Source organism: Prionailurus bengalensis, chromosome B4, assembly GCF_016509475.1.
Source record: "Prionailurus bengalensis isolate Pbe53 chromosome B4, Fcat_Pben_1.1_paternal_pri, whole genome shotgun sequence".
In the NCBI taxonomy this organism is placed as follows: domain Eukaryota; kingdom Metazoa; phylum Chordata; class Mammalia; order Carnivora; family Felidae; genus Prionailurus; species Prionailurus bengalensis.
Genome location: NC_057358.1, coordinates 133,133,750 through 133,255,645, shown reverse-complemented (window position 1 = coordinate 133,255,645; position 121,896 = coordinate 133,133,750). Strand labels below are relative to the sequence as shown.

Sequence of the window (121,896 nt, the reverse complement as noted above, 5' to 3'; positions counted from 1 at the left end):
TTCCCTCCATCCTGGTGGAATATTGGCATAGTCTTTGAAAACATGGGCTTGATTCTATTCTCAATGCCTACCAGGTAGGATCACCTAGCAGTGTGGACAAGGTCTTTCATGACCTGACTTTCCATTGCCATTTCATCTACCTTTGCTGTTCCACAAATAGCCTTTGAGAAGCCACAGGAACTGCAGTACTTGCGGTCTGACCAAGATAATAGGCTCTCTCAGCTTTCAAGTCTTTACACATGATGTGTCCTTTGCCTCCAATGGGCTCCTCCACTTTGTCTATCCAGTGAACTCCCTGTCATCCTTTAAGATTCTGATGTAAAGCTTTCCGTGAAACCTGCCCTTAAATACGCCTTGGCAGAATTAGATGCTCTCTCCTCTCTTATTACCAGATACATACCTTGTCACAATCCTCTGTGACGGTGCCTGTCACCTCCACTAGTCTGTAAACTCAGGCAGCATTGGACTCATTCTTTCTCTCTGGGTCCTTACGTCCTTACAGCTTAGCCGGATCCCTGGCACGCAGTGGGCGCTCCCTGAAGATCGGGTGAATATTTCAAGACTGCGCGTCAGCGGTACCCGAAGCCCACACTGGAGGCACTCTGTCACTGCCCATCACACACACTGCTCTTTTCATCCCTGGAAAACTACCATCATTACACTCCTTTGAGGTGGAGATCAGCTGCGGGTGCCGGATCCAGTCAGTTAAAATACATCGGTAACACAAATTGTGAAAACTTCTCTTTGAAAGGAGGAATAGGGCAGCAGCATAGCCCCGTGGGTTGTTAAATGAAGACATTTGCCTTCATGCCACTTGATAGCCCCAAGTTGGATCATTTTAACCCCTCCCGTCCCTTTTGCTGGACGCCCTGGGAGCAGCGGGCACCAGACCTCCCACAAGCCGGAAGTGAGGGGCCGGAAGTGAGGCAGCGGAAGTGGGGAAAGGCATGGGCGCTGGCGCCCGGCCGCAGGAGGCGATCAGCCTGGGAACGAGGGGCTTGAATTTGAGCAGAAAAAAGGCCCCGACGCTGGTGGCTGGATCTTCCCCTCAGGTAGTAGATTCTCGTTTGTGGGTGCAGGCGGGCATGGAGGGGCTGCTCCCTGCCTCCTGTCCCAGGCCGGTGCCGTCGCTGTGCGGGTGTGGGCGTGGGCGCTAGGGGGCCGAGGCCACCATGCTTTGCGTGAGGGAAGGCCCCCCGCTGTGTGACGCCATCATGTCACGCCCTCCTTCTAGAAGCTTCTGTGCGGCCCAACCTTCCCAAGTAAACTGTGTGCTCTCCGACGGCAGGCAGTGGGCCGGTTCAGCCGTGTGGCTCCATGTGACTTAGGGCCTGCGTTGCACGCAGTGGTCGTTCTGAAGTGGTTGTTGAATGAATGAAGAAATGGATGCCAAGGAAAGACCCCGTCTACAGGAAGTTGATTGTCTCTCAGCCTTCACCCTTCATGTTCAGAATTCTTTCTGGAGCATCTCATTTCTTCTTCTCGACAGTTCTTTCTGTGTGGTGATTATTCTTTATGCTGCAGATGAGGGAACAGGGGCTCAGAGAAGTTGTTGAGCCTTAATTAGGGAATGGCAGAGCAGGACCTCAAATCCAGGCCTTTGGAACCCTAATTAATGAGATGAGGTATGTGAGGTGTGAGTACATTGTGAGCATTCGAAAAAGAGTAGCCCTTTATTCCAGGAGGGGTCTGTGTCTTGTGCATCTTCCCCCCCGTTTCTTAGAATAGAGTCTGCTGCATGGTAAACTAGAAAGCTAACAGTTGATTGAATTAATGAACATACAGGAGGGCTCCAAAAAGTTGGTTTCTCTGCCTCTTGCCATATTCTTCCCATTGAAACGGTAACACCTCCTAATGCCATCTTGGTATTCTCTGTAGTCACTCACCCATGACAGTCTTGTCCAGAACTTTTTTTTTTCTCCTGGGTAAACTTAAGTCTATAGGCAGAACCTATAGCACTCTCTTCGTGGCACTACCCTAAATGCACCTTTCCAGATGCCGCTTGCGCTCAGCCTCTTCGATGCTGCCCTTGTTATTGTCCTAGGTCGTCGGGTATAGTCCTTTTCGGCTTCTCAATCCCTTGTTCTTGATTCTGACATCCGAAGAGTTTTGAAGACCAGTTTTTCCCTCAATTCATTTGGCCGCAAGACCTGAATTGAAGCGAGCCATTTGTCTTTATTTATTCCCAATATGAACAAGTTTTTGCGGTCATGTTAATGTTTGTTTGTTCCGAGCGCGCCCCCCCCCCCCCCGCCCCTGACCTTACTGTGGTTATCATGTGACTTATGGTAGAGGCACCGCATTACCCTTCAAAAGTCTGAGAAAAAACCCTGGGTTTGAATTCCATAATGTCCCTTGATAGCTTACATGATTTCCTGTTGTGATTAAGGTAAAGTTGGGGGAGGAAACAGCGTTTGCCAAAGCATTGTGGAAGTGGGTAACTCTAAAAAGAGAACCAAGAGACGTTTTCTACCTCATCCTGTTGTTTATTTTGGAATTATTTAAGGAAAAAAGCCCCTTAACCAGACACTGGTTTTTGCATGTTGGGATCATGTTTTAGATTTCTTATGTCATCCACAAAGCAGTACAAATAGTAGATACTCAAGAAATACTTACTGATTAATTTGAAAAGATTTGCTCCACACTCTAGGATTTTACTCGACAATTACAGGACTTTAATATATTTTTCTAAATATCATGTTTATAATCCAAAACTGTGGGACCAATGCAGGTTTATCTCAAAGCAGAGTCACTCAGTCATTTGGGCATTCACTCAACACCTGTTTCTCGAGTATCTACTATGTTCTAGATACCTGTTGGGCAATAGGATTATACTGCCTTGTAAATAAGATGGTCATGGTCCCTGCCATCACGGAGCTTCTAGTCTGGTGGTGAAGAAAGCAAATGACAAGTGCACAAGTACAGACCGTGGTAAGTGCCATGAAGGAAATGAACCTGGTGCAGAAAGAGTCTCTGGGAAGATCTAAGTAGTTAGTGTGCTTGCTGAAGGCCTCCCGGAGGAGGTGGCCCAGCTTTGTGACATAGAGTATCTTACTTCCCTCCGTTTCTAAGTATTCTAGGGGTTAGGGTAGCCAGACGACCAAAATTCAGGTGTGTAAATTTACCCTCTCAGGCATCACTTCTGTCTCAGATGTCATATCACCGTAATTACTATCTCAAGTCTCTGATGGTGTGAGGAAACTGAACATTTGCATGTAGTCCGGTGTCTAAAACACATAAAACCAACATACAATTTACAACCAACACCAACTGAACTTGTTAATCTGAAAAGAAACCAATGGCAGAATGGTGTCTTACATATTCTCTGATCGTGTCATAAAGTACTAATGCATTCGTAAAATGATAGTAATTCACCTAGCCAGACTTTTTTCTTCGGGCTTTTACTAATGGTGGGGAATGTATTTAATTTCAGTATAATGTCAAGCACATCCATTTTAAACTGCCCTATTGGATTGAAGCTAATTATTTAGATACTTTCCTGGGGCAGAAAATTTATTTAAGAAAGCATTTTTCAAATGCAATTTAGAGAATATAGGGAAACCTAAAAAATTAGGATTTTCTTCCTCCAAAATATAGATAGGTAGCTAGCCAAAAAAAAAAAAAAAAAAGGAAAAACGAGCATGTTTGATGACTGTTGTTCATCAGCAGGTTATGAATCTAACAGGTTTTTGTTTTTTTTTTTAATAGACTTGTGAGGAAACAGATCAATATTTGTTGCTCTAAGCCAGTGTCACAGTGCATCTCTGCATTGACTGAAGAAAGCCCTCATGGTTGAAAATTTTAATAGCATATTGAAACACATTAGAAATCTGGTTTTTGCTGCAGGAATGAGTCAGATAAAAATGCCTGTGTTTGAAGTGCAAACGAGAGAAAATCAGAAAATTGTAAAAACACACAACTTATTGTTTTCTTCCTAGGGTTGATGATGGTCAATTAAATGTTAATATTAGAGAAATGTTAATTAAGCTGATACATTTTCTATCTTGCTTATTTGAGATAAAAATGCCTGTGTTTGAAGTGCAAACGAGAGAAAATCAGAAAATTGTAAAAACACACAACTTATTGTTTTCTTCCTAGGGTTGATGATGGTCAATTAAATGTTAATATTAGAGAAATGTTAATTAAGCTGATACATTTTCTATCTTGCTTATTTGAGGATGTGTTGTACTTTTACCAAAAAAAAAAAAAAAAAAAAGTTGATTATCCCCTTCTCTTATTTTTTGAAAAAGAAGGGATAACTCATTTAGTTTGCTTCTGAAAATTTATGTCTCCCTTAAATACACACACAGAAATTGATCAAACCTGAGCTGGGAGTTGTGAAGGTCCAGGAAGAAAAACAACACTGAAAACAAGACAAATTTGTTATGGATTTTAATGTTTTTCTTTTGTGTGTGTGCCGTTTCTCTAGTAAAATCTGATTACAGATCGTTGAGGCTTCACTGGCTCTGGATGCTTGTCAGGGCTCGAAATCAATTTAGTACATGATCTCGGTGGCCATCGGTGGTGAATCACCAGGGAAAATGCAAACCAACTGACCCACCTTAATGCAAAGCAATGACAAAGGGGGAAGGGAATGGTTTCATGTGAGCTGTGAATTGATCAGAAGCATCATTTAAGGTTGTGGGGCTGCAGATCTCAAAACCTTAAAAACCGTTTAAGGTTTTAGCGTATTTTGTGTCATCCTCAGTGGGCACACTTTGTGCGCCCTTGTTCTGGGATCTGACAGATCCCACTGATAATCACTCCAGGTTTTAGGGACGTTGTTACCCCCATTTGAATTACACTATTGACATTGTTTAGTCCTAAACACATACTTCCTTTACTGAAGCCCAGTAAAGAAAGTAATTTAACCTTTTCCTTGACCTTATTAACCTTACACATTGGTTGAGGGTACCCTGAGTTAGATGTGGAGTCTGCTGAGGTGCAGGGGTGAATAGTCCACAACCCTCCCTACTTTCAGATTAACAAGAAAGCAGAACATATTTAGATCTGATTCTAGTGACTTGTATGTAGTTCTAAGAAGAATACAACCACGGGGTCACTTGATGACGCTAAGACTCAGTCGTTAACCGTCTTAATTACCTTCGGGACACACTGTTTTATACAAGACAAGTTTTAAGCATGAGATGTCAGAGCACAAGTTCCATATTTTCTTTGTTTTTAATGTTTATTTATTTATTTTTGAGAGAGAGAGCGAGCGAGCAGGGAACAGGCAGAGAGAGAGGGAGACACAGAATTCCAAGCAGGCTCCAGGCTCTGAGCTGTCAGCACAGAGCCCCACGTGGGGCTCGAACCCGCGAACCGTGAGATCACAACCTGAGCCGAAGCCAGATGCTTCACCGACTGAGCCACCCAGGTGCCCCCCAAGCTCCATTTTCTTAAACTGACTTGCCCACTGTCCATGTAATGCTTTAAGATCATTTTATTTCTGGCCAAAGAGGTTGAGTAATTGAGTGAAAATTTTCTGCAGAAACGTTTAGGACTAAAAACACCACCTATATTTCTTCACATAATATGGGCCAATCCCTCGTGAGAGATTTTCCCATACAGCTCCTAGGAGAATTTTATATAGTGCCCTCAATTCTGGCTCCTGTAAGTGAGGGGCTGATTTCTAAGTAAAACTAGATTTCTCACACTGACTTGGTCTTCTGTAGACTTCTCAGAAAAGCTTTCACTTACCTATTTCTTGTGCTTTGCTTTGCAGGAAATTGATGCCTCGTCAAAATGGAGATTAATCATTTGTGTTTGGGAGCAGCAGAACGGGGGGCCAGTTACCTCTCAATTTTATAAACCAATTATATGAACTCCTTTTCCGTTGCTCACACCCCCATCCCACCTTCAAACTTCTTACCGATGGCATTCAGGAGGCAAGTGAAAAACTTCATGAAGAATTACTCAGATGCCGAAATAAAAGTCAGGGAAGCAACTTCCAATGACCCTTGGGGTCCTTCGAGTTCTCTCATGTTAGATATCAGTGACCTGACTTTCAACACAATTTCTCTGTCAGAGATTATGAATATGCTGTGGCAGAGACTCGGTGACCACGGGAAGAGCTGGCGTCATGTGTATAAATCCCTTACGCTCATGGATTATCTCATCAAGAATGGATCAAAGAAAGTTATCCAGCATTGCAGAGAGGGGTTCTGTAAACTTCAGACACTAAAAGATTTTCAACACGTAGACGAAGCTGGAAAAGACCAAGGTAAAAGAAATGTGTATGGTGTGCCACTAAAGATTAGACGTTTGGGAAGGGATCGTTTTGAAGCAGGAGCTGGGGGAAAGTTATGCTCAAATGTATCAGCTCCCTTTCTCTGGGACAGTTACAGTTTCCACAAGACTTTGTGTTGACTCTTCAGTGCCTGAGAGAGCAATTTTCTTTCAAAGGAATGTGTAAAACTAACACACGTAAGGTTCCCGATAGAACGATAGCTCGTAGAAGATGAACAAAGTGAATAAGACAGGAAGCATGGCAGCTTGGTGTAATAAGGTCACTGTAATTCACAATTATAATTGGACTGGAATTTAGTCATAAATGTAAGGAAGCGTTTCCACAGGCTCCAGAATCCTCAAAGACTATCTAGATGGAAGTATAGGAATACAAAAATTTAGGTCATAAAATAATTTTGTCGGGGGTGGAGGAGGAGGTGAAGTAGGGAACAGTTATGGGGAATACCAAACGGAGATGACTTGGAAACGTCTGGTATTCTGTAATGCTAAAAAAAACAAGCATTTCCTCCCCATCTAATGTAAAATTATAATTAGCATTTAAAGTGAATAGTCTTATGAATCATGAGAAAAGGATACAATTCAGTGCAGTCTTTGTGTGAAGCATACATTTTTAGAAGAGACCTTTTTTAAGAGCAGCTTGAGATTTAGAGAAAAGATTTACAGATTTACACAGAAAGTACAGAGTTCCCACATACCCTTCGCCATCCGCACACACTGCCTCTCCAGTTAACATCTCGCATTAGTGTGGCACATTTGTAACAATTGACTAATAACCAGTATTAACACGTTCGCTAAAGTCCTTTGTTGACCGTAGGGTTCACTCTTGGTGTTCTGTTCTGTGGGTTTTGAAAAACGCACGTCGTGTATCTGCCACTCCAGGATCATAATAGTTTCACTGCCTTGAAAATGTCCTGTGTTCTACCTGTTCCTCCTTTCTCCCCTGCCTGGAACCCTTGGTAGCCACTGATCTTTTTATTGTCTTTATAGTTTTGGCTTTTCCAGAATATTATGTAATTGGAATCATATACGATGTAGCTTTTTCAGACTCCTTTCTTTACTTGACAGTCTGCATTTAAGATTCTCCCATGTCCTTTTTATAGCCTGAGAACTCGTTTCTTTTTCTTTTTTTCTTCACATTTTAAAAATCAGCTTTATTGCAATATAATTCACATGTCAGACAATTCACCCATCTAAAGTATACAATCCTGTGGTTTTAGGTATATTGTTAACTTTTAAAAATTGGGATAAAATGTAAATAACCAAATTGGTCATTTTAAGCATGCAATTCCGTGACCTTAATTACATTCACAGTGTGGCACAACCATTGCCACTGTCTACTTCCAAAACTTTCATCACCCCAGGCAGAAACTCCATTAACTGTGGGGCACTTGAGTGGCTCAGTTGGTTGAGCGTCTGACTCTTGGTTTTGGCTCGGGTCGTGATCTCACAGTTTGTGAATTCAAGCCCTGTTCTGGGCTCCATGCTGACAGTGTGGAACCTGCTTGGAAGTCTCTCTCTCTCTCTCTCTCTCTCTCTCTCTCTCTCTCTCTCTGTCCCTCCCGTGCTCACTTTCTCTTTCAACATAAATAAGTAAACTTAAAAAAAAAAAAAAAGCACCTCCATAATCATTGGGCAATAAAGCTCTCCTGCTGATCTCTAATCTACCTTCTCTCTCTATAAATTCACCTCTTCGGGGTACCTCATGGAAGTGAATCATATAGTATTTGCCCTTTTGTTTTTGGCTCATTTCACATACTTGACGTGAACTTCATTCTTTTTGTAGCTGAATAACGTTCCGTTGTATAAACATACCACATTTTGTTTATTCATCTGATGGTGGATTCTTGGGTTGTTTTCACATTTTGGCTCTTGTGAATTGGGCTGCAATGAACAAAAGCCTGCAAGTGTCAGTTTGAGCCTCTGCTTTCAGTTCCGTTGGGTGTATACCTAGGAGTGGAGTTGCTGGGTCGGATGGCAATTCAATGTTCAGCTTTTTGAGGAACCAGTAACTGGTTTTCCTTAGCAGCCGCGCCATTTTACATTCTTACCAGCAATGTAAGAGGGTTCCTGTGTTTCCGTATCCTTGACAACACTTGTTCTTGTCCATCTTTTCGATTAGAGCCATCCTACTGGAGGTGAAAAGTAGTGTCTCGCTGCGGTTTCCATTTACGTTTTCCCAAAGACTAATGATGTTGAGCATCTTTCTATGCCCTTGTTGGCCATTTATATATCTTCTTTGAAGAAATGGCTGTACAAATCCTTTGTCCATTTTTAATTGGTGGGTTTTTTTTTTCTTTTCTTTTTATGTGTCGAGTTTTTTATATTCTGGATACAAGACCTCTCTCTTGTGACTTGCAAATATCTTCTCCCATTCTTAGGTTGTCTTTTTTACTTGCTCGATTAAATTTTGATGAAGTCCAGTTGGTCTGTTTTCCTTTGGTGCTTGTGCCTTAAGTGTCATATGTAAGAAGTCATTGCTTAATCTAAGGTCATGAAGATTCACACCTATGTTTTTTTCGAAGAGTTTCAGTGTTTTAGCTCTTCCATGTAGATCTTGGATCTAAATTTTTGCGTATGGTGTGAAGTAGAGTTCCAGTCGCATTCTTTTGCGTGTAGATATTCAGTTGTCCCACTACTACCTGCTGAAAAGACTATTCCTTCCCCCATTGAATTATACTGGCACCCTTATAAAAATCAGTTGACCCTAGATGTAAGGTTTTATTTCTGTACCCTCAATTAAAAAAAAAAAAGTTTATTTATTTATTTTGAGAAAGAGAGAGCATGAGCGGGAGAGAGGCAGAGAGAGAGAGAGAGAGAGAGGGAGAGAGAATCCCAAGCAGGCTCTGTGCTGTCAGTGCGGAACCCGATGTGGGGCTCGATCTCATGAACCATGAGATCATGACCTGAGCCAAGACCAAGAGGCCGATGCTTAACTGACTAAGCCACCCAGGCACCTCCTGTTCTCTCAATTCTGTTCTACTGATCTATATGTCTATATGCCAGTGCCACACTATTTTGATTACTGTAGCTATGTAGTAAATTTTGAAATAAAGGTGAGTCCTCCAGCTCTGTTCTTTTTCAATAATTGTTGTGGCCTTTCTGGGTCCTTTGCATTTCCCTATCAAGTTTAGCATTCGCTTGTTAATTTCTGTAAAAAAAAAAAAAGCAGCTAGAATTTTTATCAAGATTGCACTGAACCTGTAGATCAATTTTGAGAATATTGCCATCTTAACAAACATCAGTTCCTCCAATCCACAAACACCAGATATCTTCCCTTTAATTTAAGGTCGTCTTCCTTTTTAAAAAAATTTTTTAACATGTATTCATTTTTGAGAGACAGAGAGAGAGTGCAAGCGGGGGAAGGGCAGAGAGAGAGAGGGAGACGCAGAATTGGAAGCAGGCTCCAGGCTCTGAACTCTCAGCACAGAGCCCAATGCGGGGCTTGAACTCACTGACTGCGAGATCATGATCTGAGCTGAAGTCAGTTGCCCAACCGACTGAGCCACCAGGCGCCCCACGCCTTCTTTCATAAATCTTTTGTAGTTTTCAGTGCACAAGGCTTACATTTCTTTCGGTAAATATAGTCACAAGTATTTTATTCTCTTTGGTGCTATTGTAAATGGGATTATTTTCTTCATCCCATTTTTAGATTACTCGTTGCTAATGTATAGAAATACAACCGTTCGAGTTATTTTTGTATATTGCTCTTGTATCCTGCTACTTTGCTGAACTTGTTTATTAGCTGTAATAGTTTTTGGTTTTTTTTTTAAAGATTCCTAAGGATTTCCTACACGCAATATCATGTCATCTGCACATAGAGATAGTTTTACTTTTCCTTTCCGATGCGGATGCATCTTAATTCTTTTTCTTGCTTAATTGCCTTGGCTAAAACCTCCTGTACAACATTGAATAGAAATGGTGAGAATCAGTTTCATTCCTGATCTTGAGAGGAAAGCTTTCAGTCTTTCGCCATTAAGTATGATGTTAGGTGTGGGTTTTCATAGATGCTTTTTATCAGAAGGTTGATGGAGTTGTTTTGTTTTTAATGTTTAGTTTGAGAGCGAGCGCACACGTGCAGGCAGGGGAGAGCCCAGAGGGACGGGGATAGAAGCTCTGGGCTGACAGCAGAGAGCCCGAGGCTGAGGCCAAGGCAGGGCTCGAACTCACAAACCGAACCGGTGAGGTCATGACCTGAGCCAAGGCTTAACTGAGCCACTGGAGTTCTATTGTTAGTTTGTTGAATGTTTTTATAAGGAAAGGCTGTTGACTTTTGTCAAATGCTTTTTCTGCAGCTACTGAGATGATTATGTGTTTTTCCTCCTTTATTCTGTTGATACGGTGTATTGCATCGATTGATTTCCATATGGGCACCAACCTTGCATTCCTGGTATAAATCCTGCTCGGTCATGGTGTGTATCCTCTTTATTTCTGAAGTGTTTACTTAAGGTCCGGTGTGACGTTTAATGATGATATTGGAGAACATCTTCTTGGTTTTTGATCATGCTAGGCTTCTTAATCTCAAAATTGTGAAGGCATCAACTTCTATGAGCATTAAATTAATCATTACAAATTAAAATAAAATACTGATTAAAGGTTTGCATCCCCAAGAATTAAGTTTTAAAAAGGCCTAATATTTTGGATAACAGTGAATGGAATGTAATCACTTTTGTACTTTGCGGAGCAGCTATTTTATCACTGTGCTGAGCACTATGATGATTTTTTTTTTTTAATTTTTTTTTTTCAACGTTTATTTATTTTTGGGACAGAGAGAGACAGAGCATGAACGGGGGAGGGGCAGAGAGAGAGGGAGACACAGAATCGGAAACAGGCTCCAGGCTCTGAGCCATCAGCCCAGAGCCCGACGCGGGGCTCGAACTCACGGACCGCGAGATCGTGACCTGGCTGAAGTCGGACGCTTAACCGACTGTGCCACCCAGGCGCCCCTGATTTTTTTTTTTAAGTGGAAAGAGAGAGGATCAGCCCCTACTCTGAAGCGTTTGTGAGCTGTTTTGAGAGATAAAGTAGATAAGCATGAAATTGTAAGCAAGCTTGTTTATGCATTTATACCTTTTATAAGGTATGGTATATTTGGATATGTTTAAATTCACTATCGTAAAGGTTTTTCAGATTTCTTAACAGCTGAGCTTAAGATCAAAGAAGTAAGCACATGTATACTATTTTGGGCTTTGAAAATATTCTTGATGACTTGGTAGCATGAAGAGAGCAAGAAAAATGCAAGTGAGAACTGAATTGTCAACAGAAGCATCGTATATTCATTTGTCGATTATGGAAGTGACAGTGGTTATTGATTGGTAACATTGGCACACAGTATTCTTTAAGTTAGTAGATATTAATTAGTGAAAAATAATTCTGTTGGAGGAAAATATTACCTATTACATCTTTATATTTTACACATTTCTCTTTTTGTATTTGTTTCCTAATGAGTGTAATATACTAGAATAGTAGTTATTGGCATAATTTATACATAAACAAACATATATATATATGTATATATACACACACATATATACACATATATACATGTATGAGTATATATGTGTGTATATATGTATATATGTGTATATATGTGTGTGTGTGTATATATATAGATATAGAAACATATACACACACACACACATATATACACATATATATGTGTATACACATATATATGTGTATATGTGTATATATGTATGTGTATATGTGTATATGTGTATATATGTGTATACACATATATATGTGTATATATGTGTGTGTGTGTATATATATAGATAGATAGATACAGATATAGATATAGATATATGCATAAAATTTTGTGACTGATAGGGTGTGTGGTCAAAATAATTTGGGAGCCACTGGCTCTTGGGATAAAGTCAGGCCTCTTAGCATGTTCCCAATCGACATTTCTACTCTTATTTCCTTAGTCTTCTAAGCTAACACATTGCATCCAAGCAATACAATCCTAATACATCCTAATACATCCTAATGTATTATTTGCTTTCACATCTCTGTGCTGATACTTAAGATGTTTCTTCTTCCCTCTACTAGTTGTTTCCTGCTGTCTGTTTGTTGAGTTCCTACTTAGTCATCAGATCCTAGCTCAGGAGGCTTTTCCTCTATATCTCCGACTGTGTCTTCTTTTGCTTACTGGGAAGAATTAACTGCCGTGGCGTTTTATTCATAATATCAGCGAGGTGTTTTTTACAGTATATTTTATCCACTTTATGTATGTGCGTGTGTGTATATATTTATCCTTAACTAGATTCTGAAGGTACATGTCATGTGATAATCATCTTTTTACCAGTAGGCCTTGGCACGTACTAGACCTCAGTAAATTTTTATTGAATGGAAGTCATAAAAAAAGCAAAAGACTTGAGATAGGAAATATGATACCTGAAAAACCACTGAATGAGAATGATTTTATTGTATCAGAAAAGAAAAGCAGAGAGTGAAGTTTGTATTGAGAAATTAACGGAAGAGAAATTGTAGTGATCCAAGTGGTCTGTAGCTGGATCCTACCTGAGATACAGGCTGTCAAGAAGAGGCAAAGAAAAAAAGATAAAAATAGAAGAAATTATAGAAAAAGACTTTTGGGGGGGTTTCCACGATTGGCTTTTACACTTGCCGTTCCCTTTGCCTGAGTGTTCATCCCCAGATACCTGCATTGTTTTGTCACATACTTCAGATCTCCGCTGAGAAAGTCATCTTTTTAGTGAGGCCTCTTATTTACCCTATTTATGAAAAATCAGCCCCATCCCACAATTGCACTGATAGGCCCTAGCCACCTTCTGTTTTAGTTTTCTTCATAGCTTTTCTTATCTGACATAGGGCATGTTTTATTTTATTATTTATTGTCTATTTCTTCCTACTAAAACCTACGTTTTATGAGGGCAGGAATTTTTTTTTTAATTTTTTAAAATTTATTTTATTTTTGAGAGAGAGAGAGATGGCAAGGGGAGGAGAGGCAGAGAGAGGGAGAGGGAGACAGAATCCTAAGCAGGCTCCAGGCTGTCAGCACAGAGCCCAGTGTGGGGCTCGAACTCACTAACTGTGAAATCATGACCTGAGCTGAAATCAAGAGTCAGATGCTTAACCAAACTGAGCCCCCCAGGTGCCCTGAGAGCAGGAATGTTTTATGTCTGCTTTGCCCATGCTCTATTTCCAACATTACAACAGCAGCTATCACACAGCTCATGCTCAGTACTTCATAATAGTATTACAGTAGTCCCCCCCCCCCCCGTTTCTTAATGTTTATTTATTTTTGAGAGAGGGGCAGCACACATGGGAGGGGCAGAGAGAGGGGGACAGAGCATCTGAAGCAGGCTCTGCGCCGACAGCAGAGAGAGCCCGATGCGGGGCTCGAGCTCGCGAACTGCGAGATCATGACCTGAGCTGAAATCGAGAGTTGGGTGCTTAACCAACTGAGCCACCCAGGCGTCCCTACAGTAGTCCCCGCTTTATCTGTGGTTTCAGTTTTCACAGTTTCAGTTACCCGTAGTCAACTATCGTCCGGAAGCAGATGAGCCTCCTTCTGATACGTGGTTCAGAAGGCAGGTAGTAGCCTCGTGCTATGACACAGTGTCTCCATCATTCGCTTCACTTCATCTCATCACGTAGGTGTTTTATCTCACATCATCACATGGAGAAAAGTGAGTGGAGTACAATAAGATAGTTTGAGAGAGAGAGACCACATTCATGTAATAACTTCCGTTATGGTGTATTCTTATAATTGGTCTATTTTATTACTGTTGTTGTTAATCTCTGACTGTGTCTAATTTATAAGTTAAGCTCCATCATAGGTATGTGTGTGTAGAAGAAAACACAGGTAGGGTTTGATAGTATCTGCAGTTTCAGGCATCCACTGGGGGTCTTGGAAAGTATTCCCGTTGGCTACAGGGGGGAAAATTTGAGAAAACAACTCCGAAAACTTGGGGAGCAGGAGAAACTTGTTTTCAAATAGTTTGTTAACATTTCAAATGACTTTCCCAGTGTCTCTCTTCAACCTCCAGACAGTTTTTCAGATGAAGAAAACTTACAGCAATGAGTCTAATTGTTAATCTGAAAAAATTTGTAATAAATACATGATTTTCACTGTGTTTCCAGACTTTGGGGGACACTCTGTCTTGTATTTATTGTAGTTCTTTTTTTTTTTTTAGGTTGACAATTGGACACATTGCTTTAAATTTAGAGGTACTTTACCTGAAACAGTGTCTAGAATCTATAGAAGAACAGTGAATGTATTCACGTAAAGTGTAATTAGCATACTATGTAAAAATAAGTTTTCTCCTGTGTTCCCTAACTTTTTGGACCCCCTATATTAGCAAGCAAGTTTATGACATTTAACTATGTGACAAAGACTCTTCTGACGACTTCATATATGTTAACTCATTTAATCTTCATAATAACCCTTTGAGACAGTTGCGGTTTTGGCCCCATTTTACTGAGGAGGAAAGTAAGGTAGAAAGAGGTTGAGTAGCTAGTTCACACAGCTAGTTAGCGGCAGAGCCAAGATTATAAGCTCGGTGTTTTGGCTCCAGAATCCACGTTCTCACCTACTACAATACATTGTTGAATGACTGGCGGACTGAATGAGTGATGTTCTACTCCACCCTGTCGACCTGTGTCGTGTCTCCAGACTTGATCGCGCATTTAACTAGTTACACGTGGCAAGGTGGGACACACAGGAAGGACCTGAGACCGAAACTAGTTCTGCTCATTAATCTGGGACAGGAACTGAAAAGTTTATCCTTTTTTGCATCTGTTTAAGTTGTTTTAGGTCAAAGATGGTACAAGAAATGTATACCTTATAGTCTGGTGGCAATCATGGCTTAAAAAAAATCCTTCACGCAAATCTAATTTTATGGTCTCGGGCACCTAGCTAGACACAGTTGGCGTGATCGGGCCAGTTTCTTTTCTCTTAGATTTAGGGCCCATTGCAAGGTAGGCTCAAACTCATCGGGAAGGGGGCCGTGTTCCTGCAGGAGATTCAGGGTCTCCAGCTGATAGTCCTGAATCTCCTTGATATTCTCAGGTAGAGTAGAACATTGTCTCCGTTGTGTGCACAATGCCTCTATACCTCTGTCATGCCTCTGTCAGAGCACATTTATATACATGCCTGTATCTCTTGCAAAACTGTGAATTTCTAAAGGGCAAGAGCATTGTCCCTAGCCCTTAGTACATGCCTGGGGGTGGGATCACTCAATAGATATTAGATGAATGGATGATTAATACTTTTAGCGGGTTTATAGCAACTGACTTTCTTTTAGGAATATAAAAAATACAAGTGTCAAAGTCGATTCCTTTAACAACAAAATTCCCATTTATTCACTATAAATTCCTTTTAAAATAGATTTTTAACGCTAACAGTGCTTTATTGAGATATAACTTATATACCACAGTTTGTTTACCTATCTTCTGTTGATGAGCATTTGGTGTATATATAGTCCTTGGCTATTATGAGTAAAGCTGTTACGAACATCCTTATGTAAGGCTTTTTGTGGACGTACATATTCAGCTCTCTTGGGCATACACTTAAGAGTGGCATTTCTGGGTCATAGGGCAGGTGTATATTTAACCAAAGTCGTCTTCATTTTTTTTAGTGTTTATTTTTGAGAGAGAGAGAGAGAGAAAGCACAAGCAGAGGAGAGGCAGAGGGAGAGAGAGAGGGAGACACAGAATCCCAAGCAGGCTCCAGGCTCTGAGCTGTCAGCACAGAGCCCGACGCGGGGCTTGAACCCATGAACCATTAGATTATGACCTGAGCTGAAGTTGGACGCTTAACCGACTGAGCCACCCAGGCGCCCATAGAGCATTTTCATGTATGGTATATCATGTGATCTGACAACACCTTATGTTGTATGAGGAATGAAGGATGTGTATTATCTCTCTGACACAGATGAGGCGCTAACGCTCAGATTGTTCTTTAGGTAAGGTTGCACATTTAATTAATGACTGAACATGATTAATACTCTAATACTCTTTGGTCCTATTCTATTATTATGCTAGGCAGCCTCTCCTAATTGAGTTTTAAAAAATATCCTAACAGAGTTTCACTGAACTACTAGAGTAAACTTAATTAAAAGGGTCTGAAAAATACCCAATTGAATGTTTCACACCATCAAATTATTTATTTACAGAAATTATGGTATTCCTTTTATAAAACCGATATAGGTTCTCAGAAACGTGTGCATTAAAGTTTACTACATTATTCTCAATTAGTTAAGTCCTGAAATTGCAGTTGATTGCATTTAAATGGGCCATTGTATATACACACACACTCATATATTTAAATTCGAGCTAGATTTCTTTTGAAAGGTACATTTTAAAAAGACAGCTTTTCAGTGTTGTTAAAAAGTTGTGTTAAGCAGTTTTACTAGAAGTAGCGTGTGTTGGTGACGTCACTGCCTTTTTTGTTTTCTACTGTCATTGTCAGTCATCCAACTTGGGAAATTAGACCCTTCACATTTATATCCAGGGCTGATTTTGTTCAGGCCTCAAGGACTGGCCCTTCCCAATCAGCTACCCATTTGCTCACGAAAATTAAATGTCTTGGAGTGACATTAGGAACTAATAAGCCTCGTACGCCAGAGTTGAGAGATACAAACTAAAATGTAAAAAGCAAACTCTCTGGAAGATGTAATACATTTATTTTAAACTTTTTTTTTTTTAATGTTTTTATTTATTTTTGAGACAGAAAGAGACGGAGCATGGGCAGGGGAGGGGCAGAGAGAGAGGGAGACGCAGAATCCGAAGCAGGCTCCAGGCTCCGAGCCGTCAGCCCAGAGCCCGACGCGGGGCTCGAACTCACGGACCGCGAGATCATGACCTGAGCCGAAGTCAGATGCTTAACTGACTGAGCCACCCAGGCGCCCCTGTAATACATTTATTTATATTTATATTAGTTTATAAGTTATTAAAATCAGTTGTTTTTGAGGAGGTTGTTTTTTGAGTTCAGGTTCTCCGAGAAGAGAGGAGAAAGGAGAAAGCGTGTATTTGGGCCAGGAAGGGGTTTAGAGAAAGACGGAGAAAAAAGGAATGATTGGGATTTCCCTTTCAAAGTGACTGTGATAAATTAAATAGAGGCAAGATCTCTGGAAAGAGTGAGTTCAAGAGAAAGAAAATATCTAAAAACGTGGAAGAATTGATTTAGATGTTGGTCAGCTATGTCAAGGCTCCAAAAGCGGAGTCAAATCTGAGGGTATTCTTGGACAGGAGGGAAGGAACGTGGGGGCAAGAGACGGGCAAATCCCAGGCAGTGTGGTGTAGTGGCTAAGCACGCGGCACGGGGGGGTGCGTGATGTACCTTCCAAATTCATCAGGCTTGGTTTTCTCTCTACAACGGTCAGACAACAGGAGTCCAAATTCTCTAACCATCGAACCCACCTGATAGATGGTGGTGGGTTGATTAGCTAATGCAACGGAGTTGTGCTCGTTTACAGAGAGGTGGGTTCATTAACACAAGGCCACTGACCAAATGTGATTTCCTATAACCAACATTTTTGTAGTTTTGATGAAGTCATGAATTTCTTTTAACAAACATGCAGGCCTTAGGTCATCATAAGCCTGTTCTGCTATTGTTAAAAGTTACAGTTAAAAGTTATATTACTATGATGGGGCACCTGGGTGGCTCAGTCGGTTAGGTGTCCGACTTTAGCTCAGGTCATGATCTCCCAGTTTTCAGGTTCGAGCCCCGCATCGGGATCTGTACTGACAGCTCAGAGCCTGGAGCCTGCTTCGGATTCTGTGTCTCCCTCTCTCTCTGCCCCTCCCTGGCTTATGCTCTCTCTCTCTCTCTCTCTCAAAAATAAATATTAAAAAAATTTTTTTTTAAGTTATATTACTGTGAGTTTAAGCAAAATCTTTATACCTAAAACAGTTGAGTATTTTGGGTCAACCTTCGCTCCTTTTCAACAAATGTAGGTGTTAGTAATCACGACAGCAAGAAGCAAAAGCAAACCGTGAATCTATTTAAACTTAAATATACCTGTCTGGCCAGTCTTCCCACGTTCCTCCTTGCTTCCTGTATGCACATGGACGGCAGAGCAGGGCAGACAAACAAGGGAGAGTAACCAGGTTAGCACTTCGGTGCTATGTCAATACAATCCTTCTCTTCTCCATCTTGTCATCAAATAAAAAGCTTACATTTGTGCGCTGAATTCAGTCAAAGAAATAAAAGTCTGCATTTGGTTATTTTTATGGAGCCAGTCTCTGCCTTCCAGCTTATTATTAAGTCTATGACTTTTGGAGAGTTTTTTTACTCCCCGTAAACTTGTCTCACCTGTAAAATGGGCTTCGTGCGGATGGATGTGAGATAATGTCTGAAAGTCAGGCACATAGTACATCGTCAGTTAATCTTAGCTAATACTGTTAGTCCTTGGCATATTTTGACTTTAATTAATTTTGCTTCCCGCAGTGTATATTCATGTCCAAATAATGCTCAGTACAACCATCAGGAAGGGCTTTTCCGTGCCGTTGCCGCGGTTTCTGCCAATGCACTGTACCTTGTCCACACGTCTGCTGAACACACTGCTGTAAGAGCCATCTGGGTGTCCGTCTTCACTGGACTGTGGGGTTTGGAGGACTGAGATGACCTTATCGGTATCTCTGTTTCTTCACTTGGTTCGACGCAGGTGCCGAATGAGTGCTGACTGAATGGCCAGCGGGCTATTGTAGGTCTGAAGAAGGGACTGGTAGCTTTTGAGAGTTTCTCATTATCCTAGACGGTCTTCTGTTTTTCTCCAGTGTCTCTCCATATAGGTTTGTTTTTTGTTTTTTGTTTTTTTTTTTTTTTTTTATCCGCTTGGTCTTTGGAGATCATTTTTTTTAATTTTTTTTTTCAACGTTTATTTATTTTTTGGGGGACAGAGAGAGACAGAGCATGAACGGGGGAGGGGCAGAGAGAGAGGGAGACACAGAATCGGAAACAGGCTCCAGGCTCTGAGCCGTCAGCCCAGAGCCCGACGCGGGGCTCGAACTCACGGACCGCGAGATCGTGACCTGGCTGAAGTCGGCGGCTTCACCGACTGCGCCACCCAGGCGCCCCTGGAGATCATTTTTGATGTGAGGATTCACGTCTTTTCTGTAAAATTCCTAGCTCTTTTTGCTCTGAATATTGCTTTTTTGTGATGACCTGAATTTTCTTCTTTTGGAACTTCTTCTAGGTAAATACCAGGACCTTGCAATCTGTCCTTTGTGGTTTTCGCGTAGTCCTTGTTGCGGATATGACTCCTGTAATAATCTCTCTTAATTGTATTTATTTTAAAAATCTTGGTTTAGGATTTTAAAATCCTCTGACAATATAGAATATTGATTTATAGAAGATCTTATAGAATCCTGTAGAACGTTGATTTCATTTGGAGTGAATGCATGTGTTTGTTTGTTTTTAAGTTTATTTTAAGTTTATGTTGGGGGGGAAAGGGGGAGAGAGAGAAGGGACGAGTACGAGCAGGGGAGGGGCAGAGAGGGGGAGAGAGAGAGAATCCCAAGCAGGTTCCGAGCGCCACCCAACACGGGGCTGAACCGAAATCAAATGTCAGACGCTGAACCAACTGAGCCGCCCAGACACCCTGTGAATTTACGTTTTGATGGCTGCTTTTATCAGCCATCTTTCATTAAAAAAAAAAAAAATCTATTTTGGAATTTTAGTTTTCTGCCTTGTTTTGACCAAGAGGCTGTTCCCCCACCATTCACGTTTACCCCTTTACGTTGCTTTTTCCGGTTCTTTCCACCCAGCTCCCTCAGAGCCCCCAGCGCAGCCCTTGTAAAGGAAGCTCAGGGCTCGTGCCCTGTGACGGAACCGGGATGTCTTAGATGCTGGTGGCGGTGACGCGGTTTAGTTCCCAGTCTTGAGGCTGCACACGTGTCTTCTAGCTTCTAGACCCACAGCTACAAATAAGTGACAGCCCAGGAAACAATTAGCCGCTGGTTTTGTCCCTACTATTTCTTTTCTTCCCAGCCTCTCACAAACACGGATAGCTCCTAACATCAAAGAGGGAGTAAGGCCGGCTCTGGTCCCCTAACACGTGAGGAGCTGGACTCCTGGCTCCCAGATCAAGAGCCCCGCAGCCCTGAGGCCTCAGCCGTGCTGACCACCCTTCCATTACTCGTCCGTTTCTGGTTTGTGGAGGTTTCTCTCTTGTTTTGGGGCCTGGCAGTGTCTGTTAGCACTCTGTATTTGTTGCGGAGCAGAGGGGTACTTTGAAGCTTGACTTTACTGTGCCAACTTGACCGAGGGGTTTTTTTTTTAACTGGAAAATACCTTGATCAGATACACTGTTGGGGGTGCTTCTCCCGACCCCACACCCCCTCGCCCCTGGAGACACTGTGGAGCACAGATGGTGAGGGAGACTCCAGATAAGTCAACAATTCGAAACACCGCGGGCAGGAAATGAGCAGAGCCTGAACTGAGGGACACAGCGAGGGGGGGAGAGATTTAGTGGGTACCATCAGTGGACACGGGTTACTGCATCTGGGGAGGTGAATGTTCATATTTCAGGCTTAGAATGGAGATCAACTTGACTGAGAAAGGAATGGAGGAGGAAGAGTAAATTTTGATTGGTTAGTGGGTCAGGTATGGAGGGAGGGGCGTTAAGATGTTTTATGACCACTGTTCCAAGCCTAGTGCATGTTCTTCTAGAAGCCTGGTGCATCACTTTGCCCGGCATCTTTGAATCTACCACATTTCCAAATCCCTTTACGTGATGTTCCTTTGTGAATTTACAGAGACTCCTCCCCTGCATCTGGAAGATGTTTCCTCAGCACGTTCACTCACTTATTTCGCAGACACTTCTGAAGTATCTTAACACACAGGTATAGCTCTGGCCTTCATGGACGTTATGCTTTAGTGGAGGAACAAGACATTCAGCAAATAAATAGGCAATTGCAAACCGTGCAAATGCTGTAAGAGACAAGGGTAGATGCCATGAGAGTTGCGTGGAAACCCGGCTCGACCACCTATGTGTAGGGTGAGCCTGGAGGGGCTTGCTCTCTCTCAGTAGAAGGCTTCCTGAAGAAGGGAAATCAGGGCGGTTCTCTCTGCCTGAATGTCCGCACAGCTGGCTTTCCCTTGCTGTTCAAGGCTCAGATGATACGTTATGTCCCCAGTACGACTTTCCTTCCCTTCACCACGGCTTGATGTTCAGCACCTCACTGTTCTTTATTTCCTTTAGAGCTTTTATTTTTATCTGGAAGTATCTCGTGTGGGGATCTCGTCTCTTTTGTCCTCACTTGTGCTTCTAGACAATTCCTGAAACTGAAATGTTCAAGAAGTGATTAAATACTGCATAAGTGAATAAGTGACTATCCTTGGATATTGGTCTGTCCCTTAGTCGCCCTAGTGATTTGTATGTCCTTGGCCTCGGCCTCGAGTTTGGGAAGCCTCCGCAGGTTGGCTTTCTGTTCGTTCATTCTTCTGTCCTGTTGACTCTCCCCTCGTCCCACCATGCCTTTCTGATGGGGGGGTTGCCAGTGGTAGCATCCCACCCTCTGGCCAAGGTAACGGGCATGTGACTTTCAGGCTGGGCCGAGCAGCGTCATTCTCCTGGATTTTTCCAATTTGAATGAAGGAAGAGGGAGGCCTCTCAGGTGGCCCAGTGTGAGGCGTGAGTCCAGAGCTATCTGTGGCTATGTCCACATTCAGGTGGAGGAAGCCAGTCTGCAAGAGGAGAAAATGAAGGCATTACACACAGAGAAGAAAGGATGGGAGACGGAAAAAGCGTGCTGGTCCTTTTCCAGCCTCTGCCTCTCCTGCGCCTGAGGCCCAGTCACAACCCCTGCTTTGCCCACGGCCGGTTCAATTTGAGTTTCTGTCGCTTATAACCCAAAGATGCCTGTTAAAACGGAACGTAGCTTCATTTTTACTTTACCCTTCACCTCTTCTAACAAGCTCTACATCTTGACGTATCCTTCGGTATCAATCTGTTTCGTATTTCTCTTTTCAGAGACTCCATGTTTTCTCCCTCCCTTTGTCTGTCTCTGTCCCTCACCCTCCCAACTTCTCCCCCCTGCTTTTTCTTTCTCTCTTTCAGACCCAGAGCAGGTGCTGCCTACGTTTGTTCTGTTCCAGTACAATTCTGTTTTAGTACTATGTTCTCCCTTTCCTTTCAGAAACACATTGCTTAGCAGTGAGGAGATGCCATCCTGTTATTACCATTGTTATTAGTTAATTCACCCTTGAAGCCGGTTTATTGGGTTCTTGGATTTTTTCAACTTTAACACTTGAGAACAGCCGGGTTTCTGCCCTCCAGCATCTCAAGGATGGGTGTGGGCAGGTAGCCAGGGCCGTGGGCGGCCTTGAGTGAGAAGTGGAGTACTGTGGCTTGACCTTCCCAGGGCCGTAGACTGCTACCTCAGGGAGGAGCCCTGATATTTCGGGGAGAAGTGCTTCGTCATCGTGGCTGGCTTTCTGCTTCACGGATCTGCTCGGACCTTTGAACTTTCGCAGCTGCTTTTAAGTCCCGCCAATTCACGCAGCCTCCAGGTCAAAGAATCCCCGTCTGTCCCGTAACTTCTAGTTCTGCCCTTTTCTAGTTAGGCGTGTCGCAAAAAACTATTTCAGGCCAAGCAACTTTCTCAGGCAGCTACCCTGTAAGTTGGCGCTCAGTGTCTGTCACCCTTCTGGTTCTGTTTGCACTGTAGAGAGGCGAATATTGAGACTTTTCGGAATTTGCTCCTTTATCGATTCATTTACTCAGTAGCTATTTACTGAGTAGCTGTTATGTGCCAATCATTCTTCCAGCCACTGGAGATACCGGGTGAATGAGGTTCTCTGCCCTCATGGAGCTTGTATTCTAGGTAAGGAAACGAACAGTAAACAAGTAAACGTGTGTGCGTGTGTGCGTGTGTGTGTGTGTGTGTGTGTTCGTGTGTGCAAACCTGTGTATACCAATAGCAGGTGGTGATAAAACAGGTAAGGGAATAGAGAGTGATGGGGATGGGATTATTTTAGAGAGGGTGGGAAGAAGGAAGGCTTCTATGAGGAGGTGACATTTCAGTAGAGACTTGAATGAATTGGGGACCTATCCATGCAGAGTCCCTGGCAGAAGCGACAGCTAGCCCAGGGCTTGAAGGAGATAAAGAGCCTGGTGTAATTGAAGAATAAGGCAGTCGGGGTCGCTAGGGTAGAGGGAGAGAGGGTAAGCGGATGAGTTTGTGAAGGTTTTCACCCCTTCCTCCAAACAAAGCTGTGGCAGTTTTCCAGGGGAAAGTAGTGTCTGGCATGTCGCCTGTCCCCAGAGGCTGACAGTCACAGCAGGCTTCTGTCGTGCGACAGAGTGGTAGCATAAAACACCGTGAGGTTTTTTTGTTGTTTATGGGCTACACGTTAATCATAGGAAATTAAGGGTATTGAGAACGATATGGTTCGCAGCAGTTACAAAAGAAGTTTGGAAGGAAGAAGTGACTAAGAAGTGAGATTAAGAGTAGATAAAATAGGGGCGCCTGGGTGGCTCAGTTGGTTCAGCAGCAGACTTCAGCTCAGGTCATGATCTCGCCATCCGTGGGTTCGAGCCCTGAGTCAGGCTCTGGGCTGACAGCTCAGAGCCTGGAGCCTGCTTCGGATTCTGTGTCTCCCTCTCTCTGACCCTCCCCCATTCGTGCTCTGTCTCTCTCTGTCTCAAAAATAAATAAACATTAAAAAAAATTTTTTTAAAAAGCGTAGATAAAACAATCTTGGAAAAGATGGCCACTTGAGCAAAGGTTTCCGACACTGTCCTTAGCAGTCCTTAATGAAACGACTGGCCCAGAACGTGTTGACCTCTTTCGTCTGCATACACCATGCAGTTGACCATTTCTCATTATTCCTACTACTAGTAAGTTATAATTGGATACATTAACACTTTAATTCATCACACTTGGAGCCCAAAATGAACGTAGTAGTGGCTCTTTAGGGACTTTTCACTTTACTTCTGGAAGAAGGCTTGGGAAGACAGGAGATAATACGAGTTTGTCTCAAGATGTGGAAAGGTAAGTGATTTTCCTTGATCATTTCTCCTGGGAGGGGGTTGAGAATTGTAGTAACGATACTATATATTCGAACAGGTATACTTTTGTATCTGTGAGTTACACTGAATAGATCTCCTTCTCCTGGTTTTCACATAGAAACCTCAAGCCCAGACAGATGACCTGAGAGTCACACAGATGGTTAAGGACAGCGTCTTGGTTAGGATTCTGATCTTAGACTATTCGTCTGGCACTCTATTAATGGCATCAAGTTGTTTTGATAGGATGTTATGTCAAAGAAAATCTGATTGCCCTCCCTACTCTTCTCCCGCCCCGATTGTACCCCTTTAACGTAACGGATGTTAACAATGTTGTGGGTACACAGCTGGCTGTCTGCCTGCCCATCCATCATCCAGCCAGCCATCCATATATTTCTCTACTTCTCTCTCCTGGATACATACATAATGCTTGATTTTCCCCTGTGCTTTCCAGATTTGAATCATACCGTGCATATTACTTTAAATCTTTAGCTCTATGTCATGGTCACACATCCAGGTCAGCAAATCTAGGTCTAATTCATTCCTCCTCTTTTACACCTATATAATTTGATTATAGAGTATGTCTTGCTTTTAAAAAGAAATAGCATATTTAAAGTGCAAAATGTCGGGGAGCGGGGTGCCTGGGTGACTCAGTCAGTTGGGCGTCTGACTTCGGCTCAGGTCATGATCTCACGGCTCGTGAGTTCAAGTGCCACGTGGGCTCTGTGCTGACAGCTCGGAGCCTGGAGCCTGCTTCGGATTCTGTGTCTCCCTCTCTCTGTGCCCTCCCCCGCTCCCACGAGCTCACTCTCTCTCTCTTTCTCTTTCTCTCTCTCTCAAAAATGAATAAGTATTAAAAAAATAAAGTGCAGAATTTCATGTCAATATGGTGATACGATTTAATCATATACTCGTTCACTTCTTAAAGTATCAGAAAAGGGCACTTACTGACAATTCCCACGGGACTTAGGTTTCCTTGTACGTTTGCTACAGATCTTTTTTCACTTTGCTTACGTTGCTTACATTTCCCCCCCCCCTAGTTTTCTTTAGAATAAAAAGTCCTCGCCGCCCTAAGGCATATTTTCTTACCGACACAAAGCCAAACATGTTTTTCAGGTTATCATATCCGGGAAAAGTCTAAGCAAGTCATGACATTGCTGGTGGATGAAGAGCTGCTGCGCAGAGAGAGGGAGGCAGCGTGTCGGACGAGGCAGCGAACCTCCCACTCCGTGACATTTCCTAAAAGATTACCTGGTACGGCTAACACCCCAGCAGTATGTGCCTCTGCCCACACACCAGAAATCCCTGCCTTGGAGAGGAAACGTAAGCTTCTTAAGGTTGCAAGGCAACGTAATACAAGTACGTATAATGAACGTTGGCCCCGAATGTAGTAGGTATCATTTAAGAGCAATGAAAAAATAGAAAACGTTGGGGTTTAGTTCTGAGGTATTAATATAAGTGCCACCATTACTGCATTAGGCGTCATGCTGTTCAAAACAAAGACGAAGAATAATACTCAGTGGAAAAATGTATGACCATTTTCTGAATGCAATTATCTGGGATTCACATAAAATGGGATTTGGGGGCTTGAAGGGTACTCAAGTAGTGACTTACTTATTTGGCATCATGATTCACTTTAAGATTTTGATCATCACTGAAACGGGAGACTCAGGGTCTGGGTGTCTGTGCATTTTGTGCTGTTTGCTCCTACCGGTCGAGAAACTGACATTTTCTTAAATGTGCCTCGGAATTCTGAAAGTGCTCTAAAACTATTATGAGACAGTACCTTGTATTATATAACCCTTTCCTTGGGCTAAAATTTTAAATATGAACCAAACTTTTTAAAAAAGATTTCTTTGGGGGCATTTGGGTGGCTCCGTTGGTTAAGCGTCCGACTTGGGCCCAGGTCATGACCTCATGGTTTGCAGGCTTGAGCCCCACATCGGACTGTGTACCATCAGCACAGAGCCCGCTTCAGATCCTCTGTCCCCCTCTCTCTGCCCCTCCCCAATTCCCTTGCTCTCTCTCAAAAATAGAAAATAAACAGGGGCACCTGGGTGGCTCAGTCGGTTAAGCGTCCGACTTCGGCTCAGGTTATGATCTCACACTCCTTGAGTTCGAGCCCCGCATCGGGCTCTGTGCTGACAGCTCAGAGCCTGGAGCCTGCCTCGAATTCTGTGCCTCCTTCTATCTCTGCCCCTCCCCCACTTGTGCTCTGTCTCTCTCTGTCTCTCAAAAATAAATAAATGTAAAAAAAATTTTTTTTAATAAACATTAAAAAAAGGGATTTCTTTGTGATGTTATGATAGAAATCAGCAGGAAGATGCAATGATCTTTTCTACTAAATTTACTAAAATGTAACGGAATATCATTGTGTTTGATCTTCTGTGGCACAAACCCCGCCGATAAGTTTTGTATAAGGAATGGACAGTTTGAGGAAGCAAAAGCGTTAAAGAAACGTGACTCGAAAGGGATGAAACTTTGTGAGGGATGTAGCAGGAGTAGAATGGAATTAAAAGTATTTTCAGAGGCTTGCCTCCTGGCTTTATCATGTAACTTGATTCAGCAAGATCCTGAAAGAGCTTCAGGGGTTCAGGATGAACAGATGTTTCAAATGTCAGTTACGTATGGAAATTAAAAGTGTGAATAATAATACCAACACAGACTAATCCTGCTAAAAATCACGAAAGTACTTCTCCGACTCGGTCAGGAGTTCTCGAATGTTCACTCAGTTTGTATTTGTGTGGCCCGGAGATGTGGAAAGGCAGGAAAGGCTAGTAAATGCCATCCACATGCTTCTAAACATAGTGGAATCTCTTTCTTTAGGTTAGCCGTTCTTCGAAATAAACCTCTAGGAGAGATGGAGACCCATTCTGCAATTTTCTCATGGAAGCCTTCAACTCAAACTAATACGACAAAGGAGTAACAGAATAAAACAGCCAATTATAACTCAACCAGAGTCTTCACCCCTTTTGCTATTTCTGTAACCTTTCTTGGTCTTCCTGCCTCCATTGCTTTTCTCGCTTCCTTTCTCTTTCTTTCTTTTTTTTTTTAAGTTTATTTATTTATTTTGAGAGAGAGAGAGAGAGCGAGAGCTCAAGTGTGTGATCAGGGTAGGAGCAGAGAGAGAGGGGGAAAGAGAGAATTCTAAGCAGGCTCCATGCTGTCAGCACGGAGACCAATGTGGGGCTCGATCCCATGAACCGTGAGATCATGACCTGAGCCGAAACCAAGAGTCAGATGTTGAAAGTACTGAGCCACCCAGGAATCCCCCCTTTCTCTCTCATTATAAACTTACATTACTGTTCAAATAATTTGAACATTTGAAATTTGAAATTTGGCTATCAAGTGGAAATTTGGAGCTATAGCAGTGAATAAAACATAGTCCCTTTCATCATGGAGCAAATATTTTGGTGACAGAGACAGATACTAACCACACATAAATGAAATAGATCTAAAATATTACGTTCGTGACACGTCCTATAAAGAAGAGGAAGGCAGTATCAAGGGACAGAGAGCGATAAAGATGACTTTCTTTAGGTCAAAGAGTAAGGGAAGGCCTTTTGGAGGAGGTGAATATATAAACAGAGACTCAAATGAAGAAGGAAACAATCCACGTGTATCTGGGGAGTTCCAGGCAAAGGGAACAGCAGGTGCAAACAGTTCTGAAACTGGAATAAGTTTGGCATACTTGACTGAAGCTTAGGAAGTGAGTCAACTGCTACAGAAGCAGCTGAACTCTGAGCCATTTTTATGATTCATCCAAGGAAATCAAGTATTATTGCATTATCGTCACTGCTTTTTTTTTCTAACCCCAAATGATATTTTATAGCTTTCTGACCCATCTTATTCACTAAACTGAGTTCAGAATGCCTTTTGACTACTTTTAAAGAGTCTATCTACCTTTAAATGAAGTTTTGCTACAGTCAATTTTTTTTTTTTTTATATCACAAGCATGTGTTGAGTATTTACTCTGTTCCAGACACTGTTCTAGGCCTGGGAAGCAAAGTGAATGTATATCTGCTGTCTTGGGGGTTATATCGAGTGAGGACTTTCAGTCTGTTTTTAAAAAAAATGTTCAAAAAGAGTTTTAGTGATGATGGCATCATTGAAATGAATTTGTGGTGAGAGTACTATTTCAAGTGAGTAGTGAATGGATGTAAAAATGTGGTAAATTTATTAAAAATCTGTTAAATTATCTAAAAATTTCATTTATCCATCACTATGCATGTATACACATATACATACGGGATATGTAGATGTGTGTGTTTGTGTTCGAAAATAGTAATTGGATTAAATAAGCTTAGCAATACTAGCCATTTCCATGTAGGCATTTGAATCTGAAGCTGTATTTTAAAGGAGGAAAGGCAACTGACAATTTGGTGTGTGTGGGTGGGGGAGGGAGGTAGGAAAATAAATTGGAGGGGCATTTTTAGTGGGACAGAAGACGTAGCAAATGAAGACTTGGAGATAGGTGGATCTATCAGAATTAGGTATTCCCATAAGTGACAGTAGAAGAGGCCACAAAAATGTGAATGGCTTGAACACAAAAGGATTTTTTTTTCTTTCTTCTAAAAAGAACCAACAACTAGATATTCTAGGACTGATGTGGCTCTTCATGATGTCGGAGACCCAGGGCTCTTTCTGTCTCACTGCTCCATCAAACTCAGCATGGAACTTCCACTTCCCGATCCAAGATAGCTGCTGGAGCACCAGCCATCACATCTGCATTCTAGCCAGTAGGAAGGAGGAGAGATGGAAAATATGAATACTCCTTCCCTTTAAGGACACTTCTTGAAGTTGTTCATAACCTTTTCGGCTTACATGTTGTTTAGCATCTAGTCACATGGACACTGCTAGCTGCAAGAGAGGCTGAAAAATGTAGTCTTTATACGGGACAGCTATGTGCTCCGATGAAAGACAGAGAAGCTGTGGTTAAGGAAGAAGGAAAGAATAAATACAGGGAAGAGTAAATAGTCCCTACTGTAGTGGCAAAGAATACAAACAAGAAACGAATTAATCATGCTAATACATAGCTGTCAGACTAAATGGAATCGAGACCATAAATTTGAATATGTAGAAAAATGTGGACAGATCAACTGAGAATACTCAGCACCGTTCGTAAAGGACATAATGAGTGGTATTTGGAAATTTCGATTTGATGCGACTAGGAACCATTGTAGGCCTTGAAGAACAGAAGGAATGTTTAGCTTAGTCACAGAACTTAGCTTTCTTATTACTGAAAACAGCTGTTTGTGGCAGATAATTCTTATTGCTTTGTGTAGAAATGAAGGCGATACGAATTGAAGGGAAGCTCTGTAAGAGACAGTTGTTTTAATCCAGCATCCTGCTCTCGGGTTATTGAAATGAAGGAAAGGTAATGTTTCAAGATAGAATAGAGAGAGGAAATGGGGTAAGTAGGTGATGTATTGGAGAAGAAAGAGAGAAATTGAAAACGACTAACATTTAAGCTAGAGAGGCAAGTGATGGAATCACACAGGGAAATTTCCATCAGGATGTATTTAAAGATGTCTCCAAATTATTTAGTTCCATTGAAATGTGAAATTGAATGCATTGCTAGAAATCTGATTCCCAGGCTTTAGGATCTAGAGCTGAAACAGCTGTGCCGAGCTTCTTTGCGGTAAATTAGCAAGGGAGAAAAGGTACTTTGGAGAAGGTGTTAAACACACATTACTACTTCTACTCCTTTTTCTTCTCTTCCTAGATGTTTCCCCCAAGTTTTCATTGTGGTAGATAGCTTGGATAGTCTTTGTTTAGGTGATTGTGTTGTTTGGAGGAAGAGACGAACTGAACGATAATTGTTGCCTGATAGCAAGACGGAAAACTGTATAGGCACCCTTATAACTCAGCTTCTCTGAACTGTAAGCCTCAGGGTTACGTCCTTCCCTTAGAGGTGATAATTTAAAGAGCTGTCGCCAGAGGTGTTGCTTGCAACCAGACGAGCGGAGCATTCCCTGTGTTGGTCATCCGATCCTCCATAAAGAGCTCTTTAGTGGTATTATCCTTTGCGACGGAACTTGTATCAGAGAAGGATTACTCTGGTCTATGTTAAATGTAATCGCCCTCTACATCACGGAAATATTGCCCGAAAAATCATTTTTGTTTCCTGTTGGACCGAAAGCAAAACTTCAAAATACTTGCCATGCTTTTCTAAGCAAAAACACCAGTGTTAGTGTTGCTTCCTACAGTGAACTTTGTACTAACGGAGTTGACCTGGAGTCACGCTTGGTTGCCTTGTCACATACAGTCTAGACGGCAGGGCTTATGGTCCAAATGGGAGTTCCTACTAAATCACCTGCATCGATGAATGTCAAACAGCGATTTTTTTTTGTAACTTAAACAAATGTACAAAAAAGAAAATAACAGCAACTTTTATCTCTGTCACCCTAAACCAACCACCACTAACATCTTAGAATATTTACTTCCAGTCTGGTTACTTTTCTTCTTTTGTTTTTGTTTCAGAAAAATCACTCTATTCTTGTAAAAACAATACAAACTCGAAAGTACTGAAGAATCAATCACTTCCAATCCCCTCCCTCCCAAATAGCCATAACTCGTATCAGATGACCATAAATTCTAGGCATTTTTCTGTGCATATACACATTTAGAAAATGGATAACTAGAGAGAAATTTTTTTTTAATTTTTTAATTTTTTAATTTTTTTTTTAATTTTTTTTTTAACGTTTATTTATTTTTGAGACAGAGAGAGACAGAGCATGAACGGGGGAGGGTCAGAGAGAGAGAGGGAGACACAGAATCTGAAACAGGCTCCAGGCTCTGAGCCACCAGCCCAGAGCCCGACGCGGGGCTCGAACTCACGGACCGTGAGATCGTGACCTGAGCCGAAGTCGGACGCTCAGCCAACTGAGCCACCCAGGCGCCCCGAAATCATTTTTATAAAAGTGGAATTGTACGAGATGCAATTGTTTTTGCTGAAAAATATTTTAGGCCTACGCCTGGCGGTTAGACTTGCCAGGGACTCCTAGAAACCCGTTTATTGCACAACAACCAAAGACCCTAGATGACAAACCACCGAGACATTTCTGGCCTCACTAGAGGTATGGGAAGTCTCCAAAGACCTTGCCTTCCAAGAATTTAAATTAATTAATTACTTAAATAAACAAAATAAGAGCAGGACATGTGAGCTGGGGTCAGAGTGGCTTGGAGCTGGTGCCTGTAGGACACTGGAGGTGTCTGCAGGGGTAGAGGTGTTTAAGGGCGCTTGTCAATGGTTTTTTGAAAAACAGTCTTGGGCCTCACTTGAGCCTTGTGAAGGAAAGCCTCGGTTTGCTGTGCAGAACCTGGACACTCGAGAGGGCACTGAAGTGATTCAAGGTAATTTTCTTTGGAAGAATAAAGCTCATTTCGTGAGTTAGTCCCACAGGATTCCCACCAATTAAGATCAGACAGTGAGCTCACAATCTGTGTCACCAATGCAGGAAAGAAAAGAGTAGCCTATTTAGTCCCCCAAATATTGTAGGTAGTAGAAAGGTCAGATACACGATGTAGAATAGCTATGTATTTAAGTATTTAGATAAGGAAAGAATACAATCATGCTGTTGATTTGGGGAGACTATGCACGTGTAGGGGAAAGGCATATGGAAAATCTCTGTATTTCCCTCTCAATTTTGTTGTAAACCTAAAACTGCCCTGAAAAATGAAGTCTTAAAAAAAAAAAAAAAAAAAAAGACACACACAAGCACAAATGTCAAAACTGGATTTATCCTTCTCTAAATTAATCTAATTATTCAAATGTCAGTTGTATCTGCAATAGCCTGGCTCCTTGGGCCAAACCAAACTCTAAAAATGAGAACTATTTTACTTCAAAAAAAAAAAAAGATTATTAGGAATGAATGTAGGAATTTGAAACATGGAAACTTACAAAAATGAGAAAAACCACTGAAATCGAAATTTTAATTTAGTGAACTGGAAGCTATGTCCAAAGGAGAACACTGAAACAGTGTTAAGACATGGAGGACACATCTGCAGGGGAATGACAGTTACCACGCCGGTAACCTCTCCTCTTCGGCTACAGCAGAGGCAAGATGACAGTGATACAGCATTTTCAAAGTGCTGAGAGAAAATAACAGCCTATAATTATGTACCCAGCAAAACTGTCATTCGAAGATAAGGGTGAAATAGTCACTTACAGGTAAATAAAAAACCTAGAGCTTACCACCACGGGACCTTTGTGAAAGTATATACTTCAAAAAGAAGGAAAATTATTCCAGGGGCACCTGGGTGGCTCCGTCGGTGAAGCGTCCGACGTCAGCTCAGGTCATGATCTCACGGTTCGCGGGTTCGAGCCCCGCGTCGGGCTCTGTGCTGACGGCTCAGAGCCTGGAGCCTGCTTTGGATGCTGTGTCTCCGTCTCTCTCTGCCCCCTCCTCCATTCGCACTCTGTCTCTCTCTCTCTGTCTCTTAAAAATAAATAAAACCTTTAAAAACACATTTTTAAAAAAAGGAAAATTATTCCAGACTAATGGTGGGAAATGCAAGAGGGAGTGATTAACAAATAATAAGTATGTATATGAAATAAAATGAACACTTTCTGTGTAAAATAGTAACGTCTAACTTTTGAGTTTTAAAAACAGACAGCTAAGGGCGCCTGGGTAGCTCAGTCGGTTAAGTGTCTGACCCTTGATTTCAGCTCAGGTCATGATCTCATGCTTGTTAGATCGAGCCCCACCATCGGTCTCAGTGCTGGGTGTGGAGCCTTCCTAAGATTCTCTCTCCCTCTCCCTTTGCTCCTCCCCCCCACTCGAGCACACACTCTCTCTCCAAAAACAAATAAATAAATGAAATGTTTTCTTAAATATGGATTTTATAATTGATTGTGATAAAGCCAGTCTTAACATGTCAAGGAAGCTGTATTACACAAACCACTTTTTCTGGCAAATGCAATTAAGTTTGATTTTTAAAAATGCACATCAAAATTTTTCGTATATTTAAGCGTGGAAGTATTCCTTTTAAAATCAGATAGAAAAGAATGTTCCCGTTCTCTTTGCTTCTGTTCAGCTTTGTACTGCCCCTAACCGTCACAATAAAATAAGTGAGACAAATTAAGAGCATAAGTATCGAAATGGAATAAAAATATATCTGAGATGATAGGATTTTCATATGGAAAACTTGAAGGATCTATAGACATATTGGGAATAATGAGAGGGGCACCTGGGTGGCTCAGTCAGTTAAAAGCATCCATTTCTTGATTTGGGGTCAGGTCATGATCTTGCCATTAATGGGTTCAAGTCCCACACCAGGCTCTGTGGTGACAGCCTGCTTGAGATTCTTTCTCTCCCCCTCTCTCTCTGCCCTTCCCCTACTCACATGCACATGTATGCATGCTCTCTAAATAAATAAATAAATGAATAAATAAATAAATAAATAAATAATGAGAGTTTTAGCAAGATGGATGGCTGTTATATCAAAATATATAAATCAAGTTATATTTTCTTATGTATCAGCACCAAACAGTAAACATATTTTTTTAAATACCATTTATAATAGCAAAAGATCATTATTTACTTAAGGATAAATCTTTTACAAAGCTGTACAAGATCTATACACTGAAAATTATAACACTTAACTGAGATATGTGAAAGATGACCTATACAAATGGAAAGATATTCATGTTTGTGTACTGAAAAACTCAAAAATGTGAATATCAATTGTCTCCAAATCGCATAGACTTAGTGGAGGTTTTCCTCAAGCTTGGTGATACTGACATTTTAATCCAGATAATTCTTTGTTGTGGGGGCTGTCCTGTGCCGTGTGGCATGCTTAGCATTATCCCTGGCCTCTACCCACCAGATGCTACTAGCACACATCTCTCCCTGTTGTGAAAACCAAAAATATCTGCAGACATTGTCAGATGTTTCCTGAGGACGAAAATTGCCCTCCGTCGAGAACCACTGATTCAGTGCCATTGTAATCAAAATCCAAAAAGGATTTTAAAAATCGAATGAAATGGGCTGATTCCCAGAGTTATCTGGAGTATCAAAAAAAAGCTATCAAGAATATCCAAAACATTCGTGAAGAAGAATAAGATGGGGGGGCTTGCCTTTCTGGATAACGAGACTAAAGCAATCGTAATCACGACAGTGTGGTATGGATGCGGGGATAGGTGCGTGGGCCAGCGGGACAACTGGAGGACCCAGCACACAGACTTGTACAACTAGGTTCTCTTCATATGTGACAGAGGTGGTGTTTCACATTGGTGGGGAGAGGGTGAACCACTTCATAAATAATGGTGGGGCAATTATTTACCCATATCGAAAAAGTGAAATTAGGTTTCTACCTCTTACCGTGCACAAAAACAAATTCTAGAGGAATTAAGGACTTAAAGGAAGGGGGGAAAAAGAAGGACTTCAAAATGTTTAGAAGAAAATAAAGGAGGGGGCGCCTGGGTGGTTCAGTCGGTTAAGCGTCCGGCTTTTGACTCTGGCTTGGGTCATGATCTCACAGTTCAGGAGTTCGAGCCCCACATCTGCTGTGAGTGCAGAGCCTGCTTGGGATTCTCCCTCCCTCTCTCTCTGCCCCTCCCCTCCTCGTGTGCTCTGTTTCTCTCTCTCAAAATAAGTACATAAACATATTAAAAAAAAAAAAAAGGAAAGGAGAATATCTTTTTTACATTGGATATGGAAGGATTTCTTAAACGTTACCAAAAAAGTACAAGCTATTGAAAAAGCATTTGTCAGTTTGACTCTTGCCGTAGGCAGAAGACTGAGAATAAGCCCCAAGGACCTGTGCCTCTATGGAATCTCCTCCCCTTTGAGGGTGGGTATGACCTGTGAATGAGAAGAGGTATCACTTCCATGATTATGTTACATTGTACGTCACGAAGGGAGTATCCACGTGGGCTTAATCCAATCGCACCAACCATTTGAAAGCAGAGTTTTCTCCAGCTGAAGGCAGAAGAGGAAGTCCCGGATTCCAAATGGGAAAAGGATTTGATGCACCCTTGCTGGCTAGAAAATGGAGTGATAAGGAACTCAAGTGGCTTCTAGAAGCGGAGACCCATTGATCCCCGGTGGCCAGCCGGCAAGGAAAGGGGGACCTCTGTCGTACGACCACAAGGAAACGGAGTTCTGCCAACAACCTGAATGCTCTTGGAAGTGGATTGTTCCTCACAGTCTTCAGATAGGAGTCCAGCTTCATTGACGCCTTGATTTTGGCCTTGTGAGACCCAAGGCAGAGAACCCAGTCAAGCCTGCCAGGCCTGCTGATCTACATAACGAATGGCTGTTGTGTCTTAAGCCAGTAAGTTTGTTGTAATTTTCGGCAGCAACAGAAAACTAACAAGGCTTATTAAATTTAAGAATTATCTTGCCATCAAAAAACACCATATAGAAAGTGAAGACAGTCCTGCACTAGGAGAAACATTTCTAACATATGTAAGTGACAAGGGATTATCCAGAATATATAAGGAACTTCTACAAATCCATGAGAAAAGGACAGCCTCACTGAAAACTGGGTGGGGGGGGGGGCCAGATATGGAAAGCATTTCCTAAAAAAAAGAGGGAGGAAACACGTACGGCCGAGAGACGTTTTTCCGCATGCTCAACCTTGTATTGTGATACAGTAGCAACAATTCTAAAATAAAATATGTGAAAATGCACAATTACAATAACTTGAAAAACCATCTAATGCCATATTGTGAGGAATGTCCTTCTGTTCCTTGAAGTATATTTTCTTGTGCATTTGGAATCTATTTTTGGCATGCCATCTTCCTCTCTCTCTCTTTATTGCTTCCCCCTCCCTTCTTTCTCCTCTTCTCTTGTTTTCCTCCTGGAATGTGTGTCCTCAGTTCCCAGGTCCTCTCTTCACATCTTGCTGCTGCTTAGGCAGCTCCCTCTAGGCAGTCTGGTTTTTGTTTTTAAAATTTTTTTTTCAACGTTTATTTTTGAGAGAGACAGAGAGAGACAGAGCATGAGCAGGGGAGGGGCAGAGAGAGAGAGAGGGAGACACAGAATCCGAAGCAGGCTCCAGGCTCTGAGCCGCCAGCCCAGAGCCCGACGCGGGGCTCGAACTCACAAACCACGAGATCATGACCTGAGCCAAAGTCGGACTCAACCGACGGAGCCACGCAGGCGCCCCGAGGCAGTCTGGTTTGAAGGCAGTGTAGAGTAATGGTGAAGCACTGAGGTCCTGGCACCTGACCGACTGGATTTGAAGCCTGCCTCAGATTGTGTGGCCTGTGTGCCCTCGGACGTGCCGTTTCGTTCCGCCTTTGTGCTGCAGTTTCATTTTCTGTAAAACGGGCCGACAGAGCGTCTGGTGTAGAATTGTCGTAAGGAGTAAACGAGGCGATACAGGTCCAGCACATACAGCCTGGCAGTTATTTGCTCAGATAACACTTAGCGATTTCTCGATGCTTCCCACCACGACCGAGACCAGTTTGTTCTCTCCACCACGTTGCAGTTTGTGTGCTGTTTCTTATTGTATCCCTTTTTTCTGCAGCAGCGAGGAAGGGGAGCCTTCAACAGGCCACGCGCGATCTTGTTTAGCGGGATCTGGGCTCTGCTCTGTCTTCTGAGCCTTTTGCACAGGACCCTGCTCATTCTGTCTAGTTGGGAAATAGGTCCCGGTGCCGCGGGGGCAAGAGCCGCCCTGAGCTTCAGATCATCCGCCCAGTCCGGCGTGAAACGGTAGTTTTCGCTTCCGTTAAAGCGTCAGCGTCTTTATGTACTCACTCTGTTACACCTTTTTTTTTTTTTCTTTTCTTTACCCGTTTCCACCTCTTCTCAGTCATAAGGAGGGGACAAAAAGGATTGTCTACTCACTTCCCCTTTTTCCGGACATGAGGATAGTGATGAGAAATCTCCGAATCTTTGCAACTCATCCCTATCACCTTGGTCAGCAGTTATTTTGCTTTTAAAAACTACTTTCGGTTATGTCTGTTTCCATGTTAGATTGCTGTTGTAAAATTTTTTGATTAGTTTTGACTTAAAAAAAATTTTTGTGTAATGTTTATTCATTTTTGAGAGAGAGACAGACAGACAGACAGAGAGCAAGCAGGGGAGGGGCAGAGAGGGAGGGAGACACAGACACAGAATCCGAAGCAGGCTCCAGGCTCTGAGCTGTCAGCACAGAGCCCCATGCGGGGCTCGAACCCATGGACCGCAAGATCATGACGTGAGCTGAAGTCAGATGCTTAACTGACTGAGCCACCCAGGGCCCCCTAGTTGTGACTTTTTAAAAACCTCTTATTCAGTTTTGGGTGATGGAAACTGTGTTGCCGTTTCAATGTACTATCTTAACATAGGAGTATCATAATTGGTGTCTGTGCATGAAGAAAGAGAATTATACAGCAAACGGGGCAAAATGTTAACAGTTGGTTAACCTGGCCGAAGAGAGTATGGGAGCTCTTCGTACTCTTCTTGCCGTGTTTTTTGTGTACGTTTGAAATGACTATAAAATGGAACTTGAAAGAATTAAGACAAGTATCAATCACTTGCAGATGCTTAAGTGCAGTTATGCTCCAAGACAGGGAAGTTGGTAAGGTTCCAGACTCATGATTCTGCAAAAGTTAGATACATAATCACCACGAGACTTCCATAGCTTACCAGTTCGTTAGCCCACCGCGCATTTTCTTTGATGGGTGCGTTTGTTCTGTTTTGTTTTTTGTTTTTTGTTTTTTTGTTTTTTTCAAAGCTAATTGTGTTAAGCAAATGACTTAATTTACTTAAATTACCTACACTGATCGAAAGGACACTGTCAATCCGTAGCAGCAACGTTTATTAGATGCTAAATAATAAGTGGAACAATTGGGGAATTTACTCAATTTGTGGAGCCTTCCAGTTCCAGAATGTGCCGTTGCCTTGTGAATGTCTGATGGCTTGGATGTCAGTTCGATATCTCATCTAAGAAGTACCACGGGGTCTGCCGGTTCTGCTCTGCGGTATTATCTGAGCGGTACAGGCTCATGAAATCTACCGCCTCTCTCTCTCGATGGTTTCCTCACGGCACCTCCAGCCCTGGTATCTAACCTCTCATCTTCCAAAGAGCCGATAGCATCACTGCTTCCGTGCCTTCCCTTCTTCCTTTGGGGTTTCACAATCACACACACGAGTCCTCCCGGCTCGTGACTTCACAGTCTCAATTGATACAGAGCGTATGGGATCAAAGGGACTTCATCGCCGCTCCGGGACTAAATGTGTCCTCCCTTTCCCTTTGCTTGCGAAAACCCAGAAATAAGTGTTGTGCAGTCACCTAATTCAGTTAGGCACACGTCACTTCCAGCTGAAGTGTTGCGCTGATGCTAAAACAATTTCTGAACGAATTTCCCGAGACTCGCTCTATTCCAACTACATTTCTTCTTGCTCCTAGAAGATTATTTCATATAAGTTTGTAATATTTTAACTATTCTAGCCTGAAATGCATTTCCAGATAGTCAAGGTGTTTTTTTTTTCTTTCACAGTTCTTGCTGTTACTCAGTTTTCCTCATATTTTACTTCAAAACTGACTTCCTGCAACTGTTATCAATCTACCTCTGTGATGTCTAAACCTAAGTCCGCATCACTTCCAGGATAATTTTATTGCTCAATACTCAAAGAGTGATAAGAAAGGTGGCTTCTGGGGCGCCTGGGTGGCTCAGTCGGTTAAGCATCCGACTTCGGCTCAGGTCATGATCTCGCGGTCCGTGAGTTCGAGCCCCACGTCGGGCTCTGTGCTGACAGCTCAGAGCCTGGAGCCTGTTTCAGATTCTGTGTCTCCCTCTCTCTCTGACCCTCCATCGTTCATGCTGTCTCTCCCTGTCTCAAAAATTAATAAACGTTAAAAAAAAATAAAAAAAAAAAGGTGGCTTCTGATGAATCACATGAAAGTACATAGATGATCTAAGCCTCAAACCACTACTGTTTGCCAGTATTAATTATAAAATCTCCAAGTCCCAAATAAGTTCATCTTAATTATTCATGTTCATGTGAAGTGACGAGAAAATTAAAAGAACGATTAATTGCGAAGTCCTTATTCTTTCTTCGGTATCTTTGGCATGTATCATACTCGCTCCTTTTTGCCCGCAAAGTTCCTCCTGCTTAGGATCGTTTCTCATTCACATTCACCAGGATCCCAGCCATCCTTCAAAGGCTTGTTCAAATTTTACTTCCTATTTGAGGCATGTTCTGACTACTCTGGGGCACACAGATTTTTTTTTCCCCCCGTAGGATGTCTATTCCTAAAGTTAGTTAATTTAAGAAAGCTTGGCATGGTATTGTCTTCCTCTGGTTGTTTCCCATAAGTCTGTATGTCAGACTTCTCTCCCGAATCAGACTGTAAACTTTCTGAAGGCAAGGATCACCGCATCCTACACCATTGGTTTTCAAGCTATTTTTCTTGGATAGCCCCTGAAAGATTTTGAAAAATGACATTCGTCCTTGTTCACCGTTAAGCTGGCATGTGAAATTGTACACTAAGTAACTGCAAAGGACAGGATTCAAAATACTGAGATTAAAGACCAAAGAGAGCAAAATGAAATCGTCCCCTGAGGCTTTCACGTGTAGCTAAAGGAATCTAAAATGCTCTTGCGATCGATACCTCCGGTCGTTCATTTGAAAGAACCCACGAAGTCTTTAACTGTTGGAAGTTTTGCATCATTCCCTTTACTCCTTGAAGTCATGTTTCTCTTCCACGTCCCTCATAGGACTCCATCCTAATAGAAAGTGTTGTTATGCTTGAAAGTCTTCTCTACATTAAATATGTATGGAAATGGAAATTATTTTTCTAAATTTTCTATGGCCAGAGGCTTTGAAGTGGTAAAGTATTCTTTCTAGATGGACTTGTCATTACAATTACTTTTAGTACACAATTGATCAAAACCCAAACCACATAAATGTATTATAAATTTTTATAAATACTTACTAAGCATAAAGAATAGAGTTTTATTGGAAATACATGTTTCTATGAGATACGTGGAATTCTTTGTTTACACACGTGAATATATATTGCTTATTGCTAGAAATAAGCAAGGTTCAGCATAAATTCTGTTTCTCTTTTACATTTTTATAGGTGGAAATGCTGGGAACACTTGTTCACATAAAATTGTAGGTGGGAACAGAAGGTGTTTTACTACAGCATTGTCACTCCGTTCTATGAATTCCTTTCAAGCAACATGCCAGAATTATATATTGATTTATTATAAAAATGTTTTTCATCTCTTGTCAACTGTTAACTTGATTAGGTCTTTCTTCAGTGTTGTTGAAAGCAAAGAATTGGAAACAACCTACTTAGAAAAAGATTTGTTAAACAGTCATTAGGGGTCATTTACTTTCTCGGTTTCTGAGAATAATATCGAAAAACCTTTACTAAAAGTTATCAGATGACTATTAATGATACTAGTCACACTTAAAAATTTTTTTTAGGGGCGCCTGGGTGGCGCAGTCGGTTAAGCGTCCGACTTCAGCCAGGTCACGATCTCCCGGTCCGGGAGTTCGAGCCCCGCGTCAGGCTCTGGGCTGATGGCTCAGAGCCTGGAGCCTGTTTCCGATCCTGTGTCTCCCTCTCTCTCTGCCCCTCCCCCGTTCATGCTCTGTCTCTCTCTGTCCCAAAAATAAATAAACGTTGAAAAAAAAAAATTATAAAAAAAAAATTTTTTTTAATGTTTATTTATTTTTGACAGAGAGAGAGAGAGAGCGCGCGCGTGCGCGTGCGCGCGAGTTGGGGAGGGGCAGAGAGAGAGGGACACAGAATCCAAAACAGGTTCCAGGCTCTGAGCTGTCAGCACAGAGCCTGACGTGGGGCCCAAACTCATGGACAGTGAGACCATGACCTGAGCTAGAGTCAGACGCTCAACCGACTGAGCCACCCAGGCACCCTGATACTAGTTACACTTTAACCCAATACACTCAGAAAGTGGAAAAAGAAAAATATTAATTCTAATGTACCTGTCAATATAATTTTTAAAACAATTATTTAAAAAATTTTTAACATTTTTTTATTATTTTTTTTAATGTTTATTTATTTTTGAGAGAGAGAGAGACCGTGTGCAAGCAGTGGAGGGGCAAAGAGAGAGGGAGACACAGAATCTGAGGCAGGCTCCAGGCTCTGAGCTGTCAGCACAGAGCCCGACGTGGGGCTCGAACTCACAAACTGGGAGATCATGACCTGAGCTGAAGTCAGACGCCTAACCGACTAAGCCGCCCAGGTGCCCCTTGAAACAATTATTTTATGTTTCATATGCTTTAAGTATATTTCAGCAACTGTTGAGAACTACAGATTTGGTTCATTCAATTTCTGGAAACTATCGGCCATATTTACCTCACTGGCAAAGCCAACTCTTATAAGTCAAAACAGTTGGCCAAATCAGATTTAAACTTTCTTCTTTTTTTTTTTTTTAAATTTTTTTAATGTTTATTTTTGAGAGACAGAACGTGAGTGGGTGAGGGGCAGAGAGAGAGGGAGACACAGAATCTGAATCAGGCTCCAGGCTCTGAGCTGTCAGCCACAGAACCAGATGCAGGACTCAAACTCACAAACCTCAAGATCATGACCTGAGCCGAAGTCGGACACTTAACTTACTGAGCCACCCAGGTGCCCCTTAGACTTTCTCTAGAAAACATTTTACTTTGTTTGTTTAAATAGACATGTAATAGACACTCTGGTTGTGTTCACACTCCTCAATTCTTTTCCTAAGAGAGATGGCGAGGGCATGGAGCCTTGTCAGTTTGTTGGGTTGATGAAATGAGGTGCCCCGCCGCCCTCCCCCCTGCCCCCGGCCCCGTGCTTCCCTTCTTTCCTCTCCTGGGACTCTTCCTCAGAATGATGCATCTCTGACAATAGCTGGGGATGAAAAGCACAGGACATTAAATGGAAGTTGTTAAATACAGCTCCCCCATACTGTAGTAGTCTCAATACCAAACATCCCAGGATGGACGAAAATACCCTGTTACTCATGCCATGCGTTGCCATTAAAAGAAACATGCGTAAACAGAACAAATTGTGGAGTTTTACTTTGGGTTTTTCCAGCCTTGATTAAAAGAGGATTCCCTGGGAATGCAAGCTGGTGCAGCCACTCTGGAAAAACAGTATGGAGGTTCCTCAAAAAACTAAAAATAGAGCTACCCTACCACCCAGCAATTGCACGACTAGGTGTTTATCCAAGGGATACAGGTGTGCTGTTTCAAAGAGACACATGCACCCCAATGTCTATAGCAGCACTATCAACAATAGCCAAAGTATGGAAAGACCCCAAATGCCCATCAATGGGTGAATGGATAAAGAAGATGTGGTACATAGACACAATGGAGTATTACTCAGCAATCAAAAAGAATGAAATCTTGCCATTTGCAACTACGTGGATGGAACTGGAGGGTATTCTGCTAAGGGAAATTAGTCAGAGAAAGACAAAAATCCTATGACTTCACTCATATGAGGACTTTAAGAGACAAAACAGATGAACATAAGGGAAGGGAAACAAAAATAATGTAAAAACAGGGAGGGGGACAAAACAGAAGAGACTCATAAATAAGGAGAACAAACAGAGGGTTACGAGAGGGGTTGTGGGAGGGGGATGGGCTAAATGGGGAAGGGGCATCAAGGAATCTACTCCTGAAATCGTTGCACTAGATGCTAACTAATTTGGATGTACATTTTAAAAAATAAAAAATAAAATTAAAAAAAATAGATAAGACAAAAACAATCCAGTAAAAAAAATGGACAAAAGATTTCAAGATATTGTTTACAGGAAAATAAATGTAGGCAGCTTTTAAGCATATGAAAATATGCTCAGCTTTGTTCCTTCATAGTAAGAGAAATACACATTAACCAGAACGATACCATTTCCCATTTATTATATTGTTACAAATCTGAAAGTTCCATAACACAGTGTGTGCGTTGATGGAGGGCAACTTGGAGATTGCGTCTAAATTGGAAATGTAATCCTTTGACCCACGGATTCTATATGTAGCACTGTAAATTTCACATATATTTGCACACATTAAAAAAGACGTACAAGATTTAAATACATACATACATACATACATAAATCAATAAAAAAGGATTCCCTATACTAGTCTCTTCTACTATTTGGTGTTTAGAGGTTCTTGTGTTTGCGGCATAAAGGAAGATGAGACACAGGAAGGTGGGGAGAGGCTAGGCCTTTCTTTGTAAAGTGGGAGGAAATTGATTAGGAAAGGGAAGGAGCTGGGCGCCTGGGTGGCTCAGACAGTTTCGCTTCAACTTAGGCTCAGGTCATGATCTCACGGTTCATGGGTTCCAGTCTCTCGTCGGGCTCTGGGCTGACAGCTCGAAGCCTGGAGTCCGAGTCTCCCTCTCTGTGTCTCCCTGTGTCTCGTCTCCCTCTCTCTCTGCCCCTCTCCCGCTCGCTCTCTGTCTCTGTCTCTCTCTCTCAAAAATAAATAAGCGTTTAAAAAAAATACGAAAAAGGGGCGGGCGCCTGGGTGGCTCCGTCGGTTAAGTGTCCAACCTCAGCTCAGGTCATGAAAACGGCAACTATAAAACCATTCAGCAAAAACGTATAAGCAGAACTATCCATTTATTTTCATCGGCATATTCTCTTATGTTGAAAATTTTTTTAAAATTTCGTTTAAAAGCAGTTTCTCATCATCTAAACCTATAGATCATATATGTGACCACATGAAATTCGTCCTGCAGTAATAAGGTTCTTTTACATCTTAATTAGACTGATTCTAGTTGTCATTCCTACTTTGCTAAGAATAATGTTCAAATTCTGTTTTCTATGCTGTATTGTACCTTACTTTTAAAAAGCTGTCTCAAGTAATGAAGTGTAAAATAAAATTGTCGATGGCAGAAGAGACTAGAATCAAAGTTGTATTTTTAAATCTGCCTGAATGAGCCGACTATAATACAGGGATACATTAAAATGACCATTGGCAGATGATGTCTATGTTGCAGACAAAATGGATCTTCCGGAGTAATTAACTTAAAAATTACGAGCTAATGTAAAAACATTATGATTTTTTTTTTGCCAAACTGAAATCTTAGCTTTCTGTTGTTGACAGAAAACGCCTCCAAGGCGGGATTGAAACAAGAGCAGCGCCAAGACATCCAATTGCCTAGTGGGACTGTGTTGTCCCAGGAAACACCACCAGTCAAGACGAATGTTTGGAAATCAACAGAGGTAAGTCATTGTGGCCGTTTCCTGTTGCCGCTGTAACAAATTACCACAAACTCAGTGCCTTAAATCAGCACAAATGTGTCATTTTGCAGTTCTGTAGGTCAGAAGTCAGACACAGGACTCACTGGGCTAAAATCAAGGTATCATCTGCAGCCTGCCTCCCTTTCTGGAGGCCTGAAGGGAAAATTTGTTTCCTTGTCCTCTCTGGCTTCCTGTGTTCTAAGAGAACACTTGTCTTTTAATTTTGTTGTCTTTTGTTTTACCCCGTTTTAAATAAGAATGAGGTTAAATGACGAAAGTTTTCCGTTAAAGCTCATACTTTATTTTTTTTTAAATTTTTTTTTCAATGTTTTTTATTTATTTTTGGGACAGAGAGAGACAGAGCATGAACGGGGGAGGGGCAGAGAGAGAGGGAGACACAGAATGGGAAACAGGCTCCAGGCTCCGAGCCATCAGCCCAGAGCCTGACGCGGGGCTCGAACTCACGGACCGCGAGATCGTGACCTGGCTGAAGTCGGACGCTTAACCGACTGTGCCACCCAGGCGCCCCAAAGCTCATACTTTAAAAAATATCTTCCTAAAGAAATTCTTCTTTCTCCTAATAGAATAAAGCTCTCTTACCTTTTCTTCCAAATGAAATCCTTGTGTCCTCTAGAATTTTACCACATACCGTAAGAGGGGGGTCTTACTGTCTTTATACCTGTGGATAAACAGTATTTAATTTATTGTACAGTCCATCTCTCTCTACTCATCTAAAATAAGTTTTTAAAAGACTTCAGGAAGTTGCAGAAATAGTACAGACTCCCATGTACCCTTTACCCGGCCTCTCCCAATGTTGGCATCTTATATAACTGCGGTGCAACATCAAAATGAGGAAGTGGATGTTGGTATGTTACTGCTAACTAGATTACGGACCTTAGTCAGTTTCCAAATTTTTAATTCACTTTTCAATTAAAAAAATTTTTTTAATGTTTATTTATTTTTGAGGGAGAGACAGAGACAGAGCACGAGCGGGAGAGGGTCAGAGAGAGAGGGAGACACAGAATCCCAAGCAGGCTCCAGGCTCTGAGCTGTCAGCACAGAGCCCGATGCAGGGCTCGAACCCGTGAACTGTGAGATCATGACCTGAGCTGAAGTCGGATGCTTAACTGACTGAGCCACCCAGGCACCCCTCACTAGCTGATTTTTTAACCTCCATTTGTGTGTGTGTGTGTGTGTGTGTGTGTGTGTGTGTGTAGGGGGAGTGCTATGCAATTTTATTCTGAGTATAGATTCATGTAATCACCAAAAGACATCCCTCATGCTATCCACCCCATCTCATTCCCCACACCCCAACCACGTCCTCCCCTGACGACCACTGATCTTTTCTCTATCTTTATAGTTTTATTATTTCTAGAATGCTATGTAAATGAATTCAGACCATATGTAATCTTTTGAGATCGTTTTTATTTTTTTCACTTAGCATAATGCTCATGATGTCCGTTCAGTTGTGAAGTTTTCGTATCTCTGGGATAAATGTCTAGGGGTGTAATTGCTAGGTTGTATATTAAGTACCTACTAAATGTGGTAAGAAACTGTCAACCTGTTTCCTAGACTGGCTGTACCATTTTACATTCCCACCAAGAGTGTAGGAGAGACCCAGTTTCTCTGCCTTCTCACCAACTTGTGGCATCACTGTTTTTCTTTTGGCTATTCTAATAGGTTTGTGGCGATGTCTCATCATGGTTTTTAGTTGATGTTTCCCAAATGGCTAATGATGCTGAACATCTTTTCGTGTGCTCGTTTGTATCATCGTCACTTCTCTTCGGTGACATACATCTTCATATCTTTTGCTCATTTTCTAATTGGACTGATGATGGTTTATTACCATTGAGTTAGGAGAGTTCTTTGTATATTCTGGATACCAGTGTGTTTCTACTTGTGCTCTCATGCATGAAGATGTTCATCTTGTTTTTGAGCATGACCTGTGTCTTTAATTTTCACATTTGTATTTTTCTCTTTCGTTGCTGTGTGTTTGGGGAGGGAAGGTATCCCCAAAGTTTGAATTTACAGAACCATCTTGACTGGAAACCTGTTCCATTTAAGACTATTTACAATGATCTCATCACTCATTTGTTTTTCTGTTTTATGTGTGTTTCTCCTTCTAGAAGGAAAGCTCCTTGAGAGTAAAGACCATTTTAGTCTTACTCATTACTGAATCTTCACTTGCCAAATTTTTGTTAATGAAGAAATGACTGAATGGTAGACACTCAATTTTAACTTCCTTCTCTTCCTCCCCTGTGAAACAGGCTTGTTTGGTCTTCTGTTTTGTTCAGCGTTCCCTGCCACAGTTCCTATGAGAGTGGCTGGAATTATTTATTGACCTTCTGTTCCCAACCCTTTCCCTGAACCCAGTTAGGTATTGGATTTACCTGATTTTCTAGCAGCCCAGAAAAGTACATAAAATTAAAATTTCACTTTTCCCTAATTGCATCACAGCCCACGGACTGAAAATATGTCGATCGTTTTAAAAGATATGACATTAAGCAAAATTATTTTTGTTATTGTTATTTTTTTTAAGTTGATTTATTGTGAGAGGTGGGGGATGAGGGGAGAGAGAATCCCAAGCAGGTTCCGCACTGTCAGCACAGAGCCTGATGTGGGGCTCGAATTCACGAGCTGAGCCGAAATCAAGAGTCTGACGCCCAACAGACCGAGCCACCCAGGCACGCCAAGCAAAATTATTTTTAAATATGCGGTCAGTTTTGTTTACTGCCGATGGCTTTTAAGGGAGAAAATAGACTTGAATAATCTTACGTGCTTTGGAGCCTAACAAAGACATAAAGTGCCACCTAGCTTTTTTGTATCAGTCCCCAAATTCTCATTATTATTGTTTTTTTCTGACTTTAGAGGAAACCGCTGTAATTGATTTACATCATTCAGCATCTTATATCAGTTAGCAAAAAATGGTGCCCTTCTCTCAAAAGAAGTTTGAAGTTAGATTTCTCTTTCTCAAAGCATTACTATATCATGACACTACTCCATCATTTTACTGACAAGCATCTCTCTTATTACTGTCAGGAACATTTGATGTGACCCAATATATCCTCTCCAGAAATCTGCTTTTGTGGCAGAAGGCAAAACCTACCAGGCTGAACAGTGAATCTAATTGTTGTTGCCAAATGTGCTACATCGACATTAACATTCTCATGTTCTTAATACAGAATGAGGAAGAAATGATACTGTTGATTGCTTAGGCAGATGAAGGGGGCTTAAAAATATCTTCTAAAAACTTTAAATAGAAATCTCTTTATTCTCTTTCTACAAATGAGAGGATGATCTAAAAGCAGTAAATAAAATTCTTAACAGAACAGGGCATTCAAAAGCAGAGCAGAGCTTGCTTGTGGTACTTTCAAAACTCAGGAAAGCCTTTAAACGTACAGCACTTAGACATGGGTATGTGTTCTCTCTAGGTACTGCCCAGAATCTTTATTATTGAATTTGCTAATTAATAAGGTTATTACGTAGCCTTTCACCACCTCAAGAGACCTTCCTCTTTTCCTGTTTGAGGAGATTCAACAATGAGGGTTATGATTTTTTTTTTTTTTTTTTGGTCACAGTTGTTTCTATAGCAACAGATAGGGATGCTATGAATTGGTTCGCGCAGAATTAAAGCTGACCAAAGCCTTCAGTCTAGTTGTGAGTTTGGAAGTGATGGGAGATAAATGTTTATTTCCTCCTGCTTCTGTTTATTATTTTGTTAAATGAAGAGTAAACAGTTTTTATCCTTGGGCTTATTAGCATGTCATTTATTATATTTGCAAAACTTTGAACTCATCAAAGCTGTTAGGGAAATGGAAATTGTACCTATTCCAATCATGCTAATCCATCATCCCTTACTTCGTTTCTGCATCATTGCTTTATGCTGAAAAGCCCTTTTTTATTTTCATGTCTGTACTTTTATTCTTTTCAAGTTGGAAGATACTTGCTGGAAAAAGTTGAAACAATATGAAAGGGTCAAGAGTGAAAAACAAAGTTTCTTCTTACTTCTCTATACACCTTCAGTTCCTTCCCTTGGAGGCATCCCTTACCAACTAGGTTCTTAGAAATTTGGGAGGGAAATTTTCTGTGTCCAGGCATTTCTTTTATCTAAGGATTCATTCCGTATATACTGCTCTGCAGCATGCCTCGAACTAAACAATGTATCTTGGACATCTTTTTTATTTATGTAATAAATGCAAGTGTATTCATGTAATAAATGCAATGGTTTGGTGTGTGTTGCTCCACATCTTTTTCGCTAAACTGTAGATCATGGATGTCTTTCTCTATCAGTATGGATAGCGGTGCTGTATTCTTTCTTATTTTTAAAATTGTTTAATGTTTATTTATCTTTTGAGAGACACAGAGAGCGAGGGGGGGAGGGGCAGGGAGAGGGAGACACAGAATCCAAAGCAGGCTGCAGGCTCCAGGCTCCGAGCTGTCAGCACAGAGCCCGACGCGGGGCCTAAACTCACAAACTGTCAGATCATGACCTGAGCTGAAGTCGGACGCTTCACCGACTGAGCCACCCAGGCGCCCCTAACTGTGCATATTCTTGATGCATAAATGAATCTTCGCTTATTTGGCCATCCCCTGTTGGTAATCATGTAGGGATATTTTTATGTTTTTGTCTATTGTAACAGCGGTTCTTGTACACATTTTATATGATGCTGTCCTAAAAGGGGACTCGCTGAAAGATTATATTTATTTTTAGTTTTGAAAAGTACTGCCACACTGTCCTCCCAAAAGTTGCACCGATTTATGCCCACCAACAGCATAGTTTTGCAAATACTGAGTGTTATCAAACTTGTACACTTTTTGGTCAGTCTGAAAGGTGGGGAAAATTTGTTTTAATTTATTCCATTGTAATATCAGGTAAGAGTGGAAGAACTTTTCACATGTTTCTTGGGGATTCGTGTTTCTTTTTTTTACATTTATTTATTTACTTAGAGAGAACATGTGAGCGGGGGAGGGGCAGAGAGGGGGAGAGAGAGAGGATCCCGAGCAGGCTCCTCGCTGTCAATACAGAGCCCGATGCAGAGCTCGAACTCACAAACCATGAGATCACGACTTGAGCGGAAGCCAAGAGTCAGACACTCAACCGACTGCGCCACCCAGGTGTCCCTGTGTTTCTTTTTTATTATTAACTCTGTTCATCTCCTTTGCTCGTTTTTCTGTTTGGTTTCTCATCTTTTTGTTATCAGTTTCTAAGAGCTATTTGGCTATTAAATAATTAGCTCATTGTCTGCTTCTTTATCTCTTTATTCATTTCCAGGTTTTCGTGTGATTTGTTTTAAAATATTTTTTAATTATTTTTATTTTTATTATTTTTTTTAACGTTTATTTATTTTTGAGACCGAGAGAGACAGAGCATGAACGGGGGAGGATCAGAGAGACGGAGACACAGGATCTGAAACAGGCTCCAGGCTCTGAGCTGTCAGCCCAGAGCCCGACGCGGGGCTCGAACTCACGGACCGCGAGGTCATGACCTGAGCCGAAGTCGGCCGCTTAACCGACTGAGCCACCCGGGCGCCCCTCGTGTGATTTTTAAATTTTATTTATGGCTTTTTTTTTTTTTTTTTTTTTGCCTTTGCAAAGGGAAAACATACTGCTCTTTCTTTGTCTCTTTTTTTCCTTTCACACCTGCCGTCACACTTCACTTCTGACACAAGAGATGTGGGTTTTCCACACACCCAGCTGTTGTCTACAACACTAGCTGGGTGTGCTGCAACTTAACTCGATTCTGACACTGTCTGCCTAAAGATGGCATCAGATTTCACAGGCTTAAGTGCCCAGTCCCCAAAGCTTCCTTTCCCCCGCCTCCCATTTCAGATGCCAACTGCAAATCTCGGGCTGTCACCTGTACTTCTGACCTGCTGTAAATCCGGGTTCCCATGACCCCCTCCTCGGGTTTGATCACCCGCTAGAACAGCTTAAGAACCCATGGAAATATTTACTCGCAGATGCTGCTTTATTATATAATAAAGGATGTGATAAAGGGTACAGATGAATTGCCAGACGTACAAACACACAGGGCAAGGCCCAGAAGTTTCCCTAGTGCAAGAGTTTAAGTCCCCATGGAGTTGGGCTGTGTCCCCCTCCCAGCATGTCCTGTATTCACCAACCCAAAAGCTCTTTGCACCGCAAACATTTGGGATTTTTATGGTGGCTTCATCAGATGAGCGTGACTGATCCTTTATTCCGTCTCCAGTCTCTCTCCCCTTCCAGGGGGATGCGGTGTGGGACTGAAAGTTCCAGGCTTCTAATCATGGCTTGGTCTTTCTGGTGACCAGTGCCCATCCCGAAGCTGTCCAGGAACCCACCAAGAGTCACCTCACAAAACAAAAGACACTCTGAGCTCCCAGAAAATTTCAAGTGATATAGGAGCTCTGTGTCAGGAGCCAGGGTCAAAGACCAAATATTAAAACAAAAGATGCTCCTAGCACTCCTCTCACTTAGGAAATTACAGGAGTTCAGCGGCTCTGGGCCAGCACCAGGGACAAAGACCAAATATATATTTATTATGACTCCGATATCACAGCCTTAAAGCAGTCTTTAATTTTCATTAAAAAGTAGTCAAATTTGCCTTTCCATTACGGCTTCTAGATTTTAAGTCCTTCTTAGAAAGACCTTCCCTAGTCTAAGATTTTATTAAATATCACCCTGGCTTTTTATTTTAACAAGCTATTTTTTAGATCAGTTTTAGATTCACAGCAGAAGTGAGTAGAAAGTAAGAGATTTTTCCATATACCCGATGCATACCCCACCCGCCTCTGCCCTGTGTGACCTCCCCCACGATTAGCCTCCACCCCAGGGTGGTACATTTGTTATAATCAATGAACCTAAATTAACACTCATTACCATCCAAAGACCACAGTTTACATTAAGGTTTGCTGTGTGTTCTGTGAGTTTTGACAAACGTATGGTGATACGTATCTGCCATCACAGTGTCGTAGAGAATGGTTTCATTGTACTAAAAATCCTCTATGTTCCATCTATTTATTCCTTTTCCTGCTAACGCCTGGAAACCACTGATCCTTTTACTGTCTCCTTAGTTTTGCCTTTTTCAGAAAGTCGTATGGTTGGAATCATACAGTATGCAGCCTTTCCAAACTGGTTTCTTTCATTTAGTAATATGCATTTAAGTTTCCGGTGTCTCTTTATGGTTTGATAGCTCATTTCTTTTTTTAACGCTGAATAACATGCCATTGTCTGGGGGTGCCTGGGTGACTCAACTGGTTAAGCATCTGACTTCTGATTTCAGCTCAGGTCCTGATCCCATGGTTTGTGAGTTCAAACCCTGCGTCGGGCTCCACACTGACAGCATGAAGCCTGCTTGGGATTCTCTCTCTCTCTCTCTCTCTCTCTCTCTCTCTCCCCCCCCCCCCACTCATGTGTGCACTCTCTCTCTCTCTCTCTCTCTCAAGAATAAATAAATTTTAAAAAATATGCCATTGTCTGGATGTACCACAGTTTATTAACCCGTTCACCTCCTGACAGACATCTTGGTTGTTTCCGACTTTTGGCAATTATGAATAAAGCTACCATGAACAATTGTGTGTAGGTGTTTGTGTGCACATAAGTTTTCAACTCTTTTGGGTAAATACCAAGGAGTGCAATTGCTAGGTTGTGTGGTAAGTGTAGGTTTAGTTTTGTAAAAAACTACCCTAGTTCTTTTACGCTTTAATTTTTAAAAGATAGTTAAATGCTATCCATCAAAAAATTATTTAATGAATGAAGAGTGTTAAAGATTCACCTTTAAATCTGTATTTTTTTTTTTAATTTTTTTTTTCAACATTTATTTATTTTTGGGACAGAGAGAGACAGAGCATGAACAGGGGAAGGGCAGAGAGAGAGGGAGACACAGAATCGGAAACAGGCTCCAGGCTCCGAGCCATCAGCCCAGAGCCTGACGCGGGGCTCAAACTCACGGGCCGCGAGATCGTGACCTGGCTGAAGTCGGACGCTTAACCGACTGCGCCACCCAGGCGCCCCTAAATCTGTATTTTTACAAATGATAATCAATGCTGTTTGTTCAATGCTGTTTGTTGAACGATCCACCTTTTCCCCATTGACTTGAATAGTGTCTTGTATCACACAATAAATTCCCATTTATGCTTACGCCCATTCCTGGATTTTCGACTTGTTTATATTAAAGACGCAACATGCAAAGATCAGCTGTAACATTTAAAAAAAGAAAGAAGGAAAGGCTACGTATAAAGGGAAAGAAGGGAATAAGGTAGGGAGGAGAAATAGAAGCTAAATTTCTTTGATTGTACTGTGATTTTAGATTTGTCATTGGAATCCTGGAAATATTTTTGCGTAATTGCGAAACAAAATCGAAGTAAAGAAAGTAATCCTTTAAAATGTAAAATACAACGAAACAAATGTTCCTTGCATTCGGTAGGCGTTTTTATTCTAAGATGTTGGTATTTTTGATCTGAGGTTATTGTGAGCATAATGTGGAATGAATCAAATGAGTAGTCACGTGATCCTCTATTTGAATCATCTTTGGTGTTCTTGAGAACTGGGATTCTCGGTGTGGGGGACAGGAGATATGCGTGTAAGGTAGAAAGAAGAGATTGTCACGACCTAATAGACCCGAATTGGATTGAAAATATATCACTATAAACTCATGAGGAATTTTACGTGAAATGTTTTGGGAAAATAAACTAAATTATTCATAGGCCAAAGGGGAAGTCTCAGAGGAAATTTAAAAATGCAAAAAAAAAAAAAAAAAAGCATAAAACTGGGTAAGAAGGAAGCACAACTTATCAAAATATAGGAGGCATAGGTAAAGTAGTGGTCGGAGGGAAATTTATAGCACCAAATGCTTAGATTAGAAAAGAGGAAAGGTGTAAAATCAATAATTAGGTTTCTTGAAAAAAAAAAAACCTAAGAAAAACAAAACAAACCTACACGAAACAGAAGAAAGAAAATAATAAAGATCAGAAATTAATGGAATTAAAAGCAGGAAAACAGTTAACAGAGAAAATGACTGACGCAAAAGCCAGTTCTTTGAAAAATGGAAACATGGATAAGCCTCTAGCAAGACTGCCGAAGAGGAAAGACACCGATCACCAGATCAGGATGAAGTGGGATGTCACTACAGTTCCTGTAGCTATCAAAGGACAATAAAGAATTGCCGCCAACAACTTTATGCTCATAAATTTGACGATTTAGAAGAAATAGAACGATTTCTCAGAAAGCGGACACTACGAAAATTCAAAGAAGGTGGAATAGAACCTGAATAGTTCTGTAACCGTTAAGAAAAATTTTTGATGTTTATTTACATTTGGGGGGGAGGGGCAGAGAGAGGGAGACACAGAATCTGAAGGCTCTGAGCCGTCAGCACAGACGTGGGGCTCGAACTCACGAGCTGTGCGATCATGACCTGAGCCGAAGTCACATGCTTAATCAGCTGAGCCACCCAGGCGCGCCCCTGTAACCATTTTGTTTTTAAGTGGATTTGTAATATAAGTCTCCTGAAAAAGAAATCTCCACGTCCAGATGGTTTTACTGGAGAATTCTCGAATAGACACCATTTTTACACAAACGTCTTTCAAAAGTAGGAGGGAGTACTTCCCAGTTCATTTTATGAGGCAAGTATTGATGCTCTGCTACCAACCCCAGAAAAAGACCATTTCTTGTCTTACCAAAAAAAAAAAAAGCCATTATCTCTCATGAAATGAGAGGCAGAATCCTCAAAAAACAATTATCCAATTGAATCCAGCAATATATTTTTAAAAATTATACACCAGAACCAAGTGGGATTTAATCTAGTTGTGGCTCAACATTGGAAAGTCAATGAATGTAATTTATCACGTCAACAAATAAAGAAGAAAAATCGTAGGATTTTTGTCAGTTGATGGAGAAAACATTCAACAGCACGCAATACCCATTTATGGTAGAAACTCCGCAACTAGAAATAGGGACTTTCCTTAAATTGATAAAGATCATCCACACAAAACCTGCAATAGCATCGTACTTAACAGTGAATGCTTTCTTTTCAAGATCGGGAACAAGGCCAGGACTTATTCCACATAGTACTAGAAGTTCCAGCCACTGCAATAAGAAAAGGAAAGATATGTAGAAGAAAAAATAAAATTGTCCTCATTTACAGATTGTCTGCATAGAAAATCCCAGAGGGGCGACAAAACCTTAGAGAACCAGCAAGTGAATTCAGTAGGCATGGAGGATACAAGATCAGCATACATAAATCAATTGCATTTTTATCTTTTTTGTTTTTAATGTTTATTTATCTGTTTCTGAAGGAGTGGGTGAGCGCAGGGGAGGAGCAGAGAGATAGGGAGACAGAGCATCCTAAGGAGGTTCTGAGCTGTCAGAGCAGAGCCTGATGTGGGGCTCAAACTCACAAGCCGTGAGATCATGACCCGAGCCAAAATCAAGAGTTCGACGCTTAATGGACTGAGCCACGCAGGCACCTCTGAATTTTGTTTATCTTTTTAAAAAAAGATCTTGATTTATTTTTGAAAGAAAGGGAGCAGGGAGCAGCAGAGAGAGAGGGAGACAGAGAATCTGAAGCTGGCTCCACACTGTCAGCTCAGAGCCTGACTTGGGGCTCGAACTCATGAACCGTGAGAGCATGACCTGAGCTGAAATGGGACGCTTAACCGACTGAGCCACCCAGGCACTCCTCAGTTGCATTTTTACGTACTAATAGTGAACATGTGGAAACTGAAATTAAGACACATGCCATTTGCAATTACTGCCCCCCAATGAAATCCTTAGGTATAATTGTAACAAAAACATGTATAGAATCAGTATGCTGAAAATTAGAAAATACTGATGAAAGATTTTAAAGACCAGTCAGGTAAAGACATACCAGGTTCACAGATCGGAAGACTTGTCATAGTAAAGATGCCCCTAATTACTCTATGGGTTTAATGCAATTCCTATAAAAATTCCAGCAAAGTTTTTTTTTTTTTTGAGACAGATAATAAGCTTATTCTAAAATTTATGTGGAAAGGCACAGGCTCTAGAGCAGCTAAAACCAACTTGGAAAAGATGAATAAGGTGGAACTAATCACTCTGCCTGATATTAAGCCTAGTGCAGCTACTGCAATCAAGAGAGAGTGGAATTGGAGTGTGGTGTTGAGAGTGTGGAGAGATAGACACCTACGTCAGTGGGACGGGATAGAGAACCAAGAATTTAGACCCACACAAATATGGCCAATTGATTTTTAACAGAGGAACAAAAGGAATTCAACGAGGGACAACTTTTTCGACAAATGATATTGGGGCAATTGGACATTGGTATAGGCAAAACCATGGGCCTCAGTTTAAGCTTCATATAGAAATTCAGCCCAAGTAGATCGTGGACTTAAATGTAAAATGTAAAACTATAAAACTTTTTTAAAATACTGGAGAAACATCTTTGGGATCTAGGGCTGGCCAAAAACATGATCCCTAAAAGAAAAAAAAGTTAGACCTCATCACAAAAAGATATAAAAACAAGTGACAGACTGGGAGAAAATGTTTGCAACCCGCATATCTGGCAAAGGACTAATATCTTGAGCATTAAAAATATAAATAAAAACCTCTTGGGGCACCTGGCTGGCTCAGTGCGTAGAGCATACGAAGCTTAATCTCAAGGTCGTTGAGCTCAAGCCCCATATTAGGGATGGAGCCTACTTTTTCAAAAATTAAAAATTAGGGGCGCCTGGGTGGCGCAGTCGGTTAAGCGTCCGACTTCAGCCAGGTCACGATCTCGCGGTCCGTGAGTTCAAGCCCCGCGTCAGGCTCTGGGCTGATGGCTCAGAGCCTGGAGCCTGTTTCCGATTCTGTGTCTCCCTCTCTCTCTGCCCCTCCCCCGTTCATGCTCTGTCTCTCTCTGTCCCAAAAATAAATAAACGTTGAAAAAAAAAATTAAAAATTAAAAAACTAACCTCTCAAAGCGCAACAGTTAAAAATCCAGCACAATCCAATTAGAAAATGGGCAAATGACAAGAACTGTCCCTTCAGCAAATACAAGCAGCAAATAAGCACGTGAAAAGATGTCCCACCTCATTACCCACGAGGAATATGTAATTTAAACACACAATGAAATATCAAAATGGCTAAAGTAAAAAGTAGTGACAACACCAAATGCTGGCAAATGTGGGGAAATTGGATCACTCAAATATTACTAGTGGGAATGTAAAATTGTAAACCTACTCTGGGAAACCGTTTGCAGCGTCTTATAAAACCTAAACATGCAACTACCATAGGACTGAGCAATTGCATTCTTAGACATCTATCCCAGCAACTTGGAAACTTACTTTCATACACGAAGCTACACACAGTGTTCACAGCGGCTTTATGTATAATAGCCCAGATCTGGAAACAATCCAGACGGTCCTTTGACAGGTGAAACAAACTGTGATACATCTATCCCATGGATACTACACAGCAATAAAAAGGAACGAGTTATTAATGCATGAAACAACATGGATGAATTTCTGGGAATTATGCCAGGTTAAAAAAAAAAGCCAATTCCAAAAGGTTACATCCTGTATGGCTCTATGTATATAACATTTCTTCAAATGTCAAAATTATAGAAATGGAGAAAAGATTAGTAGTTGTGGGGGGCAGGCTATGGTAATAAAAAGGTACCAGGAAGGGTCCTTATGATGATGGAAATGGTCTGTATTTTTACCGTATCAGTGTCAATATCTTGGATAATATGTACTGCAGTTTTTAAGATGTTATTTTTAGAGAAAACAGGGTAAAGGATACATAGGGTCGCTCTGTATTATATCTTAATACATGTGAATCTACAATGATTTTAAAATAAAAGTTGAATTATAAAAAGGGGCGAATCCCTTGGAAAATGGTTTGGCAGTTTCAATGAAGTTACATACTATATATTTAATGAAGTTAAATTCATATTTAAATATACGAATTCTATGAATTTGTATATTTAATGAAGTTAAATACTGTTTAAATTAACTTGTCCTATGACCTGTCCATTCTACTCCTGTGTAAATATCCAGGAGTAATGAGTACACTTGTCCATAAAAAGATTTGTGGGTGAATGTTCACAGTATCTTTATTCATTATAGCCGAAATTTGGAAACAATCCAGATGTTCATATGGAGGAGAATGGATAAACAAATTGTGGCATATTCCTACAATGGAATACTTCTAACAAAAAAAAGGGACGGATACACACAAAATATGGATGCATTTTTTTCACACATTACGTTAAGCAATGGGAATCAGATACAAGAGAGCACGTAGCATATGATGACATTCATATGAAGCTTAAGAACAGACGAACTCATTGCTACTGATGGAAGATAGACACTGTTTACTGGTAGTGGGAGGGTGGGACCAACTGGAAAGGAGCTTGGGGGAACTTTCTGGAGTGACAGAAATGTGGCTACGTAGGTATACGGCATAATGTTAAAACCTATCGAACTGTACCCTTAAGGTTTATGCATTTTACTCTATGTTGATTATACCTTAAAGTACCGTAAAACAGATCTTCGTTCATAGGAGGAAAAAGACACGTCAACTGATCCCACCATATGGACTTTATTTGAATCCTCTCTTGGACAAACTATAGAAAAAAAACTGCTTAATAGCACTCATGAGAAATTGAAAAGATGAGTTTATAACTGATGACATTAAGGAGTTGGGAAGTTTATAGGTATAAAATAATAATTGTGTTAAAGAGTTCATGTCATTTAGAGAGAGGCACTGAAATCAATGATGTGTCTAGGATTGGCTTCACAATAAAGCCGATGAGGACTGGTAGGATGTAAATGAAACCAGATTGGCCATGCATTGATTTGTTTAACGGCATGGTTTGATTATCATCTGTGTTTTGCTCCATGATAAAAAGTTAAAGTTCTAAAATTTAGTACAAATAGGAGCACCTGGGTGGCTCGGTTGGTTAAGCATTCAACTCTTGATTTCGGCTCAGGTCATGATCTCGTGGTTTGTGAGATCGAGTCCCGTGTCTACCTCTGCACGGACGGCATGGAGCCTGCTTGGGATCCTCTCTCGCCGTCTTTCTGCCCCTCCCCTGTTTGCACACATGCTCGTGTACTCTCTCTCAAAAATAAACACACACTGAAAAAAAGATAGACACAGGTAGCCTTATTATTGCCAGTAAAACAGAACAATCAGCCTCTGAGATAGTACGCCCTAAGGATGCTCAGGGAGTGGTGGGGAAAGTTCATGCCTCAAACAGAAGCGTTGCTACTCTGCACTCGATGTCTTCATCAAGGAGTGAGGATCTCCAAGGGTAGAAAACCACCCTACGCTCAGTGGACACCAAGTGTATACGTAACTTATATTTAAGTTCTTTCCATTAAAATGGGTTTATGTTGGCACATATAGACACAGCGTATCTGCATGAATCGTGCATCTGTTTTACCAAATTGAAGCAGGGGGATTAATTATGTTTTTCAAACTTCATGTGCTCTCTTATTTTCTCTAAGGACCTGATGTTATTTTATGAGGATGATCCAAAGCCAGTTTTGCCCACACTTCCTCCTCCCATTACCTCATCAACTAAGTGGTTATCAGAAGAGCAAGCAGACGTTTGTCACCTCTGCGATGCAGGTAAATTGGGTAAAAATTAGAAAGTTTACTCAGAAGCATCAATACGAAACACTGGGAAAGGAGTTGCTTTTCGTCAGGTTTTATTTGGTGAAATATAGCAATAAGGGCTTTAATTTAACTTTGATAATGGGGGATGGGACCAGCATGGATGAATTCAGCCCACACATAATCCTATAATCTTATTTTGCCATTTGTTTCAGTGGGTTTTTTTCCCTCTATTTTGCTTTCTTTTCTTTCTCACCATTTCAAAAATTAGTAACCACAATCAGACCTCTTACGAATGCTTTAAAAAAGCAGAAAAATTAATTTGAGTTCCTTTTTTCATTTGTATGAACATCTCTTTGATAACCAAGCTTTAGGCCAGAATGCATGGGATCCCCCAAACTGGCTAATCGCCTCTTGAATAATTAACATTAGAGGGGGTACGGTGTAAAATGATACAGACTGGCCTCCAAGAAATGACACTATCAAATTCCAACCGGGTCCTGCTGCTGGGAGAGACCTGATTGATTCACCATGGCACCACTCCATACTGTCGCTATTTTTCAGAAACTCTCAATTTTTGATACATTCTTCCTCTTGCTCTTCTCAAAAAATAGGACTCAAGACCTTCTGCCAAGTGGAGAATGAAACGTTCTCATTAGTATGTTTCATCCCCTCATTTGTCTTTGCTTTTATATCCATCCAGGCATCTTCTCCCTCATTGCAGAGGTGGCTCCTTATGTTCCGAGTTTCGTCTTCTCCCTCATCTTTGGGCCACGCACCTCGGTTTTCTCCTTGTATATATCCCCAATATCCAAAATGTACTTTAAAAAAACCCTGTAGGTTATTAGTGTAGATTTCTTTTATACATTTACATTTATATAATTTTCTTATAAAACTGGTCCTGAGAACGATGATGAGGATGTTTCAACAAACACAGAACACGAAGTTGTGGGTTATGGTGATATTTGTAAGTACAAGGATGATATGACTCACATGGATAATTAGTTATAAGTGGTTAACCATTTTTTAGACAGCTGGCTCTGTCTTCTTAGAATACACTTTATGTAAACGGATCCAGATCCAGAAGCTCGGAAGAATAGTAAGGAAAACATTTTTGTGATCTGATATTCCCATGTATCCCCCCCCTGCCGCGCCCAACATTTTTTTATTAAACTTCATTTTTAGAGCGGTTTAGGCTCCCAGTAAAATTGAATGGAAGGTACAGAGATTTCCCCATACACCCCTGCCCCCAAACAAGCACAGCTTCCCCCACTACCAACACCTCACATTTGTTGCAATCAGTGACCATACATTAATGCTTGATTATCAAAGACGATAGTTTGCATTAGGGTTCTCTCTTGGTGTTGTATATTCTATGGGTTTTGAGAAACGTATCCACCATTTTAGTATCATACAGAACATTTCTCCCTTCCTCCTAACACCCGATACTTTGTCTCCACAATTTTGCCTTTTCCAGAAAGTCATATAGTTGGAATCATACAGGATAGCGTTTTCAGACTGACTTCTTTTATTCAGTAACATGTATTTTTTTTAAATTTTTTTTTTCAATGTTTATTTATTTTTGGGACAGAGAGAGACAGAGCATGAACGGGGGAGGGGCAGAGAGAGAGGGAGACACAGAATCAGAAACAGGCTCCAGTCTCTGAGCCATCAGCCCAGAGCCCGACGTGGGGCTCGAACTCACGGACCGCGAGATCGTGACCTGGCTGAAGTCGGACGCTTAACCGACTGCGCCACCCAGGCGCCCCCAGTAACATGTATTTTAAGCTCCTCTGTGTCTTTTCATGGCTTGATAGCCCATTTCTTCTTAGTGCTGAATAGGATATGATAGAGTATGTATCCATTCACCTGCTGAAGAACATCTTAGTTGTGTCTAAGTTTTGGCAATCATAATAAATAAAGCTGCTGTAAATATCCATGTGCAGGTTTTTGTGTGGAAATAAGTTTTCCCCACCAACATTTTAATATAAGTGAAATTGAATATAAATGAGGCTCAGAGGAAGCCTTTAAGAGGAAAAAAGTCACAAAACATGTCGAGTGAGGGATGAGTCCCCCATGTTACTGGGTTAGAACTCGTCTTAATTGGAGAAGCTTCTCCTATTTTTGAGTCTTTCTCTTCTCCCGTCTTTCCTTCACACCAGTCTCAGAGATATCTTGCTAAAATGCAGATCTAAATGTTTCACTTCTCAGCTTAAAAACTTTCAGTAGTTTTCCACTACCGATAGCATGTTTAATTTTTTTATGCTGTCATCTGAGATTTTCATGGCCTGCTCCCAGCCAACCCCTGTAACCTCATCACACAATACTGCCAATACTCACAATGCTCTGTGACATTCTATTACCTGTATAGTTTCTTCTCCTTAGAAAGTCTTTGTTCCAGTTACTTCGGCTGGGTAACACATTGCTCTAAAACTTTGTGGCATAAAATAACCATTTATTCTGCTCATGGAATTCTCTGGGTCAGGAATTAGGACAGGGCACAGTGGGGATGACTTAGCTCTGTCTCATGACGTGTGTTTGGGCCTCGGCCCGAGAACACAAAGGCTGGGGATGGGAATCATCTGAAGGCTCGTTCACTCATGTGTCTGGTGGCTGGTGCCCACCGTCGGCTGGGGGCCTCAGTTTCTCTCCACGTGAGACTCTTCATGCAGTCTCTCCACATGGGCTAGTTTGGGCTTTCTCACAGCATGGTGGCTGGGTTCCCAGGGTGAGCGTCCTGTAAAAGAAAGGACCAGGCAGTAGCTGGCTACTCTCAAAAGTCATGCTGTGAGACTTCCTTCCCATTCAGTTCATCAAAGCAATCACAAAATCTTGCCCAAGTTCAAGGGAGAGGGAACATAGACTCCCACCCCTCCATGGACAAGTGTCAATGTCATATTGAAAGAAAAGCATATGGGAGGGTGTGTGTGTTAGTACAGTCATCTTTGGAAAATACAGTCTGCCACGGTCCTCCACCAAATTATGGATGCTTGACAAAGTCCTATTGAGACAGCCAGGCCCAGCTCAAAGGTCACTACTGCTATAAAATCTTTTCTACACACGAATTTTTCTTTTCACTGTGTCCCTGTGGGACTTTGCCTACAACCTTAGATTTGAATTTATAGTTGTGTATCATTTTATAAGTTTGATTTATTTTTAATTATGTAAGTAACAAGTGAATATACTCTTACTTTAAAAAATTCAAACAATATTGCTAGAGTCCAAATCCTCCTTGACTGTCCCTTACCCCAACACAGTTCCCTCCCCAGAGTTACCTGTTATGAGCAATTTGTTGGTTACTCTCTAGGCCTTTCTCTGTGCATTTGCACACATACATGTACCTTGAAAAGTATGTAGAACTGACTTTATTTTGTTTCAGAATATTCTGCATTTTTCTGAAACGTCTTAAAGCAACATCACTTGGCCATCCTATAGATGGCCTTTCTTTTTAACTCCTATATTGCCTGGGTGTTACAGTTTATTTCCCTGCCGGTAGACAGTTTGGTATTTTATATTTTTCACTATTACACTATTTCAATATTACACTATTATTTCACTATTTTCACAATATTTCACTGTTATTTCACTATTCGATATTACACTATTACAAATGATGCTTCAGTGAATAGCCGTGTGCATATATGTGAGTGTTTATTTAGGGTAGATAGATTCCTAGAAATGGAATCCCTGGGTCATAATATATGCCCATTTTCATTTTAGTTAATGCTGCCAAATAGCCCCTCAAAATATCAATACCGATTCACACTGGCTTGCGGTATATAGAATTACTTATTCACACACACCCTCACCAGCACTTGATTTTTTTCAAGTCTTACATTTTTATCGCTTGGAAAAGGTTGCATTGCATAGTAGGTATAATTTGCATATTTCCATGTGTTAACTTGATATTTTTATTTCTTCTTCTGTGCATTGCATGCTTATATCCTTAGTCTTTTTCTTTTGGCTTGTGTGTTGTTGATCATTTAAATTCAATGATTTTGTAGCATTTGTATATAGGTCGCTGACCTTAAGAATCAAAACTGCCCTTTATCTTACCAGCAAAAGATAGGGTTATTCGGGAATAAAGAGAATTTCAATTCAGGACAAACGAGCTGAGGCAAAATACAGGCAAGCCCAAGGAATGAAGGAGACGTACGCTTTCTTAAGGAGAAAAGGAGTAGTCGGGAAGGCTGTTAGAAGCTTAAAGGCCATTGGAGTAAACTGAGAGTTCCAAGTGTAATGGCTTCTCATTGACTGAGCTGTTGTTGGGAGGGGAGGGAGATATGGAAAGCCTCTCTTCCTCTTCCCAGTAGTATGCGCCTTCAAGGTCAAGTCCTGCTCTTCTGTCTTGTGTGCAATTGACTAGAGTGGTAGGGCGTGAGAGCTTCTCCTGGGGAAACCTCCGGACTCCTTTTTAGCGAGGGTTTCCGTTACTAATTTTCACACTGTTACTAATCCTTTCTGTGATTTATGTTGCAAATAGCATCTTCTAGGCTATGAAGTGTCTTTCAGATTTCTTTACAGAAGATTTGTGTTTTCTTGGTGTTTTTGTAGAAGTCTGATGTTTTATGTGGTCAAGTGTATTATTATTTCCCTTCAGAGCTTTTGTTTTTTGTTTTCGTAAATTTATTTTTTACTAAAGTATAATTAACATACAGTGTTATATAAATTTCAGGTGTACAACGTAATGATCAGACAGTTCTGTACAATACTCAGTAGTGCTCACCATGATAAGTATAGTGACCATCAGACAACTTTATTACAACCTTATTGACTATATTTCCTGTGCTGTGCTTTTCATCTCTGTGCCTTATTTATTTTATAACTAGAAGTTTGTACCTTTATCTATTCCATCCCCCCACCTCTCCTCTGGCAACCACCAATCTGGTCTCTGTATTTAAGAGTCTGTTTTTTGTTTCTTTCTCTCTCCGTTTGTTCCTTTGTTTCATTTCTTAGATTCCACACATAAGCTAAATCATATGGCGTTTGTCTTTTTTTGTGTAACTTTCTAAAGAAGACCTACAGATGGCCAACAGACACATGAAAAGATGTTCGACATCAGTAATCATCAGGGAAATGCAAATCAGAACCCCAATGAAATATTGCCTTACACCTGTCAGAATTGCACTGTTGGTGGCGATGTAAATTAGCGTAGCCACTGTGGAAAGCAATATGGAGGTTCTTCAAAAAATTAAAAATATAAATAGCATTATAATCTAGTAATTCCACGACTGGGTATTGACCCAAAGAAGACAAAAACACTAATTCAAAAAGACACGTACACCCCTATGTTTACTGCAGTGTTATTTACAATGTTCAAGACATGGAAGCAACCCAAGGGTCCATCGATAAATGGATAAAGAATATATAAGACACACACACACACACACACACACACACACACACACAAGAATATTACTCAACCATAAAAAAGAATGAGATCTTGCCATTTACAACAACGTGGGTGAACCTACAGGATATAACGTGAAGTGAAATAAATAAATGGAGAAAGATAAATACCACATATTTTTTTGTTTTAAGAGGGCTTTCCCTACACCATGTTCATAGTATATATTCACCCATTTTTAAATTTTGTTTTAGTGCTTTTATTTTTTCAATTTGAGAGAGCAAGAGCCCACAACCGGGGGGAGGGGCAGAGGGAGAGAGAGAATCTTAAGCAGGCTCCATGCTCAGTGTAGGGCCCAATGCGGGGCTCGATCCCATGACCCTGAGAGTCAGGAGTCGGTTGCTCAACCGACTGAGCCACTCAGGTGCCCCTGCTTTAGTTATGCTTTAATCTATGTGGATTTAAAGGATTTGTGATGGGTTCTAGATATGGTCAGTGGGCGGCCAGTTGTATCAACATTTATTGACTAGTTTATTTCTCTTCACTGTTTTGAAATGACTCTTTAACCTGTACTAAGTAGTATCTGTTTATCAACTCTGTTCTGTTCTGTTGATCCATTCTTCCAGTCGTGGTCTGTTTAATTTTTTGCAATTACTGTAATAATATGCGATAGTATGAATGTATTCTATTTTACTTAACCAGTATTATATTAAGGGTAACTTAGGTTATTCCCCTATTTTTGTTATCATAAACAATGATGAAATGACCTCTTTCTCTCCTTTCAAATAAAGTAGGCTTATAATTTATTTTGTTACTATTTATTATTATTTATATTATTATTTGTTTCACAATTTTATGCAAACTCTAAAATACATTAGTCTGAATTTCCGCTGATAAATTGTGTCCAGTTCATAACTTATCCTGTCAACAAATGGTTCTAATTTCCATGTTATAATTTCAGTGGCTTCAGCCCAAAGGCAAAAATAAAGAAGGAGCGTCATTCCGTACAACATCCTCTTCTCCCTTGCCTTCCCCCTTCTTGGGCACACCGTGATCTGCTGTTCATACTGGCCTGCAGCGTGTAGGCATACTTACCCCTCACTAACTCTCTGTCTTAGCTTCACTGATCCCACCCCTTTCTTTCACTCTCTGAGTGGCCACTCATTTGAATTTTGTGTTCATCATTCTCTGCTTTCTTTATAGTTTTACTACATATGTTTATGCTATAAACAGTAAGTTACTTAGTTGTGTGTTTTATTTATTTATTTATTTATTTATTTATTTATTTATTTATTTATATTTTGAGAGAGAGAGCACAAGTGGATGAAGGGCAGAGAGAGAGAGAGAGACACACACACAGAATCTAAAGCAGGCTCCAGGCTCCGAGCTCTCGGCACAGAGCCTGATGTGGGGCTCAGACTCACGAACCATAAGATCATGACCTGAGCCGAGGTTGGACACTTAACCCGCTGAGCCACCCGGGCGCCCCCAGCTTTTTTTTTTTTAATTTTTTTTTACATTTATTTATTTTTGAGAGACACAGAGAGACAGAGTACAAGTGGGGGAGGGGCAGAGAGAGAATGAGACACAGAATCAGAAGCAAGCTCCAGGCTCTGAGCTGTGAGCTCAGAGCGGGGCTCTAACCCACAAACTGTGAGATCACAACCTGAACCAAAGTCGGACGCCCGACCAACTAAGCCACCCAGGCGCCCCCCACCCCGCACAAGTTTTTATTTTTAAGTACTCTACACCAACATGGGGCTCGAAACTCGCAACTCTGAGATCAGGAGTCGTGTGCTCTAGCTACTGAGCCAGCCAGGCACCCCAATATGTTACTTAGTTTTACGTGATTTTAAACTTTACCTATTAAATGGAGTCATTTTGAATTTATTTTTTGTGACTTCCTTTTATCACTCAATAATATGTTCTTAAGATTCATTTACGTGTGTGTAGGATTGTCATTTGTTTTCACGAATACTGTTCAGTATTTTCCTGGGTGTGCGCATTAGAATGTATTCATTCTGCTCTACTATGGTCAGTACGGTGCCAGGCTTTTTTTGTAACGTGAACAGCTGTGAACATACTTATGCAAGCCTCCTGGTTCTCGTGGACAAGAGTTGCTCTAGGGCATATGTTTGGAAGTGAAATTGCTGAAGGTTCAATATGAGCATCTTCAAGCGTACTAGATAATGCCCAGCTGTTTTCCAGAGTTTTAGTTGTCCCATGTCCTCACCAACCCCTTCAGGTCGCCATTCTTGGAAAAAGAAAAATTGCCAATCTAGTGGGTGGGAATTGGTATCTCATTTGTTCTAAAACCGTTTTTGGATAGTGAAATTGAACACATTTTCATACGCGTACGGTTCATTCATGTTTCCTCATCTGTGAAATGTCCGTTCATGTCTTTTTGGCCATTTTTCTCTTTGGTTGTTTGTCCTTTTCTTGATTGATTTGTAGGAATTCTTGATCTATTCTGGAGGCTAAACATTTCATTTTGTAAATGTCTTCCCAGTGTGTGACTTGTCTTTTCACTTGGTGAAGAGTCTTTTGAGTAATAGAAGTTCTCAATTTTAATGAGGTAGAATTTTAGTCTTCATGGATGCACTTTTTGTATCTTGTTATTTTAAAAAACTCTTTCTTATCTCCAGACTGTATAGCCTCCTTCTGCTTGGGCTAAAAATGTCATAGTTTTGCCTTCCACAATTAAAATTTTAACGCAGCTGGAGTTGGTTTTTGTGTGTGGTTGAAGCGTGAGTCCAGTCTTACTGCTAAATGGATAACCAGCTGTCCCCACATCATTTATTGAAAATTCTGCTTTTTCTCCACTGAGCTGCCATGCTGTTTATATCCTTAGCAAGTTTGCCCATTCGTATGGATTCGTTTCTGGACTCTATTCTGTTCCAGAAGTTATGTGACTATTCTTGCACCCACAAATAGTTTCAATTACCCTATCTTTGTGATAATTTTTGAGCACTTCTCCCTCGTCGGGAATATTTTGTCTCCTTTTAATCCTTCGCTTTCGCACATAAAAGCTTGTCAAGTTCTTGGAAAAAAAAAAAAATTAGTTTCGATTGGCCCTGCCAATCTGTTACCAGACTCAGGTCCTTGGACCCAGCAACGGCAGAAATGAGGCTGGACCCAAAGTACAAAGGCACAGACAGGCTTAATTGGGGCAACAGCTTCAGCTGAAGGGAGACACAGTCATGACAAAGGAGCCAGACCTCAACAATAGCTAGGGAAAGTTTTAAAGGACCTGAGGCAGACGAGGAATGACATCTAAGCATGTAGGGGTGGAACATCTAAGCATGTAGGGGTGGGACAATACAGGGAATTGGGCACGCAGGCACAGTTAGCTGCTTCACACATTGTATGATTCCTCTGACAGCTAAGTGTCCACCTCTGGGCGTGAGTTTTAGCCTCACAATAAGGGGGAAGTGGGTGAAAGATCAAGTTTGGTGACGTTTGTCCTTGGACTAGTTTGGACCCGTCTAGACTTGCTCCTCGGCTGATGCTTTGCTCCTTAAGAACAGCGATAACAGCCAGCCAAGAGTGTCTCGGGTGCACGGGGGGCTTGTTCCCAAGGTCTCGGACTGTCTCAAATCTTTAAATCAATTTGGAGAGGTAACACCTCTACAACATCACATCATTCTATTCATTTAAGTCTTCTTTAATATATTTTATGCTTTTTCCCCATAGAGGTCCCCAAATCTTTTGTTAGATTTAGTCCTAGGTACTTTATGTATTTTTGTTGCTACTGTAAGAGATATTTTATAAATTGCATTTTCTTTCTTTTTTAAATTTTTTAATGTTTATTTATTTTTGAGAAGGAGAGAAACAGAGTGTGAGCAGGGAAGGGGCAGAGAGAGAGGGAGACACGGAATCTGAAGCAGGCTCCAGGATCTGAGCTGTCAGCACAGAGCCTGATGAGGGGCTTGAACTCGTGAACTGTGAGATCATGACCTGAGCCAAAGTTTGACGCATAACCGACTGAGCCACCCAGGTGCCCCTATAAATTGCATTTTCTAATGGTTGATGGTGAAAATGAGTGGAATTAATTTTTGTATGTTGACTTTATAACCAGTAACCTTGCTTAATTAACTCTTACCAATTTTCCTGATTTATGTCTGGATTCTTCTGGGTTTTTTATGTTGAAAATTGTACCCTCTGTGGATGATGGCAAAATTGTTTTCTTTACTTATAAGCCATATGCCAAAGTATTGTTTTCTTACTTCACCATGCTCGGTAGAACCACTCTGTTGAATGAAAGTGTGATCATGGGCTTCCTATACTTGGTCTCTCTCTTCAGAGAATTCTTTCAACATTTTGCCATTAAGACGGGTTGGCTATATGTATTTTGGCAGATCTCCATTCCTCATTTGTTAACAGTTTTATCACGAGTATATATTGAATTTTCTCCATTTTCAGCGTCTATATTAACGGTTATAGATTTTTCTCCTTTGAGCTGTGAATTTTGTAAATTAGTTAATTTCCAAATCTTAAGACAACCTTGAATTCCTGGAATAAACTCAATTTGGCCATGACTTACTATCTCATAGATAAGACACAGGCTTTGATTTGCTGACGTTTAGTTTGAGTTTTACCTCTACATCTAGGAGTGAAGTTACCCGGGATTATCTTTTCTAATATTCTCTTTGTCATGTTTTGATACCGAAATTTTGCTAGACTCCTAAAAAGAGTTGAAAAGCATTTGCTCTTTTTTAAGACTCCGGTTTGTGTAGAGTTGTTTGTGAGATGACAGTGTTCACTCACGGTGCTGCCAGAAGGGCTGCAGGCAGGGGAGGCAACCCTGCACCCGGATATGTGCGTCCCCCTATGAAGGCAAAGTGCAGCTTCCTTTAGAGCGGAGAGTTCCGGTACAGGGAAGCTGATACCAGGTAACTGGCTGTTTTCCCCAGAAAATGGCGCCGCGCGGGGGGTGTAGCAGGAACCTCTAATGTCGACAGCTTGAGCATTCAGCAGTTGGGTAGCCAGGTCACCTTGGTCAGGAAGAGTTAATGTCAGGGGAGCCCACGCATGGCCTCCATCCCTGTCACGTGGCCAAAGCCTCTTGAACAGCCACTGGAGTGACCAGGGAAAGAGGATGATTGACGGCCAGTAAACAGACTGTCTTGCCCACCCCCTTTTTGAGAGTCTCCCCGTCCCCCGGCAGGCATTTGTATGGGGCATGAATCTCTTGGCATATACATCCTAAGAGGTCCACCCACGTGTTTCTTTGTCACCAATCCTGTCACCTCTGCCTCATCCCTGTGATCCTCTCCACCCAAAGATGACAACCGCTACAAGCTCTTCAGTGAGGCTGGTGTCCCATCACGGTACATTTTTTTAATGCCGTGCTGAAGGGACTGCCCTCCAGGACAAGTAGAAGGTGCCTGAGCGTGTTATACGTGATAGATCCCTCCCACCAGTCCCGTCTTGTGGAGCCTTGAAGCTTCCTTTACAGGGTGTCAGAGAAGTGCCCTTTGTTCTGAAGGCCATGCCTGAGTAGTCCTGTATACGATGCTGTCTCACTCTGTGGATCTCGCTCTCTCTCTCCCTTTTTCCTGGTCCCGCTGAAAGGTTAGAGTCTAGGGAGGCTTTCCTGAACGCTTTCTTAAAAATCGACATGCCACCACCACCATTGGCGCTCCCTATGCCTCTTCCCTGCTCTGTTTCCTCAGTAGCACTAATCATCATCTGAAGCATGTGCGTATTTGATTCAGTAAGAGACTGTCCGATACAGGAGTCCCCCAGACCACCCACAGGTATCAGAGTGAGTCCGCCATTAGCAGAGCTCTGACTCTGGGCTCTGCTCTTTGCCACTTCTAGGTATATACGATGCTTTGTGAGCAGTTGCATACGGGTTTTGTGTGTTGCTCATGAATTGGATGCATTGTACTAGTGTCTTCTGTTTTGAGGGCAGTTGCTGTATGCTTTCACATTTTTCTGAAAGAGGCTTTATATCATCAGAGCATTACAACGCGTGATTTGAATTACAGAACTGACTATAGAAATTTGAGAGGTTATCGACATGGCAACTGTGCATTATATGCTCGGTATTAAGAAATCCAATTAAAACCTTTTAAACTTAATCATTTCTTCTTTTTTACTTCAAAAATACAGGAAAACATGATTCACACGTGTAGAACGGACATAAATGAAAGTATTAAAGGCTTCCATTGAAGTGAATGAATAGAGCAAATCCACAATCATTTGCAGTGGAAGTCAGTTAAATAATTGAAAGACCGGAAGGATGTAACTACATTCGAAGATGCCACCTTTTATTTGTCACACGGTGGCCAATTTTTTTCATCCTTGTGATGATGAAAGGAAAGATTAAGAGATGCTGACTTTTGAATTGTTTAGGAATTTTTAGGTCAAAAAGCCATCCAGCCTAAATCCTTTTCTGCGTTACTAACGAGTGTGTGTATTATACATATGTCACATAACCCCTCCCACATCGCAAATTAGGAGAATCAGACTTAATCTAAAGTACGGTGACAGGTTCATCATCAGAATGACTGAGCTCTCAGTCCCAAGTGGACTTTATTTGAATGGAACAAATGGCTGTATATCATTTTCCAAAAAGGAGCAAATTGTTCCTGCTACAAAAATTTCCCAAATACCTACCAGGTGCCAGCCATGGTGCTAACTGTGTGATAGTCGATGATAGACAAGATCCCTGCCTTTACGGATCTCCCGGTGGAGGGATCGATCGAGTCCAACCCGACAAGTGAGGTAAATGTTAGGATAGGGAGGACGGAGAAACACACAGGAGGGCATCTACCCATGACTTCGGGTGTTAGGAGAGGTGATGTCCAAACTGGAACCTGATAGGTAATGACAACATGGCCAACGCTTACCTTGTGTGTGCTGAGTATCCTTGTGAGCATTTCGATTCATTCCACCTTCATACCATCTTACAAGATAGATGAGGAAAACCCACACAGAGAGTTTAAGTAATTTGCCTAAGGTCACAGAGCAGAGTTAGGATCTAGACCAAAAGTGTCTGATGCCAGAACCTATGCCAGAGTGTTTCAGACCTTTCGACTGTGATCAGGCAGAAATGCCTTTTATGCCATGACCCAGTACCCATGGACTCACACACTAGTTTCACAAAACAATAGTTTTGGCAATGTGCTCCGATCTATTCTATTTTATTCTAGGCAGTTTATTCTAGGCAGTTTTGTTTTGTTTTGTTTTAAATATTGGACGTGACCCACAATTTGACTTCACAACCTACTGAAGGGTCACAACCCCCAGTTTGAAAGAGAGCTCACCACACTATTTTGCCCACTATGCAGAAGGAACCAGACCAAGTGAGGAGAAAAGAAGAGACTATCTTAGGCAGAGTGAACACTGTGTAAGAGACCAAGGGTGTGGGGTAAGAGGAAGCTTGGCGGGCTCGAAAAACCGAAAGCAATTTAGCAGGGTCTTAGGATCAAGTGGATGTCGGGACAGGTAACAGACGGAGTGAGAAAGGTAGGCAAAGTCGTATCAAAAAGGTGACCATGTAATTTATTGTCCAGACCAAGACACTTTGATACGCGAGGGGGCACGATTGATAGTGATGCCAGGGTAACAGGTGTAAACCTGGAGCTCCTTGGGCACAGTGGCGTTGCTACGGTCTGGATGTTTGTGCCCCCTTCCCCACATTCATATGTTGAAAACTTAATGCCCAAGGTGATGGTATTAGGAGGTGGGACCTGTGGGAGGTGATTAGGTCATGAGGGTGGGGCCCTCTTGAACGGAATTCACGGTTTATAAGGGACCCCACGGAGCTGCCGCGCCCCCTCCACCACGTCAGTACACCGTGAGACGTTGGCAATCGGCTGCTGAGAAGAGGGCCTTCACCGGGGCCTGACTATGCTGGCACCCTGGTCTTGGATGTCAGTCCCCAGAACTGTGGGGAATCAGTTTCTGTTGTTGATAAGCTACCCAGTCTGTGGCATTTTGTTATATCGGCCCGAACAGACTAAGACCGGCACGTGTGCCCGGTCTCCTGATCTATGTTGAGGGAGTTCAGTTGTGCCTGAATAACCGTGAGGAGCCTCTGCAGTGTTTTAAGCAAGGCCGTGCTATAACCTTGCTTGAAGAAGGTGACTGTGGAGGGAGGGTAAAGAAAGGATTGGGGGAGGCAAGTTAGAGAGAACAGTCAGGTCAGAACGGAACTAGAGACTTCAGACATGTCTAAAATGGGAAGCTCCCCCAGGATGGAGTCCTGGCACCGAAGCATGGCAGATAAGCTGGGTTCCTCTCCAGTTTTACGTGTCACCTCCGTCCTCCCCCGTCACACGCGATGGTCTATCTATGGACGCGGAACTACTTGCCCCAAACACCTTGTTGGCTCTAGGAATTGCATATGCCATTTCCTCCATCGGGAAGCCCCACCCCTGGCGTGCGAATCCATTTGTGTGGATTTCAATCCTTCAATCTTGAAGATTGAGCAAAGATGTTGCGTCTCCCAGGAAGCCTTTCCTGACACACCAGAAACGGGTTGTTGATTTTCATCTGGGCTGATCCGGTGCCGATGCTGTGTTTCAATTGCCCGTGACTCCTCCCCGCTGTCAAACCAACTAGACGATGATGTTTAAAATTTAGATGTAATTGATGTATAACATTATATTAGTTTCAGATGTACAGCATAATGATTCGATATTTGTGTGTATTGCAAAATGATCACCACATTAAGTCTAGTTAACGTCCGTCACCATACATAGTTAACAAATTTTTTTCTTGTGCAGAGAATATGATGATGATCTTTCAGATTGACTCTGTTAGCAACTTCCAAATATGCAACACAGCATTATTAACTAACAGCCCCCATGCCGTACGTTACATCCTCATGACTTATTGTACAGCTGAGAGCTTGTGCTTATTAACCTCCTTCACCCATTTTGCCCACCCCCTACCCCCTACCCCCTACCTCTGGCAACCACCAGTCTGTTCTGTATATCCATGAGCTTGTTTTGTTTGCTGGTTTTGTTGGTTTTGTTTTGGTTTTTAGATTCTACATATAAGTGAGATCATATGGTATTTGTCTTTCCCTGTCTGACTTATTTCACTTAGCATAATGCCCTCAAGTTCCATCCGGGTTGCAAATGGCAAGGTTTCCTTCTTTCTTATGGCTGAATAATGGTGTGTGTGTGTGAGTATGTGTGTGTGTAGACATTATCTTTATCCATTCATCCATCAATGGACATTTAAGTTGCTTCCATAGCTTAGCTATTGTAAATAATGTTGCAGTGAACATGGGGGCGTAGATATCTTTTCGCATTAGTGTTTTCATTTTCTTCAGATAACTACCTAGAGGTGGAATTGCTGAATCATACAGTAGTTCCGTTTTTAATTTTTTTGAGAAACTTCCATACCGTTTTCCACAGTGCAGTCGCCAATTTAATTTCCCACTCACGGTGCACAAGGTTCCTTTTTCTCCACATCTCCACCAACACTTGTTACTTCTTGTCTTTTGCTTTTGTTGCCTTTGCTTTTAGTGTCAAATTTAAAAAATCCTCACCAAGACTGATGTCACGGAGCTTGCCACCTACGTTTCCTTTTAGGAGTGCCATGGTTTCAGGTCTTACGTTGAAATCTCTGAGCCATCCTGAGTTAGTGTGTGTATGGCGTGAGACACTGGTCCAGGTTCATTCTTCTGCACGTTGCTGTCCAGTTTTCCCAGCACCATATACTGAAGAGACTGTCCTTTCCCCATTGTATATGCTTGGCTGCTTTATAGTAAAATTGTTTAAGTTTACTTATTTATTTTGAGAGAGAGAGAGAGGGAGGGAGACAGAGAATCCCAAGCAGGCTCTGCACGGGCAGCGTGGAGCCCAACATGGGGCCTGAACTCACAAATCGTGAGATCATGACCTGAGCCGAAATCAAGAGTTAGACGCTTAACCGACTGAGCCACCCAGGAGCCCCTACTTTGTAGTAAAGTAATTGACCATTATATGCGTGGGTTTATTTCTGGGCTCTCTATTCTATTCTATCGATCTGACTATGATTTTTTTTTTTTTTTTGAGAGAAGTCTGTGTCTTGTTCATCATTTTATTCTCTGCCTCTAACCCAGTGCTTAGCACATTGTAAGTGTCCACTAGATATTTGTTGGCTAAATAAGGGTCATTGAAACGCTCCTAAGTTGAATACAGTCCTCCTCGCAGTGCTCTCTGCCTGTATTTTTTGCATATGCTTCAAAAGTGTCTTCAGAGAAGAGCTATCGTAGTTTTGCAAAAGAAGGGCAGCACGAGCCGCCCATGGGTGTATTCCAAGTTCACTGATGAGGTTCACTACCATCAGAGTCATCTTTTGAAATTTTGTGGAATTTTCAGGGCACCTGGGTGGCTCAGTCAGTTAAGCGTCCGACTCTCGATTTTGGCTCGGGTCATGAGCTCACGGTTTGTAGGATTGAGTCCCATGTTGGGGCACAGACCCTGCTTAGGATTTTCTCTCTCTCTCTCTCTCTCTGTCTCTGTCTCTCTCTCTCTGCCCTTCCCCCACTCACGTGTGCATGTGCATGCTCGCTCTCTCCCTCCCTCTCTGTCAAATAAATAAACATTTGAAATTTTGTAGAATTTTCCTCATCCCTAGTTGACACTTGACTGTAACATTAGCTAAAGAAAGTCTGTTTATTCCTGCTTTTAGCAGGAAGTGCTCAAAACACATACAACTCGCGATCATGCTCAAGGACGTCAAGAGGGAACTTCGCGCATGAGCACTGGTGCTGGTCCAGAGAGTATTTATTTAGCTTTTCCTCTCCTATCACTTCAAGTCTGGTCTGAAACCAGGATCTGTCTCTGGTGTGGCAGGAGCCCAGAGGCGCAGCATGGATGATTTCTCCCCGGTTTCTAGATGCTGTTACTCAAGGTGGTTAGTGAGTTTCAGAGGGAGGAAAGTCTGGAGGGCAGAGAGAGCTGAGTGACTTTCTTCGTGGGGAGTTTAAAGAGCTGGTGAAGAAAGACAGAGGGCCATCTGGGAGGTGGAAGAGACCCTCAAAGGCAGAGGTGGTTCTTATTCACCCCTGAGCCATCGGCACGGTATTGTCAAGCTGTGACCTCCAGTGTGCCGGAAAATCATCTTAAATTTCTCCAGTGACAGAAAAGATAACCTTGGTTATTTTGTTTTCTTAGCCATCTCTGCCTTACACTCGGTCGCTTCAGGATTTCCCTTTCTCCTCCCTCTTCTCGAGGACGGCATCCGAGTTTCGGGGACCAGCTCAGCCTCGCGGCTTTGGGGATGGGCACCTCTTCACACTGCCTTCTGCTGAGGGGAAGCCACCGTTCTCTGTCCACGCCTCGTTCTGCCGGTGTCCGCGGGCATCTTAATAGCAGTGCCCTGGAGTTAAGTTGTTAGGCCCTGCACTCGCCGTCCTCGCTGCCCCGATGGTGAGGCCCTTTCGCTTCTGCCACTCTCCCTCTCTCTCGATCCCCCAGCTGAGTCCGCAGCCTTGACACACCGCTGGATGCTTCCCACACCTCTCTCGCGCGTAGTGGGGACCTCTGGGCGGTTGCCCCCCACCCCCCACCTGCATTTCTGTTCTTCTGCTTCCGTCCTGTGTGGCTGGTGGGAAGTAAAGACAGATGGGGGGATTCTAAGGGTCTCTTGCTGTTCCAGGCTCCACCTGGGGCCCAAGCAGAAACCCTCTTCGTGCTCAGAATGAAAGCAGCACGAGGGAAAGAATTTTCTTCTCTTCTCTTCTCTTCACTGCCGATGCTGATGCTGATGCTGATGCCGATGCCCAGGGCCTAGAAGGGTGGCTAGGTGACCATAAGGGCTCGAGAACTACTTGTTGGATAGATAGATGACCGGCCTCTCCCTCGCCTCCCCAACTCCCATGACTGGGCCCGGCATGGGCTTAGGGTACAAGACCTCCTTGCCAGTATCCAACTCCTGCTTCTTCCGTTCGTCTCCTCCCTCAGAGGTTCTTTAGTCTGTGGTAGACGCCTACAGGGGTAAGGGAGGGAGAGACAGGCTGAACCAATATTCCCTCCAAACTCCGTCTGCGACAGGCTTATCTGGCTTTTGCTTTTAATTTAAGTCTTCATCTCTGACCCATCATGACACTCCCTCTTGGGCATCATGGCTTCGTGTTTAGGTGACGATGCTTGGCGAAGGGCCTTGGGGATTCAATTTGTGGGGAGGGACACTCTGACTCCCAGTACTATACCTCTAGCGCCGGTTCCTAGCACGGCGCCTAACACAGAGTGGGCGCTCTGTTCATCTTTACTGAACTGAATACTGGATGAGTCAGAAATTGGTAAGATGCTGACAGGAGAAGAGTGGAGGCTTCAGGGTGTCCTCAGGGTAAAGATGCAATGAGACATACAAGGAATGCTCAATATTGCTGATTCTCTGTTGAAACAGAATTCTATTCAATAAGGCCACATGATTTGTTAATCCTTTTTTTTTTTAAATGTTTGTTTATTTTTGAGAGAGAGATCGAAGACGAGCAGGGGAGGTGCAGAGAGAGAGGGAGACACAGAATCCGAAGCAGGCTCCAGGCTCTGAGCTGTCAGCACACAGCCCGACGCGGGACTCAAACCCACGAACTGTCAGATCATGACCTGAGCCGGAGTCAGACGCCCAACCGACTAAGCCACCCAGGCGCCCCTGTTAATCTTAATTCTGATCAGGAGTATTGCTGTAATTCTTATTGATTGTAAAGCTGGAGGTTCCCCGGACCCCAACTTAGTAAGCTAACTCTCTAAATTAGGGCAAAACCCCAGAGATTGTTCAGCTTTTTAGAAGCAGAAACCAAAATAGCTGCTCGCAACTAGGTATTGGTTGCTCAACAGTAGTCAAATTCTAGAAGGGAAGATTGAGAAATTTGGTTTTAAGTCAACAGGTTTTAATTCAACGAGTTTGTAGCATGGGTCAGACCCTGGCGGTAGGCATGAAGCTGTGGCCGCGAGCATGGCAGGCCCTGTCTGCCTCAAGGAACTTCTGGTGAAGGTATAATTACAGATTGTACTACGTGCTGTTACGGAAACGAACAGGAGCTTCGGTGAAGCGATGGGAGCGTGTAAGCTTTAGACAGGGTAGCAAGAGAAAGCCCCTACACAGAGAAATAAGGACGAAGCAGCCTGGAAGGATCATTTCAAGCAGAGGGAACAGCGAGTTCAAAGGCTCAGGGGCAGGAGGAAAGGTTAGCTTGCTCCTAGAATTGCAAGCAAGTGAGGGGACGGGGGTGCTTGTGGAGATCAGAGAAAAGCAGACAGGAGCCACGTCACCCGGGACCACAGTGTAGTCAGAGGGAGGAGTTTCAGACCGAATTCTGAGCACAGTGGGAACATTTGAAGCACAGGGATGCTGTAATCTGATTTGTTACTTACTTAAATAGAAACTGTCGGGGAATGCATTATGGGGGGGGGGGGGCGGGGGAGACAGAAGCAGAAAGATCGATGGAGAGCCTAGGTAGACTGTCCAGGTGACCATGACTGAGAGCGGAGGCAGCGGCCATGGAGAAGAGTGTGCAGATCTGAGATACATTTTGGAGTTCAGTCCCCAGGACTCCTGACGACTGGTTGTTGGAGGGAGGACGAGTCTGGGAACAAGGATGACCCCTAGTTTTCTGCCTTTGGGAAGTGAGTGTGTGATGTCGTTTAGTGAGAAGGGAAAGGCGGTGGGGAGAGAACGGGTTGGGGGATATTAAGGGCTGCATCTTGGATATGTTACATTTGAGGTGCCTATGAGACATCTATTTAAATCCCTGCCTGCTGGAAATCCTGGATATCAGTACACTAAAGTAACTAAATTGGAACTTAGATGATTGTTTTTCCTACTTCTTTAATCAGTCTCTCTTTCCTTGAAACACCTAATTTTTTAAAAATTCTAACTGTGGTTTCTGGATGGTGGTTGTATGTCTGCTGTGCATATCAGATATCCGAGCATCCCATTACTATTAAAAAAAAAAAAAAAAAAGAGGCACCACAAACCTCAAATGTAGGTCATCACCAGACGTGCCCAATCCCTTAATACCCTCCCGAGAGCAATCTCGCGGTTCATCTCTTTACCCTTGTTGTTGATGACAGTCCAGCATGCCCAACACGTTCAAACCACAGCTTCAGTTTCCCTGAAGTTAGCAGTTTGAACAAAATGTGAACAGTGGCGCTTGATTTTTTTCCTCTTCATATTGCTGTCCTCCTTACAACGGAGTGTGGATGCTTGAGAGGACTGGGTGAAGTAGACAATGAATGACCTGGTTTCTGATAGGTTGATTAGACTCCTGTAAATGTCCTTTGTTTCCCTCTTGGAAGGTGTGTGTGTGTGTGTGTGTGTGTGTGTGTGTGTGTGCGCGCACACAGGCACGTGCTTGTGCTAGTGTGGTGGGGGGATGGGAAAGGGACGACAGCACTAGTGCACTACGAAGATATTCTGGAAGTCAGGGTTTGCGGCAGGTGTCTTTCATACTTTGGATCAGCATGCAGTATGGCCTTGAGACAAGCCAAGCAAAGGGCTACAGCAGTTACAAATCTCGAGAGCTTAGTGTGGCTCCTGCCAAGGTCAAATGCTTTGAATAAATATAGATGAAAAGGGCGTTTTGCTTCCTTGGAGGTATTTGATTCATTTGACTTAGAGAAGAAAAACCCAGAAAGGAGTCCTTAATACTTTGATAATGATAGCTACCAGTCCTCTGCTACCTACAAACTTGGAAAAAGCTCAATTATTCAGAAGTATTCAATCACTAAATTATGATAATCTTATCTTAACTGTCATCTCTGTCCCTAGTTTGTGGGCTCTTGTCATCTGTCACCTGCACTATTAGGACACCTTTGTCGCCGATCTTTTGGCCCGAGCCTCGCTCCTGTCTGCCACATAATCTCCACAGAGATCTGTATAACACACAAATCTTCAAAACAGCCTTTAGTGGCTTTTCATCATCTATGGGATAAAAACTATACTCCTGACTTCTTACATTTTCAGTAGTGTGGTGGACTAGATACTCTGAAGAGCCTCCAACCTAGATTCTGGATAAAAGCTACCTTTCAATACATTGTTGGGTTCGTGGGAACTAAGGGAAATCTCGAGGGCAGACCGGAACAAACCCCACGTGTCTAAACCCAAGAGCTGGAACCTGATTGGAGCAGGGAGCTGTGGGTGTGAAGGACTCCAAAGGCAGGTTTTCCCCGAAGGCGAATGCATCACGATCAGAGATCAGAGACCGCAGGCTGGAGCCCACAGCAGGGAGGAAGCAGAGCCTCAAACTTGGCTTTAAGTGGAGCATTCAAGGGGGCTGCACTGGCTTTAGGTGTGACAAAAATACAGATCCTTTCTGGAGGCCCCACTGAGACCCAAGACTCTTACAGATTAACCTCAACCTGATGTCACAATCAGTGATCGCCGGAAACACAAGAGAATAAGCCTTCATGACTGAGTCTACAAAGATGCAGACAGCAAGTTTAGCCTCTGAGGATTTCAGATTTGAACTATTGGCGATAGAATATTATCTGAGTATGAAATGTTTAAAGGAAAAAAAAAGATGGAGTCAGTAAGGGCCGGATGACTAGACACATTTGAAAAATAACCAAATAAAACTTTTGGAAAGGAAAAATAAACTTGTTTGAAAGTAAAAATTCAGTGGATGTGGATGGATTAAACACCAGATTTGATCAAACCGAAGTGAGAAGTAGTGACTTGGAATGTGTAGCAGAAGAAATTCCCCAGAATGCTGCAAGGAGGCCAAGAAGATGGAAAGTATTTTTTTTAAAGCTGAGGCACAAATGGCAAGTCGGGAAGTCTCGTACAGCCAGTGGGAGGCACTCTTTTTTTTTTTTTTAATTTTTTTTTTCCAACATTTATTTATTTTTGGGACAGAGAGAGACAGAGCACGAACGGGGGAGGGGCAGAGAGAGAGGGAGACACAGAATCGGAAACAGGCTCCAGGCTCTGAGCCATCAGCCCAGAGCCCGACGCGGGGCTCGAACTCACGGACCGCGAGATCGTGACCTGGCTGAAGTCGGACGCTTAACCGACTGCGCCACCCAGGCGCCCCTGGGAGGCACTCTTTGATGAGATAATAGGAGATCATTTTTCCAGAACTGATGAAAGGCACGAATTTAAAGATACAGGGAGCATAATATATACCAAATAGGATAAAGAACTACAAACACTTGCAAACTCACGTATTAGAATGAACCTGTAGAATGGCAAAGAGGACGGTGTCACGAACAGGCAGCCGGAATAGAGATGCGTCATCCCTGCAAACCTTGGCGTCACCCCCGAGCTTCCTTTCATAGCAGCTCTCGTTCAGCGTACATCCAGAGAAACTGGTCACCTCCGCTGCTGGTCCTGGTCCTGTGCACCGTTATCGCTCCCAGGGGTGCAGAGTGGGGAGAGACTAACCAATCTTCAATGACACAGGGATGTCCTGTGACCCAGGACTGGAAATTGGAATTAGCGGTGGAAAAGGTCAGTGGTCCTCAGACAGGACAGCGTCAGTCAAGAAGTAGGAATGGAAGCCAGACTGTGGTGTTTTGAGGAGTTGAACAGGAAAGAGGGAAATTAATTCAGAGGGAGAAAATAAATTTGTTTTTCAGTGTCGTTGGCTGCGGGGAGCAAGACAGAGAGACACTAGCAGAAAGGCCCAGAGAAATATTTAAAATAAAGGAGACTAGGTTCCACTTGAGTGGGTGTTTCGGTGACACAGATGGCAGGACAGGCCTGAGTAGGCATAAGAAGGGTCTCAGACCCTCAAGACCGAAGGGAAGGGTGTGAGGAATGGTTGTGGATTGTGGTTCAGTTGGCTGAAGAGAGGGAGAGAAACTAAAGCAAATCAGTTGAAAAACCTCTCTTATCTTGACGAAGAGGGGACAAGGTCATCTACTAAAAATAAGAGAAAGGTCTAGTTGACAAGGGAGCTTTGAGGAGAGCAGGGAAAGTTTGGAATTGTCTCTGAGAGGAATGGGAGAGAAAGGACACGCAGAAAGGATTCCTGGACACTCCTGAGGACCCCGGGGGGGCGTGGAGACCATGAACTTAACAGTTGTGAACTCTCTACAGTAGCAGTCAGTCACCCGGGAGAGGAGAGGAGCGGGGGCCCCGGGGAGTCAAATGTGTTCCAGGCCCAAGGCGCTAGATGCAAACACCGGAAGTCCCAGGAGGGAGGGCGCAGCAGGGAGGTGGTTCGAGTAAGTTGAACCAGACCTGGATGTCCTGCATTAGGGAACGGTGTGGTTAGGGGGCTCCCCAGGGTGCACTGAAGAGCCTCTCATATTCACTGCACAAGAGAACCAGCATTCGGGTGCCTGCTGTAGAGCGGCCGGGGACGGCCACATTAGCCAAAGAAACGGCAGCTGCCAAGAGATAAGTGATCACAACAGCGGCCCGATGAGGAAGAGATAGACGCTTGTCTCGTATTGCCCTTCCTCTGTTCTGACACTGAATAGAACGGAGCTCGGAGGAGGGAGCTTTGTCCCGTCAGTAGATCAAGTTCAACCTCCAGATGAGAAGAGTAGGCCAGGAAGGGAGAGCAGCCAGTGCAAAAGCCCAGAGGTGTGATAGCACCAGGTGTGTGTGGGGACTCTTTTGAGGGACTCAGCATGGCTGACATGCGGTGGCGGCGGTGGGGGGAGGGGGGGGTCATCAGAGACCGGAAGGAGGGTTGCGCTCTGACTAGACATGGCATCAGTGGGAGAACACTCCATCCGCCATACCGCCTCCCCTCACGCCCAGATTTTCTTTCACTTTGATCTCTGTGCCGTATTTTTAAATAATTTCTTCGCCCCTATCTTCCAGTTCCTAATTTTCTTTTCAGCTAGGGTTAACCCGCTGCTTAAAAAACCAACTATTTTTCTAATTTCAGCCATTCTAGTTTTCACTTTTACAACCTCTACTTGGATCTTCTGCTTGGGTCTGTTTTTATAATCTTATTCCTTGCTTATATTTTCAAGCTTGTATTATTTCCTTAAACGTATTAAGTGTATCTATGGTTATCTGTCTTCCGTGTTTTGTAATTCCAACGAATTGCAATGGTGACAGGTTTTGCTGGGATAATTCTGGTGGCTTTTGTATTTTCGGGCACTGCACCATCCCCAATATTTGTTGCGTAAACGAACAAATGAAAATATGTGGAAGGTGCTGGAATAAAAAGAGCAAATGAAACATTAATAGGTAAATTACAGGATAGTGCTGTAAGTCATATTATAAAAATATAAGCGAAGAGCTCTAAGAACAAGGACCACACTCCGATCCTGCCTGGGGACAGAGAAATGGCACATGTCCTTTTAGGTATTCGGGAAGGTGTGTTCCAAAGGGACGTATATGTTATAATATACGAAGTTTTAATAGGTGAGGTTTTTGTTTTTTTTTTTTTTCTCAGCTTAGTGTGGAAAACAGAGCATCCTTACTTCAGGAGAAATAATACTTCATCTGAATTCACAGCGTAAATGATATTCTCAGGTGCGTTGCTGTGTTGCAGACTTAGACAAGATTTTTACGCTGCATTGAAGTAAAAGTTTCTCATTGTTCTGTGCATCTAACGAGGGAAAACGTTTGCGAATTACAGTTGTTCATCATCATCTTTCCACAGAACACCAGTTCTCTTGGTCTCAAATACCACCTTCTAAGAACAGTGGGCACAGAGAACCTGCATCCTGCCCGTGGTCTACCTATACAGGAATTTTGGGGCGTGGGGGGGGGGGGGAGAGTGCCTGGGACATCCAAGGTCCCGTCTGCCTCTAGTCACGGCCATGGCGGGAACGCCTTCAGACCGCTCCATCATAACAACAGCCAGGAACTATATAGAGTATCTGTGGGCCAGGTACCACTTTGAGCGTTTCATGTATTTCATTCATGTCAGAATTGAGCCTCTGAGCAATTTATTTTCATTTTTTTTTCTCTTCCGGTGCCCTGCGGGGTTTTGTTGGCATTCTATGGATCGGTCTGATGGTCACAAACACTTAGGTCTTCAAGCACCTGCCTGGAGAGGGCTCTGTAGAGCAGGAGACCCTCGTGTGCCACAGGCCAATTTCCATTTAACCTCTAGCCCAAACAGCAGGAAACACTGAGATAGGTAATGAGCACTAGTTTCTCAAAGACCTATTGAGCTTCAGTTTCCATAATGATTCTCTATTAAGGGAAATTTGGATTTTTATTATGGGGGGAACCGTAACTATGGCATAAAATGTAATCATGAGCGCCCCGTACCTATTTCATAATCCATTCGCCATGATCCGTTTTCATGGCCTGAGAGTCTTCTGCCTACTTATTTTTTCATTTTTTTATTTTTGAAGAATGATCCGTTTATTTCATTTGATGATATGTTTTACAGAATAGATGTCTTCAGCAAATCTAACAGTATTAACCGTATTCTCTAAGAAATAATAGGATTTGCCTTCTAAATCGTTTTTTAAACTTTTTGTTTTAATTTAAAGAATTGAGCCTGGGGGCGCCTGGGTGGCTCAGTCGGTGAAGCCGCCGACTTCAGCTCAGGTCACGATCTCGCGGTCCGTGAGTTCGAGCCCCGCGTCGGGCTCTGGGCTGATGGCTCGGAGCCTGGAGCCTGCTTCCAATTCTGTGTCTCCCTCTCTCTCAGCCCCTCCCCTGTTCATGCTCTGTCTCTCTCTGTCTCAAAAATAAATAAACGTTAAAAAAAATAATAAAAAAATTTTTTAAAAAAGGTAAACTTTAAAAAAAAAAAAAAGGATTGAGCCTGTTTTAAAAGAGAAGCTGTAAGTTGTACGTTGTCTATTGAAGAGGCTTTTAAAGAAAAGTACCTTTAGATATGCCCATGTCTCTGTTTTCTTATGAGAAGTTAAACCATTATCGCAGATTTATATTGAAAGAAGTAGTAAATATACTTGCCGTATTTCATAGCCATGCTTTCCAAAATATTTTCTGTTTGTAACACTTGGGTACACTATATTCTGCAGTTAAACGCAGTGATATATGATGAAGTGAAACTTTCAGAGCCTGCATCTGTGTGTGCGCACGCACTTAACACGGGTCAGAGGGAGAATATAGCTGTTCTAACGTATTATGATGATTTGAGGTTTCGCGCGTACACTGTAAGAAAACTGTATTAAGATTTTCACGTCAAACATGTTATTCAAGTTTCACATCCACCTTAAAATTAGTGGCTTGTCTACTTTAAACCAATATATTAATGAGCAATTCAAATCACTCCTCTATATTAATAATTTATAACTGTGGCCTCTTAGCAAAATAGACCTATTATCGTCAGATCCTATGTCCTTTGATTAAATAATTGCAAAAGTAGAAGCTCCTTCGGCTACACATTTTTAAGCTCCAGAAAGACCTATTTTGGCATCCACCTTTTGTCACGCTTGCCAGCTCTCCGCCTTGGAGCTGTAATTGGATACCGTGCGTCAGACCAGCAGGAGAATTGATCACAGCAATCGCTGGGCTGGAATTAACACCCATTATCAGAGTCACCATATAATGGAATATAAAATAATATGCAATGATTACAGTACCTGAAACGAGGCAGGGGAATTATTGAAAATTGAAAAAAGAGTTACCAGTACAGAATATTCCTACCTGTAGGCAAAGTCTCTTAACCCGGAATTAAATTCAATGTTCCCTTTCAAAAATGATCTCATCATCGTCTCCAAATGAGCAAAAACATTTTCGGTACCTTCGCCAACATAGCTCTTCTCTTTTGTCCTTAGGCTCAGAGCATGGAGAGGTGATGCATTTGTTTGTTTGGTTGGTTGGTTTGGTTTGTTTTTCCTTTTCCTTACTGCAGACATCTTAGTGATAGTCTGTATTTAAATTTGCAGTCTGATGCCTTACACAGGGAATAAGCTTCTTCCTAAAGATAACTATCAAGAGTAATCAAACCAGCTTTACAATGACCGATGTGTCGAGGTCCTGTTTTGCATTAATCACGTATATTGGCAGGTGTAAAACACTGTACAATAAAGAAAACCGGGGACAGTCTCATAATTTAATACTGAGCTTCTCACCCCGGAGTCTGCCAGACAGATACTTGAGAACAAAGCTCTTTGACATGCAGGTTTTAAATTGAAAGAAGATGAGAAACCTGATAAAGCAAGCCAACCAAATTAATTCACTCTGTAGTCCTCTCGGCTTTTTAGTGGAATTCAGAGAAATTCTCTCCCAGAGTAAGTTGGGAGGCCCTCACGAAACAATTGTTTTAGTGTGTGCAGGGTATACATTTCTGTGCTTTGTATTCAACCATATAGAGTTAATATTTATTGCTGTTCTCCAGCAAATCCCCAGGAGTTCCCGCGGAGTTCAGAAATTTTTCCATATATGTTGTGCATCCTTTATATGGCTCCAAGAAAACATCTACCCCGAAGCCCTTCTGGGAAGAGACAGATAGGCAAAGACAGTGGGCCAGTTGTGTACTTAATGACTCAGTCCTCCTCCACATGGCCCTGCATCTCTAAAAGTGACACCAGGGAGGAGAGGAGTGACCCCAAGGTAAACTTCAGTTACTTACACTTATGAACCATGAGAATTGTCAGTAAAGAGCCACTTGGTACAGCAGGTCCTACCAGACTTTTCATTTATTTTTTTTTTAGTTTGTTTTTATTTATTTTGAGAGAGGTAGAGAGCAAGTGGGGGAGGGGCAGAGAGAGCAGGAGACAGAATCCCAAGCAGGCTCCCCGCTGTCAGCCCCCCGAGCCCTAGGAGCCTAGGCGGGCTCCAACTCACGAACCCCTGAGATCATGACCTCGTGACCGGGGCTGAAATCAAGATGTTTGCCCTGAAGGAGTTTGTAGTCTCCTGGAGGCGATGGATCTGTAAACAAATTATAACGAGTGATAAACAACACATTTTTTACTAGTGTTACAAAGCTTAGAAGAGCGCCTGCCACGTCCTCGTGCTTAATAAATATTTGTCAAACGAGTGACTGATCTCTGAAACAATGAACTAAGTGAAAAATATGAATATTCACATTGAATTATGCAAAAGCAAAGAAAAGAGGGATTCGTTTCAACTTGGAGGATAAAGGTATTTAACAAAAGCAGTAGTATTTCAATTGGGGTTGGACAAATGAAACCATTTTTGATGGAAGAGAAGGGCAGGGCTGGAGGACATTCTAGGCTGAGGGAGCAGCACGAGCGAAAACACGGAGCTATGTCCACCTAATGGACATAACCTTGGCAACTGGAAATCAGTTGGGTATAAAGAAGAAGAAGAGCATTTCGGGCACAAAGAACAGCATGGGTGAAGGCTTGGTGCAAGGAGGAAACGTGGCAAATTTGAAGAACCGAAAGAAAGAATAGTAGGGTCCCATAGTTCTGGAAAAACCGTAGTTCAAAATGAAGCAGCAAAGCAGAGGTGTGCCTTGTGGTGCCCCGTCCCCAGCATCACAAAGCCAAGAGACAATAGCTCAATAACGAGCACAGCCCATCCACACTCTTCTGCAGTTATTTGAACGTCCAGGCAACAACAACACCTCCCACTGTTTGTACGAAAGAAGGTCCTCTCCCCAAAATCACGAGGCACAAGGTCCCAGCCTTCCAGGCCGCCCCCTCCTCCCACTCCTGAGACGTTCTGGAGCTCTGTGGTAAGAGCTGATCTCCTCCACACTGGCTTCCCCTCTGCAGGTATTTGGGGTTTGCTTCCTCGCTCCGTCACTGGTTCCTTTTCCAACAGTGTTGACATCGCCCATCTTCTGTTGTCCTCTCTTCTCTCCTGTTCTATTTGCCGTCCTAGGTCTGGACCTCTTTGTGCCACTTCTGTCATTCCAGTGGGTATGGAAGGGGGCGAAGGAAAACTGAGAAACGAATATGTCTTGTAGCAAATGCTGTTAATGCCCCCACCCCGTATTCTCTTGGCCTACCTCTGAGTTCAGCGGCAGCCCTGGTGACCAGGTCCCCTATCCACCGCGAGTGTCCTCTACCGGGGTTTCCTCTGGAGCCCAGACACCACCTGTTCGGCGTAAGTGCGGGACCGCCTAGACGTGCCCCAGATTTAGCACTAGTGAGCGCAACCCTCAGCCAGTGAAGGCGAGAGTCTCTGAATTCGTGTTCCACCTTCCCATTCCTGAAAGGACAGCCCTGCAGCACCCCGCAGGATCGAACCTCATTTGCGCACCATGGTAATCTGGTCAGTAGTACGCTCTATTGACTTGATCCCTTTTCTGTTTCACCATGCCCACTCCTTCACTCGTGCCCTTGGGATCGACGGCCAAACCCGCTCCCTGCATCCAAGTCTTTTTCTCAGACTTGCAGGATGCTCCCTGCATCCAAGTCTGCTTCTGGGGGAACCCGATCTGAAACTGTATTCTACAGATACAGAATATTTACTGTATTATACAAATTTACTGTATTATTATCTACTGTATTATACACATTTATTCTTCACGTTTACTCATTTATTGAGAAACTACAACCTCTTAGACACTGTGAAATTTAACTGGTAACTTGTATCATTAGTTATTTCTATGTGTTTATTGTCCATATACTTTTGTAGATATACACGTATATGTATATATATTCCTTCCTTCTTTCTCTCTCTCTCTCCCTACCTACCTATCTGCTTATATCAAATCCATGCTTGGGCGCCTGGGTGGCTCAGTCGGTTAAGCGGCCGACTTCGGCTCAGGTCACGATCTCGCGGTCCGTGGGTTCGAGCCCCGCATCGGGCTCTGTGCTGATGGCTTGGAGCCTGGAGCCTGTTTCAGATTCTGTGTCTCCCTCTCTCTGACCCTCCCCGTTCATGCTCTGTCTCTCTCTGTCTCAAAAATAAATAAACGTTAAAAAAAAATTTTTTTTTTAAATAAAATCCATGCTTGATCTTAACATTCGTTGACAGTAGGAACCATGACTTCCACTTATGTGCCTGCAGAGTTAAATACAGTCCAGTGCGAACAGTAGATGTTCAACAAGTGTTTCTTGATTAATCTTTAATTTTTATTCTTTAAAATCTTTAATCTTTAATTTTAATTTTTAGCCTTTACATGCACTGTACATTATTATACACAAAATCCACATATAACACTTATATTAGATAAGTTATAAATTACCCTATTTAACTCACCTTTGCACACCTCCTACCTGCTAAAGCATGGTCGAGGCTCTAAAGTCAGAATGTGGGAAGTTAGTACGATGTGTGATAGGCTGTATACAGCATATTCTTAGGTGGAAAAAAAATGAGTTTACAGAAACTAATATTTATTATTGAGAGAAGGGAAGGATTAGGTAGGTGTGATTGGAAATGGTTTCCAGAAGTAGTCGAGGTGGAGGCCTTGAGAAGTTGATAGGATTTAAGTAGATAGAGAAGCGGAGGGGGTGGTCCAGTGTTGGGGGTGCAGCGTGAGAAATAGATGGTAATAAAGGTAAAGAAACTTGAGGGGCGCTTGGGTGGGTCAATTGGTTAAGCATCCGACTTCGGCTCAGGATCTCACGGTCCTCAAGTTCAAGCCCCGTGTCAGGCTCTGTGCTGACAGCTCGGAGCCTGGAGCCTGCTTCAGATTCTGTGTCTCCCTCTCTGTCTGCCCCTCCCCTGCTCATGCTCTGTCTCTCTCTGTCTCAAAAATAAATAAAAACATTAAAAAATAATAAAATAAAATAGGGGTGCCTGTGTGGCTCAGTCCATTAGGCGACTGACTTCATTCAGCTCAGGTCATGTTCTCGTAGTTTGTGAGTTCGAGCCCCGCATCAGGCTCTGTGCGGACAGCTGGGAGCCTGGAGCCTGCTTCGGATTCTGTGTCTCCCTCTCTCTCTGCCCCTCCCCCGCTCGTATTCGCGCGCACGCGTTCTCTCTCTCTCTCAAAAATAAACATTATCAAAAAATCTTTTTTAAATCATTATTTTTGAATTGTTGTCATGCTTTCTTCTTTTAGATCATAGTGTTTTACTCATTGAAAAGATTACCAGTCTAAAAACCAAAGTCTAAGCACCCAGAAGACTGTTCCTCCTGGACAGATGGGAAAGAGGGTGGATAGATAGACTTCAGTCTGGTTTGTTTCGTTGAATTTGAAGATAATTTTTTCTTTTATAATGTTAAGCTTTTGTATTAAACGTTAACACAATGGCCAGGGACACCCGGCTGGCTTAGTCAGAGGAGCATATGACTCTTGATCTCAGGGTCATGAGTTCAAGCCACATGTTGGGTATAGAGGTTACTTTAAAATAAAAAAATAAGAAAATAAGCAAATAAAATGATGGCTGTTAGATGACTTTATACATCCCAGTTTTGAGATTTAGATTGAGCGTTATTATGAATATTTCCATCAGAGAGTCATTGTCATTCTGAATTATCTTACTGTCCGTATTGCTAAGTGTTAAGGTGACTCTGTTACTATAGAAAAATGCTTTTCCCCCCATTTCTCTCAGATGTAAAATAGAAGCCAACGCGAAAATATTTGACAAAAATCCACTCTGAAGAAATGTGTTTATGTAAACATGGTGAGGTATACATGTGCTTGGCGCTAGTCAGCCTAGCATTCTGCCGGGAAATATATTCGCATCTTTTTTTTTTTTAATTTTTTTTTTTCAACGTTTATTTATTTTTGGGACAGAGAGAGACAGAGCATGAACGGGGGAGGGGCAGAGAGAGAGGGAGACACAGAATCGGAAACAGGCTCCAGGCTCTGAGCCATCAGCCCAGAGCCTGACGCGGGGCTCGAACTCATGGACCGCGAGATCGTGACCTGGCTGAAGTCGGACGCTTAACCGACTGCGCCACCCAGGCGCCCCTATATTCGCATCTTTAACAGAAACCTTTACCAGCTAGTTACAACTCAGTCATATGCAAATTAGGGATATTTTAGAAGTTATTTTCATCTACCGATTTACTCTTCCTTTTAATGATTCTTTAGTAACTTGATTTGACTTTTTTAAAAACAAAGGCACTACTTTTTCTCTTTCTTTATCCTTGTGCTTCTATTTGTCCTTCTCCTTAACAAGCGTTTACTGAACACTTCCCACGGGTCACACTCTCCAGTGCTGGGGCACAAAGATAACTCCTAAGAAGGCCTCTTCGGGGGGGCCTGTTTGCCGGGAGGGGCCGGACTGGTGAGAATGAGGAAGTGTAAGGCTGACTACGTACAGGGCCCCAGACAGGGTGTGGTGAGAAAGACAATGACAGGGGAGGGCAAGGAAAGGAAAGAACAGGTTCAGGGCAAGAGAACAGGCTGCTTGAATCAGTTTGAAAAGACGGAAGAGCTTGGAGGTGAGAGGGTTGGAGAGAAATGGAACTCCCCACGGAGGGAGTGAGGTACGTGTCCTGAATTGTCTAATGCTATGGCGTCCCAGCAGCCATTTCGCCCAGGCTGGCCTCCAACTGTGGATGAAAATGTGTTTCTGTAATAACTCAGGGCCTGACAGCGGTGATGATGGCGTATAAATGTGCATTGTGAGGCTGTGTTGTGGTGTGCATGGTGATACGTAGACACTCCATAGTGAATTACACAATGCCTGTATCCTCTTCTGGGAGCTTCTGCTCAGTCTTCCTTTTGCCCATTCCCCCCTCATGATGCCACTAACTTCATCAACTGTATCTCTTAAAATACTTTTCTTTCTTTCCATATCCAACTTCAGGTAAAACTACTTCAGAGCAAGCCCTAGCACGGAGTGTTGGTAACAGTTTGCGTCTAGAAATTTGGACCAGGCTCATAAGTCATAGATTCAGTAGGTCTTCCTATATCAGACCTACCTTAAATATCAGCTCCTTTCAATTCCTTCTATTGGTAATAAATATTATTTGTCCCTTATACTCCAGGTACTTTGTCATATTCTAGTTACTGTGGTGATGTTAATGAATGAAATGGATAAAGATTCCGCCCTGACGGACCTTACATTTTGGTAATCATCACAACGGCTCTGAAAGATTGCTTCTTTTCTCCCACATAGACAAAGGATTTATTAAAATTAGGCTGCTACCGAAAGCAGGGTTTTCTTTCATGGGCTTTGTGTAGACACCAGGGCAAGAAGACATTTTTTTATTACAGGGGAAAAGGGCCTTTTTTTTTTTTTTTTGGTAGCTGGGGGTTCTGTAGGGATAGACCAGTATGATATGGCATATTTTCTCTAGTTTATCTTGTAAAAGATGAACGTTTGAAGGTTCTAAAAATATAGTGGTTTCAGAGACAGATAAGTGGGTGAAGAGAAAAATATTTAAAGACAAGTTATTTGAAGCTTTCCTTTCCTTGTGCTTCAGTGAGGAGAGAGAGAGAGAAGCGGCCACCAAATGACTAATGCATCAGTAATAGCTGGGGTATACTTTATATAGGCAGAAGAGAAATATAGTAAGAAAGTAGAAACAACTAAATAGAGAATCCTGTTATAGCATCAAAAAATCCGATTTAGGAGCGCCTGGGTGGCTCAGTCAGTTGAGCATCCAACTCTTGATTTCAGCTCAGATCATGATCCCAGGGTTAGAGATCGAGCCCATGTCAGGCAAATGTGGAGCCTGCTTAAGCTTCTCTCTCTCTCTTTCTCTCTCTCTCCCCCTACCCAGACCCCTTCTCCTGCTTGCTCTCTCTCTCTTTCTCTCTCAAATTAAAAAAAAATCCATTATTAAAATTACAATGGATTTGGGGGCACCCGGCTGGCTCTATCCGTGGAGCATGTGGCTCTTGATCTCAGGGTCATGAGTTCAAGCCACATGCGTGGTGTAGAGCTTACTTTAAAAAAAGGAAAAGAGGGGCGCCTGGGTGGCTCAGTCGGTTGGGCGTCTGACTTTAGCTCAGGTTACGATCTCACAGTCTGTGAGTTCGAGCCCCGCATCGGGCTCTGGGCTGACGGCTCGGAGCCTGGAGCCTGCTTCGGATTCTGTGTCTCCCTCTCTCTCTGCCCCTCCCCCATTCATGCTCTGTCTCTCTCTGTCTCAAAAATAAATAAACGTAAAAAAAATTTTTTTTTAAAAAGGAAAAGAGAAAAGAAAATTGCAACGGATTTGAAACAGAGTGTTTTCAGTTGTATTTTTTGATCGTGGTTCTTACTTGTTATTTTACAGACGCTGTGCCTACCCCCTCAGAAGAAAGCCCATCTCTGCAGACAAATGTGAGTTTGGACAAGAAACCAGACAGCAGTACCATCACAAGTACCGTAACCGAAAGCCCTTTGCAAATGCCTCTGGAAAAGCAGTCAGCTGCAGAAAGCTTTGACACATTGACAACTTCACCATCGTTCTGGCCATCGAATAAGGAAGAGTTTGTCAGCCCTAATTTAAGGATGTCAAAGTCAGATTCTACCTTCTGTAACCAGGCCTCTGTAGAGACGCTCTATGTCTCTCCTTCATTCAAAACATTGGACCCAGTGAAGGAGATGGTAAGCAATAAGGACTGCCAGAAGCCAACACGATCCAGCATTGTTCACGTGGATGAGGAAAACCTCAAGACTGCAACCACATGGGGTGAGTCTGCATGCACGCACATGTGCGCGCGCACACACACACGCACAGCTCTTCTGAAGTGTTCTTCTGTTATTTTTCTGTGCTTTCTGTCTCTGTTTCTGGTTCCCTTCTTTCACTCTCCATCCAGTGGCGTTAAAACATACAAGCCAGAGAGAGGGACTTCTCAGTTGGGAAAAAGCACCCCTTTTATCAAAGAGCCGAAAGGCAGTTCATCCCTGGGGGTCACAAGTACTTGTTGAAGCACCAGTTCTGAGCAATTCTGATTCCGAGTAAATTAGAAAGAACTAGCATTAAATAAGAGCTTCCTGTTAGGCGTTTAGGTTACCTATGAAGACACTTTATAAAAAGGAATGAGTTATTATGTATATTGATGTGTAGACACACAATATATATGTGTGGGTACGCGGCCTTTTTTTAAAGTGTTGTGTACTGATTGCCCCCCCCCCCAAATGGTGGGGAATCTCTTCTTCATTCTGTCCTATAAAACACTAAAAGGGTTGCAGTATTCTTGGGCCTTGATGGTAAAGGAGAAAGCCAATTGGGAATCCAGATTGTTGGCTATCAGTTACCAAAGCCTACGTCGTAATTATGCTTTCTTCTTTAAAGTTAATTAGTAAACGAATAAGTTGTTTGTGCACTTTTCCAAGACTGAGTCGTTTTATTGGTTCTTATGTACAATAATGCTTACTAACTCATATAAATATAAAGCTTTTAATATAAATACTCTAAACTGCCTCAATCTCGGGTCAAAAGTACAAACAACGGAAGCCAACATGTTGAGGCTAAAGAAATTTACTTTGGTGTCAGTAAGGTCAGTGAATGATAGCACAGTCCCCTTGCTGCACTTTCCAGAATTTTAGGGGATCGAATAGCCTAAAAATAAACTGGTTCTTACTTCTGTCACCAAATTAGCTGTTCTGCAGAGACTGTTGATGTGGAAACCAATTAGTACTGGTTACAATGACTGTGACGGTTTGTGTGCGTGGCTGTCCCCCGGGATGTTGTTACTATGAGTTCATTTCTTTCACAAATACCACAGAAAGATCATTGAAAATAGTTTTGGCCACTACCTGTGTACCAAGTATACTTAATTATAAAAATTAGCTGGAAGTTCCTCTGAAGCCAGTGAGCAAGGAGGACTTTTGCTTCCATTTATAATGAAGTAGGTAGTATTGTTCTAACCCTCCCACCGAAAATACTGGTTAAAGCTGGAAAACTATTAAAAGCTGGTTTGAAGTCCTGTAAAACAACCGAGGTAGAAAACACATGATGGGTCAAGATCCTAGGAAGGGGACTGTGACACTGTGATATAATATGAAATATAAGGTCTTCATCCCTGGTTCCCGGCACTAAGCTCCCTAAAAACCCTTGGAATTTCCTGAGTGATAGGAGTGAGAAGAGTCTTTTTGTTATTTGTAATAAACCCCTTCCTTCCATACCTGGGTTTATGTTGAGGTGCGTCTTGGAGAATGGGGGCTCGTTGCCAGAGTAACCAATCAGGCCAGTGGAGGGCTGGAACTTTCAGCCCCACCCACTGACCTCTAAGGAAGTTGAGTTCATCACCAATGGCCAATGATTTGATCAATCATGTCTCTGTAACGGAACCTCCATAAAAATCCCCAGACAGTGGGGTTTAGAGGGCCTCCAGGTTGGCAAACACGTGAAGTTTCTGGGAGGTTGGTGCACCCAGAGAGGGCATGGAAGCTCTGGGCCCTTCCCCATACCTTGTCTGGTGCATCTTTCCATTTGGCTGTTCCTGAGTTGTATCCTTCCTAACAAACTAGTAATAGGAAGCAAAGCACTTTCCTGAGTTCCGTGAGCCGTTGTAGCAAATTACCGGCCCCGAGGAGGGGATCATGGGATCCCTCAGTTTATAGCCGGCAGGTCAGAAATATGTGAGGCCTAGACTTGTGAGTGGCAACTGAAGTGGGGGACGGTCTTGAGGGATTGGGCCTCTCATCTGTGGTGTTTGCACTAACTCTGGGTAGTGCCAGAATGGAGTTAAATTATAGGACACCCAGTTAGTGTCCCCAGAGAATCAGAGAAATCCTTGGTGTGCAGAACCCACATTTGGTGTCAGAAATGATGTGAGCAAAGTAAGAAACTAGTTTACTTGTAGTTGGCCCCGCATTCACCTCAGTTTTCCCACCATGGATCATTTGCCTATTCACAGAGCAGGATGATGGAAACTGAGGGAAAATCAGAGGCCTGGGCTCTCCACTGTTTACTGAGCTTGAGAGATAGGACTGGAGTTTGGGGCATCCCCGGTGGCAGGGACTCCAGGGGCGAATATGCCAGAAGAGAGGAAGTCACAAAGGAGAAAGCCCCGAAGTCTTTGTGCAATTTCTTACTGAAATACCTACTCCTGCTAAGTTGCACACATTAGGGATGTGATGCCAAGAAGCTAAAGGGAGGCAGCTTCTAGAGGGCAAAGGTTCTCATCATCTCACGGCTCTGGGAGACAGACAGAGGGTGGAGCTCAGGGTCTGCCAAACTGGAGCGGCTCTGGTGAGTAGCGTGCTCTCAGCTGGGACCTGCGACAGGCCACGCCCCAGGCATCACAACTCCCATCTAGGGGCGAGACCAGACCAGAACTAGAACAGCCCTCACAAATGCCGAAACCCAGCTCCAAGTGGAGCAAAGGGATTGTGTTGCGTTCCATCTGTCTTCTAGAAGACAATGAAGCCCTTGCCTAAGAGCTCCTATAATTTCTCATGCAAAGTTTTTGGCTTTTAAAATACACGAGAAAAACAGACAACAGAAGCAGAACCACAGAGAAGCTAGATACTGACATTGTAAGATAAGTACTTTAAAATAGCTGTGATTAACATGATCAAGAGCACAGAGGGAAGGAGGGAGAATTTCACCAGAATACAAGTATCTGCGAAGAAAGAATGAGACGAGGGGCACCTGGGTGGCTCAGTCGGTTGAGCGTCTGACTTCGGCTCAGGTCGTGATCTCGCGGTCCGTGGGTTCGAGCCCCGTGCCGGGCTCTGTGCTGATGGCTCGGAACCTGGAGCCTGCTTCTGATTCTGTGTCTCCCTCTCCCCCTCCCCCCTTCATGCTCTCTCTCTCTCTCGAAAGTAAATAATAAACATTAAAAGATTTTTTTTAAAAAGAGTGAATGAATGAAACGAAAGTTCCAGGGCTGAAAAATACAGTAGCCAAAATTAAGGCCCTGAGGGCACTGTTCAGTCACATGGCCTGAGGTTATCAAAAGAGAGCTTCGGTACCGCGGAGGAGCTGGGAAGTCATGTGGGCAATCCTAAAATACGTGGGTAAATATAAAACGCGGTATATTTTATTTTTATTCTCACTCTTAAAATGCATGTGACTGTTTAAAGCAAACTTTTCCTACTGTATTTTGTTTTAAAACAGTAGATGTAATATATATCACAACAGAGGACAAAGAATGGCTGGATTGCGTAGTTGTTAGTGGCTCAGGTTCTGGGATCACACTGCCTGGGTTTATAATCTCAGCCCAGCCACTGGCTGCGTGGCCTCTGCGTGGCGCTGTCTTCATCTACAGAATGGGGCCGCCGGAGGGGGTCCCTGAATTCGCAAACATCAGGTGCTCAGGGTAGGATCTGGACCTGGCCAGTGCCGTAGAAAAGTTTGCTATTTTTACTCCAGTGTCCGTGTTTTTGTTTTTGTTTTTAATGTTTATTTTTGAGAGGGGGGGAGAGAGAGAGAGAACAAATGGGGGAGGGGCAGAGAGAGAGAGAGAGACACAGAATCCGAAGCAGGCCCCAGGCTCCAAGCTGTCAGCACAGAGCCTGATGTGGGGCTCGAACCCACGAACCGTGAGATCATGACCTGAGCCGAAATCGGACGCTTAACCGACTGAGCCACCCAGGCACCCCCAGTTTCCATGTTTTTAGTTCTGCTTTTATTGATTTATTTAATGTTTATTTATTTTTGAGAGAGACAGAGACAGAATGCGAGTGGGTTAGGGGCAGAGAGAGAGGGAGAGACAGAATCCGAAGCAGGCTCCAGGCTCCGAGCCGTCAGCACAGAGCCCGACACGGGGCTCGAACTCACGAGCCGTAAGATCATGACCTGAGCCGAAGTCGGACGCTCAACCGGCTGAGCCACCCAGGCGCCCCTTTAGTTCTGCTTTTAGAGCCCCGAGCCCCCAGCCCCCTCCCAACCCTCCACATCCACTCCGGTTATTTCCAAAAGGACCCAGGAGTTCCTCGCTTGTTCTCAGGAGCAAGGAAACTCCTATCCTTCCAGAAAGGGCCTTGCAGGCTGAGGAATAGAGCCCAGCTGGGACGGACCAAAGAGATCCTAGGGAGCTCCAGTTCATTCTCCCCAGAGCGGCCAGAGGACCTGACGGCTGCTGCTCCCCGGCTGAGACGGCAGACCTCTCGGACTGTCGCCCTGTTCCTGAAGGTCGCTAGGCTTCCACTGCCCTGCGCGGTCTCGCTTCTGCCTCTCCCCGCAGCCTGGTGATGCTTCCGCTTGTCAAGTAAACCAAATCGCTTCACCAGCTTGGCGCTGTTGTTCCCTCAGACCAGAACGCTTCCCACCCAGCCCTTCCCCACTGCATTCCTCCTTCAGGGCTCAGCTTCCACAGGATTCCACAGGATTCCCTGACCCCCTTGATTACTTCAGATCCCCCTCCCACTCTGTGTTGTCTTGGTACCCGTAATTATCCTTCTAGCACGTACCGCCATTCGAGTGGGATGTGATTGCATATCCGTGACGTTGTCTGATGTCTCCCCCACTCCCCGAGTGGGATGGCGCCTTCCTGAGGGAGGGACCACGTCCGCCTGTTGGTTATTGAAGCCCCCGCACCGACCACAGTGCCTTGCACACGGTAGGTACCCAACATTCAACAAGTGAATCAAAAGCAGCTTAGTAAAGCAGCCACGGAGAGTGTGCGTGAAGAAATAATGGAAGAAAGCACTGGAAAATGACGCCAGGACGGATGACGAAGCGCTGTGTGTGCCAGGTTAAGAAGTTTGGACTTCCGTTTGAAGAGAATGCAAGTCACTAAAAGTCTTAAGCCACGTGAGTGGCTTTTCGAATGTGTTGCAGAAAAATTACTGATTTCTATGGTGGGGGGAGTGTGGAGGATCGATGTGGAGAGGGGTGAAGCTGGGGCAGGGAGCTCGTCAGGGGCTGTTGCTGGGAAGGAAACCAAGTGGGAGATTGGAGAGCAGAGCAGGTGAGGTGGGGGAGGGGGGGGCGGCTAGCCTGAGATGGGGCACAGTCAGGGGCAAGTGGGCTAGAATCCAGAACAGAAAGACACTCACCTTACCCTGAGCGCCCGTAAGGAAGGAGGGGAAGGGATGTGTCAGAGTGTGAGGGATGGGTTTGGTGGGTTTTAGTAATTACGATGTATTGAGCCTTCATGTGCCACACATTGTATGTTGTGGCCTCCATACCTCATCGTCTGAGGTCACCTGCCCAGACTGAGGGGAAGTGGTATAAAGGCGGTGGAAGGTCTGCTGAGATTTAGGAATAGCCACTCTAGAGAGTGGAAGAAGACGCTGGTAAGACACTGGTACAATGGAGCGACAGAGCCAGAATCTGTGGGGGTCCTAATTTGCAGGATCTGTGCTTTCTCCAATAGCGCTGAGCAGCCTGGGGGTAGGAATGAGAAAGCATATTTGAATTGAAATAGGATTTGGACAGGAAGTTGCAAACCATAGCTTTGAGGCCAAATGTGGTCACCCCCTGTTTCTGCAAATAAAATTTTGTTGGAACACAACCACACTAACTGGCCCCCGTGTAGTCTTCGGTTGCTTTTGTGCTACAACAGCAGAGCTGAGAAGTTGTAATGGAAACTGTAGGTCCCGCAAAGCCTAAAATGTTTACAGTTTGGTCCTTGACAGAAAAGGTCTGCCTGACTCCTGGATTAGGAATTAGCAGCAGATAAAGCAGAAACCGTGGCAGTGGGGGGAGAGGAGGGGAGCAAGGAAGTGGTTCAAGTGACGGATAACGAGAAAATAAAAAGATCATTGGACCTGATGTCTCGATGAGGCCAAAGTGTAGATGCGTTAAAGGGAATGCGAAGGCTGGAAGGAATCGAGAAGGAAAGTAATCTTGGAAAGCAAGATTTCAGAGTAGGGCAGCTCAAAGGAATGGCTGCAGGTAACTTGCGGTTGAGGAATTCGGGAAACGATGAGGCAGGATCGATGGCTGGTCTCCGGGGACGCTGGGTGAAGAAAGATAGACACGACACTGTCTACTTTCTGGGGTGGTTTTTTTTTTTTTCTATTTTATTGTTTTAAGAAGTATTTGTTTATATGAAGGGTCCAGGTCTGGTGTTACAAAACTCTTTGGAGATGATGAGCTTGGTAAACTTAAAAATACTTGCACCCTCACGGTGTAGCAGATCTCAGCCACCTAATATAGGTTAATATTCTCGTTCTAGTATTTTCACCGAATGATGGATTTGCAGCAGCCTCGTTTGACCTTTTGATACTGGATAACTCTGTTCCTAGAACAGTCCATTCCTTCTCTCCCTTCGTTTAAATTTTAAGTTATTTATGTCTAGGTCAAACTATTCCTTTAGGTCATTAGATCATTTGTCATGCATACCAAAAAGAAAAAAAGAAGATAGAAGATGCACAGAAGCCAGATCATTATATCCGTGAGCCATAGTTTGGGTAAGTGTGTTAGACTGCCCTGGACTTTTCTTTCTAATTTTGGGGGGTAGGAAAAAAAATCCATATGTTCGCATGCTGGGCTAGTGGTGAGCGTTCTCACTGGCTCTGTCCTTTGTTTATATCTCATTGATTCCATTTTTGTACCATGGGTTTCAGTAGTGGTGGTTCTGTGGACCCAGCAACACCTCCTCCAGCTGTACAGCTCCCGCCTGCCTCCGTGCAGACAAAAAGACACACTGATTTGATTTTTTACATTCAGTGAGCCAAATTTATACTTCGTAGGTAAGTGAGAAGACTCAGCATTAATCCAATCGTCCAGTCATCCCAGTAACAGTTTAGCATCAGTGATTAGAGGCAGAGTCATTAGCATTTCTCTCGAATCCTATGTTATTCCTAAATCTGTTTCTTTTCATGTAGCTCCTTGATAATCATGACAATAAATTTTCAAATATTGTACTTTTTTTTTCTTTTTTTTTTTTTCAACGTTTTTATTTATTTTTGGGACAGAGAGAGACAGAGCATGAACGGGGGAGGGGCAGAGAGAGAGGGAGACACAGAATGGGAAACAGGCTCCAGGCTCCGAGCCATCAGCCCAGAGCCCGACGCGGGGCTCGAACTCACGGACCGTGAGATCGTGACCTGGCTGAAGTCGGACGCTTAACCGACTGCGCCACCCAGGCGCCCCTCAAATATTGTACTTTTAAAAGTACGTAGATTGGGACGCCAGGGTGGCTCAGTCTGTTGAGTGTCCAACTTCGGTTCAGGTCATGATCTCATGGTTCGTGGGTTCGAGCCCCGTGTTGGGCTCCGTGCTGACAGTTCAGGACCTGCTCGGGACTCTCTCTCTGCCCCTCCCCTGTTCATACTCTCTCTCTCTCTCTCTCTCTCTTTCAAAAAAAATAAATAAACATTAAAAAAAAATTTTTTTTAAGTACAAGATCTAATTCATGCACCAGAAAATGCACCCTATTAAAGTGTACAATTCAGTACTTTTCGTATATTCGCAGAATTGCGCCATCATCACCACTCATTCCAGGATATTTTCATTACCCCAAAAAGTCCCGTATCCATTAACAGTCACTCCCCATTCCTTCCTCCCCCCGAACGCTTCCTCCTAAGCAGTGATCTACTTTCTGCCTCGGTGCATTTGCCTACTCTGGACATTTCATGTTACGGAATCATACACTATGTGCCTCTCGTGTCTGGCTTCTTTGACGTAGCACAGCGTTTCCAGGGTTCAGCCATGTTGTCACATGAATCAGTACTTCTCTCCTTATGGCTAATACTCCACTGTTTAAACACATTTTATGTATCTATCCATCAGCCGATGGATATTTGAGTTGTTTCGTCTTTTTAGCTATTACAAATAATATTACTACGGACATTTGTTACTTTCTACAACACAGAACAAAATCAGAATTTTTTTTTTTAGTTTTTTCTTTTACATTTATTTATTTTTGAGAGGCACAGCACAAGTGGGGGAGGGGCAGAAAGAGAGGGAGATACAGAATCCGAAGCAGGCTCCAGGCTCTGAGCTGTCAGCACGGAGCCCGACGCGGGGCTCGAACTCACAAACCGTGAGATCGTGACCTGAACCGAAGTCGGACGCCCAACCGACTGAGCCACCCAGGCGCCCCTAAAATCAGAATGTTTTAATTCATGTGTACAGGTAACTTAACAGTCGTTCTATATCGGATAGGAAAACGGAAAGAGAAGAATAAAAAGCTCCTGTTTTATCGTGAACAGTTTGAAGTGTTTAGCTGAACGAGGACCTACTGCTAACAGAAAAATTTACATTTGCAGCTCTAGGCGGAGAGAGTTTAAAAATATTTCTAGGAATGTATTCGTCATGATATTTTTGCAGCGCAGTTCTTCTAAATGCTTTTTAAATTTCGAGTTGCAATATAATAATTAAGGGGCCTGATGTTTTCACGAGCATAAAAAGTCAGAGATAACACATCCGCATTTGGAATCGCTTTATCGGTGCTATTTTGAAGCAAGTGCAGCATTAATTGGCGTGCGTATATCACCCGGGGAGATCGTTTAAATTCAGCCATTTACCGCGGCTGGCTCCAGCTCTGGTGGGTGCACTGTATGGAGAGGATGGCTGCTAACAAGATAGTCCAGTACCTTCCGCAGTGAGTGGGAGCAGGGTGACGAAATGGGCAGGAGAGGCACCCTGGAGTGCAGCGTTGAAGTGTCTCGTACAGCTGTGGCGTGTTTGGAAACAAAAGTAAATTGGCGCGCAGCAATTAGAGCTGAAGTGGCTTTTTATGAGCAAAAGCCCCTGAATCAAAGCTGCCAAACTGTAAACAATGATAAGCTACTCAGTCAGCAGTTGTAGCTACAAAGCGAGAGAAAGGTGGACACACAGCAGAAAACAGTGATTCTGAGACGTTAGCAGGCATCAGACACCCTTGGAGGCTTGTTAAAACTCAATGTCCTGGGCACAGTCCCAGTTTCTGATTTAGAGAGATGGGGCCCAAGAACTTTACTTCTAACAAATTCCCAGGTGCTGCTGCTGCTTGTTCAGGGGGCGCACTTTGTTGTCGTTAATGTTTTATTTGTTTTTGAGAGAGGGGAGGGGCAGAGGGAGAGAGGGGGACAGAGGATCCAAAGCGGGCTCTGTGCTGAGAGCAGCGAGCCCATGTGGGGCTTGAACTCACGTACCGCGAGATCATGACCTGAGCGGAAGTCAGACGCTCAACCAACCAAGCCACCCAGGCACCCGCTTTGAGAACCGCTGGCATAAAACTAAACCGGGTAATCACATCGCGTCCATGTGACTCACGTAACTGTGTTACCCTTTTTCAGTGACCTGCTGGAGAATGTGCTATCCCCAGGTGAGGGTAAACCCAGAAAGAGAAAGACTTGGGATATAGAAACGGGAGAGCCAACACGGGAGGATGGTGCGGGGTGACAGGTGACATGTCAGGTGACAGCTGTGACCCAAACAGAGCACACCCAGAGCAGAGCAGCGGCGTGACTCAGGACGCACACGTGTGGAGGCTCTCTCACCCTCAGCGTGCCCGTCACCACCATGCCCTCTCTTCAACCCAAGGACAGAACGTCAGGATAAGGCTGACCTAGATTCTTCTGTGCGCTTGTCTTGCCTTGACCATGTGCCGACGAAGTCCCTATTTTCCTTTTCGTGTCCTGCTGCTCCATCGGCTGAGAATACTCATGTCACCCCCAAAATGTCTTGTGATTGGAATTTTTCCTAAAAACTGGACGGAGATAGCCCTCAGAGAGCTTTGAAGCAGAAAATAGAAGCCGCCTGCCCCAGCCATGTTTTTTACAGGAGAGGTTCAATTTCGTTTAAAGGGACATGCATCTCTAAGCAAACAAAATAATACAGAAAAATAAGAAGTCATGTGTGCTTAGCGGTAATTTCCCTTTCTGTGACTTCAGCTTTTTTTTTTTTTATGTGAAAGTAGCAAGTCTAGAGTTAGCTGCAAGACTTTAGAAACCAAATTCTGCCAACCCGTACCACCTAATGCACGCATGAATGTAAATAGATACTCCAAGAAGACAAGAGAAAGTTGTGTCCGAGAAAGTTTGGAAAACCCTTGAATAAATTAGTGTACGACTTCTCGGAACTTTAAATGTGCTAATGTTCGTTGTTAACCTCCTAACGAGAGGCCCAACATGCAATCGCCTGGTCTTGCTTGACTTTGAAATACTGTTTTCACAAAACCTCTTGTTACATCTCCAGGAACACAGCGTTCCTCAGCACACAGTTTGGGAGATAACGATTTATTTTTTATTTATTATTATTTTTTTTTTAAGTTTATTTATTTTTGAGACACAGAGAGACAGAGCATGAACAGGGGAGGGTCAGAGAGAGGGAGACACAGAATCCGAAACAGGCTCCAGGCTCTGAGCTGTCAGCACAGAGCCCGACGCGGGGCTCGAACTCACGGACCGTGAGATCATGACCTGAGCCGAAGTCGGCCGCTTAACCGACCGAGCCACCCAGGCGCCCCGGGAAATAACGATTTAAAATGAAGTGCACAAGAAGCAATGAGTATGATTTTGTCTGAAAGGGAATTAAAATGTTATCAAATATTTTACAGAAAACTGGTTTAGAATGCTTTTGATTTTACTTACTGTTTCTTGGTGAAAAAAAAAAAAATTCTGTACGTGTGCTCAAGTGTCCCAGATCTCAGGTGGGCTGGAGTTCAGTTTTGACCGTATTTGAACAGTTAGAGAAAAAAGATTCGTTTGACAGCTTTTAGGTACTTGTAGTTGGTTGTTCATTTTACCATAATGGTCTCTGTAGGGGACAAAAAAAAAAAAAAAAAAAAGGATGAAGGAATCTAAGTTACAGCTTTCTCAGACTTTCTGCTTTAAATGCCAACTTAAAATGCCACCAGCCAGTAGAACAGGGTGTAATACTTTACTTTTCTGCTCTCTCTGGCAAGTGTGGTGTGAAAGTACATCGGGCACGGTTCACAGTCAAGGTGACTATTGATACTTCCATGTTTGTTTCATTTCCATGGCATCGTTGGTATATAATACATCTTTAGATTTTCTCTGCTTCCTGCTTCGGGTTTATCTAGGCTTATGATGACTGTTTAGCATATGAGACTGTCAGTAGTATCTTTATGTTGAGACCTTGCAGATGGGGATTTCACACTGAAAAATTATTTTAGCCATTACTCTCGTTTGTATGTTGCATAATCTCTCTCTCCCTTGTAGTTTCAACCACCTCTGAAGGAACGGCCTCCCTTTCTACTTTATCCATGCCGTCTCCCGACTCAGCCTCTCTGGAGACGTCTGTTCATCTCCTACCCCGCATTTTGGCGGGACCTTCCTTCCGGTCTCTGGCCCAGCAACGGTGTTCTTCCGCCTCCTTTAAAGATGAAGATGAGACGGCCGGGGCTCACCACCCCTTTGCTCCTAGGGACCGAGCGTCTTCTGATGAAGAGGAGAACGACAACCTCCATCTGCTGGAGAGTCTTCCGGATAACTCTGAGTGTGCTAAAGAGCAGACACGTCCTGCTTCTGCCAGTAATTGGGCAGAGTCTTCCACCCCCGGGGCAGACCACGTCACCTCTGTGTCCTGTCTGAGTTTTCAGACACCTGCCGGCCTGCCGGGGGAGCCTGAAACAAACGATTCCATTAAAACTCTCCTAGGGGAGGTGAAAAATGCCATAGTGAAACTACACGAAGACCTGAGCACGGTGATAAGAGAACTTAACGTCATCAATAGCCATCTGGTGAGCATGAGTGGGAATAGTCTGCAGCTAAAGTCTTCCCAGCTTCCCCAGTCTTCCGAGGGGACCTCAGATCACATGTAACAAGCCCGAGAGCCCCTGTCGGTAGAACTCATGTGGTTCCACCTCCCGAAGACCTAAGTTAGCCTTTTGTAGATTCTCATCCTTCTGGCAAAAATGGGGCGGTGGTTGGATTTTTCCTTGTCAGGCTTATTAACGAATATCTTTCAAACCACTAAACTCATTTGGGTGGTTTCTTTTTTAAGGAGGAAAAAGCATCACCTTTGATAATATTTTCAGATTCAGCTACAAACTGTTTTTCATTTGACACTGAAGAGAATTTCTTTCTTCCACACCCTGGACTTCACCTCAAAATATATTAAGCATTAGTGGAAGCTGTGGCAAGACCTCAGACTGCAAATGGCTCTTCCGGAGCCTTTGGATGAGCAGGTGGTAAGAAGGCCTTCAGAGCCTGGGGTTGCTGTTCCGTCTGCTCTCGTGCCAGGTTTCAGCCTCTGCAAACAAAGGACCAGCAATCTTTCCCTTCCTGTGGCTGCCACCATTGGTTGGGGGGTTAAGCTGAGACAGGTGGGACATGGGACAGGTGTTTTTATTGCTAATGTTTATTGCAAAGTGAATTCAAATGCATACTTTGGTTGTATTTGGAAAATAAACTTGATGTTTTTCATCTTCTATGTATCCTTTTAATTTATTAAGACAGCCTTTCAAGTAGGATTTTTATTTTTTATTTATTTTTAAACTTAAAAAAATTGTTTTAACGTTTATTTGTTTTTAGAGAGACAGAGTGTAGCGGGGGAGGGGCAGAGAGAGAAGGAGACACAGAATCCGAAGGAGGCTCCAGGCCCTGAGCTGTCAGCACAGAGCCCGACACGGGGCTTGGACCCACGAACCACGAGATCATGACCTGAGCCAAAGTTGGTCACTCAACCGACTGAGCCACCCAGGCGCCCCCTAGAATTTTTACTTCTGGGAAAATGATCTAGTTGCGAGATCATAGACCAGTGCTTCTCCATCCTACTGCACAGTGGAACCACCAGAGACGCTTTCATTTTGTTTTATACTTATTTGAGAAGACAGCGTAAGGGCTCCGTGTATCCATTGCTCAGTTCCAACAATTACCAACGAAGCGCTAAGATAAATTCCTGATTATTTTGAAGAAATATGGGACATCTAAAATATATTCTAATGCCAAACCCACGCCGATTTTCATCACGCTAACTGGGGTAAGAACTAGAGGGAAATGCTAGTGGGAGTGTTAGTGCAAAGACTGTAATGTGGGAGGGGGGTTGGCATATTTGAGGAGGGGCAAGGAAGCCAGTGCGGCTGGCGTGAAGTGAGGGAAGGGCACGACGGTAGGAGATCTGAGGTCCTGGAGGAAAGAACAAGGAGCAGTGCCAGATGATACAGGTTCTAGAAGACCGTCGTTAGAGATTTTGGCTTTTCCTCAATAAAAATTGTGACAAAGATGGGGCGCCTGGGTGGCGCAGTCGGTTAAGCGGCCGACTTCGGCCCAGGTCACGATCTCGCGGTCCGTGAGTTCGAGCCCCGCGTCGGGCTCTGGGCTGACGGCTCAGAGCCTGGAGCCTGTTTCGGATTCTGTGTCTCCCTCTCTCTCTGACCCTCCCCCATTCATGCTCTGTCTCTCTCTGTCTCAAAAATCAACGTTAAAAAATTAAAAAAAAAATTGTGACAAGGTTTTAGGGTGAAAAATGATCTTGGGCTTCTAAAATGATCACACTGGTTCTGGGGAGGGAGGGATGCAGGGACACGGGATGAGGAAGGCAGGCCGATTGGAAGGCCATTGCAGTTATCCAGATAAGAGCGGGTGGTGGATCAAAGGAGGGTATATGAGAAGTGACTAGGGATTGGTTGATGGGTTGGATAAAATAAGAGAAAAAGCGTCACAGCTGAACCCAAAGTACTGGACTGAGCAATTAAAATTGCTCATCAACTGAAACGAGGAGGGTGGCAGACGGAGAAAAGTTCTGAGGCATTCAGTTCGAGATAGGTTACATCTCAGATGTCCATTAGATAACCCAAGTGGAGATACCAAATAAGCAATTGGATATAAGAGTTGAGTCTGAGAGAGAGATCTAGATTGGAACGGAGGCGGTGGGGTTTAGTAATTGATGCTTATTTAAAGCTACGAGACTGGATGAAATTGCCGAAGGAGCGAGTATAATAGTGGAGAGAAGTTGAAGGCCTGAGCCCTGGGGCAGGCCTAAGAAGATCAGGAAGAAGTTAGGGAATCAATGAATAAGGCCGAGACGGAGCCACCACTGAGGTAGAACAAAACCACACAGCGTGTAGTGGTTGGAAGCCCAGAGTGTGTTTCTCTTCGCGACCCTTACCTCTTCCATACGCATATGCACCTTGCCGAGTTCTTTCCAAACCCTATTAGATTTTTTTAAGTTTTTGTTTCAATTTCAGTTCATTAACATACAGTGTGATACTAGTTCCAGGTGTACAATATAGTGATTGAAAGCCCTGTTAGATTTTGATGAAAGTTGCATTAAATCTACTCATGAATTTGGGGGATTTTTACAAATTTAATCTTCTAATCTAGGAGCATCGTACATCTGTATCTTCTCTCATAAATTTTATGTTTAGCTTTCCAATCCATGAGCATGGTATTTCTCTATGTTCTATGTCTTCTCTTAATGCTTCACAGTAAACTCATAATCTCCCTCACAGAGGGCTTCTATTTCTTTTTTAAAGACTTAATCCTTTCATACTTGATATTTTTGTGTATTGTAAGTGCTACCTTTTTGCGAGTTTAAAAAAAATTTTTTTAACGTTTATTTTTGATAGAGAGTTGGGGAGGGGGAGAGAGAGGTAGATAGAGAATCAGAAGCAGGCTCCACGCTGTCAGCTCAAAGCCCGATGTGGGGCTCAAACTCACGAACCACGAGATCATGACCTGAGCCGAAATCAAGAGTCGGATGCTTAACCAACTGAGCCACCCAGGCACCCCCCCCACCTTTTTTTGAAAAATTTTTAATGTCTATTTATTTTTGAGAGAGAGAGCAAGAGTTGGGGGGTGGGGGTTGCCAGCTTTTAAATTTTGGAACATAACAGTTGATAGAAATCTAAATCTCGGTCTAGATTCACTAATAGTTAACAAGTTGCCATGTTTGCTTTATCTCCCTGTCTTGCTAAACATGTTTATGTCTATATATGCATTATGTAGATAGGTAAATAGACACACACATTTTGCTGAACCATTTGAAAGAAACGTTCGGATATCATGACACTTCACCACAGGATACTGCAACATACTTACTACATGAATCAGGGTAATTTTTTTCCAACTTACCTTCCAGTTAATGAGGCCTCTCTTCAGCTATGTCTAATCTGTTGTTAACTCCTCCCATTACATTTTAAATTCAGTTATTCCTTTTTCATTTCTAGAATTCTACTTGGTTCTTTTAAAATATTTTAAAAGATTCTTTAAAAAAACTTTTCACACATCCATGTTTCTTGCAGATCTTTTCAAGTAAGAATATTAAGCAAACTAGTATAGAATTCTTACTGGCAAATATAGTAAGTAAACTAGAGAGTGTTCTGACCAGCAAACTATTAAGAATATATGCATTTAAGGCCATAAATTTCCCTTTACTGCAACCTGCCAATTTTTAAAAATTTGAAATACAATTCACATACCATAAAATTTACTCTTTTAAATATGGTTCAGTGGTTTTACTTTATTAACAGGGTTGTACAACCATCACTACTATCTAATTCTAGAACCGTTTCATCACCACAAAAAGGTACTCCATACTTATTAGCCGCTCCTCCCCAGTTTCTTCTCCTTCAAGCTCCTGGTAACCCCCAGTCTACTTTCCGTTTCCATTAATTTGCCTCTTAATGGGTATTTCATATAAGTGGAATCCTATGTGGCTTTTTGTGTCTGGCTTCTTTCACTTAGCATGATGTTTTTGGGCTTCAACCATTGTAGCATGTGTGAGTACTTCATTCCTTTTTATGTCTGAATAATCTTGCATTGTAAGGATATACCACATTTTGTTTACCGGTTCGTCAGTTGATGGCCATTTCGGTTGTTTGCACTTTTTTGGCTACTGTGAATAATGCTGCTACGAATATTTGTGTGAACATATGTTTTCAGTTCTCTTGGATGTATATACCCGGGAGTAGAATTGCTGGGTCGTATGGTTACTCTTACATATAACTTTTTAAGGAATTGCCAAGCTATTTTCTGAAGCAGTCTCACCATTTTACCACAAGTATGGGTATGTAGTATGTTCGTTGTCCTTTGGCTCAAAAAATATTCTAATTCCTGTCATGAAGAAGCGTAGAAGTCTATTTCTTAACTTCCCATCATTTGTACTCTAATAATTTTAACATCTAAAGTTTTTAGGGGTCTGTTTTTGTTATCTGTTGCCCTGCTGATTTGTGCTCATGGTGTATGTTTCCTTGTGTACCTGATCATCTTCGATTATATGTTGGTCATTTATTTGTATGATTAATACAAGAATTTGTTTTTACTACTGCCAAGTGTCTGGTGCTGTTGCACCACCATACCGCTTAGGTAAATGAAGGTCGTGGCTTGAAGTTTTCTAGAATCCCCAGGTTAATCCTAGACTTAAATTTCTCATAAACGATGGTTCATTTCTAATTCATTCTCATTGCGTAGCCATTGGGTTCCACTTTGTTGTAAGGAGTGGTGTCGTGTTAGACTTCCCACCTGTGTGAGGTGATTTCTGCTCCTATCACCATCAAAATGAAAGTTGGAATCGATTCAGTTCCACACATGCCCTTAGAGAAAAGTGGCTTCTATGATCATTTACCTATCAGGTCTCTGTTGCTTTTTTTTTTTTTTTTTTTTTTTTTTTGAGCACCTATTACTCATAAGACTGTTCCAGGCCCTGGAGATTCATTAGTGAGCAAAACCAGACATTCCTGTCCTCACAGACCCTGAGCCCTAGAGTTATGGGGAAATTTGATAGGTTAATCAAATTGTTGTGGTGGTGGCTTTTATTGTAAAAATCGAATGGTTTGGGGAAAGGAAACGTACAGCTTCATATATCTGGGAGACCCACAAATGGACTCTTAAGGGATGGTAGGATACAGTATCTCCTTTTTTTTACTCGCTCTGAAATTTCTGAGTTGTACATTGCTAAGAACTGAGAAGAAACAACCCTCCAGAGATATAGCACTCCTCTCTCCTTCCCTCCATTACCAAGAGGTGCTGCGTCAGATACCTTGAAATGAACTCAGAGATACACCCCACAAATAACTAAGGCAACAAAAGCTATCCCTTTGAGTAACTGCCTTACATGCACAAAGTAACTCCAGGTTTTAACTAGGTTTTACATAGCTCCTATATTTTAATTCAACCATTTTTTTAAATCAGTATAATTAACAAGCACTTACGTGAGTTTCTATTTAGCCAACTCCATTAAGTGACTAGAACAAACCTGGCCTAAATTAGGAACGGGTATATTCTGATTGACTTTGTAATTATCTCAGATTAAAAATACTTCATTAAATGCTATTAAGTATTTTATTTGAAACTTGAGGCTCTTATTATAAGGCAGTTACAAAAATATTTTACGGTTTACCTATTGTCAAATTACTTATGTATTCATCCTTGACATATTTAATAAGCACTCGTTACGAGTAGGCAATTTGCTAGACACTGGGGACACCATGGCGAACAAGATGGGTGTGGGTCCTGGCTTCAGCGTCGCAGCTTCGTGGAGGTACAGGGAGAGACGTGGGCGGAGTGTGATGTGTAAGTCTTCTGAGTTTAGGAAGCAGGGGATAGTGTGGGAGCGCCTGGTAAAGTGGGAGAGGCAGCTCTGATTTGGGGATGTCAGGGAATGCTTCCTGGAGAACACGAAGTCCAAAGTGAGTCCGGAAGGTTGAGCAAGGGTTGGTCAAGCAGAGGGCGTTAGGGTAGAGAATTTTCTAGGCAGAGACAGCATGTACAAAAGGCGGGAGCAGGAATGAACTAGGTGAGCCTGAGGATGGGACAAAGCTGGCAGGCCGGAGGTGAGGGCCGCGGTTTTGCTTCATGCAGCGACACAGTAGGTGACGGTTAGGTAGCGGTAACTGACTAAATACCGGAAAAGGACTGAATGACAAGTAAATGGATCTTGTTGGAAATGAAGTGTCATGGAAATTTGGGGGCGAAAGGGCTTCCAAAATCCATCCACTAACTTGATAAAAACCGACTTCGTAGGGGATTTTTGGAGACTCCGGTGACTCATCTGCCCCACAAATGGGATGGTTGTGACAGTGGTTTGCTCTGGATGTGCGAGGAATGTCTTCTTCTTGCGCCTTCGTTCTGAAGAGCAGGTGAATCCTGAGAGCAGCCTGATGAGTCAGTTACATGCTCGAATACCGGGGACGCTTTTCCGAGGTCTCACTGTATTTTTAATAGAATGGATTCTGAGATGTGATAAAAGGATTTAGATACGTGGGATTGAGAGATTTTTATTTCTTGCGGAACACGAAGTAATTTGAGGAGGCCCAGCGTCTTAGCGTTATGCCAGAGGATATGTGCCACCTTTTATCAGCAGGCAGGCTTAGAAAAGAGTAAATTGGCTGGGAAGAAGCTAGGTTTTCAAGATGATTTTGTTTGGTAGTTTCAAATTCTGTTTTCTCACTGATGGTGCAGAAAGTCCTCAAAAGATATGGTAATTACTGCAGAATTATGGCTTCAGGCGTCCACAGCCATTCAAACAGCAAAATTCCATTAGAAAATACCAAGATCTGTGTGTGCGGTTGCACCGTGATTGAAAATTGTCCCCTGTACTGTGACTGCATCACTCTTACAACACAGAGCACCCATAGCGAAATGCAGAAAGCAGACATTCTAGGACCTGCCGTGGTGAAAGGCAGGGCATGAGACAGAGCAACGCATCGAGGATGAGCTCCAGAACTCTAGTTTAATATTGTTGTCATTAATAGCGGTATAATAACAACACTGACAATGGTTGACATTTCTTGGACGTTGGCAAGGTTCTAAGCACTTTTTAATTCAGCAACCCTATCAGGAAGGTTCTAGTGTTGTCACGTCGCATAGGAGAACACAGAGGCTAAGAAAAGCTAAGGAACTTGCCTGGGGTCACATAGGTAGTCGTAAGGGCCAAAGCCACACTTCGAGCCCTGGTCCGTCTCGGGGTACAGGTGGGTGTAAGCATGCGACCGCACTGCCTCGCAAGTCAAGGTGAGGGTGGCCAGGTGGGTGGCGCTGCCTCGGTTGGGACAGGAGAGTGTGGGAGGATGGCAGCCCCAGCCCGTTTGTCCCCAGCTTTGGGGGGAGCGGAGCTCCTGACTCCCGCCCTTGCCTTCCCCATCCGCAGCCTGCTCTCCAGCTGGTCACCCCCTACTCTTAGGGCCACGTGGCCGAAGCTGCCACCCCAGACCCCGCCCCCCGGAGCTTCTCTTGCTGATCTGCCTGTTTCTGAAGAGCCCTCTGCCTCCACCCACGCTCCCCGGCCTGTCCTCGCCTTCTTTCACGTCTGGAGGCTGCAGCGGAGCTAGAACGTGTTAAGACCCACTTTGGAGATGAAGAGACTGTCCCAATTTCTCTTCTCCTTACCTAATGAGACCTGGGAAATGCCATGTAGCCACACACCCTGGTTTAAGTGGGGACCGGTCCCTGGTTCACCCTAGCCGTGGAGAACTTCCAAGGGCTACCATGGGTCTCTGCCTCCGGAGTACATAACACGCACTTGAAAACCACGCAGAGCACCCCAGAAACAGCCAATAAGAACTCTAGAAAAAAATCTGGTTTGTATTTGGTTGCATATAACAGTAATGTGTTCATACTCTTTTTTTTTTTTTTTAAGTGGCGGGGGGCACTTGACGTAGTTTCATTATCCCTGGCCCTGAAGATGGGGTATTTGCTTTCCTCCCACACCCCGGGGTAAGGGTCCCAGGGAGCAGCCACCACCAACCCCAGAGGAGCTGGTTTTAATTAACCCTGAACCGGTTCTGTTCCACCTGGACTCCTCCCCCCCCCCCCCATTTCTCCAAAAATCAACAACAACAACAAAAAACAGAGTTCTGAACTCGAAACAGTAACCCACCAGATTAAGCCAAACGTGAGAATAAATACACAGCTTGAAAAGCACAAATTCCAAAGATTAAGAGAACCAGCAAAGGGAAGGAAAAACGGCGTCGGTGCACCTGACCCGCAGAGACTGGCCGAGCGATTCGGAGAGAAAGTAGCACAGCGGCCAGACCATTTCACGAGGGCAGAAGGGCGAGTCAATGACAGACCCGCGTCAGCTGGCACTTTGAAAGCCTTTGGAGACGGGAGGGATGGCACTGATCTGAGGCCCGAGAGGCGGGCGTAGGGGTGGGAGGTCTGCAAGGAAGGCAGGGAGGCCTGGCTGCCCGCGTCGGTGGAGCTCAGCAGGACGGCAGGCAGATACCCACGCGTTTTGTCTGTCGTGGGAGCCGTGAAAGAGGCCAAGGCTTTGAAAGCGGGGCTCTCAGGAGACCTGAAGCCAAAACGTCCTACGTTCATGAGGCAAGGGGCCTGACAGAAGATGCACGAGCCTAGTGTGTGCCCCAAAGAATCAGGAGCCTGCGATTCCATGAGACCCCCGCGGGCAGGGGCAGGACGGGCTTTCCCAGCCCTCTCCACAAAAGCTGCGGAGGGGACAGGGCCGGAGGTGACCCTCCCTGAGCTCTGCTCCCTTCCTGAGCGGCCGGCCCAGATCCCCACCAGCTTATTTGCTAAGCAGCACCTGCTGAGCAAGGCCCTGCCAACTTCTAAATTGTCCCTGCTCTTTTGAAGGGGAGGGCAGCCCTGATGGCCCTAACCAGCACAGCCCCCTTCGGGGACAGGATTGGCAGGCGGCTTAGGAAACCAAAGATCCAAAGGCTCTCTCGCCTGCCATGTGGACAGGGGTTTGCGGGCAAGTCCTCACCCTGAGGCCTATAGATCTCCTCTTTTAAAGTATTTTAGGAAGCTACAGGAGGAGGGACACAACACACGAGTTTGCTGTGCTTACGGGTTATTTATCTCAGGGGGTTTCTACTGCTCAGTCTGTTCAAATCCCCTTGGCCTCGCGTTTCCTAACATTTGTGGAGCACTTTGCAGTTGGCAAGCACTTGAACATCTCTCTTTAGTCTCACGGCGCTCGAGAGAGCTAGGCAGATGAGAAATGGGGGCCTCAGAGAGGCTGAGTCACCCGCTCAAGGTCACACAGCTCTGAGCAGCGGGGCTGGGACACCTCCCCCAGGTTTCCGATGCCAGAGGTACCCTCTCCCGCCAGCTACGCCGCCCTCAGCCTCTTCCCTAAAACACGGAGAAGGTTCACGATTCTAATCAGCTGTCAAAAACTCAGTATGGAGTCTCTGGCCTTAAAATTGTCTTCTATAGTCTTAATCTTGCAGATTAGCTCCGTTTAAGCCATTAACATATTTCATCATCTCTAATGTATAGAAATTGGTGTTTTCATGTGGCTCATTAATCTCCGCTTCTTCCCCTAAAAAGCCAAAGTTATTGGAAACAATATTACACAAAGACCAGAACACCTCACATTGCTGAGATGAGCTGAAAGGGGAGAGGGTGGTTATCACTCTGATTCTGTCTAGACACCTAAATGACAATCGTTAAAAGGGTGAATTTCAATGACTAATCTGCTGAGGTTCACGGGCGGCCCTCTTCTGCCGTTTAACATTAGAACACAAGCAGTAATGTGCCAGCTCCTTAGCTCATCACCTTTTCCACATGGAAAACTTAAGCAAATGGAGATACTTGGATAGTAATAAGCCATTGATTAATTAGTTAAAATTCCTAATTTTATTTTATTATTTTACATTTTTTACCGTTTAGTCATTTTTGAGAGAGACAGACAGAGTGCAAATGGGGGAGGAGCAGAGAGAGAGAGGGAGACACAGAATCCGAAGCAGGCTCCAGGCTCCGAGCTGTCAGCACAGACCCCGATGCGGGGCTCGAACCCACGAACTGCGAGACCGTGACCTGAGCCAAAGTCAGACGAAGTCAGAAGCCTAACTGACTGAGCCACCCAGGTGCCCCTAAAATTCCTAATTTTAAAGACTTTAACAGAATTCGGGGGACGGGACAGCGTTCAGGGTGAACATGTGCCTTTCTGTGGTTTCCCTCCTCTGTCTCTACACCTAGCTCCGTGCAAAGCCTGCTGCACCCCCGGGACAGCACAGCCCCCTCAGGGTGGGGCGAGTTGCAGGGGGATCTTCAGTGTGACTAGCCGCCACCAGAGCCCCGTGACGAAGGTCAAGCTGTGCAAGCAGCGGGGCTTTGGTTTTGCTGAGGAAGCGGCCTGTCTCAGCCGAATGCCCCGACAAAAGAGAGGAAGCAGAAGCCACTACTGTGGTCCCTCTATAGTGTCCGAGGGCTCCCAGAACAAAGTGTCAGGGACTCGGTGCCTTAAAATAACCGAAATGTATTATCTCACCATTCCGGAAGCCAGAGATCTGAGATCGAGGTGTCGGCAGGTCGGGTTCCTTCTGAGGCTCTTCCTCCCAGGCCTCCCTCCCAGCCTGCAGTCCTCAACATTCCTTAGCTTACAGACACTTCCCTCCGGCCCTGCACCTCCACCTCCCTGCGTCTCGTCACACGTCTCCCCTCTCGCATGTCCGTCTGTGTCCAAATTCCCCCTTTGGATAAGGACACCCGTCATACTGGGTTAGGGCCCGCCATGATGACCTCATGTTAATGGACTTACCTCTGCAAAGACCCCAGTTCCAAATGAGCTCACATTCTGAGGTCTTGACGGTGAAGACTCCAACATCTAGTTCGAGGGGGCATAATTCAGCCCATAACAGCCTCTCATCTACTCACACGTGAAGAAGCATTTCAACAAAAGCGGCCCCTTCCCCAGGCACCCACCTGGCTCAAACCAGTCCCATCACAAGACAGCGACGCAGCAGAACATGAAGCCAGCCTCCTAGTGTTACCGTTCAGCCATTTGGCGGCCGTGCAGGGTCGTGGGAAGCAGCGGCCGTGGGAAATCCAGTTCCGGGGATCAGACAATGCTGATGTGAGTCTAGGCTCTGCCCCTCCGGCTCTGCAGCCCTAGGCCTGTTCCTCAGGCTCCCAAGCCTCTGTTCCTTCACCTGTGCCATGAGAGCATCCACCTTGCTCAGTTATTATAAATGGAAATGCATCTACAAGATCCTTGCACCTAGTAGATGCTTAGTAAATATGAGCCCTTCTCCACATTTCCCACGTATCTCACATAGTCCTGGGACTGTTCAGTGGACCTAACATTGCTATACAGGCAGTTCTGCAGCAAATATGTGCTCCTTGAGCTGAATATGTGGCTCGATTAATTGACAAGGAGAAGTATTTTTCAGTGCCGGGGTTTTCAGAATTCACCAAGGGGTACCGAGCCGACTGGCAGGCTGCCTTCTTTGAAAAGGATGCAGGTCGAACACCATGCCTGGCATTGATGGACTGTCGTAGTGTCTCTCCAGCTCCCGTGTCGTGTGGGCCTTTGTATCTGCCATACAGAAATCAATTGCCCTGTTCCTGAGAACCTGCGTCCCAAGGAGCAGCATTCAGAAGAAAACGGGGGCTCTGGAGCATGCCTCTCTCTTTTCTGGGGCTCCGGCTGGCACCTGCTCCTCCACCCCTGCCTCAGGGGGATGAAGCTATTGCCTGCTGCAAAATGACACTCGTGGGAAGGCTGCCCCTTGCCAAGGTCCCCGCTGCCTCGATCTTACAAGTTCAGAAACGCTCACTTGATTGCCTTTTGCAGAGGTGCTCAACCCTGAGGAGACTGCTTTGTAATAAGCAAAAAAAAAAAAAAGAGAAAGAGAGAGACTGTTTTTTATAAGCCGGATCACTCTTTGGCACCAGACTGCAAGTGTTTATTTATTCATTTGTTCACTCGTTCACTCAGCCAACAAGCATCTATGGAGGGCGAGGCACTCTCCCACGTTAGCTCATCTGACCCTTAAAATAATCCCAAGGGTCTCCTTATCCTCCCTCTTACAGACAGGGAAATCGGGGCCTGGGGAGATGAAGTGACTTTCCCAGATGTCTGCTTTCGTGGTGGGCACAGGAAAACAATACACCAGCATCTTGGAGGCTATAAACCCAGAAAGGGGAAACGGGGTGCGGCCAGAGCGCCTGCACAGGTAAAGCTCTGTAGCATATGTCTGCCCGTCTCTTCATTAGGCCATCTCTAACCAGCCAGAGATGTGCCCCACCGTAGAAAGCTTTCCCTTCTTGGGTGCCTGGGTGGCTCAGTCTGTTAAGCGTCCTACTCTTGGTTTCAGCTCAGGTCATGATCTCACAGTTCGTGAGACCCCCACCCCCCTCCCCCAGGGTCTGCACTGACAGTGTGGAAACTGCTTGGGATTCTCGCTCTCTCTCTGATCCTCCCCTGCTCATCGTGTTCTCTCTTTCTCTGTCTCTCAACATAAATAAATACACATTAAAAAAAAGAAGAAGAAGAAAGCTTTCCCTTCTCAAAACTTTTACAGCCAGTGTATCGATCAGCGCTCGCCAAGTTATGCTGTGGTAACAAACAACCCCAGTTCCCAGTGGCTTACAACCGCCACGATTTATACATCGTTCAGGTTAAATACCAGCTGCCAGTCCGCCAAGGCTGACTCAAGCCATCCTTTTTCTGAGACCCAGGCTGAAAGAACAGAACAGGCTCTCGTGGCAGAAGGAAAGAACAACAGTGGAAACACAGGATGACTTTTGAAACTGCAGGCAAGGGTTACTTCCCTCGTAAGCCACCTGGCCAAGCCTGCTGTCACCGGGGCAGAAAAGTAGCAACGCTTTCAAGTGAAGGCAGCAAATAATGGCAACAACAATCTAGTAAAGCAGGTTATCTATGTGTACGATCTCCATTCTCTAGTTTACAATATGGAAATAACATCAGTTCCCTCTCAATGAGGTACTTGTAAAGATTAAGTGAAATACAGTCTGTCTGGCCGCAGTAAATTGTCAATTTCCTTACAGTTTCGTAGCGCCTAGCACAGTGCCTGGAATAGAGTAGACGCTCGAGAGATCTTGGTGGCACTCTTGTCATCAATGAATATTTACTGATCAACTACCCTGCACCCAGAGACGTGGTTCTAGGATGGCTTTTAGGATCTAGTGGAGAATAAGACAAGCAAAATTCCTGTTCTTGTGGACCATACATTCCAGCTAGTAAGGCTCGGACGGTAAATAACTAAATAAAAATTTCAGAGGGTGATCAGAGCTGAACAGGTACAGTGAACTCAACATCAACATGAAGGAAAATTCCTTGAGTCGTGGGCCCACCTGGTCAAGCCTCTGATGAGTCACAGGCAAGTAAGCCCATTCCAAGCAGCCCAAGTAATAGAAAGGAATTCTCATTTTTACCTTTATGTTCTTTTTTAAATTATTTCTTTTTGAGAGAGAGAGAGAGAAGAGTGTGAGCAGGGGAGAAGCAGAGAGAGAGGGAGACACAGAATCCGAAGCAGGCTCCAGGCTCTGAGCTGTCAGCTCAGCTCAGAGCCTGACGCGGGGCTCGAACTCTCGGACTGCGAGATCAAGACCTGAGCCGCAGTCCACGCTCAACCGACTGAGCCACCCGGGCGCCCCATCGTTTTTACCTTATTACTCGTAAAGCTGACGCAGCTTGTGTCCTGAGCTGGCCTCTGGATCTTCTTCCTCCCTCTTGGGGCTGGATGGAGAAAGACTCCGAGGAGTGAGGGGGCTGACCATGACGGGGTGACAGGGGAGGGGGAAGGAGGTGGGGGCCAAGGGCAGGAAGGCAGAGGTTCTTGGCAGTCACCCCCAGCTCTGTGAGCTAAGCATCGCCTCCCCCTCGCTGTGCTGAGGAAATCAGGCTGAGAGAGGTTGAGGAACTGTCCAAAGGCAAAAGGCCGGTAAGAGACAGAGGCGGAAACTGCATGTGGGTTGGCCTGAAGCCAAGGGTCTGTGCTTGCAGCCCCGTCACATGCACTTGCTATCAGTGGGGGCGCAGAGAAAGCAGCTCGGTGGGGTGGGCAGGGGAGAGCCGTGAGAAAGAGGGGACCCGGTCAGCTGGAAAGGTAAAGGAAAGTGCATGGGAAGGGGAATGTGTGGAAGGAGAGAATAAACACAGTCGCACGCGCAAAGCTCTAGGACGGACGTCCGGAAACCGTTAGGGGTGGTCAAAATCTTCCCTGATGGTTTTTTCTAAAGCTCTGGTATCCAGCCCGTGGCATAACTTTGGGACAGGGCCAGGGACAGCAAGACAGGGCCAATGCAATGGGCCTCCCACCAGGGGAGGCTTTCCAATCGCCCTGCGGGGCCCTGAGGCCCCATGGAAGGGTGTGAAATCCACACTGCTCCCGTTGAAATGTAAAGACCCAGCACTTTCCATCTGCAGCCGTGTATCATAATGTTTTGCTATCAGGCTCTGGGGCCCGAGTCTATTAAAATTCTGATGCTTCTGTGGCTGTGCGATTGGATAATGATAGAAACTTCAGCAGAGGAAGAAAAAAACATAATGACAGCCAGCACAGCAGAAGTCAAATGCAGCGAGCGTGGTCACAGCCCCCGGGGGCTGCTCAGCGCCGTCTATCCTGATGGGGAGAGAAGGGCTCCCACGACTTTGGGCTGGCGGTCGTGACTGATTCTTGGATGGCGTGAAAGACGGGAAGGATTTTGGTGTCGCATAACAACAGCAATGACAATGCATTAGTATTTTACATGTGTCATTTGCATCTGCAGAGAACCTGATGTTTACAAAGTGCCTCACGTTACATGCCCTCTGTCCAGCCCGACCACAACCTCGTGAGGCAAGGTTGTGATAAGCGTGATAACCAAATGCGTTTGGTTCCCCACCTCCCCAGCACGAGGCAAAACGCGTACCACCCCACCCCCGGAAGTTCGGTGTGGCCCCGTCACTGAAAACAAGGCTGAAGACTTTCTCTGTTATGAGTCCCAGGTTCCAAGCCGGGGCGGGGGGGAGGGGGGGGGGCGGTCCCAGAGGGAGGAGACGTGGAGCAGAGTCCCCAGCAAGCCCGCAAGGGACCTGGAGCTTGGGTATGTGTTGCTTGGCGGGCACCGATGGTGTCACTGCAGCAGAACCTAGCCATCCTGACTGATTCAGAAACTGTCCCCGTTTGCAAAACGAGCGAATGAACACCTAAGGCCTCCTAGACAGAAGCTTCAAGTGAAACCTGGGTCTCTCTGCTCCTTAGCACCAGGCTGAGCGAGGGCTGAATCCAGCCAGTAGAGCTGATGACCTCGGGCAAGTTCTGCGAGCCTCTGGAGAACAAAGACCGTAAGGCCCCACAGGGTGGGTGGGAGAACTTGAGTGACACATGGAAAGCCCTTGGGTATCGCGGGTGCCTCGCGGCACGTTTTCCCCCAGCCCCGGGCTCTACCCGCTTCACCGACGCCGTGTTTCAAAGGTGCCCGTGCAGCTTAGGAAATTTGAAGATGATTCAGGGTTCCCCAGACACCCTCCCCGAATTGCTTTGCCTTCTGCCCTCAGCTAAGTAGAGTTTTTATTCCCCGTCTGAGCTCGGAATCCGGAAGGTGTCTCCTTTGTGTCCAATTAGAACATTTTTCATTTCAAAACGTATTGTTGTCCGGGGACAATGGCGTGAAGAGGAGCCGAGCTGCTCCTGAGAATAGAAGCAGGCAGTGAAAGGCTTCCTGAACACGGTGGCACCTCTGAGGGGCCCCTCTGGGCCCCGCACCGGCTGAGCCAGAACCAGGTGTCAGCAGGAGAGACCCTGTAATTAATTTTTAAATTTGCTATTATCATGCATTTAGGCAGCGGGTTGACGTGCCGCTTGGTTTTGACCTTTAAAAATGTTACAGGCAGTATCAGCTTTTCTCCAAAATGAAGGACATTGACCTAGAGGCTATAAAAACCACAACTTCGTAAGCTGGCAACCTTCCTTTTAAAGTTTTCTCTCATTTCCTTTTATTTTACTTGTCATCTATTTAAAGGAAACCCACAGACACATACCCTTCCAACCCCCCCCCCCCGCCTCTTTTTTTTTCTGGAAATAAAGTATGTATTTCCATCCCTTCATTTTTTATTCCCAAAGTAGCTGTCACACTTTTTTTTTTTTTTGTATTGTGGTAAAATGTACGTAACATAAAACTTACCACTTTAGCCATTTTTAAACGTACAGTTCAGTGGCATTAAGTACATTCATATCGATGCAGGCTGGCGGGTCCGAGGACCCAGAGGGGGTCCCGCGGGAGCAGCCGAAAGGGTCCTTGGCGTCGCACGGGAGAGAAATCAAATGCAAGGCGAAAGGAAGTGCGAGCAGAGATTGAAGGCGCAGAGAGAGTACAGATGCAGACGGAGTGTCCGGGAGACTCTGGAAGGAGAGGAGAGGGGGTCTCGTCTTTGCTGGGGGCCTGGGGGTTTGGTTCAGGACGGTGGTCCTGTGCACGTGTCTTCTCGGGCAGCCGGGAGCAAAGACGGGGTTTTTCCGTAAGTCACTGATGCCCTGGAGGGAGTCGGGGGTCTGGGTGAGTCGGGCCTCTTGGAAAACGTTCGTGACGAGCCCGCCCGGTCACCCCTTAGGTATTGTCTACTGTGCTGGAACACTCCAAAGAGCTCATTAAATCCTCGGCCTTCTTGAGGAGGACGCACACGCGGTTCCGCAAGCCACGCGTAAGGCGTGGGTGCGGGTGCGGGTGCCGGCAAGAGGAGAGGCAGCGAAACAAGCAGTCTTTCGCGGGGTCCCTTCAGTTTCCCTGCCTCACTCCTGTTGCGCGACCATCCCCACCGTCCGTCTGCTCCTTCAACTCGAACTCCCCACCCGCCTCCCCCGGCCCCCGGCGACCACCATTCTACTTTCTGTGTCCGTGACTTTGATTACTCCGGGGACCTCAGAGAAGTGGAACTGTGCAACATTGGTCTGTTCCCACAAGGCTTATTCCGCTGAGCAGAGCGTCCTCAGGGTTCACCCGTGTCCTAGCAGGTGTCAGAATTTCCTTCTTCCTGAAGCTGGATGATATGCTATCGTGTGGCTGCCTCGCGCACGTTGAAAGGGTAGAAGACCCTCAGCAACTAGTGGCGACACGCTAGTTTTCCAGTGGGGACGGTGTTTTTCCCACACATTACTTCATCTGGTCCTCCGGCGGCATCTGGAAATAAGCATGATCGCCCCGTGTCACCCGTGAGAGGCCGGGTCTCCGAGAAGCCGAGGGACGGCCGAGGCCACGCTCCCGAGTCGGGGAGCAGGACTCAAACCCCCCAGAACCCCGGCCTCCTCCTGGCTCCCATGACACCCTGGTCCCAAATGCTGAAAGCAGAACTTACTCGTCGTTGAGGCTGAAGGTTCACTTTTTTTTTTTTTTCAACATTTATTTATTTTTTGGGGAGAGAGAGAGACAGAGCATGAACGGGGGAGGGGCAGAGAGAGAGGGAGACACAGAATCGGAAACAGGCTCCAGGCTCCGAGCCATCAGCCCAGAGCCCGACGCGGGGCTCGAACTCACGGACCGCGAGATCGTGACCTGGCTGAAGTCGGACGCTTAACCGACTGCGCCACCCAGGCGCCCCTGAAGTTCACTTTT

General features: G+C 43.6%; 1 protein-coding gene across 3 annotated transcripts; it reads left to right on the top strand.

Annotated features, from left to right (window-relative positions):
• The first annotated feature begins 408 nt into the window (after positions 1-408).
• Positions 409-105,082, top strand: ENTHD1 (ENTH domain containing 1). 3 transcript variants are annotated; one of them, XM_043562661.1, is made up of 7 exons: positions 409-1,052; positions 5,726-6,223; positions 25,341-25,583; positions 44,222-44,340; positions 58,806-58,929; positions 92,150-92,548; positions 103,870-105,082. In XM_043562661.1, the coding sequence occupies exons 2-7, from the start codon at positions 5,821-5,823 to the stop codon at positions 104,469-104,471; spliced, it is 1,890 nt and encodes a 629-aa protein (XP_043418596.1). In that variant the 5' UTR covers positions 409-1,052; positions 5,726-5,820; the 3' UTR covers positions 104,472-105,082. The 3 variants fall into 3 exon arrangements, with proteins under 3 accessions (XP_043418596.1, XP_043418598.1, XP_043418599.1); XM_043562663.1 differs by lacking the exon at positions 409-1,052 and adding an exon at positions 1,260-2,931; XM_043562664.1 differs by lacking the exons at positions 409-1,052; positions 5,726-6,223 and adding exons at positions 23,950-24,210; positions 24,346-24,405.
• Positions 105,083-121,896: the final 16,814 nt, after the last annotated feature.

What these genes read in the sequence shown, in the direction of transcription:
- ENTHD1 (XM_043562661.1), top strand. Translation starts at nt 5,821, where the DNA reads ATGAACTCCTTTTCCGTTGCTCACACCCCCATCCCACCTTCAAACTTC. An exon ending in ATGTTTGGAAATCAACAGAG is followed by an intron (nt 44,341 to 58,805) that starts GTAAGTCATTGT and finishes ATTTTCTCTAAG; the next exon opens with GACCTGATGTTATTTTATGA. An exon ending in CAAGACTGCAACCACATGGG is followed by an intron (nt 92,549 to 103,869) that starts GTGAGTCTGCAT and finishes TCTCCCTTGTAG; the next exon opens with TTTCAACCACCTCTGAAGGA.